The sequence below is a fragment of the Ammospiza nelsoni genome, chromosome 7 (genome assembly GCF_027579445.1).
Source record: "Ammospiza nelsoni isolate bAmmNel1 chromosome 7, bAmmNel1.pri, whole genome shotgun sequence".
Classification (NCBI taxonomy): Eukaryota; Metazoa; Chordata; class Aves; order Passeriformes; family Passerellidae; genus Ammospiza; species Ammospiza nelsoni.
The window spans coordinates 10,795,905-10,940,083 of NC_080639.1; positions in this window are offsets into that span (position 1 = coordinate 10,795,905).

Consider the following 144,179-nt stretch of genomic DNA (forward strand, 5'->3'; position numbering starts at 1 on the left):
TTCCTGCAGATGCTAATTCAAAGAAAGAACATATCTGTTTCTTAAAAAAAAAAAAAATAAAATTACAAGTGGAACCTTTCCAAAGATTCAAAACTTAAAGGCAGTGTTATAGTAAGAGGGACAGTATTCAAATTTAACAGCAGATGTTTCACCATTAATTAATGACTTTAAAAATTACCCTAGAACAGCACAACATGATACTTATGCACCCTTTCTACTCATTAAAAAAAAAAAAATCAAAACAAAACTAATTTCCAAGTATTTGTAACACATGCAAAACTTAGATTGCTAGAATTAGGTTCTCTAATCAAAACAACCCCAAAACTCCCATGAGCAGGGACAGGAAGTTCATACTGAGTTTATATAATTGCCTCCCCTCCAAAAGGCTTCTTGTGCCCTATTATGAAAATAACAGCTTGATAAAAAAGACTTTCAAACCTTGCTCTCCTCAAAGGAAATGGACAGACACTTGGAAAAATCACAAAGAGTGATTCTCCTACTGTACATTGCAGGTCTAAACAGACCATCACACACTGGAACATGAATGCTTGTCTAGAAACACTTCCCAGAGAGGCAATTCCCAGCCAGCAAACAGCCAAGTGTAACCAATCCTTGCTCTTTGGGATACACAGAACACTCAAAACATATATAACTCCTATTTTTAGTAGACATTTTTCACCCTCTGTAAGCCTCAAAATCACAAATCATTCTTGCAAACTAAAGAAAATTACCCCGATCTTGTTATGAGCTAGAACAGTATGCTAGAGGAACTAAACTGAAATTCTGAAAGCAAGTTTCTAAAGGTACTTGCACTCATTTTCCATGAACATTGCCATGATGGCTCCTCCCATGGGGATTTAAAGAAGCAAAGCAAATCCCAGTAACTTCCAAGGAAAGGCCTCAGAGGTGGTGTGTCTCAGGTGCCATCCCACATGGCAGGAATTGACTGCTCAAATAGAAAGAAATCAAGTGAAACAAGGCAGGATGTGATCACCTTTCATAATCAAATCATAGATGCCACACAGACAAGGTTTCTTGTAACAAATAAATAAAAAAATAGCCTTTCTTATCCTCAGTATAAAATGAAATGTGATTTAAGAGAACTGGGTGCTAACACACATTTTTTTTTTCCTTGGCAGCCCAGCAGCAGAGGGCTCAGGCTGGTCCAGCTACAGATGAGAGTCCTTGTAGAAATAATAATAATTCCTACTGCTTTTTTTGGATTTTGAGACAGTAAACACACATTTTGTCTCTATTTGTTCTAGTCAATTAAATTAACCAACTAGCAAAATATGAATTTGTATATAATGAATGCATCATCTAGATAGGAATTAAAAGTAGAAATATGTAAATGTTCTATAACTGTTGCATTAACCTAATTTTGTTATAGTGATGTAAAAAACATTTTTTGAATGAAAATTTCCTTTAAATACTGATTTCTTAGAAAAACCCAGGGAAAAGAAAATACTTAGGTTCTGAACCACTATAGGAAACTAATAATGTCAGCTTAATCCATCCATCATTATTGAATCTTCTCTATAATATCATCATTAAAACATGTATTTTCAAATAGTTTTCTGTTATTTTCAAGATGAAAAGGGAGAGGGAGCAATTTCAGAGCATAAATAAATTGGATTTTTCCATTCTTCTGAAGAAGAATGTATAAACACATACTGATAAATAAATACAGCTAGTGGCAAATTTGTAATAGAGCTCTTCTAATAGATTGCAGTGAGAGTTCAGGTTGTACATACCCCCATACCCACTAACATGTACTGAATCTGTCTGCAAAGGGAACAGCAGAGAACATGATCTCAGGCTTTGAGCATGGACAGAAAACTCTGGATTTCCAGTGGGATGCATTTCAGGCACTCAGAAAAAATGAAGTTATTATGGAGTCATTGGTATGAATAGGTCATTGCTGCCTACTGATGAACAGGGTACAGATAAAGGGCTGCAGATACATAAAAAATCCCTAACAAACAGCAAAACAAAAAAATCCCAAACACAAAAATCAAATCAACCCCAAACCCATCACCTAAAAAACCCCCATACATATGCTTACATCCATCCATAAGAAATATGCCAATCATGCTACATAAAGAAAAGCAGGGACTAATTTCAATTCATCTTCTCCCTCCTGGGAATTGTACATATTTTTTCTATGGTCATTTGCCCCATTCTGTAAGGGGAGAATGCAGCTGTCTGCACAAATTGTCTAGAACAGCAAGAGAGGAAGACAGTTAAGGTACAAGCTCCTGAAATAAGCTTTCAATCCAGAACACAGGAGGTGACATGCCATATCTGTTTTTAGTTTGTCTTTGTTACTCTATATGAAGATTCTCCAGTCATTGCAGTATTCTGAAAACAATTATTTTTTTAAAAATTAGTATAATGGTAGATACAGAACCTTAAAAAGGATCACATTAGATTTGTATTAAGAATTAATAAAACAGAGAGCAATGAAATAAGTTGAGTACAGAAAGTGTTTCTAGAGCAGTTCATAAATCATAGCAGCTGCTGTGGAAAGCCTGAAAGGCCCATCATGCAGTGTAGGGTACAAACCCACACTCAGCAATCCCTCTGACACTTCCCAACTGGAAAAAATGGCCTTTGGCTCAGTGGATACAAAGAATGCTCCTCAAACCTGTTTTGAGGCCACAGTCTGAAGGCAAAAATGGTAGGCTGGGTCTTGGGATGTGGTTTTGAGGGGCTTTTTATGGCTGGCACTGCCTTCAGCCTAATGTTCTCTGACTGGCACTCTACTACAGCACATGAACATAAGTCTCTGGCACCAGCATCTCAATTTGCTAATTTTGAGAAATGTGTTGCTTTAAAAATTGCTGGGATTACAATGAAATGTGCAACAAAATTACAAAATCTGCAAGGAAGTGAGTGGTTGGCTATCATAATTCATTACTGTATTTTCCCAGAGTATCCCTGAGAATGTGTTTGTTGTCAAACATGTAAAGGGATGTGTTGCTGACAAGCGCCAGTCAGAAATTTACATCATCGATCTTGGATTTTACTGGATCAATACCGTTTGTCTTTGTTGTGTGCCGCAAGCAATTCTGTGTCAAGCTATGTTTTTGGAGCTCTTAAAATTGGCAGAGAATATGCCTTGGGAAGAAGGAAGAAAGGGACAAATGGTAAAAATATACACACATGTATACATTTACACACATAAGAGTGATTCACACTGCCTACATTTGTCAAGATCAAATACATTTTTGAAAACATGTCTGATTGAAAACAAAGCATTGATCCATATTTTTAAACTCTACTCTCTACTGCAGTGAAGTTGATTCCAGTTTACAACCCAAGGATACAGTAATGTTACCTACTGAATTTAATATTTGCAGTGCCTGGCTTTGGACATAGAAACATCACTCCATAACAACAGAGGGAAATGTGTACTGTAACTCACAGATATTTATAAAATCGTTAACTCAAATCAGGAGATCTGTGTGCTCATTATCTAAAATCCTAATCAAACCCAAACTACTAATTTTCAAAGGCTCTGACAGATTGACTTTCCTACAAAACAATATTTTTCACATGTGTGCCCTTAACCTCACAACCTCCCCAACAAGTCCTCACGTAGCAGGGCTCAGTACTTGTTCTCACAGCTTTGCTAACCTTGCAGAAAATACTGTGCACCATGCAGCAGCAAAGACAACTTCCAATTCTAATAAAGCAAAGGTCCAAACATTTGCAAATTTTATACAAATGATCTGCAACCAGATTTACATCTTTGGCCAGGATGGATTTCATTTGCATAAATGACAGAAGGTGACTCAATATCAGGACTCAACACCAGGATGTACTGCACTGCACCCACTGATGAACTTGTTTTATTCTCTTCTATTTGCTTGGCTCCACCTCCAAGGCAGGAGATCTGTGATGTCTCTTCTCCAAGAGGGACAGCACCAGCCTGACCTGGACATGCAGGATGAGCAGGAAGGTGAAGCCATTGCCTCTATATATTTTGAGCTGCAGCAAGAGGTAACTCCCATGAGAACTGTGACTTTTCTCAAAGGCTCTTGAGTGCTACACTCTCCCAGAGACATGGTTCTCTCTTGCACCCACCTATGCTTAAACTCTAAACTTCTAAGAAACCACTACACTGCAACAGCATGGAATCTTAATGCAGCTGGTTTTTCTCCTGCAGTTTCCTTCCATTTTGCAGATTCAAATCTTGCAAATGCAAGTAGATTGTGAATCTCACACATTAACAACACATCTTAGAAGTTAATTAAAACCATCTATGTTTTAAGAATACCTTTTTAATGTGTCAAATGTGCTGTCACTTCACGCAGAGATGTGCAAAGATGTTTTCCTAGTGGTAAATCTGACTCACTGTCTTGATAAGTAAGCATCACTGTGAGTATATGTGATAGGCATATGCTGCATAAACACATCTCACAGAGATTTCAGCCCCCTTTAGATATGCTGAAAATGACAGCTCGTCCATTCTTCTCCCCACCTCCTTCCACATTAAATTGTAGTTCCCTCACAAAGCAAGAGACAAATTTATAAACTTCCAATTTGGGGCAAAGACCAAGCTGCCACTTAATGTTAGAACTGAGCTCTGATTTAGAAATAAAAAGCTCTAAGGAATGACATTCTCCTTCAGGAACAGTTTACTGTTGCAGAAGACACTCACAGTCTTATATTTAAAATTCATCCAAAACCAAAGTAAAATAGTGACCTATTTTTGGGTCACTATAAGCAGAGCATAAAATTGTCTTTTTTGTTGCTTGCTTTCCACCTAATTTAATTCGAAAATATTACATATCTTCATATTGTTTAGAAGATTTATCCTTTCATTAACTTGTTTTGTCTCTTGGCAATTTTATTCCAACTTGTCTTTGATGATTTCAATTAGTGATTTGTGATTTATAAAATCTATGTGAGGGGAGAATCCTTCCTCTGAAGAAAAAATGAGCAAGACATGAATTTTACTGCATCTCCCAATGATCAGCAAATAGTCAGGTGCGTATATCTGTCAAAACAAAATAGTTACTAAAGAAGAAAGGCAAAAGTATGTATTTTTCTTCCTATTTCCTGTCAACCACACATTTCAAAAAAGTGATGACAGTCACTCTCTCTGATGCAACACACAGTTTGACATATATTTCTTTAGTCCTTATTTTATCTGAGACCATTACTTCTTGTTCTAGAAAACAACCTCTGATTTCAGGAAGGACATTTTGATTACAAAGCACTGCTTAATAAAGGAAAAAACCTTTGATGAAAATGTTGAATCTGTTTAATGGTAATGTCTGCACACAACCTTGGAGAGTTATTCTCCTTTTTCATTTGAGCCATGCTGATTATTTGACTGGCTGGTGATATTAATGCAGTGGTGACTCAGAAAAAGGAGAATATGGCAAAGGTCAGGGTAGAAGCCTGGCCTCTAGGGTCCTGCCACGAGGTCAAAAGATAACGACAGCCATGAAAAGCTACTGCAATCCCTTTCTTATTTAATTAAGCCAGAGATCTCAATCTTCTTACCTAGGCTCAAAGTTAAACCCATAATTTTCTCCCCTGTTGTCAGCTCTGTACTGCAGAGTTTTCTGTGGCAGAAATCCTGCACTGGCTACACGGTGCTTGTGACAGAGAACATCCCTGCTCCTCGAGGCAGACAGCACCAGGTGTAAGGAGCAGCTCCAGGAGACTTGGAGTTAATTAACTGTCCTGATGGGAAATCCCACGTGCAGGATGTGGAAAGGGTTTACAAGAATTTACAATTACAGAACATGCTCCGCCTATTGGGATAGTTTTAGGATTACTGGGGTTTGGAAGTGTGTACTGGCTGAACTGCTAAGCCCAGCTACAAGGAAAACTCAAAGGAAGCAGAAGCAGCAGTTGCATAAAATGTTTTTCTACTGAAAGGAATACACAGATAAAACAATGCCTGAAAACGGGGGCAGAGCTGCTTGCAAGAATCAGACAAATGTGCAACATAATCCACATGCCCCAAACACTGGAAGACTCCCCCTGTGGAGCCCTTGTCTTTTAGCTTATTGGTCTATAGGTTCAGCATCTTACTTATTTTTTGTTGTTGTTGTTGTTTTGTTTGCTTGTTTTCTTTATTGTATTTCTTTCCCTGCCACACACACCCTGCCCCAGTACAGATGCCCTGATCAGCCTTATTAGCTCATAAACTCTTTATCCAGTGGCTGCAAGTCCTGAAAGGCAAGACTTGACTGCCAAGTCAGACAGGTAAGAAAGACCCACCCAGAAATGAAGCATTTCACTGGACCTGGACATAACGGGCACATTTAGGGACAGGAATTCGCCTGAAAAATGAAGATGAAAAGACTAAGGTGCCATAGAAAGGATGGCAACCAGCCACCAAACAGGGCTATCACCTCTGAAAAGTCTTTCATGATTTAGAACACGTTCTCCAGAACAGATGTTAGGATGGAGATTGCTCTGAATGATACAATCAATGAATAAGTGATAAAACGTTTCTCGTTTGTGGCAGTGATCTGAAATAATAACAAAGAGATAGCGATTTTAGTCTGAGTTTTGCTTATGTCATTAAAATTTAAACATGATTAAAATGAGCCAGTCTGGTTTTATAACCTGTCAGTATGACAAAGGGACTTTGACACATTTGTCTTCTGGCATATTATGGGGATTTACATTTTGCACCATACAATTATATCGGTATTAAAATGACTGAGCACACTGAACATGAAAAGAGTGATTCATAATAATGGCATTAAAAGTAATAAAGAGTTAAGGACACTGGGAAGGAAATTAAGCAGGAAGGTAAAAGAGGTTTTATATAAAGCAGAGTAGAAAGGAAAGACATATCTCCTCGCTCTTACCTCTATTATTAGTCTAAATAAAAAAGAATGTAAATGGAAAGAGTTTCTGCCTAAAGAATCAATACAGAAAGAAAAAGAAATAGTTTTCAATCCCTTAATCTCATTTTGCACTAAACACTGCATCCTGGGGTTGATGTACATTGGAGTTTGAATTCCACGTATGCCCATAATTTCTCCTGTGAGTTTGGCTTTCTGAAGGGACTTTGATCTTGAAGTCAATAGAGAAAATAGGGGTGTATAAGTAATTATTTTCATCTTCTGCAAGTGTTTTTGTCTTACTAGGGCTTTTGACTCCAAACAAATGAAAAAAAAAATCTCAGAAGAATTTAATGAAATTAATTTAAATAGAAATTATAAGTTCAATCAAAACAAGTGGTAGTTAATAATAAAGGCCTTATTTATTTCAGGCATTATGTTGTTGATTTTTTGTTTTGCTACAGATAACCATTAGGCAAAATACTGTTTTTAACATCAGAATATCATATCTCTAAAATCAGTATTTTCTTTTTAAAATGTCAAAGGTTTGTTGGGGTTTTTTTCAGACTTTGGAAAATTAAGGATTGAGTGTAAGAATCTCCCAAACATTTTTATTTGATTCCGTAACACAAACAATTTCCTGCAAAAATGTATGGGTTGTATGGAGGTTTTTTGTTTTCCTTTGTTAATACAAAATATTTCTTTTTTAATTAAGAATAGTTTGGTTTGTGAAACAACAGAGCAGAGAAAAAACTGTACTAGGAACTGATCCTGTCCCTATACAATGCTGTTATTGAGTCAAATACTATGAAAAACAGAGTTTTGGTTCACATTTTGGCAAACCACTAGAGCTGCAACAACCAATGCCTGTTGTGAATCTGTCCACCTAATCTCCAACCCCAGCAAAAAATTAATGCTATCAGATTTTGCCTATTAAAACCTGTAGTGACATTAAATCTTTAATTTTGTCATGCCTCTGTAAGATAACTTAAATGTTTGTGTTTCTTTGTGTTGACATTGAGCTTACTCCTAAAACAACTGTATGCTTTATTAAGAAGTAAAGCCAAAGCCAACACAGCTAGAAGTTAAATAAAATTATAAGTACTTCTAATAACATTTGCATGGCACTTTAAATTTAAAGTTGATGGTTTATGATTTTTCTTTTTATAAACTCAGTAGTTGAAGATAACCAACTGGATGTAATCTGAAGATGAGTCCATTGGTCAGGAAATCACAGAGCCAGCACACTCTCAGAGACACATGTTTCATAAAACACAACAAAGTGAAGGGAGCTATAAATAAGAAAATAAAGCTATAGTCTGCAGTTAAAATCCTTGCTGCTTGCAGTACATCATTCTGCTCCGAAGTGTCTGTTGCTGGGCTAGAGTTTCTAAAATTAACATTGCAATAGCCTACACAGGCCCCAAAACACACACAAGAAAACACTGCTGAACTGGTTATTATAAGTGCTAACATATGTTTGTTATTTTCCCAACGTGTTTCTGTCCCTTGAAAATATTTATCAGGACAAAATTTTGAATTGGCTCTTTGAACATTCAATATACAAATGTAAAGACAGAAGTGTGTGCAGTTTTTAGTGAAAACTGAAGTATACTGATGAATTTTAACAGTTTCATAGTATTTATAGACATCATTTTTACACTTGCTAGGGTCAGCATCATTTAAAAATTAAAAGAGATTAATGCCCATGCATCTGATAAGAATATTAGGAAAGCTTAATTGGTTTATAACCCTATGAATTTGGAAGTGAAAAAATGAAATCCCATTTTTTACTGAATACAGAAATTAAAAAGGAAATGTTGATATAATATATATAAAGCCTTAGTGGTGTATATACATACAAATAAATATATAAAGCTTTGGTATTATGTCTACAAAAATATATAGATAAAGATTCAGTGTTTGATGCACTCATGGCTGTCCACTAAATGCTACCTTTCTGTATGGCAACTCTATATCCACGTAAATGTGTGAGGAGGGTAAGGTTTGGTCCCTGGCTGATTGGGAAAGGATAAGTGGCTTCCATTGGAAATAAACCATGGAATAGCAGGCAATATGACCAAGAAACAGGACAACCACCTCTCAGAGCACAGCAAGCAGCAGCAGGATCCATGGTCTTCCCTGTTAGAAGCCTTTCATGGAGCTCTCTCCACTAACACCTTGTCGCTCCACACCAGACATCTGAGGGACGCCGGGAATTTTAGCGAGCACAGCTAAAACTCCTTGGGAACGACACAAACAGAAGCCAGCCTGATGTCTGCTGGCTCTGATCTGTCCAGCAAGTTTTGGAAAACATGCCACACTCAGCTGTTACAATGGAGAGGAGGAAACTGGCTTGGAACAAAGTGGCGCTGAACTTTCATTTTCATGGCAACCCACACAGGAGGGATCCCGACTATGCTCCTTCCCTGTGAAGTCCATGTGCACTCCTCTCAAATGACAGCTGAGCCAACAGATATGGAATTACTTGGCTGAGCTATTCCTGTAGCTTTAGACTATTTTCCTCGGCACCTTTTTGTACTGGCTTTTAAATAAGAGATTGCGCCACAGCAGAGTATTCGGGAATGCACACATTTGTTTCACAGACACAGTAAAAAGGCCAGTTAAGCCATATTTCACTCATTCTATTCTGCATATACGCACAGAAACAAAAGAATACTTTTCACCTGATCACCTGAGCATATTCAGACTCATCTACATATTGAAGAACATTAAAAAATTAAAAGAGCCAACATGCTCAGTTTAAATTAAAAAAAAAAAAAAAAACCAAAAAAAAAAAAACAAAAAAAAAGTTTTGAGTAGGAATTGCTGGATTTGCAATGAAAACACATTGCAATGAAGGGAGCTTGTAGCCCTGGAAAAATACAGTATGTGAAAGAATCAATAATTATTAGCATACCTTAAACAAATTTGTCAACTTATCACAGAAATGAAATTTCACAGGACAAAGTAATCACCTACATTTTTTGTTTCTGGTGGAAATGGTAAAAAATATACTTCCATCAAAAGTACTCAGCTCAGAGTATGTCATACTTCCATCACTTTTTAATCTGTAAGTTCATTATATGTTGAAGTGCTATACCTTAACTGGATTTTTTTTTTTTTTGAGATGTTTTGTGCTGACTATTGCTCTAATGTTACAAGAGAGATGTAACCTTGACTGCATAATACAACTCTTCTGGGCTGCATTTGGTAGAATCCAGCCATAACATGGGGTGGGGAGTCTGATGCAAAGACCAGACCAGACACACAGTTTGGCTCACTCACCACTCTGCATGCCAGAAGACTTAAAAGAGTAAAAGCAGATGTGAGAGCACCTTAAGGAAAAAGAAAAATGCGATAGCTGTGCTTAAAGCAAGTTCTATATATTTCACCTTACGTACAAAACAAGAGCAGCTGGCAGGCCACAGTCTGGAATCAAAGCTGTCTGCTTGTAGTTTGCTCAGTATTTTCTGGGCAGTTCTCAGTGCCTGCGTATTGGCATGCATTAGGACATCTTATTTTATCCAATATCTGAGACACTGCTCTTTCAGAGATAACATTTGACTTGTTGTGACCTTCCCAAAGCATAATAGCTCTCCTTTTTTTCTTGTTGGAAGCATCAGATTGAATGTTAGATTGCAGTTGCATACCTCATGGCACCCCAGCAACTATAAAAACCCTTGTACTAGTCCCGTGCAATGCCTTCTATCACAACCTCCTGGCTCTTCCTGGGCTATGACTGATCTTATTCTGCCTTTTAACAAGCTACTCTCTTTACAGGACTTTCAGAATATTTAGAAGCCTCTTCAACCAGGAGATGTTATAGCCTCCAGGAAAAGAGTGTAGCTCTTTCAGACCTGTCTCTGGGTGCCTTCCAGAGCTCTGAGGCAGATATGCTTCCCTCCCTGACACTTCAGGGCTGTGTTCTGCTCCATTCAGTCAGCAGATGTAACACGTCTTCATACTATTTCCAAACCCCTCACACTTCCCAAGCCACATCTCAAACCCTGTTCACTGCTGAAAGAAATCAAATACTGACACCTCATAATTTGCTCATTATTTCATGGACATGTTTATGAGGAAGATGCAGCTAAGAAGCCATAGAGAACATTAGCTTTTGAGAACTACTGAATTAGTTTGGGTCTTCCCATTCTTCCAGAAACCTTACAAATTCAGCTGAAAAAGGAGAAGCTGCTACTCAGCTAATAGGAAATGTTGTAGTTGCTGGGAGATGAATTTTCTGGAAGCCAGAAAAGACATTATTGTCATTAGGAAAATGGGCACTTATCCTCCCCACAGGAGTTCTAACTGTGGCTATGGTCCAGTTTATAAGAGCCATGCTGAGTGTGATAAAAACGTGTAAATGAAAGGATGGAAAGCAGCTCTCGGGTTTTATTACTACAAAATCAAGGATCATAAAGAGATGATTTCTCAAACTAGAAACTTCAAACTGGAAGGTACTTTTTTTTTGTCTACAGAACTACCTTATAAGGGAATTAGCAAAAACATCTCTATTTTGCACAGTAGTTTTTGTGTAACCAATCTAATATGGAAAAGCACGAGGATGCAGATCACTTTTGTCCTCGTTGAGTACATAAGAAACTAATAACTCTCTGGTAACTTTGCTATTTCATTATTTACAAATATTCACAAGTCTGGGAAGACTAAGCTTTTTGCTCTATTATATTTATTTTCATACATAATACAGAAACACCCAGAGGCTCTCTATAGAAGCTGTGTATATATATATATATATATATATATATATATATATATATATATATATATATATATATATATATATATATATATATAAAATAAAGCCCTGATCCTGAAAAACTTACAGTCTAATATGAGCAATCTAGATAAACACCATGAGAAGACAGATAATATCATGCTGCAGATGGGAGAAATGATGGGTGGAAGCACAGAGGAAGCTGCACTGCTCAACAGCTGAGTAATTTCCTTTGTGGCCCATGTGTGCCATCCCAGTTCTGGTCAAGCCTAACCACAAAGAGCATCCTGGGACACTGGGGTATGCCAGAATAGGGGACTGCTGGCATTTCAGATCAGCACTGCTGGCAGGGAGCTCCCTGTGGAGAGACAAATTGAAACCCAGCACTTTCCCTGGCCAGACAGTGGCTAATGCCATGGCTGCTCCAGGGAGTCTGATGGACTTTCTTGGGAGAAGCTGAACACCTGGAGGAAGTGGTTACTCACAGCTGCTGCCCCACTCCTGTTTTCAAGAACGAGGTGATTGATTATGCTCCCCTCAGAAAATGATGCCTGGGAGCCAAACCCTCCCTTTTCTGCAAGTACAGGTTTTCTGCACAAGCAACTAACTGAACTCAGAGATCATAACCTGCAGCTGGGAAAAAGAAGGGACTGATTTCCATCACCCCAGTGAAGAGACTTCATTGTAGAGAAAACATTTTGACCAGTGAAAGGGGGCATAAGGGCAAACACAAATCTGTAATTCAAGGTTTAGTCTCACGTCTGGGAAGATCTTGTTTTTTTATTCAATGTCATTCTGTGAGTGTTTCATGTGAAAAGCAAAGGCAGAAGCTGGGGATCTGTGCTTCCAGCTTTGTCCCAGCTGTACAACACAGTGCTCAAACCAGGCCATTCTATCGTGGCTTTGAAAGTCATCAGTTCAAATCTCTCAGGACCTGACAGCTTTATACAAAGAGTGTTTGCCAAGGTATACAGGCAGGGGAAGATGTAGGCTCAAGCAGATACACTACAAATACATTAAATTTCTAAATCTGAGAAGCTGTATCAATATCCACTACCCATAAAAGCCCTGACACTTCCCTGTCAGGCAATGGCTGAATGAAAGTTTTCAGAGCTGCAATTCAGTGCCTTCTCCCCAGTGACATGTCCAAGGTCTCCCAAGACATAACCTTCTGCCTAAATCCTGCCTTTTCACTTATTTCACTAATTCTCCTTCCTTAAAAAGCTGGAAATCAGCTTACTTATTTAAAACAAACACCAGAAAGGCTCCATCAGGTGTGTAAACTGATGGGTTAATTTTCAAACAGCCACAATAACCACAGGGGTTCCATGGGACCTGCTCAAGCCCCTCTCTGGTTGACTCTTCTGAGGAAGCTGTCAGTGGGGCTGGAGCAGGATTTGGATGCTGTGAATGTGCATGCACATTGCCCCTTGCCCTAGAGGAGGCTCTTAGGGACAGCCAAGGGGGCAGGGGAAGGAGCAGAGGGACTGGCTGGCCCTTGCTGCCAGGCACTCACTCCCCAAAGTGCCTTGGCTTGGGGCTCCTGCCACAAGAGTCCCAGCAATGAGGACAGGAAAGAGGATTCACCACAGGAGACACAGGGCCATGGTAGCTGGGAGAGAGGCTCAGGGGTGACAGGCACAGGACAGCTGCCAAGGGCAGGGCATCCACCTTGTGCAGATAGATGACAGCACTCATGGCACCAAACCCCATGGGTTTGGGAACAGAGATAAACCAAGTGCCAAGCCTGTTGTCTTGAGAATGTGGTAGAAAAATTCATTTCTGATCTTCTGCCACCCACAGGATATGCTTAGGAAAAAAGTCAGCTTCTACCAGATTACAGTTCTTCGAAAGAGTGAATTAAACTTGTCCAAGCAGAGACCCTGAATTTCACAGCCCTTGATTTTTCTAAACGGCATATGCTGCTAAAAGAGAAACCAAATGAGCAAGCACAAAATGCCTGACTTTGTACAGTGCATTGTAGATATTTTCTAGCATATGCTATTGTTGTGACACTGTGCCTTGTTGTGCCAGACATCAACCAGGTCAGCAGGCAAAGAGAGAAGTCTGAGAGGAGCCTGCTCACAGAGTCCTTAGGGGCACAGTGAAACCCAAACTTTCCAAGCAGCAGGGAACACTCCTCATCTTTGGGCTAAACAAGGCTGGAAAGCTGATTTTTTCCTAATTTTGTCAGTATAGGCAGTGCTAAGTATCATGAGACCCTGGAGCTGAGAGAGCAGGGCTTAAAGAAGTTTGTATAACTTCACAGAGTGATTATTTCCTTCAGTAATGAAACTGTAATTTTTACACATAAACAACTATTACCTTAACCTAAAATTTTCCTTCTCTGAAAACAATGCAAACTTATACAAAAATCACCTCAATCATAAAGAAAGAAAATAAAATTTTAAAACCTTAAAGTATATTGCACTTACACTAGATGGAAAATTAGGCCTTCTGTCATTTTCTCCCTATTTTTGACAACTGGAAGCTTATTTGTCTATCTTTAAAGACTGTTGTATGCTCTGATAAATATTTCACTATCAGACATCAAATGAAACCTAATTTTCTCCTCTATTAAATGTACTTAGTATAAATACAGATTCAATATTTTTGTGTGTGTGTAAAATTTTAATTGCTCTAATATTTATGCAAGGTCAAACTCAAGTGGCACACGTTGAAAAACGTTATGGATTATTATGACAGCCTGTAACAACAGAGATGGAACTGGTTTAAATTTTTTTTTTAATGCCACTGCTTCAGCTAGACAGCTAATTATTCTTCAAGTATGTCAATTTATCCTAATTCCCCGCCACCACAGATGAGCACCAATGAGGATTTGCCAAAGAACTGCTGGAGTGTTTGTGCCAATTTTCATCTACAACAGCCTCACACGGAGAGCAGCACCCAACAATGGTCAAGTGATTATCTAGATATAAGGAGATATTATTTCCCTGCTATTGGCATTGCTACAACAAATCAAATTGCTAGAATGGTGCAAATTTTTATAGCCATACTTCTAAAAATAATGCCAAACATATAAGAAACAGAGTAAGGTAAGAAATTACTAAAGGCATCTGCAGGAACATCTTCAAATGTGCAGAAGAGGCATGTGATTATATTTGGTAATTGCCTTACAGCCTGCTTAAATTACTGGCTATTTACAAATTACCTCATCATTTTTCTTACATACAAAGGAGGGCTGTTGCAGTTTTTTCTAAACAAGAGAATAACCCTCCATTTAGCTTTTCAAGAAATGGAAATTGACACTCCTAATCCTTCCTTGACGTTTTTGGAAAGTGTTTTTTGTTAGGCACCTTCTGATAGAAACCCCTATCATACGCTTGAGTCATTGTACCTCATAAGGATGAGATAAACAGCTCTTTTGAAAGAATTAGTAATTTCTGAACCAGTCTCCTAAACAATTCAGTCAAATAGATTTCTAAGAGGCAAATCAAACTAAGAGAAAGAAATTAATATAAAAATCTGAGATTTTGTTTGTTCTTCCTAAAAGGACAGAAGAAAAAAAACACCAGAAAACCCCAAACAAACCAAAACCCAAACCAAACAAACACAAAAATCCCCCAAAACCAAAACAAAATGAAACACTCCTAGCCCACAGACTCATTTATAAGTAGAAAGAGCTCTTATTAATGTTTGTACAGTTTGTGTGATGCATCTGTTTGTCACGTTGCCTGCTTGCCAGAAAGATATCTAGGTGTGCTCACATTGTCTCATTTCTTCCCCATAAATGATTACCTTCCATTGCCTCCCCCTTTCTATAGCTTTCGCATACTCACATGAAGAATCTGAAACAAAGAACTGAGGTTTAACTTGCTTTCTTTCACCCTTCCCTATAAGGCAAGAATAAAAGCAGGATTTTAAGCTATGAGGATTTGAAATGGGGAAGAAATCATTGCTTACATCCTAAGGTGCTAGCTGAGAAGATGAAATTGACAGCAAACACCATATGAAATGTACATGTGCCCACTCCCATAGTAGAGGAAAAAAAAAAAAAAGATTACAACAGTTTATTTCTGTCATAACATACAAGCTGTTAGCAAATTCAGACAATTCTTCCTGTTCAGTATCTCCAAGTCCAACCGTTTTTCTCACCACCCCTAGTGCTAAACCCTGTCATCTCACACACCAAATGTGGTACCCTGCTGGTCCCTTGGCTTCTCACAGCTACACCTTCCTCTCCTTCTGGTTTGCTGACATATGAAATGCCTTGCTGTCAGAATAACTTTCCTCACTTGTTGTTGATTTTACTCCCTTTTCCAAAGCCTTTCACTTCATACCCCAGCGCCTTCCACGTCAAAGGTTTTAATTTTAGCAACTGCATTGTTTTTCAGATTAGGCTGCACACACCTGAAATAGTAACTCTGCCACTGGCACCAGGAAAACACCATCCCTGTGAGCACCAATAGCAACTCCTCATAATAAACAAGGTCTGTGCAGACTGTGGAGGCTGACACAGACTGCAGAACAGAGAATTCTGAGGAGGCACCACAGAGACAACTGTAGGCAAAAGGCTGCAAAAAGATGCACACGTGCAGAACAGCTCCCTGAAATAAAGAGCTGGCACATTTGCCAAAACAGGGACTCCTCTTGTGCTAATATTGTGCATGTGATCCTTGATGCAAATATTTAAAGACAGATAGTTTGAAATCAAATTACTCATTTGGGAGGAAGAGATGTTTTCTCCAAAAGCAGACTGTACTTGATTACAATATTAGGAAGAACACAATAGACCCTCTCTCATTTTTACAAATTCAGCTTGCTTAGAAAGAGGTGTATTTTTATTTGACACTGATAAAAATAATTACTTCAAATACATGACAGTATCTTTCATCTTCTGTAAGGGATGTCCTACACCCTTTGGCAAATATTGGTGACATTGGTAAAAGAAGACTGAGTAGCTTAAATCCTATTTCTCAAAGGTTAAAAGGTGGATTATCAGAAATTTTTATACTCAGAATATCTCTGTCCCATAAAGTAAAAAGTGATGCTAGAATTTTCAGTGAATTTGTGCTGAAAAATGTAACTCCTGCAAGAAAGGCTATAAGCCTATTGCTATTTACTGGTATTACTGATGATCCTTTAAACACATTTGTGAATTATTCCAAAAACATGAAGGAATTATGCATGCATTTTTTAGCCACTGCAATAAAGCATATGGGACTCAGGGCATTGTGGGAGAAGCAACAGAAACCATGAGTTTTGCTGGCATCTCATAAGGAGAGGAGAGCACTTTGCCACACGGTGGGCTGTTGGTCCGGCCTAAACTGGATGTCAAGTATTTCCCCAAAAACACATCACATCTGCTTTCAGTCATGAAAAGGAGGAATTTAGGGTAAAGAGCATTATTACTCTAAGACATTTTAGTATGTCGTTGAAATACTACTGCTGATTTCCAAAGCTGAATGAAAAATACTTTTGCAACGTATAAAAAACTCTGGACTGAAAATATGTAGGCTTGTATGCAGAAAGGCTTCCTTTCCTCTTTAGACTTCCAGGCCTGGATTTGGTCACTTTTCTTTGGGATGTTTTGGAGACAGCATTGGAAATGTCCTTTCTATTTTGTACATCTGAGCACAGCTCTCCTGATTGGAGTTCTCTCTTCCCAAGCAGTGTGTGGGAAGTCCACACGTGATTCCCAACCAGCTGAACACAGCCCCAGCACTTTGCACGCTGCATCCTTACAGTGTAGGGAATGCTTTCCTTCCCATGGGAGTGGAGGAGTCGAATTTTTCATTTACTGAGCGTGAAGAAAAAAAGGAAGAAGCCAGAACATCCAATGATGTGTTGTGTGAGGCTGCAGTTTCAGACTTGGAACTCGCTCTGCTCTCTCTCACCACTACCATCTGCTCTTCCAGCCTCCCCATCTGCCTCCCCCGCCACTGCTGAGCACTCTCGTGACATTCTGCAAGCACTCAGCATTCCCTGCTCTCTGCTTCTCCCACCTCTGCACCAGAGAGAGTTTTCCAAGGCTCCTTCCAGTGTCTCTTGGTCATTGTTGTTGAACTGGACTTCTCCAAAGCACCACCATCCATCCAAACTCCTTCCACTGTCTCCAGGAACACTGGAACTCCAGCCGTCCTACCACAGCCACTCAGCTCTTCCTCAAGCTAGAACTTCTGCAGAATCTCAGCATGTCTGTCATCTTTATTCAGCCTGGGTGATTTTCTACCCTCCTGTTGACTTATTTCATAGGTTTAGAGACCTACTGGTCCTTTGGGCTGTTTCTAATCCTCCTTTTTATTTTTTTTTTATTTTCAGCCTTGAGAAGGGTCACTCCCTGACCCTTATCACCTGCTAGTTAGAACAGGTTTGTCTACACAACAGACAGCAGTGTAAGACTTCATTTTTATTTTAATTTTTCAATTCAAATTAGGCCACAACTTTGCTTTCCAAAACCTTTCCCCCCCTCAATTTATAATCAAGTTTAAATATTATTTTTAAGTCAACTGGGATACTGCAAATAGTTTATTTATGCTATTACTTGAAAAACAATCATAGAACAATTTTGGTTGGAAAAGACTTTTAAGATGATGAAGTCCAACCCAATAACATTATAGTACTAGTAGTATTTTCTGTGAGCTGCAAAACCATGAATGCTGCAACATCACAAATGTGAATGGGTCTCAGTAACATCACAAGGATAGATATTAGATTAAAATTTATGCCATATTTTAACTCTCCTCATATCAGTACATTGTTCACAAGACTTTCACTGGATAAAATACACACAGAGAAAGCTGTCACTGTCAACCATTTATCTTGAAGCCTTTTAGTTTTCTCCCCAAAATGCCTTATTTTCTTAAGAATAAGCTGCTGATTTACATTTCTGTGAATAGCTTATTTCAAGGTCTCTTAGCGCTATTTGTGTTACTGGGATGCACCAGCTTTGATTTTACTATTAAATCAGACAGAATATCTCAGTTATGGGGGTCTAAGAAGAAAGGGCACTTAGAGAATACAGAAAGTGAGAAATAGCAAAGCCTGGCTTCTCTTAGCATAATTCACGTTGGCCACTGTGTTTTGAGACAGAATTGTCCTGAAGACCAGAGGGCAGCTCCTATGGAAGTGCTCCTGGATCAAGTATAGTTGGGAAGGCAGCCCATGGTGCCATCCAGTTTTGCATTAATGCTAGCAAACCTCTACAGCTCAGAGACAATGAGATGCTGTGACATTTGTGGCAAGTTTTCATTTGGGATTTAAACTGTCCTGGAAACTCAGAACAGAGACACTCAAAACTGTAAACAAGGATTGCAACTAAGGGAGTCAGAGAGGTGATGAGACACTCATAGCAGGGACATGATTTCATTATGAGCTCAAACATCTCAGCAATTGATTTAAGGATTAATATTAATTTATAAAATTACAAAGCACAGATTATTTAAAGGCTACATCTTTTTACTTCTAAATTTCCTCTCACCACCATTAACTTCTGATCCCTAGGCATAAAACTGACCTAGTGAAGCAATTTCTCTCCAAGTTCCTAACAGCTGGAAATTTATCTCTGTGAGGTAGGGCAGCAAGAGGCTTAGTCAGCTCTTGGCTTTCATTAAGGGCTGGTCTCCACCACAGTAACCAGGGCACTGCAGTCAGCGAGGCCTCAATCCTGCCTTAAACAAGCTGGTTTGGAAACAAAACTGAGCCATGACATAAAACAGCTTGAAACAACTGGGACCCTTTGCGTTTTACAGCTTGTACATTGTGGCAGCAGCAGAATTCTGAGTGACCAAGGCAGCTGGTCAGTGCCTAACAGGGACATGCAGCCACAGACTGCTGCTCCATGGCTCCTTGGAGCTCTGTCCTGATGGATGCACTCACCTTCTACATCCTCTGCCTACACCGAGGTGATTTCTGCCCGAGGAACACGCCTTACTTCTGAACCAGACTGATAGAACTGATGTTTTTGACATGTTTGGCTCTAACATATTCAGGACAATACTTTCTTCCAGTAAAATGATAACTGATCATAGCTTTGGAGCTATGTGTTGGCAGTAATAACTAGTGTTTTGACTGCATGGATTTCAGGGGGGGAAAAAAAGGCAAAAAAAAAAAAAAAAGAAGCGTAAGAAACAATAAAACTATGAAAGAGACCTGATTTTCTGTTCATGAAAATTAGATTATTTTTGTATGGCTAGAATGCTTAAAGCTTCCTAGAAACCAGAGGAAGTGGTTTAAAAACTCTGAGCAGCAACAAATTGTTTATTCCCTTGCAAGTCAGACTGCTGGAGAACATGTTTAACTTACGTCATTCCCAGAGTTATCCTTTGCATCAAAGAGATGATTATTTATGCAACAAGACATAACTGGGGAAACAGTTTTTCTGAGATAATCACACCCCTGGGACACTGCATGGCTCAGGGTTCATTATTGTTGAGAGGAAAAGCATGTTTTGTTCTGGAGTTTTTAATTCCAGCCTGCATTTTCAGCCAAGCAGCCTGTTTCAGGTGGATTCAAGTGTCCCTTCAGGAAGCTCACCTCGCCTGCCAATCACACTATCTCACCCAACCTAAATAAAACTCTTAACCCCTTCTTTACCACAAAGGGGTTGCCAAAAAGGTAATACCTTTTGAAAAGGAGTTTGTTGTTTTAGTTTTAATGACAGGAGATGAGCAGAAGATACCCAAAGGGTATGCTGGTGTTAGTGCAGAAGAGATTTGTCTGCGGGAAGTGCAAACTCAATACTGAATTAACAATGTGACAACTTTGCATATGTAACTCAATTGTTTAATAAAATGAACACTGATAAGTACCAGTAGTTAAAGCCAATCACCTGAATTACAAAATGAATTATGCACACCTTCTTAGGAACAAAGCACTTTTATAACTTGAAGGTACCCCTTGAACACCCAGTGTGAAACAGCCATTTCCAGCACACAGCCTCCTCCAGGCTGCAAGCAGAGGATGCCACTTAATGCTCAATGGAAGTGAAATGCAATGAGAAACTCACATGGAAAACTTTTTATGCCCTACTGTGTAGTCTTAGGAGTAAGATGACAGAGGCCTGTTTAACTAATCCTCTTGAGAAACAACTCCACTGACTGATGGTTTTGATAAGCTGGATCTCTTGCAGTTTGAAGCATGCATCAAAATCAACAAAGAAAACAAATGTTAAGAACCTAATGCAATACTTCAGACAGAAAGAAAATGTAACTTTCTCCCCTATTTGTTGAAATAGAAAGTGAAATAAATCTTATCAGCTGTCTACATGGATGCTTGTTCTACCCAGAGGTAACAGATGAGAGTTCTCTATGGAAGTGACATCTAATGACTATGCACACACTTATCTTTCTCCCAGTGGGATAATTGCTTCTACTCCAGTCTCTCCACAGTTTCTCCTTTTTGTATTTTACAGACACAGCTTCCATCTGCCCCATAAGCCAAATTTCATTTAAAGCATACAGAGTGACTAGGAATTTCACTTTTCTCCTCTTCCTGAAGAAACCATTTGAAGCCATCACCTCTCTGGTCTGTCTGCTTCTGCAGTATGCTTGGCCATTGGCCTAGGACAGCATTTTGCTTTCATAAATATTCTTACGCTTTAGATATGCAGAGCTTCTTTTAGTTTAATTTTTTTAAAAGTTAAGCTACTCATTCAATAACTTTGTGCTTTCATTTCTCTCTTCTCTTATCTGTTTCCAGCTCACCAATTTAGCTCTGGAAGAGGATTTCTTTCTTTTTAATTTTTTTTTCACCTGTGCCACAAAGCAATTATCATCTCTCAAATACAAGATTTGAAGGCATCTTGTAACACCCACTATGATGAATTTTATTCAAAAGTAAGTTATTACAAAGAAGATATAATTTCTGCATGTCATATCTCTGGGTTAGTAAATTTTAAGCCTCTATATTCTTTTGCTACCATAATTAACATACTCCTTCAAAGACACAAAAGGACAAATGATCCATGGAAGCCAGACCGGGGCATGAGAATTCCAGTAAGATATTTTATCTCTTGGAGTGCAAGTGTATTAATTCTAGTACTAAAGAAACTGTCTGTTCTTAAAATAATTGCCAAAGATAGAACAACAGAATGAATATCCTTAACAGCAACATGCTGTGCTCTCCATGCCTCCAGAAGCAGATTCATTTATTGCATCAATTAATGTATTTGTTGCCTTTGAAATATGCTGAGGTCTATGGGACAAGCTATTCAACTTTGCACTAGTTCACTATCAAATTCCCTCCTCAGATTATTAAAATACTTTGTACCCTTTAACCACCAGTTCTTTAAAAATTATTTTCCTGCAGCTTATCAAGGCAAGAGGAACAGAACTAACATCTGGTAGAAATCAGAAAAAATGTTGGTCTTCTGGCACAAAAACCATCCTCTTTATGAATCGTCAAAAAAATTAAAAAATGGTCTACAGTCTTTTCTGGAGTCAAAACAAGATTACTCAGCTTCTGCATCCCAGCCCCTCAAATGGCAAGTAGCTGGATTTAACAGCCAATCCAAATGCTTTCAAATTGTCTTATACAGCTACAGTTTTTCACAATACAAGGAAATAAAAAGGTAATACAGAGGAATGGTTCCAAGTAAATTATTTATCAACCTATTTCCAAAGGAGTTACAGACTTCAGGAGAGCTGGCCCTTCTCACTGGAAAAAAAAAAACAAAACAAAACAACACATACACAACATGTCCAAAAGGAAGACAATCTTATTGCTATTAGCATTAGACTTCAAGCTCTTGAGCAGGAAGAACCTATTTCATTTTATGGGTTTATAAAGCAGAGCACAGAGGGGTCCAGTGTAGAAATCTTGCCTGTGTTTCTCTTTCCATAGTTGTGCATATGTTGTGTCTCTTTTTACTGAGTGTTAAAAACAGGTTGTTTATAATTAAGACAATACTGGCAGTTTATAAGAAGTTATGAAAACGTGAAAAAAAAACATCAATAATTGATTTGGAGAATGCTTCCAGATAGAAATAAAATCAGGAGAATAAACATTGAGTGCATCTCTCTAGGCCTTTGAATGAGCGATATAAAAACATGTCTGGTTTAGCAGCCTGTACTGCTTGCTGTCATCTGATTTTAAACATATTCTCCCTGTTGCCCTACTGAGTAATCAATAAATTCATTTTCTTCATCAGTGGTTGGTTTTCTCTTTTTCCCAGCTGTCATAGCACAAGAACTCCTTTAAGCAGGACTACTTGGTTATTAGATTTCACCCAACTGAGCCACATAATGCTTTTTTACACATTGGCAATCAACGAAATTCTCTTTATATGTAGATAATTTTGAACAAATAAAGTTGACAGAAATCAGGTACTTGTGCTTCTATTTTCTTCTCTCAATTAAAAAAAAATAGTATGAACTAAGTTAATCTATTACTTCAAGGGTTCTAAAATTTAGTCTATCTGATGGTATAACAGCTAGCAGTTAGTCTCCAAAGCCAAGTACAACAAAAGATTTTGGTGACTGATAACACTTTTAAAGAAATTAGCTTAAATCTGCAGAAGCCAAAGCACAGAAACAGGGGGTTTACTTCACAGTTCCTGTCAAGTGCACATGTGAGTTACCTCAGATGGTCACTAAAGGATGGGCAGATTTGATTATAAAGGAAGGAAGACCCAAGAACATTCTCCTTCCAAACAGCAGGAATGCAGTCTCACCAGATTTTTGAGCCTAACCAAACAACTGCACAGAGCTCCTGGTACTGGCATGAGAGCAAAAAAGATCCTGTTGTAAAGTAGGAGAAAATGCACCACTGAGCTGCATATATTAACAGTGTGGTCACCAAGGCAGCTGGATCCATGACAGGCTTAAAAACATGCAAATTACCTCCAGATGAAAATACAAACACAAAAAATTATATTCACATGTCTATCTTCCAGAAGGAAAAATATTTGAATCTAACTCCTAATTCTTGGGGTAAAATTAATTGTAGCAAGCCAAAATCTCTTTTTCTGGGTCAGCAAACCTACTTGTAGCATTATAAAATTCTTAACCTGAGTTGGAGTTGTTGGGCTTTTCTATTTTTTTAAATTATATTTTTGGTAGTAATAAAAAGAAACCCATTGGAACTCATTTTCAAGGCAAAGTCAGAGATTGGAGCAACTAGATACTCTCCTGGGATTTGTGGTTTTAATTAGGCTTATAAATTCTGAAATTAAACTTTCAGTTACTTCCTTTTTGAGGAATGTTTATCATATAGAAACACAGATATTAGACACAGATATGGTTGAAAGAGCTGTCACATAGAAGCCCTGCTGTTTCTGTAAGTTATAGACTGCCACAGCCACACTGGCCAAGCCCTGAAATGTTCAGTTCTTGTCTCTGTGCAGGAAAATTCTTTCTAAAATAAATGAGAATTTATTTCTACGTGTTTACTAGAAAATACCACCTGTTCATATTTGACATGGCTTCCTGCTTTCATATTAAGAGGAATAAACAAATAACTTTATATAAATCTTTCCTGTACAACTCTTAGCTAGTAAATTGAAGTTACTCACTGGTTCTGTTGATGGGAGCAGGAGTAAACAGACTCTATAACATTTCAACAGCATATTTAAGTAATTAGCTGCAATGAATCCATTCAATAATATAACTCTAAAAATACAAGATTTAAGTAGTAGAAATGTGTCTAATATATTAAACTGGGCTGTTTTCAGTGAATATGTATTTAACAAAAGAGAACATATTGATTTGATATGCCTCTCAAGTTAGGGCAGATAACATGAACAATTTGTTTAATTGCTAAACTAACAGTAAAGCCTGCAGTGTGTGGGACAACTGCCTGATCATCTGGGAGTCATTGCTGTGTCTCATTTGCCTGCAGACTGACAGGACTCTACCTGCTTGTTTTACAGCACAGCGAGTCCCACATCCAAGGAAAGACACTGAAGGAAGAGCTGTATTGATACTAAAAATATCTCCAGTTTTCTTAAAGCTGATATAAAAGCAAATCACAAAAATAAAAAATACCCCAATAGGGTGGTTTATCTGAAAATTGACTGGGCATTCAAACAAGAATAATACAATGAAAGGCATGCAGGGGTTTTTTTCTTAGTTGAAAGCAGCAAGGTAAGGATCTGCATCTGATCTGGTATCACAGGTCAATAAAAAGTTGAATGAATTGAAGATATTTTAAGCATTAGAAACAACAAAACTGTCTTTGAAACTATCAGCTGCATACAGGGCAGAATGCCATCCTCCAATATGCCATTGATGGCTGGAGGACATAAATAAAACTGTTACAATTTAAATGAAAGACCACTGACCACTGAAAACGGAGCTAAATATGTTCTGCTACTCAGTGGAAAAAAAAGTGCAGTAGATTTGGGTGGAATGAGTTATGTAGTATATAAAAAAAAAGAACAAAAATGGACAGTTAAAGGTGTGCAGAAGCTGAGTGTATCACCAACATAGAGAATTAGCTGAAACTGAAAGTCTCAACTTCAGGGCCACTCCAATCATCCCTTCAGTGGGCTTTATATTCAACATTTCTGTATCTATATTCTGCTAATACAGAGAACTGCATGTGGTTCATTTTCTTTAGACTGCTGTGCCTGAGCAAAGCTTTTCGTTTTATTTCATAGTCTATGGTATAGTTCATAACTTTAATAACTATACTACCTTAATCAGTGGATATAGCTGTCAAATTACTGTTGAAAAAGAGCTAGGAGAAAAGAATAAAGTAATTTATACCCTCAGGTGTGGCTCATTTATATCCTCAGGAATTGCTGGGCATTCTGTGGGTAGATTTTGTAACTTTCTGTTTGCTTTTACTCTTGTTAGTCACAGTATAGTAAAAGTTTCTGGCAAGGCACAAAGAGCAGGATCCAGTAATTTTCCTTCTGCTAAAGACTGCTTTGCTCAAGTAGCAAGAAGAAGAAGGGTATAAAAAAAAATAATCTGTAGATTGTGAAAATGATTGATGACAAGTGTGCTGAGCACAGAAACACCTCTATTCAGCAGGGTGCCACACTCAGAAATCCCCTTGCTGTTGAATAACAGCTCATGGCTGCTCCAAGAAAGCCTCTCCCTGCTGGGAAATTTTGAAGCAAGGCAGAAAAGTTCTGTGTCTCTCTACAGAGAAAATTTATATCTGAAATGACAGCTATGACTACACCTTTGAGACAGCTTTCAGGGAAGGAAATAGAGTGCACCTGGGTGTCAGTGCATGAAATAGCATGAGAAATGGAGGGTTATTAATACAAGGTCCTAAATACTTTAATGGCAAGGAAAAAATTACCATCCGTAGATGCTTGTTTCACTTTATTAAAAGCTTTATTGTTTCAAGGATGGAGGGAAACTGCCATTGCTGTGTGTTTCAGAGGTGGTTCTCATTGTTCAGCAAGCCCATACCCAAACAGAAAGGAAACTGCCTGCTGTTCAGTTAGATAGTTGCCATTTTCATCATCTTCTAAATCTACAAATAAGTCCAGGGTAGGAACTACAGGAGCAGCTCCTTGCCTGAGCATGGCCTTTTGATCATGTTTCACTCTAAAAAGACATTTCCTACATGAGGTTTTAACTGACATGACAATAATTTTGGCTAAACTATATGTGAAAAACGTTAATTCAACAAGGAACTCTCATTTTAGCCCATCTCAGAACTTGCACAGAAAGGAAAAAGAACACAGAGCTGGAGAAAAAGACCTTTATAAATGTGTGTGGATAATAAAATCCATGGCTAGCTTAAAGGAAAAGATGTGAGTAAAAGAAGACAGAGATGCTAAACTGGATCACATGGAACACTTCAAAAGGTACATTCTGAGGAATGTGTTCTGCCACATAAGTTGGAGAATGCACTAAATTCATCAAACAACTATAAAAATCTTCAGTGAATTATAAAAATCTACCAGATGGAAAAAGGCTAAACAAGAAAGGTCTGTGCTGCTCAAGAGCATAAAGACTTCAAAGGAAGGAATGGCAGAAGTTGAGTTAAAATTTTAAAATAAAATACCTTCTGAAGACAAGAAGATGGACTTTCATTCAGAATCAGGCAAAAAAAAAAAAAAAAAAGGAAAGGCATTACCATGCTCATAACTTCAGAGACAAAACTAAAATAAACCCCCATTTATGCAGACGTGAAGGAAGGAAATTATTCTCCCTGCCAGATGGCCAATAAAAGGTCTGTGTCTCTTCACATCCTAGAGACGAGATAAAATGTGTGTAGGCCTTGCAACACCTATCATGAGCAGAGTCAGACAGCACCGAGCCTGCTGCCTTGCAGTGACTCAGAATGCCGTGGCACAGCCCTGAACACAAGTGGGTTTTCAGCAAATCTTTTTGACCCAGACTAAATTCTCCTGGCAAACAGCAGAGGGTGGGAACAGCCACGTGTGGGCCCAGCCCTGAACGCAGCCCTCACACTTGGGTTTGCTGTTCATTAATGGCATTTTCCACTGAGGGATTGTCTCCAACAGCGCTTTCACTCCGATTTTTGGGGTGGTGAAAGTTTCTCTAGAGCCCTGCTGGAGCTCTATGAGGTGTTTGCTCCAGCCTGGCCATTTATGGAGCACATTCGTGGAAAGCAGCGCATCAAAAGCCGAGCCCCAGCACTGCAGCGCTTTGTGTTTGAGTGGCAACGATATCCACTGGGAAGCTGTGGGGGATGGATGGGGCTCAAGAGGAAGCTGGAGCATTTCTCTTTGTGCATCTCTCAGGATCAGGAGCTTCCCTACTTTGCAGCAGCATGAAATGGCTTTTTCCCAAATGCACCTCAGATAAAAGTATAAAGGTCACTCTTTGATGTGACTTCACAACAGCAATAGAAAAGAGGATAACACTGAGGGCACATAGCTTCCTTCTACTTATTTCCAACAGCAGACCTGTACTTAGCAAAACCTGCCTGTTTTCCTTAACCATAGGAACACCCATATTTGTCAATTAGCTGTACACTTTGAACAGAAAACAACAACAAAAAAACCCCTGCAAGACCCATGTGGATTTCAAACCACACAACGTAGGGAAAGGAAAAAATAACAAAGATATGCATCCAATGCTTGAAAATTTTTGTCTGAAAAATATACAATGCTCTACATGAGAAATATGGATTAATTAGACTGTTTACATTCAAGCAGCTTATTTTAAATTCAGTATATTAGGATTTTCAAATACTACAGGCAATAGCAAAGTGTATATTTACCATATATTCTACACTTACCATATATACCATATATTTACCTATATTTGTCACGTAAGGTGTTTTATATTGTAAACTCTTTGAGATTGGAGCTTTTGGATGGAAAATAGCCCTTAAGTCACTGCTCAGAAGGTAAGAGCAATAATTTCCACTGATAATGACAGTGTTGTTAAAAGTCTGCACCCTTTTGCAATCCCTTTCACTATTTCATTATCAATCTCTCGTCCCTTATGGCTGTTGAATGCAGCTGCTCTTACAGCCCACTACACATGACTGTGAAGTCCTTTCCAAGAGGGACAATCCAATCTCTGCCCTGCTCTGTGGTTTGGTTTCCTGTCTGCAGCCCTGAGTGCCCCGCAGGGTCATTTTCCTGTTCCACTTACTGGGGAAAGCTTGGCAGGACAGGTGAGTCTTGCACACCAACCTGATTGTGGCAGGGCTTTTACATTTTTTTCCCCATCCCTTGAGAGGGGGGATCATTGAACATTAATGGTAGGTGGCTCTACCACAAGTATCTTTTGAAACATGATACACCTCCATGTCTGGTAGCTCCATTAAGAATTGAAAAGCAATTTTTAATTTATATTTTGTCTTCCATTAACCACCAGTTCTTTCACAAGTTACATACTCCAAGTCATCTGAAATCTCAGAGATCTCCTAAATGTGAATGAGGACATAATTTGGCCTCTTCTTTTTAATACACTGTATCTTTAACTACAGAAAACTCAGCTTTCAGACTACCAGCCTCAACATCACAATATGAATTAAATTTGTGTGCAGGCCAGTATGCACCAGTCAGAGAGAAATCACTGCATTGCATTGTGCTAGTGAAAACACAGTGCCTAGGCAGAAATATGTTTCAACTTTACGTATTTAGCAAAAAATGAAACTCCAAACCCAATTATTTTCTTACAGATTTACTACAGAGTCCATTCTTTGAAGTATCAAGAGCAGAACCTTGCAGAAATGACAGGTACATTATGTCAAGGTAAATAAATTGTTTGAATTAAAGTGAAAAGAACTGAAAGAAGCTTCGAGGCAAACAAGTTTGCTTTAGAAACCATTTCTACAAGCTTAGAGATGGATTTGAAATATTAAAACCAATACAAAATTTTAAAGAGACAAAAATGAAAACAGTGAGTTTACTTTGATTATTTTAAAACTGGAATCATAAATTATGTGCCACAGTCCTCAGCCACAGAACCCAAGAGCAGAAAGCTCAAGAAATTGAGGACAATTCTCTAGTTTGATAATTCACTGAAAGTCAATTCAAAAGAATGAAAAGAGTAGGTACTTAGAAACCCACAGGAAAAGAAATTTATGCAGTATTATTGAATATTTCCATCTCTCTTCTTACATACAATGGGAGTTTATTGATGGTTTTTTATAGTGTCAAATTCCAGTATTCACAAATTTACTTTCTTCTATTTTAAGTTTAAGCCTATTAAGATCTTGAGTCTTTCATCCAGTTTTTCCACAAGACTTTGGTGTCTTTCAAATGCAAATCTGATTCAAATTAATCACAAGTCAGCATCATTTATTTTGTCAATTGATACCCACTACTCAATGTATTGCTGAAGAGAAAGGAACAGCTGCAGGGATCAGAATCAAGACACTATCAACCCCTCAATTGTTGTCAAGTTAGGATTGTGCACACATTTTTTTCTTATAGATCTTTTTCATCTGGTTTTGGGGCTATTTTTTTTCCATTTAGATATTTAAGGAGTTACATTATACATTAACAATGGCTAAATACTGTCAGCCATTTTGTATTGCATGCTAGAGAAAACATCAGAAATCTTGTCCCAGTGCTCCCATATATTTTAATGTGAAATCAATGCATCAGGATGTTCAACAGTGCACAAACCTGGCAACACTTTGTTGGTGACAACACAAACATTGTGGCACTTGATATTAAGAAGTTCTCCTTGACTTGCATCTTACCTAGCACCAGTAACACAGGAGGTTCAGGGTACAAGGTACCCATAATGCTGTGATATCTCCAGCTTCCATTAAGAGGACTAGTTTGGTACAATTACAAATATGCAAAATAAATAGCTGAATGGAATTAGAGGGAAAAAATATTTGATGCAATTTTGACACACAGAAGTAAGGGAAAACCTGAAACACATCAACATTTCTGCAGCCTTATTCACAGTGTTTAGAACATCTCTGTAGGCTCACTGAAAAAAAAATCAAGGTTTGTCTGCTTGCTCTAAGCCCTCACCCAAGCACCTTCCTGAGAAATCCCACCTCCTCTCTCTGATTCCTTCCCAGGGGGGAGAGATGGCTTGGTCTCAGGAAGACAAGTTCACCTGCTTCCTTGTTTTTTGTTTTCACAGGCATCAGCTAAGGCTCCCAAATGTGCAATAGACCTCACTTACACTTATTTCACTTTCCTTTCCCTCCCTTCCAACACACTATTCTCACAGCTCAATACAAATGGCAGTAAAAGACATGTCTGTCTGCAGCCTGAGCAGCCAGACCCGTAAGCAAACAGATAATCAGAAACTGGTCTCCCACTCTAATGAAAATTCAAGATACTGGAGGTGCATGGAAATGCTCCAGCTTGGCTGAGAGAGCAGAGCCCCTGAGCTTCCCAAGACCTTCACGGAACACCAAATGCAGGCAGGAACCGGTGGGGAAGCAACTGAGCACAGACGTATGAAGCAGCCAATGTGTCAGATCAGACATTTTCCTTACTGAAAAATAAAACAGGGAGAGTGCTACAAGCAGGGATCCTGCAAGACAGATTAATCATTCTGTCTGGAACAACTGTTAACACCATTCCTGAGCAAAAGCTTTCCATGAGGCGGCCCAGCAGGGAGGAAAGCACGGACCCCGATGGCAGCGAGCTGCAGAGGAACATCAAAGAGTGTCCTTGCAATTACAGGCTGGCAACTGAGGGGCTGCTGAATGTGAAAACATCACCAGAACAGGTACACTAAATGGAGCTGGCCCACAGAAGAAATCTGCTTGTTATTCAGCTCCATTATCACTCACAGAGTAATAAGTAAAATCAAATTCCATTCCGATTCATTTGGCACTCATTCCTGTCTGGGTTTGAATAGCTGAAGTGGTCTCCTCACTGCTCTGTTATCTCCATCACTGCAATTTCAGACTGTTTAAACATGCCCTAAACTTTAGGTACCCATAAGCTGTCTGCCTTAAGACAAATTGCTGAAAGCCCTGAGCAGCTGCCACCCACTAGAAAGGCTTCAGAATGCCCAAGGTGTTATAAAAATCACCATGGCCTCTCTTTGGAAATGTAGGCTTGCTTGGTACCATCTCCAATTTCTATACCTCACCTGAATGATGCAGTGTTAGAAAGGATTATTATTTTAATTAATAGAAAGAACACATACAGATGTAAATGGCTGGTCACCAAGCTGTGATCTAGATAAGTATGCATAAAAACTTTTACTGGATATAAATTGGTTTTGATTTCTTTTTACTATATTACCACAGATTTATAACATACTGAATACTCTGGTTTCTGAGGTAGAAATCAGTAAGTCTACAGTGAAAGATATAAAAAGGTGAGTATGGTGAATTCCACATCAACATATAGTCAAGTAGATAGGGACTAGCAAAAGTTCAATAAAGTAATTTTAAACCTTCCACGTAAGTTCAATGGTTTTATTTTATAGACATTTAGTATATGACATTTAACTTTCTGCCTTTAATAAAACAGGTGAAAAATCATTTCAGAAATTACATGGGGAAAATGCAGTTAAGTATGTGAGGAAAATTACAGTTGGTTAAAGATGACTGCAGTGCCCACAAGAGTTGACTGCAAGGCTGCCCCGGACCAAATGGGAGCTGCTCTTGCCATTTACCTGCTTGTCTGTAGGAGAGCTCCAGCCTGGCATCACAGGACTGACCAGTACAAAGCCCAGAGTCACAGCAGTGTGCTAAAGCCTCAGAGAGTGACCCCTCCTGAAAATCCATAGACATCAGTAAGCTGCAGCTCTTCAGGGAAATGAAGAGCCAGACAACAGCTCTGTTATCCCTGGCCCTACCACACGCCCAGAGACTCAACCCACTGTGGGCTTGAGACTCTTACCTTTATGAACAGCAGTCAATATGGATTTAAAGTTCAACTTCTGAATTCAACTCAATACAGTTGAAGCATTTGCAGTAAATACAGTCTTTATTTCTAAAGAAGGGCATCAGAGCTGGCCTCTCTGGTGTTCTGCTCATGCCCTCTTCTAACTGCTACATCCTAAATCCTGGTATTAAGATCCTTAAATTACCTCAGGATGAAGACTCCTAATCCCAGACTTATGTACCACAGATGCAGTTTTTCCACTTGTGGGATTGTTGGAGGTGTGAGTTTCTGCAGAAAATATGCACCCAATAAAACAAGGTGGAGAAGAAAACTAAACTTTGAAGAATGCTTTTCAAAATCAAAGCTTCATAAAAACTTTGTACTGCATATGAACTAACTAACATATGAACTAATCACCAACCTTTCACTTTTCTCCTTTCCCACGTACAAAGCCATCCTTCCATAAACTGTCTCCTGCTCACACTGGCCACAAGAGTATGTCAGTGAGGCTGCAGGCTTCTGCCCCTGCAAACAAAAACTCCTCTCTGCTGAAAACTTCTTGTGTTCATCCATCCACAATAAGTCTCTCTCACACACACACTTTTCATTTTAAAGCACAATATTCCAGATAGCGTATTGCTCCATTAAATGACATGAAAAGCACATCCCTACAAATGAGACCCATGAGCTCCTGAGAAATGGCCTGAAGAGCTTCAGGGAAACCAACCACGAGTGTGTTTGCACAACACAGAATTCTTTCTGGCTTAATTTGTATTAGAGCATCTAAGGAGAAAGCCTGATCATCGTTCATTACTGCTCAGCACCTGTCATTTAAGTATCAACTTCAAACAGTAAAAACACAAACAACAAAGGAGAATATTTTTTACAAATACATTAAGCAGTATTACATTTTTAATTGCCATTACCCTATTTAAGTTCTTAAACATTAAAGCAGAAGGATATCAACACTTTTATCAACACACAGACATTTGTGATGCATATGCAAACAACTGCAAAAAAAAAGGTCCTAAACAAAAGTTGAACAATATAGTAACTGAAAGACAGCTTGTTGCATCTCATTTGTTTGAAGGTGGGGAAGCACAGAGAGGAGGCAAGGTGATATTTTAGATTAGAAGTACTTTTTTTTTTTTTGCAAAAGCCTTGATTTGAAACTTGCATAGTACCTGACATTGCAGGGAACTTGAAGTTCAATAAAGGAAAATGCATGCACATGGGAACATTTTCTTAATTGGACTCTTGAGCTGAAAACTCGGATGTATTTCTAGTAGATGAAATGCTTCATATTAAATGTCAAGATGTATTGAAGAAGTGACACTTAAAATGAACTGAAGAAAGAAATAAAACGGAAGAAATTTAAGACAGCATTTATTAGCTGAAGATATTCTATGCATAGAGCAACTCACATTTTAAAACTAATTTCTGTCTATCTGGGATAATGATTGTGTGCCAGGAGTCAGGAATACAATGCAAAACCAGTATCAGAGGGAAGAAAGGAACTTCTATGGAAATAATCTGTAAACACATAACACAGCTCAGAGAAAGACTACTGTCTTCAGCAGGTCTAATTACCACCAATTGTGCTCCATTTCCTGTCCATAAATACACCCTGGGGATTTTTTTTTTTTAATAGATCTCTAGAGCCTTATTCAAGTTGCAGTCACTGTCTGGTCCAAGCACACAGCCTGCAAAGCCACAGTTGCCTTTCCCTGTGCTCCTGCCCCCTGCTCCCAGCTCTCTGTCTGCCACCACTGCAGGACCTTTGGGTCCAGCTTGCAGTCCAGCTTTAGGGCCCCTCAGCCCCCAGCCTCTCCTCTTGGTTCCTTCACCATCCTTCCATGCCACTTGATGGCTTCTGGCTCCTCTCACCCTTTGCTCTGCATTTTCAGTCTTACTAAGAGTCTTCATTTTCTACAGTGACCTTGGAAGGTTAGGTATTCTGACCTCACTTTTACATCCCTTTTAAAAATTTCTTCCAAAATTTCCATCCATTCAGGGTACCATTACTCTTTCGCTCCAAATCTCTTTCACTCTTCAATTATTTCCTTTTGCTCATCACCTATTTCAATTCAGCCTCACCAGCTTTCTCTTTTCACCCTGTCAGACACTTTTCACATCCATCTTTCCAGCCCTCCCTCCCTTTGTAAATGATAGAGTTTGTCCTATCACCCCTGACAAGCTGTCCCCTCAGTTATTGACATCATGGCACCGTCACAGCCAAGCTCCAGTTCTCCTCCTGCTCTCACGCTGCTGAAGCAGGCGTGAGAAAGGGCTCAGATTTTGCTGCCTTGCTGTGCCTCACATTGATTCTCCTCTTTCTCATCTTTGCCCTTTATCTTTTGGAAAAGCCCAGATTGATCCTTCTGCTGTCAGCCCTCGTTACCACCACGGCTGCCTCTTACCCGCTACCACACACTCTGCTCTTCAGACTCTTGCTAACATTTCACCTGAAAAACCAGCAATCTTCTCAACATGCCTTTCTTGATCTGTGAATTCCCCGAGTAATCCACAACTGCTTTTTAAAGCCTTACCAATGTCAATTTGAAAAAAATCCTCAAATTTATAATTTACTCACATAGCCTACATGTCTTTGTCTTTAATGTTCTTCTTATATCTGGTCATCAGAACTGATGCAGCTAAATAGGTATAGGTCCTTTTTGCCAGTCCCTGATATATTTTTGTTTCTTCCTATTTTGAATATCTTCAGCATCTGAGGAGTGAAACTAGTCTTTTTAGTTCTTTAGTTAGAAGAAATTAGTTCTTCTCAACTAACCAGTGCTCAGGAAAGTCAAAGAAAGTCAAAACTAGAACTCTCACTGCTACTTAACAAAAGACTTTTATATTACTACAGATTTACACTCCCTTTGCTGGAAATGACAAGTGCAGAAAAAGAGAGTAATTATAAAGAAAGCAAGGAAACACAAGCCAAACTGTAGGCTGCACCAAGGTCAGGGGTGGCTTTGGAGATTCAGAACCTGCAATTCCACTGACAGTCTTGCAGTCTTTTTCTCAAGGCTGCAAAGTGTCTTTATGGTTTTACTTATCACTGGGTTCTGGGGACAGCATACCCCAAATATCCCTCTCCCATTTTCATTCTCCATTCCAGTATATCACACTTTAAAGAAGATTGAAACAGGCTCAATGGTAGCTCAGGCTCAGCTGAACTTCCAAACAGATTACTTTTATATAGAAAAATGAAGCCACAAATTATGTTGATTTATTTTAATAGCATCCATCCCAAGCAGAGGGAAGTAAAACCACTGGAAGGGGGGGGGTTACCAAGATCAATGCTCCATGAGGATATTTGGCACTATTTATACCTGATATAGGTGTATATTAATTATGTATTGGCCAACTATCAGATTTTGAGGTAAGGATTTATACAATGCTCTTACATAGAAAGATTCAAAAAACTAAATTCTCTCTCCTGTTCATATTTATTCTCCAACTCCATGCTGGAAGAGCCACTGAAAATCTGATGTTCACAGGAACTCTTTGTAGGACTCATCGCTGGACCTAACACAAGAAGATACCTACAACAGGATTTTCACGCTCTGTGTTTTATCTTCAAGACAAATTGAAATTCTTTTGCTAGAAGTGAAACTGGTTTGTGCACAGGAGGACACCAAAACTTCCCATAAATGTCAGTTGTGACATACCTTAGACATAATCGTAACAAGAACAGTGAATCTGCTTCTGGGTCAGTTTTGCTGTAAATATGTGATTTCAAAAGGAAATCTGAACTCAACAGAAACTTTCACTCTCTTCCAAAACTCTCCCTTGACTACAAGCTTTAAAAAAAGGTTAAGGAATTTGCAAAATTCTAGGCAAAAATGCTGGGTTTGGAAAACCAAGGGACTGTCACTTACAGGAAAGTAGGAGAGCTCTTGTTTCTCAGGACACAGGTTTCAAAGTCAATCTGAAAATGAAAGAATTCTCTGTCAAATGCTAATCAGCCAGGATCATGTAGCACCTTAGTGAAATGATTTAATTTTGTGTTTAACAGGTTTTATCAGTGCCAGAGCACACTGGGACTACAAAACAACTTAGCTCTTGGGAGCATTCCCCACACCTGGCTGCTCCAAGGCTGCACATCCAAGGGCAAGACCTGGGGTGGGATACAGCTCTGAACCTGGCTGGTGTGGCAATCCCACTCTGCTGTACAAAACACTCATCTATTTCTCTGACTTTGTATAAATATCCTGGTTTAAAACTCCTTTGTTTTTCCTTATAGTTATTTCCTTTATATAGGAAGTTCCTATATAAAGTTCCTATATAAAGTTCTATTTATAGTTCTTTCCAAGAATTTTTTTTTCCAATCTGCAATAAATACTGGTCTTTGTTTTTTTATTTTAAACTTAACAATGTTTAAACAGAAATAATTAAAAATCTGATACACGAAGTTACAATTCTAACTGTAATAAGATCTCACTTCTAAGCATATTATTTCCCAAAAGCCACTCATGTAAGAATAAAATGTGCTCATATTCCATAATATTTAAAAAAATATTCAAATGTGGAATTTAGGTGGAGAGTTAACCATCATGGTAAGGCACTGTGCTTTGCCCAAAATGCTGTGTGCCCTATAAAGAGACATGTGATGTGAGGAGGAATTTTTTTCCAGCTCCATCCTTGTTCTGTTGTGCATCAGCAGCCATGCCTATGCCATTTGTATGTGTAGGTAGCATGGGAGCTGTCATTATAATTGCATTTTTCAGAGAGAGCCACGATGAGTATTTGCATTTTCACCTGCAAGACAATCCAGGTAGGGAGGTCTGCCTTTGGAGAGAGCACAGGAGGAGGGTCTGCTCCTGCCTGGAGGATGAGAGCAGAGGTGAGGACAGAAGTGCCCCTGTGCCATTCTGTGGCTGCCACCTGCAGCAGCCAGGGGGACCAGCAAACCCCCCAGGCTCTGCTGCCTGGCTGAGGTTCAGAGGTGTGAGATCAATGCTGCCTTCAGCCAACAACACACTGGCAATTTCAGAGGCTGAGGATTCCTCCTACACCGTTGGCATCACAGGGATTTCTGAACTTTGATGCAGAGACCTTGTTTGGCTGCTTCTTCAAAAGCAAAAGGCTCACAGTCCTTTTCCTCTTCCCTTGCACATGGCTCAGAGCCTTGTGTGAGAGAAAAACCTAATTAGCTCCTTCTGCAACACTTTATAATTGAGATCTTTTCTGAGATGATCCTTGAGACTGCCCAATCATATTTCATTCCTATTTATCAGTAACATGTTTGCTAATGCATTACATGGCACCATTAGCATCTATATACTCTGAGATTAGTCAGTGTTTCCATTAGGGAATTATAACTCATCCTTACAATTTGATTCCAGGCAGAATTGTAGCTTTCAGCATCAGAGCCCAGAGTGATTTAAATAATGGAATTGGGCTATAAAATCTGTTTCGTTTCCAGTGTATATTTTATATTTGAAACCAAATGCAAAAATATTGAAAGACTTAAAATTGGGCTATTGCAAAGCACATTTGGGATGCAGTTTTACTGATATCAAAGATTGCTGCTTTTGTGCATTTATCTTTTTTTTAAATAATGGTACTCTTATGTTGAGCATTCTACAAATACTTTGCTCAAAATGAAATTTCACAAGAATACTTACTATATGGGCTTGCACATCCATCTATCACTATACAGATAACTAATGCCATTTACATGGGTGGTTGATAAAAGAATATTTTGAACATTTAATGGCTGTGAAATTCTGAAGAATGCATAAGGAGCTCTGATATTTTTCAGTCAACAGAACTAAACCATCACATTACAACAAATGTAAAAATCACATTACATTTTACATTCAGGAAACAGCTTTTTACAGAAGAAAGATGGGAGTGCCAGGAAACTCATTTAATAAATGAACAGCAATCTTTGACAGAGGTTTTCCAAATTGTATCCTTAAATGCAGGTTTTAAATGCCCAGATAGGCTTCATTCTTTCTACACATGATGGGAAAGGCATGATGTTTGGAGTCCCAGGGAGAATCCCAGATGTTTCTGGCTGCTCTTTACAGTAAATGTTGGAATCCCCAGATAAACTCTCCTTTGATTTATAATTAGCCCTGATTCTATTACCTACTTAAAACAATGTACATAACACACCCTTTCCCAATTGGGGTCATTCTTTTATTCTGGCTTCAATCAAGTTTTCTAAAATTATTGGTTTCTTACATCATTGAACTCAGCAAATTTCATATATCTATCACAGAATCACAGAGACTGGAAGGGCCTGCAGAAGTCATTTAGTCCAACCTGATGTTCCAAGCAGGGCCACTTGGATGAGGCTGCTCTGGGATGCATCCAGGCAATTGAACCCTTAGGAGTTAAACTCACTCCCACCACCTCTGTGAAAAGCATCTTCCAGTACCCGGGGCCCCTCATACTGACAATATTTTTTTAAAATCTCATCAGAATTTCTTATCTCCATTACATTTTTTCCCTCTCACAGAGCACTTCTGGGAAGAGCCTGTCTCTGTTCTCTGGAGTGCCTTGGTAGGGAGCTGAAAACAGAAGTGTGTCCTCCCTGATGTTCCTAAAGCTGACCAAGGCTCTCCTCAAGCATGGCATTTTTCAGATCCCTGACTGCACTGACACCCTCAACTGGGCTCACTCACTTATATCAAAGCCCTGCTTGTACTGGGCAGTCCAAAACTGGACACAGGCCAATGGGACTCCCAAGGGGAGTCATGGCCTATATGTGGAAAAAATGTTACAGTGAATTCATTTTTCATTTTACAGATTGACTGTATTATATTTATAATGTACTCTTTTAAATTTATGCTCATAGTTACAATATTTATACTACTACTATTACTACTATTTATACTACTATAAAATATTTATAGTAGTGTTTTTTAAAATAGAGCTTGTATTATGATTTTTCTAAATGTAACACATTGATTAAAACAGTTAAATATTTGCTATACACCCCTAGGAATACAAGCAAACAACATGACTGAAGTATCTTCCAAGGGGAAGTAAATGTGGCATTTTTACCACTGAACAATTTTAATTTAGCATTAAAAACTTTTATGCTTTAACTTTAGAAAGCAGCACTAAAGAACATGTGTCCACTGAACTAGTCAAGAGAAGAAAAAAGATTAAAATTAAATTTTTATTAACTTTCTTTTAGAAGTTGCTAATATTACAGTTGAGAAAGTCACAACACTTAATTTGTTTATATTTCAAAAAATCTGTTACTCATTTGCCTTACAAAGCTAATCTTGTTATAAAATTTATGATGTTTTATGAGGATGGTCAGGTTGCAGGAGTCATACACAAACAACAAAACTGCAGAGACAGAAATTATTACCCAAGTACCACAACAGTTATCACCATCTGAACACAAAGATGACAACCACATTATGCTGCAGGGATTATTCCTCAGCACAGGATGACAAAGTCCCCAAGACTATTATGACAAAGCAAAGGATGAGACGCAAACATTAAAAGATGTGTTATTTCCATTTGACAAAAGTAGGAGACAGGATGCCAAGCACTGAAATAAACTGCCTAAGGCAGCACGTGAAGATCCACGTGCTGAAACCAAATCTTCTGAAGCCCAGACTTGGAGTTTACTGTCATTCAAGAGCTCTGGTTTCAGTTTGTGTGCATTAAAGCACTCTCTGAATGCCACCATTCTTCCTCCTCTTAATCAAATGAGGACTTGGACTGACTTTACAGCGCAGGGGCTGTACTTAGGAACTGGCAGCTCTCTCCTGCGCCCTCAGAACGTGACAAACACCAGTGGTGAGGGGCCCTGGGAGAAACTGGGCCATGTGGTGAGGCTGCACCAGGTGAAGAAGGACATGGCACAGCATTCCTGGGTCTGGGAATGTGGAAAGGCTCCTTCCTGGGGCTGCACCAGCAGGGAGACAGAGCCGCCCACCTCCAAACCACAAAGAGCTCCTCAGCCTCACCTGAGCCCTGCTCCCTACTGCTGGGCTCACTGCCTGTTCCTCTTCCTAAACCACCCATCCAACACCCTGATCACCACAAAACCACATTATTTATCCTCTCTCCTAACCTTCTGCCAACTGACTGCCCACTCAACCCAATCCCTTCTCCAGAAGTATCAATAATTTGGTTTTGTTCCCTTCAAACATCTTTGTAAATATCTTTAGATCTGCTGTTAACTGTGCAATATATATACATTACTGTAAACATACATACATGAAGCCTACAGCGTATATAACAAGGAATACATTGGGTATAAGTAGGAAAAAAGGGCTATAGAAATATTAATTCTAGCCTGTGCTATTAAAAATGCCCTTCAGATATTCTACTTTGGCATAGCATTGTCAAACAGAAAACTCAGGTCTTCCTTTCAGTGTGTTCCAGAAATTTACACAGTTCCTGAATCCAGAGTTCCTATATCCTGAAACTAAGAACAGATAGAGTAAAACATATAACTTCACAATTTCTCCTTTTTTAATATTTATAGTGAGAAAGATGGAAAATTGGGAAAAAAACCCCCAAAATAATCAAAGACACAGATTTCAAACTGAGTATGTACAGAAGTAGTTTCTATTTAGACTTCAATGTCCTATTACAGAAGTTAGGTTGTTGCAGAAGGAAGCCCTGCAGACCACTTTTGTACCAAGTATGAAAGGAGAGGTAAAAAACAATTGCAATGAACAAAAGCAGCATGATGACAGCCATTAGTGCATCTGCTGTTCCACTGCTGCATGTGCCATGCAGCCAAGCTCACACACAAAAACCTGTGAAGTATTTAGTGGAATTGCACTTGCGGCAAATTTTACCCCTAATCTGGCATGTCTTTAAAACTAAAGGTATTATTACACCCCAATGGTCTGATGCTATAATTTGGGTGTTGCAGGTAAGTCACAAAGTCAGCCTTCATCTCCTGTTCTTGTCATGGCCTTGGTACCATGTACACAATCCCAATTCTTGCTCATTTCAGTAGGAGCAGTGGTTGTAAAATACTGAAAGACATCATGTGATTGATTTTAAGCTGATTAAAGGGAAAATACAGCATGAGTTCATTCCTTGTTTTATCTTCTCTTTGTGTTCGCATTTGAACACAAGTGGAGAAAATATAATGTTTTCTCTACCCACAGTAATGAAATATTCCTACTCTGTTTGTGGAAAAAACGAGTACAATGTTTGCATTAGATACAGTGTTATTTTCACTCATAAATGGATTTAATTTTACTGAGTGATTTGTTAAATTTTTAACCTGGAGGAGGCTGCTGCCTTTCACAAGCTGCATTACACGAGGCAGCATCTCTTTTTTTATGCCTCATTCAGTGACCTGGAACACTGTGGCATTTCCAAAAGCTGATGCTGCGACAGGAGCTGAAGCATCCAGTGGGATTGCAAACGTGCTGAGGTGGGCAGAGCTGAGCAGCACTGAGCTGGGGAGGGACAGAGCTGGCAAACAAAGGCACTCTGCTCTCTCTCCCCACTCCCTTTCTTCCCGGTGCCTGGCATTTGTGCACGCAGCCCATGAGAAGAGGGGTTCCCAAGGAGCTTCCATGCCTTTGGAATGCCATGGGGCTCCTGAGGCAGCCAGGCCACAGAGAAGCTACTGCACAGCTCCAGGGATGAGCAGCTGACACCTTCCATCCACTGGAATTCCAACAGCTTTGGGCTGCTGCAGCCTCCTTTCTCACATAATCATGTCCCACAGCCATCCCCGCAGGAGCAGAATTCAGTGCTAGGAGCAGCAATAGCAACACATGGCAAATAAAATGCAAGTACTTTTCTTCCCTCTTTAATAATGTTATACATGAAGTAATAGCATCAATCCTGTTTCTCATTTGAGGAATGTAGGTTGCCTCACCTTTGACAGTGTTAAACAGCCATCTCAGCCTTTTCAATTAACATTATGATATCAACTACCTAAAATTATTCTGGATACAAACAGAATAAGAACTGGACAAGAACTAGCAGCAATTAACAAAGTAAAATACCACATATAAAAGAAAAAGTTAAACTGTGATTATATTAGTAAAGACAATTATCAGTGTGTATAACAGATGCTTAATTTTACACAGTAAACCAGTGATAGATATTGTAATTATTGTGCAAAAATTGCTTTATCAATTATATTCCCAGAAGTCTGAATATATGATGCATAGCAAGATATTACTGATGCTGAAAGCAAAATAGATTCTACAAGGAGATCCTAAAAGAGTAGGCACATCCACATATGCTTTTACTACACTTACAATTGAGGTGGAGATGAGACCTTTCATATTTCCAGACAAAATGACCCGGAAATATTCTGCTAGATGGTAGAGTCCTCTGCATTTCGAAGATGAGGTGAGCAAACCCCCAAACCAGTCAGCTCCTGCACCACATGGCTCACACTGAGGTTGCTCCATGGCACCAAACACAAACACGTCAGTCACAAGATCCATGGCAAGACCAATTTTAGGATGTTCAGGGTTCAAGTGCCTTAGGTATTCTGAGATGCAAAAATGTACTGAATTCACTCAGAAACTGTGTCTCGAAAAACAACCCGCCAAAGAACTGAGAATTAAAAGCCTTCCTGTCCCTTGTGCTGACCTAATGCCACCTGCAGCACAACACCCAGGGTTTTTTGGTGACACCTACTTGCTTGGGCTCTCCCTACTGTCCACCTCAGTTGCCCCTTCCTTGAGAGGTAGTGAGAATTAATTACACAGTGAGAACTAATTACATACTAGCTGAAGACAGCCCAGAACATGGAAATGAGCATTAGGTGAGATTACATTAAAAATATTAGTTATAAATCATGTAGTAGACTGTGCAGGGCACTGAGCAGGGGTGAAACATGAGGCTACTTAGAACCAGAGGAATAACAGGCTTTGAACTGAATGCTCAGTAAATATTTTTAGTCAAGAGGGACTGGTACAACAGCCTGTACAGGCCAGGACAGTGACTCCATAATTTGGTATACCCACCAGAGAATTCAAAAGACTAAGAACACCTGCAGTATTTCCAAGTGGCTTCCTGTGTTTGGCTCGACCCATTTACAATGAAGATAAAAGCAACTGAAATTATTAGTTTTGTTTGCATTCAAGTTGATGAACAAAAGTTCTTTTTGTATTTGAATAAATCATACATCATGAATTATGAAATTATACAACGTTGAAATGATGAAAACCATTGATTTCTGTCTCTGCCTAAGGGCAGACAGAAAGAACAGAAAAATGAGATTTAGAGTGTATTCACTAGGAATACTTCAAAAACGATGTACATTTTTCCTGTGAGAGCAGATCAATACAGTAATTTTATTTTTAAGCTAAGACATGGGTAGAGCTAGGACAGCCTTATCTCTTATCTGTCTAATCTCACACATATGCAATGATATTCACATAATGTCTACACCAGCAAGATACAGTTTTTGAAAATATAACACTTCACTGAGCTCCTGGCAGCACAGATCACATTTCTGCACTACATCTTGCACTTAGCACGAGCATCCTGGGGCAAAGTGACATTTGCCTTCTTCACTCTACAAAAGAAAATACTACTTTCCTTCAAACAATTAACGGCATGTTGTGAAGGACTGATTGAAAAACATACATTTTCAATTTTATACGCAATATGGAATAAGATGGAAAAGTACTCCTAAAAGGGTCTAAGCTCTTCCCTAGGAGGAAAAGGTGCAGCAAAATCAATGTTTTGGGGGTTTTTGGTATGGCTTTTTTAATGGCTAATAAACAGGCCAGCAGGAGAGCCTGCCAGTAGGTCAGTCTGTCTGTCTGTGCCCAGTCCTGGGGAACACACCCCTCCTAGCATCACATTGATTTTGGACACCACATTCAAATGGGGCACACACATATCCCCCCTGGGATTTGCAAGGCTTCAGTGGGGAAACATGCAGCATTAAGGCTAATGTGGCATGAACTGGAGCTGGGAATTTGAGCTGCACATGGTCAGTGTCTCAGGAGAGGCACGAGAAGAACCTGCCAACTTCCCCGCTGGGCAGGGGATGTGTCTAATCTTATTGATAACGTTCCTGCAGCCATCACAGCCTCAGGACAGGATAGAGCCAGAGTCTGCAGGGGAAGGGAATATCTTCCCTTAGATCAGCAAATGCAGCTGAAGAGTAGACAAGCTGTCAGATACACAAGAATTTTTCTGCACCTGTTGGAAACCAAACTCAAGGACTCAGAAGTGATATTATTCTTATGGACATTTATAATCTCACCTGGTTTGGTCCTTTCCCCACAATCCCTTCAACATTCCTTAGGAGATAACTTATCTGTTTTCTCTCCTGTACAAACAATTGCTTTCCCTGTAACTCCACTTTCCTTCCCTTAATTATTCAGTTAGCAGCACTTTTTTTCTCTCTACCACATCCACTTAAACTCACATGTAATTTGTCATCAACTACCATTAGCTACAAAGCTTAATGCTATTCTTTCATAAGAGCAGGGTGTGCCTGAAAGGTCATCCACTTTTTCCCAGGCATCCCAGACTCCAAGAGGGAAAACAGCTGCAGAGTCTGGAGATGCTTTTGCTGTTCATCCTTCTTTCCTGAGAGAAACTGATTTTGCAAGGCACAGATGCAGTAATGTTGCAGAGAGTAAATGAAATTTTATGGTCAGGAAGTTCCTATGTAAAGTCCATACATTGTTAATCATTAATTGGCTGTTTAGGGGCATTTACCAGTTGCTAGAAATTCTTCTTTAAAAATATCATGTGGGTCCTCAAATAGAATTTATAAATAGAACAAGCAATTAAACATATACACAGAGACTATGCCTACATTGTCTTTGAAGTCAAGGCTGCTTGGTGGACACAGAGACTTTAATTGACTGTATTTAGGAAAGAAGGCAACATTGCTAATTAAGCACTGTGATTCACCATTATCTTTAGTATTTACAGTCCCACAGCCAATAAAAAAATTGTGCATGATTTACTATTGATGGACATAGAGATAGAATCTCATTTTTCATGTCAGTTCAGAACCATCTGAACAAAATACAAAACACATGCTTTCACAAAATACACTGAAAAAAGTTCACTTATTTCAGCAGGATAAATATCAGATGTTATTTGTATTTTACATGGAACTACACATAAAAATAGACCACTCTCTTTTGGAAGTTTTGAGGACAGCAGTTACAATCTGTAATATATCACACTGCTCTCAGTTCTACAAAGTTAAAACCTTAGTTCAGCAAAAGAACAATTCTTACATAAGTTTTTAATGTTTCCAATTTAAAATGAAAGAATAAATTATGTGCATTATCACATTAATAATTCTAGCAGGTATTTTGAGTTTTGAATTTCAGACTAAAATAGGATTCAAGTAATCACAGGACTTGCTCAGAATGATTAACACAATATGAAACTCCTCCTTTGAAGAATAAAAAATATTCTGCATGTACCTTTCATATCCCTACAGCAATGTATTTTCTACATGGCTACATTATCACACTATACACAACAAATTGTACACAATACTGTAGCACAGGAATGGTTGGAGAGCCAAGGAAGAAACCAATTCAAAGAAATTCTAGACCCAGATGAAAGAACTAGAAAGGTGTGTCTGTGCAGAGTCCTGCCCTGCCACTGCCAGGGAAGGGACAGGATGAGCCTCACTGACCCCTCTCGCCGCCTTTGGGACAGGAACCTTTCCAGACACGTGGAAGAAGAGTTACAGGCTTTGCCTTCCAGAATGGAATAAGCCATCAGCTTGCATTGAGCTTGAGCAGCCACCCAATCCGAGCTTTCTAAATATTTCCAAGGGATGCGCTCAGGTGGTTGCATACTCCAGCACAAAGGCACTGCATTGGCAGGACTCAGCTGGTGCCACTGACCAACCTGGGCTTTTTAGAACACACTAAAAACAGCCAAAACAGCTGTGGGGGAGAAGGAAGCAACTCCATGCATTTCCTACTATATCCTTCCCACTTTATGATTCCAGGTTCCAGATAATCTTTCCAAGTGCAGAAAGTGGAGTGAAAACCACATAGAACCTTTGTTATAACTGCAGACATGACAGAAGTCAGCAGGAGTATTCCAAAAATGAATGAAGCTCGGCCTATTCCAGTACAAGCATTTTATAAATGTGGATGACAGATCATTATGTATTATAGCATCTCAAAGGTAATAACAGCAATAAGAAATAATTTATAACTAGTGCCCCATTTATGGCCTCATAACAGTAAGACTTAAAGGCTGCACAGACCTTGGAGTGGCCCTCAAAGAGTGAAAAGTTTTATCTTTATGAACCTTGCATGATGGCTGTTTTATCTGAAGCAGTAAGCTGGTTAAAGTCTGGGAGCAGGACATTCCCCCCAGGTGTCCCTCTTGCTGTATGACTGATGTGCCCTTTTGGTTTCTACTGCATGAAAATCCACTGGGAAGTTTAGGGGGTTTTATGGCAGAAACCCATCAGATCTTATTGCCCTTTTAGGCTGATGAGTGGTAGGTTGTTTCTCACTGGTCTCCTCTCTTCTCTCTCATTTTACCCCTCCTTCAGCTGCCTTGGTGAGGTTTGTGACGCTAAATCTTATTTCAAAGGAAGATGTAGCTTGGTTTCTATAGCCTGATGTCTGTGTCACAAAGAATTACACAAGGTGTCCTTAAAAGTGACAAAACTGGTCACATCTGACCTCTCTTTTCAGTTCATAAACTTCATTGATTTCTTTTTCAAATACAAATATGCCATTAAATTCAGAGTCAAAAGCGTCTGGATATTACAAGTCTTCCATGGAAACAAATGTTCAGATTTTTGGATGTCTTCCAGATACTTTCTTATGCTAGATTGGTAGAAAGCAGACTTAAAACTGGTGATGCCTGCCAGGATCAATGCAGGATTTGTCTAAAACAGCTGTAAGGAAGGTGTGTGAAAGCTACAGGCACTTTGGTAGTGCCACCCTGAATAAAATCCAGAGAAAACCTCACCCTTCCATTTGCTAGCCAGACAAGAGTTGAATATTTTACACCACCATGATACAGTGTGGGACTGAAATTTTTCCATAGTTGTTGTTCTTAGAGACAAAGGAACAGGACAAAGGCAAAGTCACTAACAGACAGAGAGGGACTCATGTGATACCTCACAGTAACCCACCCCAATCTCAATTTCAGTCAGCTTCAGAGCAGCCTAATACTGCAATGAACTTTTTTGCTTATCCATATATTCTGTGAAAAAAAAAAAAAAGAATTATTTCCTTATTCCTCTGAATTCACAGGATAGGACATGTGGGGGATGGAATTCCACAAAACCCAAGGTCTAAAGCTCCTTGCTCTGTAGTCCAAACCTTAATCAGAAATGTAACTCCTACCATGACCAGTTTGAATGCAAATGGTCTCTTCTGGTAACATGCATTATTAGCTGGATGAAAATCTTTAAGATAAATTATTTGCTTAAAAAATGAAAGATGTCTCGCACTCCAAGGATGCAGCTTAAGCTTGGCACAGCTTTTTGTGGTTAAAAAAAAAAAGATAAGGGAATTCAAAATATTTAACTATTTTTAAATGGAAATATTCTGTTTTCTTGTGTTTGAGAGTACACTTAGCCCCAATAATTTTAGAAAAAGATCAAAGCAAAGAATATTTCATTTCAGATCAGGCCAATTTTCCACATTATTATTAAGCATTCAAACACCAATACAAATGGCAGATTTTTCCCACATATCTGCAGTTATTCTGACCTGCTTTATGCAAATGCATTGTTGTGCTGTACGTTCATTCACCATTCATCTCTCACAGCCTTTCCTTTTAACAAACCTTGTTCAATTCATAAAGAGAACATAAACAATTAGCACTAGCAGTAAAGTTCAGCAACACCTGAAATGTCTTCTAGCACCCCATATTAATTTAAAAGTAATAACAACAAGAATGTCAACACATCTTAAAAAGAAGTTATTGCTGCTTGCTATGTGCAGCACTCTATGATTCATTGGTTGACACAAAGAAAATCTTTTGCTGAAACACTAAGCAGGTTATAAAACACCATTTGTGTGTTACTTTCACAGTGGCTTTCATCTGTCATTATAAAACCATCCAATTAGGACAACAAAAAGGAGGGCTATATTTTTTAAGTGCTGTTTCTTCCCAAATTAACTGCTTCATTTTGACATAGAACACTTTTGCCTTGTAATTTTTCTGAAGCATTACGTTTGATTTTTATGTCAAAGAATTGCACAACATATTTTATTTTTGTTTTAAATGGGAGCTATGGGAAATCTGCCTTGATTTACTTGGAACTTGTACATTTGCACTATGATAATATAGAATTTTCAAGCAAAGGCAACACATCGACCTCTATCAGCTACAGCAGAAAATCACAAACAGAGCATGGTAGGTTCATTCCCTCTGCAATTCCATGTAGTTTGAATTCAGGGTTTTTATGGGCTTCTGTTAGACCAGTCATTATTTTATTAAATTTTATAAAGTATAAAGAAAGGAAATCTTGGTCTGTAACTCTGAGGCAAACACTTGCTTTCATAGTAAAGTGCCTTTTACTTGTGCACTTGCATCAGGCAGAATCTTGCTTTAGCTTTGGAATGACAGAAAGAGCAACAGTTCTCCAAATCTTCATCCAGCTCCTGGTTTGAATTATAAATACATTCTCTCAGTAAGCAGGTCAAGGCTTTTTTCATCCCAGTGACAAACAGAGGACCACTAAACCAGCCACACTTTCTCATTCAGGAGTTGCTTTGTGCATGTCTGAGATGCCAATATATGAGTACAGTATTTATTTGGTATAATATTTGTTCTTTTGTTCCAAATTAAATTTAAAAATATTTTAGATATTTGCATGTTTTCCTATGTCACACTTTTGCCAGTTCTGTAAGGTTTTCCCTTTATAATGCTTCAGGACTAACTATGAATAAACCAAGACCTCTCTCCAAGATTCCTTGGAGATGGTCTCCTGCTATAAAGTATTTCTTGGGGCACTGAAAAAACCACGTACATATTTAAAATATATGGCATATCTAATGAGGTAAGTTGGGGTTTTGCTATAGCTACATATTTTTAGCAGAATCCTGCTCCTCACGTTGTAACAGTGAAGTTTTTTTCCAGTGCTCTCAACACTTCCTCTCCTTCTTATCTCAAGTCTCTACCTTAATTATCAGAAACTTGAGAATAAAACTAAAAAGGTTAGAAAACAAGGTCCAAAACGAGGAGTGCACATTCTTTTCACATGAGAACAGTTATGGAGTCTGTTTAAGCTAAGGTACACCATAGCAACAAAACATGCAAGAACCAAATAAGTCGAAAATGGCACAGCACATCCCTGTACAGATCCCTGGACTTGATGCATAAACATGCAAAACATTTTCAGCTCTTGTCTCTGCCTAACATTTTGTTCTGCTCTTTCAAGTTTATAACTGTCCTGACCACCTGGTACATGGTATGGAACTGCCTTATCCAGGAGAACACAGCTTAATTAGCCCCTACATGGTATTTATCCTGCTTATTTCTCTGCCAGAGAGAACAGAAATCATCTGACAGAAATGTCCCAAATGTGTTTCAGTCTAAATTCTGATTTTGCCTCTTTCTTGCACACACTTCAGAAAGAGTCCCTCTCTCTTGCACAAAGCTCTTCTGCTGTCAATCTTATTCACAGCACAAGAAGTGGTAAACTACAGATTTACTGAGTTCTCTGTGATGAGGAATTACAGGCACACATTCCATTGTTCTCTCTTTTTTTCTTTATTCCTCCTTAATGTTGTTGGGTCTCTTGATTGTCCTGCCAGAGTGTTCATGCTTCAAAGTCAGAATTTTTTTGGCCAGCTGGTCCACAAGAGCTTTTTGAGGTAACACAGCAATGCTCTAATCCTCAGGAAGTTATGACAAGCTACGTTTAAAGGATTTATGTGCCTGACTGATAACAAATTAATTAAAATCAAACTAGCAGCAATATTCTTTGTGCCTTCACATAATGTCTGACACTCTATTAATGAAAGAAAAAAATTCTTAGAGAATAAAAGTTAAGTGTCAATACTGGATCCTCTGGGATTCAGGAGCAGAAGGGTGAACTCATTAATATCAGTGGATTTCTTTCAGGAAATGAATATGCAGTGTTTCTGGACCAAAATGTTGCTCTCCTGTCAGGATATTATATAGAGAAAATAGTAGAAGTTATCCTTTTTCCTTACTCTAAAACTCTTTGAGCTAATTTTTAAAAATATATTCATTTTCTGTGTGATTTTCATTACTATTTCAAAACTAAAACTACCTAAAGAATTCATAATGTCACAGATAAAGCCTTATGGAAATCTGTATGTTACAGTCCAATGCCCTATGTAAGAAGGTTCAGAATAAAGCACACATAAAAGGTTTGAGGCAGTGGAATAATTTCAAAACACTTTTCAGAGTCAAAAGCAATTTAAAATGTTTATAGCACCTTTATATTTTTGCTGTGAGTGCTCCAATTTGGTTATCAGTCAAGCTGAATGCTCACAGCACAGAGTAGGGCAAACTTAACTTATTTGCAAATATAACCATGAAAAAGGAAAATAAAAAGATAGGTCAAGAAGGCCAGCTGGGGGAGAATAACACCCCAAAAATAAAAACAGTTTTGACTGCATAAAACCCAGCAGAATTCCTACAGTCAGCTATGGATATAGAGAGAGAGAAAAATAAAAGTGAGAGGCTCTTGCCACGAAAATAAAAAGAAAGAAATGAAGCTATAAAATCTCACCAATAGCTGGATATTTAACTCCAGACAGTAATGTTCTTGCTCCAGAATCATTTCTCATGTGCACATGTCTGGATACACTTTTTTTTTTTTCTTCATACAGCAACATGGCTATGGCAAAACGTTTTGAAGGGGGCTCCTCTTATTTTGCAGACAGCTAAGGGAAAATGAGGTGTCTGTCACACCCACTCCAAGCCCACCTTCCCCTGCAGTCAGCCAGGGCCCCTGTCCAGCACAGGAATTCGGGTATATCCCAAGCCAGTCAGCAAGAGCAGGGCAAACCAAGCTGCTGCCTCCAAGACTTTAATACATTTACCCCCTCTGCCCATTTCCCACTTGTACATCCATCCAAGAGCTCTGTTCTTCAGCACCCTGACGCTCTCAGCTGCTCAGTTCGTCTCTCCAAGCACACCTCACCCTCCAGCTCCAGACAGTGGAGAATTTTATTGAATCTCCATGGTAAATGGCCACCCAGCCCACTTGCCTGGTAGGTCTGCACAGCCAAAAATGCTCCTGCCCATTGGAACAGTTACTAATGTGCCTCACCAGTCATTAATTTGTGTTTATACCTTTAGGCCAATAACTAAGTGGTTTATACATAGAGTTACTTGCTTGGCTGTAATTTAGCAAAAAAAGCAGACGCACTTGTGCCTAGCAGCAACACTTAAGCTATGCTGCTCTGATCCCCACAACAGTATCTTGGCAAACACAACCTTTTTCAATGTGTTTCTTCTTATTGTAGTTTTGTTATGGGTGGGGTTTTTTGTTTGTTTTTGTTTTTGGGGATTTTTTTGCCTTTTATTTTTGTTATTGCTGTAGTTTTTGGGCTTGTTTGGGGTTTTTTTTTGTGTATATGTGGGTTTTTTGTTTGGGGGTTTTTGGGGGGGGTTGTTGTTTTGTTGCAGTTTTGTTTGTTTGGGTTTTTTTGTAGGCAGTATGCAACCTCTAAGCAATATCATAAAGTTAAAAACCCCTAATGATAAAAGACACCATCTACTTTATAAAGCCAGTTACAAAAGAATTAGCCTACTTTAACTAACTGCAGCAATGGAAGATGGCACTGATGAGATTTTCATTCATGCTGACTTCAGCATGAAGGTAACAATTCATCTTCCAACCTGACCACAAGCAGGTAGAGCTCTAGCTCTCTTACCTGAGCAAAGTTTGTCACTTCAGCAACAACCTCTCACAAAGCAAAAAATAAAAAATTTAAAAAGGAAGGCGCATTTAGGAATATGTAAGAATACAACATATAAAAAAAAAAAAAAAAAGGCGCAGAATCACAAGATTGGAAGAGATCTTCAAGATCATCAAGTCCAACTTGTTCCCTGACACCTCAACTAAACCACGGCACTGAGTGCCACATCCAGGCTTTTTTTAAACACACCCAGGGATGGTGACTCCACCACCTCCCTGGGCAGACCATTCCAGAACTTTAGGAATTCAGGAAAGCATTTTACAATGTGAGCATGAAGGAGTAACAAAACCAGCAAGAAAAAACAAAACTTCAAAAGGGGTGTTTTCCTTCTGTATCTCCTCAACAGCCAAATCAGCTCTACCACAAAGCCTGGGCACAGAGCTCACACATCACCTACATCCCAACTGATGAAATCCTATTTTCAGGGCTCACATCAGGCTTCCTGCTGGCAGCAGGGTGAGCCTCACTCCCACCAGCAGCTGCACACTCCCAACCTGCACACCTTCCCCTCTGCACTGCACCAACACAACGTGCCCAGACTTCGCTGGGAAACAATGGAAATGCCACACAGCAACCTGGGGTGTATTTCTGTACTCTACCATTCACTTCTGCAACCCTGTTTGGTTACCTAAGAAACAGTTCCTGGGTAAAATTTGACTGATTATGTTGTCAGGTTGATTGTCACTGCCGTGGGTAGAGTTTCATGGGGTATGTGCACATGTGGGATGCACAAAAAATTAAAATAAACACTCAACAATTTTAGTTCCTTTTTAGTAGTATTATGGAAAAAAATATGCTATTATGGAAAAAAATATGCAAACTGTTGGAAATTACACTTTTAAGAAGTTTATTAGGATCTGCATTATATTTTGAGGTTAACTTAGCCAAAGGAAAAAAAAGAGAATAGGCCTTCATGCAGAAAAGAAGGATATTTTTAGAAAAGCAATCTGTATTGGAAGGTTAATAACACAGTAACTTTACAAACTCTGCAAGATTGTAATAAGTACTGAACTTATTTTCAAATAACAGCAGTGCTCATTGCTTTCATTTATCATTGCCTTACACAAAATATTGAAGCATAACAGCCTTATTTAGTCAATTTCCAATGTTAAAATCTCTAAATGACTGATTATTTGGGCACTGGAGATTTGTGCCATTTTACTTGCAGCCCACATTACTTAGATTCAAAGAACTTGCTAAACAAAATACAAATAGCTGGTTGAGAGATGAAAACCTTGTTGTTAACCACAAGTAATACAGATTTTCTATGACCACTCTTTTCTCTCTCATATAAACAAACAAGCAGTCATATCTAATAGAGCTATTTCTGAAAATATGGTGGTGAGGAATATAAAAAAGAGGGGAAAAAAGAAAGCACATCACTTTAATTACCACAGACCTGATAAAACAGAATGTTATCAGGGTTCTGATAATATTGCAGAGATTTCTGAGAAGCATCATTTCTGAAAGCTTTCTAAGTCAGGATAAATGTGGGCACCAGAGAACAGGTTTTTGTCTGCAATCTAAACACATTTTCCCTCATTATACCCTCCCAGCATTTCTTACAAATGTTGTTTCACTCTCTTTGTTATGGTTCTAACTACAATGGGGGATTTGCTGAGCAAAGTTGTGACATATAACCCCTTTTCCTCCCATGGTCTGAGACTGCTGCCACTGCATCTGAAATCTCAAAGGATGCTGACAGCAACACATGCTTCTGTGATAAGTAATATTGATAAAATATGGCTTTGGGTGAAGGAGGATTGTTTTCAAGCATTTCAACATCAGTTTTCCCAGCATAGGTGCAGAATGTTTCTACCAAGGACAGAAGTGCACACAGTAAAACCAGAAATCTCTGGGGAACAAGTCACTGGTGACTCTGTAACAGCGGGGAAGAACAAGCAGCCTTGTTCACTTGTCCTAAGCATGGCACGCTTGCTCCTAAAGCGCTCTTCTGGCTGGCAATGAGCCAAAGGCTCCTGGAGCAAGTCCCCACAAGGTCAGTTGTTTTTTCCCCTCACTCTGCAGTAATGTCAGAAGCACTGTAGCATGGTGGCTCGACAGCCCGGTGCGTCCTGCTTAGAGCTCTGGCCTTCTGCTCCCAAGCACCAGCTGGGGATCACAATGCACAGCAAAACCTCCATGCATTTCCAGGTCTGCTGCACTGGAACACAGAAGGGTCTTTGGGTTTTGATATTATGAAGACATGTTGCTTTTGGGAAGGTAAACAGACCATATGTTTGGAGAGATGACTGACTTCTGCAGGGATTTGAAAGAGCACAGATCTATTTTGTTGATTATTTCTATAATGAGGATAGAGTGAATAAACACATTACCAAAAATCCAATGTACTGCAAGAGTGCTCCAAATGAGAGTGTAACTCTATGGTGTACAACATTTATTGCTTGACATGATGTATTAATGGACAAGCTACCTGAAAATAATCCTATTTTTCAAAACACATTAACATTCCAACATTATTTCCTCCTACTCTGCAACACAATTTTTTTCTGGTTTTTTTTTTTTTTTTTTTTTCCAATTTGTCTCAGGGGAGACAGAGCTTGGGGAAGAAGATTTTTAAAAAATGAACTATAGCCAAACCCTTGTAGTCGTTCAGTAAGCCCAGTGACTTGTGAAGTCACCCAGTCACCCGCAAGGCAGGAGATAAACACAAGCTCACCCTCTATAAAGAAGGAGAATGAACCTGGTTTCCTGTCTCCATCTTCCAGGAGGTTTCAGAGTTTTAGGCTACAGAACTGGCCCTGGGTTTGTCCTGTGCAGGGCCAGGAGCTGGACTTAAAAATCCTTGTGGGGCTCTTCCCATTCAGGATATTCTATGATTGTATTACATTTTCCTTCATCCATTTAATCAAGATTGAATCAATTTTATTAAGCAGAGCAGAAATTTTGCAAAACTGAGTCTATGTCTGAAAAAAAAAATAGGGTTTAAATCTGATTTCTTGGTTCAGTGAAAGAAAATTGCTTAAAAAACCCAAACTCTTAGGAAAAGCACTGGGACAAAAGGGAAATATGAGGAGATGGAATCCAGCATTTATGGAAGATCAAAAGATTACAGACTATATTTCAATATCTTCTTCTGTCATTCAGTATCCAGAAGATTCCTGCACTTATGAAAAGCTAATTTTCTGGCTGTAAGAAGGGCCTAGCTCTCCTTGGCTGCTGTTCCAGGGCAGGAGGAGATCTCTGTCACAGGGCTCTGGAGCAGACTGGCAGCCAGAAAAAGACTGCCATAAGTGAAAGAGCCGTTGGGGTGCATTAAACCATTTACTTCAAGGATTGTCACAATCAAAGCCTGCATTTCTCCAAGCCACTTCACAGCAGAACATGGATTTCACTGTCCAAGACACAACCTTTTATATTTATATTCCTCTACCACTGCAGGACAGGCCATGACCTTGGTTTATACTGACTGCAAATTATATTTACAGTACACTGAACAAACAACAATTCACAGTGCTCTTTTAGCACAATTAGCTGCATCACTAAGTTATTTTGAATAACTTCAGAGCTGCAGTGAATGGCTTCAAACAGAGCAAGGCTGCATCTTTGGAGGTGTTACCATTTTCCCCTCTGTTCTACATCAAGGTGTGCTCTTATGAGCAGAGTCTCCAGGCAGGTGTTTCCCAACATTATTGGCTCTCAAAAAGAGGACCGTACAACCCCTCTAACAAGGATGGAAGGGGGAGCTGGGTTAAAAATGTCTCTACAGTGCTGGAGACAGGTCTATTTTCTACTGCTGTTTTATTTCTACAGCTGATGATTAAATAACCCACCGTGCAGTTGCCTTATGGCAGTCAGTGCAAAATTAAATATTTCCCCATGCAGAGTTCATTAGACATCAGAGTTTCCTAGTTAATTCGTTAGGCCTCTATGAATTCCCAGGGAATATTATAAAATTATAATTTTGGTCTATTCTCCTCCAACCTATTACAGAATACATTTCATTTTCCCATATATAAAGCATAGTGAATGAAACTGTTAGAGGAGAAAACACATCTGGATCTCATTTACATTTCTTTTCATGCAGATCAACATAACAGGATGAATTCAGTCCTTCAATATTCCTTATTCAGAGAAGCAAAAAATCAAAATGAAAGAAATACTAGATTGCTCCTCCTACTACATAGCCTTAATGATTTTTTTTTCCTCCCCACTTCGCTCTTTCCAGCTTTCAAGGCAAGAGTCCTATTTCAAATTCCACAGCACCTCCTGGAGAAGGGAAAGAGAATCTGGAGGAATGCAGAAGCTGCCAAATCAGATTCACACCTCAAAGCCCCATTCATGCTCTTCAACACTGCCTGTGTGCAACCGCCTGAACTCAGCCTTGCAAATGCTTTCCACATGAGGAGTGATATTTTCACCTACATGCTGTAAAAGGGTCCCAGCTTAGACATGGCAAGCTGGCTCATGGGGACAACATCCAGAGCAGGCAAATAAGAGAAGAGGAACCCTTATAACCCTAAGGGACATGGTCAAGTCCAGAAAAAAAAAATTCCACACACAGTAGAACGCTCAATTTTTAGGTTATTTCTCATCTTGTAACCAACTCCAACCCATTTAGGAGAGGTAGAGGTGGGAGAATGGGCTGAAGGAGAGCCCATGGAGCTCTATAAACATTCCCCCATCATGTTCCAGGTGCCTGTGGGGAAGGAGCAGTTGAGGAAGCGCAGGACTTAATGAACTCATAGCAGCTCTCAGGTTGCAAGGGGAGAATAAGGAGGATAAATGGTCTTTCTTTCCTGAGCAGTTAACTATCTACAGTAACTCTGGCACCTCCAACACAACCTGGTTTATTGGACCCTGTACACCCTCCTCCTCACCTCAGGGAAATATAAAAAGGAGATAATTTGGTCAAAAACTGGTGTTTAAAAAAAATTGAGTTCAAACAGAACCTATAAAGTGTCATGGCAATAAAGTGCTCCCCAGCAGATCGGATAATGTGGGGAAAGGCTGCACTTGGCTTTAATGGAGGTAAGATCTCAAAGGAGATTTACCTGAGAGCAGCACACACCCTGCCTTCACACAGATATTTTAGATGTCTGAACAGCTGCATAGCACATCTTGTGCAAAATACTGAGCCTCCATAAATATCAGTCTATTTTCATTCCAATACAAGGTCCTAAAGCATTGAACATCATTCTCATGTCACCAGCAGCTGTGCCACCACTTGGCCCTCCTGAACTGCTCTACCACCAGTAATGAACCTGAACCTCTGATCAGCTCCATTCCCCAAAACCACACAGCATATTTTCATCAACACAGATATAGTTAGATATAGTTTCATGAACACAGATATAGTTTCATGAACATGGATATATTTGCTGAAGTCAAAATTTTCTTTTTGCCCATGCTAAATATGGGCTTAAAACTTATAACTAGTGCTACACTGAGGTAAGTGGCTTCTCTCATAACTACCAGTTTGACTAAATCTCAAGTGCTGATTGCATATTTTACCCTGAATTTTCACGTATTTAAGTGAAGTTAGACACACAGAAGCAAACATTTATACAAGACATGTCCATGTCTGTGGTTCTGTGTGTATTTCTCCGTCATGCTTACTCTTTTAGGTGTGTGTCTGTGGACAGGTATAAAACAAAAGCCAATTCCAATACAGGAAATCAAAAAACATCCAAGTTTTCCAGAGCAGTGGATAAAAGAATTAATCTTTAAGGTTTACAGAGCTCTCAGTAATCAGATTTAGAGTAACTCAGACAATACAGTTGCTTAGTGTTTCATTTAACTTCAGCAGTCTTCAATATAAATAAAAGTAATGTACCACACACTCGTGCACCTTCTTTGTGCTGAGCTCTCTGTAACACTGCTCACCCCAGTCTGCAGCAGGATAAAACCGGCAGCTGTACAGTCTCCACATTTCCAAAAGCAAGGCTACTCAGTGGAGCAGGATCCTGGCCATTAGTGCTGGGCTTTGGTTTCCCAATTGCCATTGCCCTGTTCACACTCCAGGTACCATTGGCTGATGACAATATTAGCACAGGTGACCTTATACAATGACAGAGTGAAACACAGAGGGGGAAAAAAAGTAATTTCTTTCAACTATAAGGTGCCAAATACTTTCTGACCTCAGCATGGATGTGTGAGAAACATGAAATATGGTGTGCAAATTCCCTTTTTTCCCCATGTCAGAAAAGGGCTCGTGCTAAATTTCTACTTCCTAAAAAATAGTGTAAAGTGTGAAGAGGCTCACCAAGCCCACTTCACGATGCACAGCAAAGCCATGGGGGTTCCAGAGAACTGTGGGCTCATTCCTCATAATCTTGACAACTGACCACTGCAGTTAATGACACAGAAAGCTGTTTTACAGAGCATCCCTGTAGGAAAGAGTAACAGGATCCCCACACACAAATGCAGGTCCAGGCATGGGAAGATGTGATAGCCCCAGTTCCTCACTGCATGGAGAGCCCTGGCTCTCCAGAGCAGATTTCACAACCCACTGCAGCACCTCTGAAGGGAACAAAGCGCTGTGCTTATGTTTCTCTGCTCTTCCTCTCGAAATCCTGTTTGGCACACATTTGAGATACTGACAAGAAAATATGCACTGTTTTGTCTTCAGTATCTGATCTTGATATATTTATAACAATCTCAATTAGAAGATTTTGATGGCTCTGTTATGAAATGATCTCTTTGTAGCATCCCTCAAATTTATGCACTTCATCACTCGTGACTTCTATACCTTTTGTTCTTCTTTTGTTACAAAGAGAACAATAACAGTGGAATATACTGACACAAATTAGAACAGCTTATTCTCATTAACTTTTCCAAGAAAGACAGCAGAGACTGAGCAGTATCCACAGCAGCTCTCTCCAATGCTGATTTATGTTACAGAACTGCAGTTGATGACAAATGCGCGTGTGAGACTGCTTGCACAGGAGCAAACACAAGCAACTGGCTGGCTGAAACCTGCTTTAATACTTTAATACTAAGAGCCTAGGAACATTTAAATTCTTGCTGCCATACCTTGTGCCCCTCTAAACTCAGCCTCCTCCTTTTCTTCTTGCCACAGGGACGCCTCTGCTCAGTGCTCGTGTGCTTTGTGTGCTGCACCACCACTGCCAGCACAGGGCTGGGGGTTTGTTTTAGCAAGAACACACATGCAGTGGAAATGGCTGGGTTTACAGGGGCCTGCTGTCCCTCTAAGTGCTTCATGGGGCACAATCAAATCTCCTTCTTGGCCTGCATTTGCAGCTGCCACACGGTGGGACCCTGAAACCTGCCCAGGTCATGAACGTTTCCAATGCTCGCAGCCAAACAAAGCCGTTAATTCGCAAGGATTTGTTTCCAGGTTTCCTTGCCTTTCCCATAAACAACTGTTGACAGGTCTCTAAAATCCATTCACACTGAATTGCTTTGATAATTTGCATATGCAAATAGAAGCAATTCAAAGTTAAGTGTCAATTTCCATAAACATTAAAATATCTGGCTTGTAAATATACACGTACATGTGAAATACTAAGCCTAATTAGACCTCAAGAGTATACATAAATAACTTTTATTGTTTTTCCTTCATTTTGAACCTAAGCTTTCAGGCACATGAACTCTAAAAACAAGGGTTTAGTGGTTGCATTGTGAGATATATTCTGCATCTGATCCTTTAACTCTGGGAGCTGCAGAATGATGCTAATTTAAACTAATTTACAGAATGAAATAGTTTCCCAGGAGCTCCTTTTTCTGCAGGTCATTTTTGTTACTTGGGACCGGATAAGAATAATATATCAATGCTAAATAAGTCTTCTGCTAACAATTTCAGGTCTACACAGTGATACTGAATGAATAGGGCTCATATTTTACTTCAGGCAAATATATGCTAGATTTCCAAGCAGCAAGATACCTCTGGCTTTAATAATGAGAACTTTTTGTCAATCACACACCAGCTTTTGTTACAGGTAGATAAAAATATGAAAAGAAAACAAAGAAGCATAGATCTGGTTTCACAATATAGATAATATTTCTGTGCTTATTAGCTATCTTATGGCTCTCACCTCAAAGTTTATATCAGATTCAACTCTAATGAAATCAAAGTTAAGAGTCATGTAATGTTTGATGCATCTCAAACAAAGCTTATTCTCACTTTCAGAAATACTTCTCTTTTCTTCTCTCAAGGCTTTAAATGAAAACACCAAAACCTGATCACACAAATCCACTATTCTTACCATTTTAAGGAATATGCATTTTCTTCAATTCAAGAAGAAAAAGGCACATACAGACATACGTAAAAACAAAAGGTAGTTGATGACAGATGTGTGCAAGATTGGTCATTTACCAATATTTATTCAATGTTTGCATCTCTCTTGGTTCTACTGACATATTTAAGGAGAGAGTAAATAAATAGCATAGTAAAAAAATTCATATCCAGTCATACATTAAGAACTAAGCTTAAAATTAAATCTTAAATTTACACATATAATCAGTTCCTGCATAAAAAACCACACCTGACTTTGTAAAATCTTCAGGCCAGGACTACGCCTTTGTTTTACAAAATAACTTATGCAATGGGATATTGACAATGGCCACACACCTTTAGGTTTTATTGCTCTTGACAGGCCAATTTCTAGTTGTAGCCAAACAAGAAAACCTTAACTACTATGTATACAAATAACAGTGTTAAATAAATCAACCAACACCTAATATTCTAAAATATTTACAGTATCTATGGACAATTTTTTTTCCATAAAGTCTCCTTGTACATACTTATGAAGAAAAAAAGAATAATGACAAGAAAAAGATTTGGAGACACATTTTGGATGTATTTTAGAAATAAAGGGGAGAAGATAAAAAGATAAAATAGAGTAAGAGTGTTAGAGATGCTGCACGGTCTAATGCTAGTAAAAACAAGTTGGTGAAGGCACACATGGAGTGGAGACCCACTGAGAGAAAGAAAGAAGGCACAGGAAGGCAGGGAAGGAAAATAAAAATCAGTGTTTCTAGAAAGCCAACGTGGTCCTTGCGGTATTTGCGACAGAACTGCTGGAGTCGTATTGTTATCGTTATTTTAAAGAAAGATAAAGAGAACACCGTTTCCTGTCTGTAGCAGCTCTCCCATGAGACTATCAGGGATACATTTGCAAAATCCTTGGATTTCTCATTTTAATCAGGGCCCAGTAGGAAATGAGGCTGTTCCATTTCTTCTGAGGCATTATGCTGCCACATCCATCCACAGAGCTCTAACGCACACATGTTTCACAACACATCAGAGTTCAGCTCACCTGACAGAAGGCAAATATGACAAGTTTCAAAAATAGCAGCACAGCTAAACTGCAATTTTCCCCTCTAACCAGCATGTCCTAATCTCTCAGCTTTGATCTCCTCTTCGTCTGGGAAACCTGACACTAAACACTGCAGGCAAATTTGTTTCACCTAGCTGCAAGCACTTCCTTCGGGACAAGGCATGAGTGAAACTGGGGTTTATCTGTCTCCCATGCCTAAGTTTAAACTTGTACTGCAGAAGGGCACCCATTCCACAATCTGGGAGCTTTTCAAGATAAATCCCAGTGGTGATGACACAAAAACCAATTAAACATTCACAGTTCCAGCTAGCATATTTAATGACTATACCTGTCACCTGTACCTTCCTCTGATTCCCGGCTTAGCTGTGGAGAGCTTGGCCATCTAGCCCTGGATGAGTATGGCTAAGGCACCCTCTGATCACTGGCCACAGCTTCCAAGAGCTCTTTGGGGATGTTTAACATGTAACAGAGCAGCTTTCTAAACAGAGCAGGGGTGATAAAATAGGGACAAACACCACCACAACCCAGTGCTTTAAAGTCACTGGCTACTCCAGGCAATAATTGCAACCACATTACCAGGCATGCCCCTCCTTCAAGAATACACCAGCACAAACTAAAAACAGCTTCTCAAAGAGACAAAATCTCAGTACTACAATTCTCATCTTTATCAAACATACTAAATACAACTGAAATTAAACACCAGGCATGTCACATAGGTCTGCCTGTCAGATGCACTCTACACTCAAGCACCTGGGTGGTCTGCATGTTCAAAGGCCTTGAAAAACACCTTTTTTACCAGAGAACTCACATAATTTTCTTCCTTTTCTATGAATTGGGAATGGTAGATCCTCAGAAGCCATGCAGCACCTACACATTTTGCAAATGCTCCCTGAAATCCATGACTGTTTTACAATCATCTCCTCAGAGGGCAAGCTAGAAGTCTATTCATGAAGTATGAAACTTGGTTAGTCCCCAGTGGAATCCCCACTTTGAGACAGAGATAAATATTTGACTAGCTAATGGCTAATTAAGGAATAACGTGCTAATTAGTGTTATAATGGATTTTTTAAACACTTACAGAAATAATTAGACCAGGTATCAAGATACAGCAAGCACAGACATGACTTACACATTGAGGATAAAATCTGAATAAACCCTTTCTTGAAATTACCTACATTTAACACCGTGGCACGACTTCTATCAATGGCTCTGCTTTTTCAAAAGTTATTTTTGAATCATCTCTGAAAGTGAGGCAGGTACTCTTTGGGTTCTAAGTAATGCCATACTGGTACATTTTAAATCCACCAGGCACTGCATTCCACCCAAGGAGAGAAGAGCTTACCCTACAGAAGTGCTCTGATACATCAAAACAAAAGAAACCAAGCATAAAGGCAGAAATACATTACAGATAAACTGCTTTTGGACAGTGCATTCCAAATTATGGAATCGCATAACCTTGGAAATTAAAAACCTTGAATACATGAAATTAAGGGGAAGTTTATAAGAGGATTTTCAGGGTTATATCATCTTTTAGTTCAAAAAGTTGGGGGTCTCCTCTTTCTAGCATCCCTCTCCCAGCACTTTGTGTTCTGCTCTGAAATCTCTGTATGGCCATGCTGAGCTACATATTGTTTACTTATGCCCAGATTATCAAGAGCTCTAAATCAAACCGTTCCCTTCATTATTTTCTCTCAAATCATCTACACAATTACAATATTAATTCTGTGATATTTTCCAGGTCACTGAGCAAAGCTGTAAAAATTCATTCTTGAAATCACATTATAAGGACCTTACTGGAAACATCCTCTTTTGTAATGAACACTAATGAATTAATCAGGTTTTATTTCTTTTGGTGATTAGGTGGTCATTTTGCATATTCTGACTTTTTCAGGTTTCATAAAACTCAGACCAAAGCTAAATGGCACTTCAGAAATTCAATTCCATGTCCTCTATTTATGTTTTAATCTGACTCAAAGTATTTGTTGCAGGAGAAAGAATGATACAGTATTTTGCTTGTTTGAGCATTCAACAAGGAAAATCTCTTATCCCTTTGTTTCTAGCTCCATATTTGCAATCCCAATGAGCAATGCAAGGCTGGCTACCATAAAGTCACCAGGGTCATTCTGCTTGCACAATATGGAAAAATTGTTTCTGCTGATGCCTTCAGGCTCACTAAAAGCCATCACCAGTGGCCTGGAAAGATCCTAATTCAGCTCCTCCAAAATTCTTCAATACATCTCAATGAAAACTACTGCTCCCAACACTTAATGTGCAGGTTTGTTCAACATTTTCTTTAAGTACTACATGAATGAAAGGTATGTTATATTCATAGAAGTACTCCCAAGATGCAAAAAAGAAATAATTAGAGGAACAGCTATTGTTCCTCACCTAATAGTAAAAACACACTGCCAGATTTTTCTTCCCAATAATCCCAGGCTTTTATTGCACTGTGACAACCACAGATTTCTCCCTGTACTGTTTGGTTTTTACTGTCAAATTATTATAATCACCCACTTCTGGTTTAAATTCCTTCTTTTTGCTTTGTGTACTATTTTATAATAGATATAATAAATCCAAATGTGAATTTTATTTCTTAGAATTCTTATCGCTTCCTCTGTATTTATTTTACATCTATGCGTGTAGATATTTGTTGATCATACCCATCTACCCAAACCCAGGGTATAATGAGTAAAATTTTGCACTTCTAGAGTCCTTTGCTGCTAAGCTTGGTTTTTTAAGATGTGCTTAAGCCTGCTTGTTGACTTGTCTCCATGGAATTAACAAGGAATTTAGAACAGAACCATGAAAGAGCTTGAAAAGATGATGGGGGAAAATGTGTTTTTCTAGGTACTGCTGAATTTCATGCTTTAAAATTAAATTAGAACATAAATTCACAGCTTTCAGCATCCAATATATTTAGATGTATTTTAAAATATTAAGTCCAATTATGAGTAATTTGAGGCTAGATGGTCTCCTTGTTATTACTCTGAAAGCTTTCTTTGTCTTTCATAACCTGTGGTGATGAGGCAGAAAAAAGCAATTTTTATGAGCTAGTAGCAGACACTTTTTCTGTTCTAATTAAAAGTCATAATTACATTTTTGATTAACCCAGAATGAACAATAAAACAGATTAGTTATCAGCTTGCTACATTTTGTGAAACAATATCGAAGCTTAGAAAATTTCAAGTTCTCTGACGCTTTTAGCATAACTAGATAAAGCAAAAACATAAATGCAATTTATGTTCAACAATGTCCAATTTTGATATCTTATTTGAAAAATGAGCAGAATTGCCAATTCAGACAAACATCTATTGCTGCAGATTTTGGTTGGTTCATAAACCAAGTGTTTTGCTTGCATTGTTTTAAACAATTTAATTGCGCAATAAGTTGTGGGTTTTGGTTTTTTTTTTTCAACAGCAAAAGTCAGTGTTTGAATTTTTGAATGTCAAAAATGTCAATGAAATATCTCAGAAGGTTGATTTGATGCTTTTAAAGAGAGTCAATATTGAATGTTTTGGTTTGTTTTTTTTAATTGATAGAAGGTGTCAGGCCATGCAGGACAAGTCAGAAAGGCAGACTCCACCTCAATATGCTGCTGAACCATAATAAAATAACCCACAGAGTGCTGCCCCCTCGCCAAAATACAGATTCCCTAACTCCCCTCCTGTCTGCAGCACCTTCCATAAAGGGAAGCTGGAGTGTTTGCAGTACCTGGGCATGTAAATGGTTCTACTCTTCTCCAGAAATAATGGTTTCCAATCACTTCTGACACACACACAGCTCCCAGCATGGCAAAGAGTAACATCCAGGTTATTTTCAAAGAATGCTAATGCTTCTCTTGGGGTAAAACTGCAATTCAACAGCAAATGTTAAAGCTGGTATTACACAGCTGTGTATAGGTGGAAACTTCAGACATGAGTGGAAACTTCCTTCAAACGGCACAATTGGGTTTTAGCCACAAAAGCTATTTCAGATTTAAAGTTTTAGAAATATTATAAACAATAGGAAAGAATCAAATATAAAAAAAATTCTCAACATGAAGATGATAAGGAGGTATCTAGGGCAGTGGTGGTGCAAGTTCCTGCAATATTCCCTGGGTCAAACACTGCCAGAAGACTCAGCACAGATCCCTCTGCAGCAGGAAACTTATCTGAGAAACTTCAACTGTGGAAAGGTGTGTAGGGCATTTTAATAACTAAAATCATGCCATGCACTTATAACTACATACATAAACAAACATAATTATCATTCATGCAAACTAAGATGGCCTTAACATCTCAATTAAACTTCAGGAGCTGAATCAAGACTGAAACCTAATTCAAACTCTCAGATCAGGCTGATATCTGAAATTGCCATTTCCAATTCGTGTCACATTCTAAGAATATCAGAATTCTTTATCAAGAGAGATTTGGGGGTGGGGATTTCTGGAGGTTCATTTCTACAACCTTGTGAAATGTTAGAGATCAAGCTGGGGAATGTCAGAAATTCCTGAAAAGCAATGATCTATTGGGCAAAACTTATTTTAGGGTTGGGGAAATGTACAAGTCTCAATTCACAAAGTAAATCACTTTTGTGTAGAGGACATGAAAGGCTCAGGGTTCTTGAGGTTTGACTTTGACAAAATTGAGCTTATCAGAGAGACCATACCTGGATGGATACTCTCACCACCTCTTTCCACTTCTAGCATCTGAATAAAATTTGCCTCCAGCATGCTTTCATTTCAAGTATTGTAACAGGCAGCAACAAAAAATAAAATTTTATCTCATTTAAAAAACTTTTAAAATGTACCAGACAAATGTACATTTGTCTCTTCATGCTGGGAAATTTACACATTAATTTTTGAACAAATGTTTAGAGATTCATAAACATTTACATGAACAAGCAATTTTGCACACTGACTTAATTTGAAACTTGATTCTACTTGTGCATTGGGATAAAAAAGAAGATGAATATTAATCTATTATGAGTCTGCTAGCAGAACTCAGTGTATTTGGGAGTTTAAAGTAATAGTTTTAAATTTGATCAAGTAAAGGCCAGATGCACCTCTAATTACTTTAGATGTCTTATAAAATTCTATTAATGTTGTCATGAAATATCAAGTATCTATATCTGGAATTCCTAGAGGACAATTAGCAGAAAATCTACATAAGGTTTAACTGGTTATAGAGAAATTATCAACTATTGAGATCACATGTGATAGTTATATGCTATAATCTTATACGTTGTAATCTTGGTTTTAAAAGCAAGCTTCTAAAATTCAGTGTTAGAAAATGCTGTCTTAGGGCTCTCCACATTTCTTATTTCCTCAATTAAAAGCATCTAAAGTAGTAGCTAATAGTATTTTTGTTGGTGAATGAGGCAGCAGTCTAACATAACAGAAGAAGAAATGCATATGCATGAACAAACCCTGCTTGTATTAACTACAGACTGCTAATTACAGAGATAAGAAATAGCACAGAGTCCTTCCTCTTCCCCCATAAATTTTCCACCTTTAAGAAAATACTCTAGATTTTTAAAATTCCTTAGCAATTCACTGGGAAAACAGATTGTGTTCTCCAAAGACAGAAATACATATAGACAAATGGCAAGAAGAGGTGACACTTTTCCTGTTCAGCAACCTGAAACTTGATGCAACTTAATGAAGAGGAGATCAGAAAGAGGCAAATTTTGCTGGATCACAAAGAGAAGGGCAAAGGAAGAGTTGCTCTGGGAACCTCTAAGTCTCCTAAAAAAACAAATGTCTCACATTGGTGCAATGGATCAACAAAGGCCAATCTGCTCTCTGTGCCCATAATTAAGAAATCAATCTTTCTTTTTCTTCCTATACTGGCAGTTTCTTTGACAATTTTTATCTACACAGTTTGTTAACATATGTAAAAAATAAGTGAATCTGAACTAAAGATGCACACCAGTTTAAGTGTGTGGAGAGAGTTGCCCAGGCATGTCAATTCTCCAAACAAAATGCCCTGTGTGACAAATCACTCTGAAGAATTTTTTAAGAATTCTCCTTAAAATTCATTGTTCTTACTTGGTAACTGAAATTTCTTAGTAAAACACACTCTTCATCAAATTTTTAAAGATATTTGTATTCATGCATTAGGTAAAACAGGAAAACAACATGGCTGTAAAATAGTTACTACAATTAACCAATAACCTCCATTTCCATGGTGAAATCTGAAGATGCACCACTCCTGCTTTGAACTAACATGAAAGGAAAATGAGCATCATCAGTAGTTGTGTAACAGATGAGATGTGAAAAAAGTTCTATTAAAAATCAACAATGCCTCCCAAAGTATTCATCTTGCATGGTGACTCACCCTGAAAACAGTGCTTCCTACAACATTAATTCTGAGCATTTATACCTCTAGTAACAATGTATTTTATCTTCATTTTTAACTCAAATTTTCATCTTTTTACAGGAACTCAACAGCCGCTGTATTTCCTTCCATAAGTAGCAAGATTAGCTATTACAAAGAGTTTCAAAACTTACAATATCTAGTGACAGAACCTACTCCCATGCCCAGCCCTCACAAATACTTGTGGATACCATAGAAAAGTAGTGCTTATAAAAGTAATACTTATCCCCCACTTCCTCCATGGCCATGGCACTTATACAAGCACAGAAAACATTCATTTCGTAACAAATATAACTAATATACATTAAAAATTTACATTTAACCAATCTCCAATTGCAGTTGCTGGTTAGCTCACAAAAGGACCCCAAAACCAATAACAGAACCTCAAGCTAAATAGAGTGAGGGAAATGTCACACTGTAAAAGCATACACAGTATTGACCAAGAAGAAATCACTTTTGGAGCTCCAAACTGATTCTTTTAGAGTTTAGGAGAAAGCAGGGGATCACTTAGAATTAGAAATCAAACATATTTAATTGCACCCTCTTGATGAGTGCACTGGCATAGCAAACTGCAGGCCAATCTCAGTTTTCCATGAATTCCAAGAAAACCCCATTGCATTCTGCACCAGCTCATCAAAGCTCCTGGTTCATGCACCTCAGAGCAAACCACCATTGCTTGTTCTTGGCAAATTTTCACAGGGCCAGAGACAACAGAGATATGTTCAAGAGCATCTGCACCACAGGATTTTCAGCCTAGGTCAGCAATAGCTAGGAGATTTTTTCATTCCATGCTAAATAATGCAACTCTTTCCCTCTCCATCCATTCACTGTTTCACCTTTATTCTGTACCTACCAAGTTTTTTGTTTGCCTAGCTTTTTCTGTGCTTTGTAATACCATGTGAGGCACCTAAAAAGTCATCAAGCTTGCAAACTTGATTAACTTATTCTCTTATAATACACCTTTGCTGTGGAAGGAAGAAAGCTTTTACTGCACCAGCCAAGCCTTTTCAAGTAGGAGCTGTTCACACTGTCCCCAGTTCTTTAGGGAAATTAGTAATAGTTTGTACAGTTGGCAAACAAATGAGGATATTGTAACTTGCCATTATGCAGAAATAGAATGAACATTTAGAAAAGTGGTGTTCAAATGAAAAAGTTTAAAAGTTTTCAAATTTTTGCTTTACAAACATGAAGAATAAAGCTGAGGAACCAATATTCACAGTCATTTAAGTTTTACAATATGTAGAAAGCACAAGTATTGCTTCAATAAAACAAAAAAAAAAGGAATTTATCATCCAGAAAGTATGATTTTGAAGCCTTTGCATTCTAGCAATATAATTAATGACAAAACTCTCAGAAAACAATTTTGTAAATTAAGGGTTCCTCACCTACCATTTCCTTAGCTCCCAATTACCTCCTTGTTCAATGTATTCATTTAAGGAAAACAGCAGTAGGTGGACCAAAATAAAATCATACAGTGAATTCATTTTCTCCAAAGTGCTGCCTGAATTCAGGTTGAACTCCTCTCATTACAGTGGGTCAGGTAGTTAGAGGGTAAGTTAACATTCTGCTTCCTTTCTGAAATGCTGTTTTTATTACAGTATTCTGTTCACTGCTGTGCTCTCCTTATCATACTCAGGGAAATATGATATTTATCACATTTTATTTGAAAGTGACTTGCAAAGTACCCCAGTTTTATACACATCTTATATGAGATGTTCAAAAGTGATTTTTCTCTTAGAAGACTAGAAGGTTCTGCTTGAACTGTGCTCTGCAGTGGCCCCTGATGGTTAAATTACTCACTAATTCCTACTTTGCAGAGTTTCTCAGGTTCAGTTAATTTCCCCTGCTCTTCTTCCCACTTGTCTCTCTGCTCAACTCCTTCAAGTGAGCCAGAAGTGTTTTGAGCCATGGTTGGAGGTGAATTGAAAAAAAAACCATAACCAAACATAACTTTAAACATGAAAAGTAACATGAAATGGAGATTTTATAATTATTATGGTAGGTTATGGACCAAAACAGTACGAGAAACTCTGGTAAAAGGGAATGGTTTTAGTATTTTTCCATTTCATTTAAACAATGATCTTATTTAAAAAATGAGTGGGGTAAATTTAGGGCAAATTAAGTAGACATATAGTTATTAACAATGCTGTCATTCATAGACACAGAAATAATTACAGATTAAAAGCTTAATTTATATAAAACATTTTTTACCTCTCACTGCAGCTTCATACATTTGCCTTTCACAGCTTCATTTCCAACTTGAGGCAAGATAAAATCAGCCTGTCATCCTTGCTTCCATCATGTCCTTCAAACCTTCTTCAAAGTGGTCATAGCAGCTGCATTTGTCTGCCATTTTCTGCTCTAGCACAGCAGCAGTGCCCAAAACAAAACAGCAAATAAGCCCCAAATTCCAGCAGAGCATCATTAACTGCTGAATTCAAGGCTGCACTGAATCAGGACATGGGAACATAAAGTGCTGAGACCAGAAATCAGAACATGGGAACACAAAGTGCTGAGAAGACCAGAAGACTGGAATATAAGAACACAGAATGATTTAGACTGGCAAGGACCTTTAAGATCAAGTCTAACCAATAACTTAATACTGCCAAGGCCAGTTATTTTGCTTTGTTTGTTGTATTTTGCCATATTCCCCTAAGCACTACATTTTTAAGTACCAGCAGTGAAGTATTTAAAATACATGGAGAACAATAATTGCTCAGTTTAAAACTCTTTTTGTTTATTTAGTCTTCTTTTAAATTTATGATCATGGCATAGTGGCTGCAAAATGGAAAAGCCAGTGGAGCCCACTGCCATCACCTTGTGAACCTGGCTCTGCCACATTTAAAGCCACCAAATATGGCTGGAAAGGCTACTCTAACTTAAATTCCAAAGGCAGAGATATTTTTGGACTGAGTATTGCTGAAAACCTCCAGAAGATGGAACAGAGATATGTCAGCCTCTTCCACTTTTTTCAAACAACAAAGATTTGCTACAAGAAACAGAGCAGAGATCCCATGCCTAAATGGCTTGGAAGAGATTTTCCAATTCCAACTCCCCTGCCATGGGCAGGGACACCTTCCATGAGAACTGAATACCCAGAGTTCCAACAGCCTGCTAAAACTCTTCTAGGAATGGGGCAGCAACATCTCTGGGCAACCTGTGCCAGTGTTTAATAATAAAAACATGTTTTCCTTACAGAAAATCTTGCATCTTCTAGTTTAAAGTCATTCATGACTGGATCAATCGTTAAAATATTAAAAATCACCTTTAAAAGACAAACATTCTGTCTGACAGGAGCTTAAAAAGTAAGAATAATGTGTCACACCAGGACAAGTAAAAAAGCTTCATAGAGTCTGTGTTTTTCAAGGAAGAATTCTAAATGAGTATCACACACTCGTTTATCTCTGCTCAACACTTTGCAGTGTGCTAGAAGGCTTCTCATGGGAGATATTTGCTGATATCATAGAAGGCTTTTCTGAAGATTTCCAGCATTCTTATGAGGATTCTAAAGTTCAGCAGTGCTTTAGCAAAGTCAGTCTGTAAATTCCAAGGTTTCTGGGATAAATAAGGGCTTCTGAGGTCTGGAGAGCAGTGCAACTCATGGGAGAAACCAATAAAACTGACAGAATGCCTTATGATCTTTTTATTCCTTGCACAAATGTCTTGCCTTATTTTAGATAAGTCAAAATGGGAGCTGGCAGAACACAGGCTTAGCATAACTGCAAATCACATGTGAATAAAGTGAGGGCTAGGAGGGATGCAACTTGTGATAGCATAGTTTCTCATAAACAGAATCTCTTTGGCTTTGTAAAAGTTGCTGACTCAAAACTTCAATCCAAAAATATTAATAGAAGTTTTTGTCAAACAGACATAAGTGAAAGGTTATCACATCTCATCAGAGAAAAGAAGAAAGGAAAAATCCATCTCCCCCCAGCAGTCCCTCAACTTGTGAGCTTCCAAGTGAATGCTTATTTCACTGAAAAAATTAAAAAGGTTCTTCCAAGTGTTTCTCTAAAGAATTTATCACCTCAATTAAAAATTTTCCTCACATATACATATATATATTTATTTTTTTAACATACAAATAAGTAATCTAGCAACTCATTATCTGACCACTACATAAGACTTCACTTAAGCCCAGTGTACTCTGTACTCTGGAGCCAGGACTGCCCATTTTCATATAAAGACACCAATTAAATGAGGAGTTGGATGGAGGATCTCCAGTTAGAGGTGAGCTGTTGATCCAGTTATTGAATATAAAATTCTGGCACTCTCCAAGGAACCACTATCAGTACAGAGACATCTTTCTGCTGGATTCCATAAAACAAATGGAATATGGCACCAATTCACCCACTAAAGCTTATGTTGCTCCTGATACCCCCAGCAAGTCTAACATGCACCCTGTGAACTCAAAACACTGCATTTATCCTCAGAACAGGTAATATTGCTAAAAACAAAACACAACAAACAAAGCAAAATAACACCTTAGCTGTTACACATCTACAGTGGATAAATATTAGAAAAGCCTACATATTTGTTTCGCTTATGTAGGATTTCCTATTTGGTAATGTCACAACACCTTTGTCAAAATGAATTATGCTGGAATTGAAGAAAAAAATCTGAAAAATCATTTTGGATTCTAACTGACATTTGCATAGTCTGAAATGTGAATTCACATGAGTTAATCTTCTAAAGAACACTGTGTTTCAGATGAAGGCTATGACAAATGTTAAACAACTTCATAGAGTCTACTCAAATGCAATACCAGACTCCAAAATGAGTTTGATCAAACTGAAATCAGGTCTATATCATACAGTTCTGCTAGTGCAGGGATACTAACAGATTAAAAAGAAAATCCCTAAAAAAAAAATCACAATCTAAAGGACATACCAGTATGTTTTCCTCTGCATTTCCAAAGCACATAAAGAAACAGTTTTCACATACTGCAATGAACTTTTGAAAGCAAATAAAAGAAGTAGTATAGGGGTAGAGCTGGTGCACATGTTACTTCTCTAAAACTGCTCTGAGGGGTAGCACAATGGTGGCTACACCTAGTAAATATTCTATTCAGTGTCATAATTCAAGCTAAATAAAGTGGAAGTCACCTACCACTGATAAATGCAGTCACTTCTGCAATCTCTTGGCAGTAAGAAGAGCAGATGCACTTTTGTGGTACCCAAATTAGTGCTTGCTGTGGATTTATGAAACTTGCAGCTTACTTGCCTATCAAAACAGTGACAGCATTATTCTGGACACGGGGAAAATTTGAATTTAATCTGGCCACAGGCCAAATCATAGGAGGTGCATGCTGAAACCCAGTTAATGAGTAGCCAGAAGAAGTGGCCAGTAATTGGCAGCTCAGCTTCTGTTGTAACGAAGGCTCATTAGGAAGGCAGGCTGACTACTTGGCTTCTTCATTTATTCAATTTTTGACCGTAATTTAAATATTCTGAACTGTTCTGTTTTAAAATACAGGACAAGGCTGTATGATCTCACAAATGGAGGTGGCAGTTCCCAAAATATTTACATGTGAAGCAGCCAGTTAATGCACTTTGCCATGCATGGGAATTATATCTGACACTAAATAAACAACAGTGATAAATAGTGACAGGGAGGTACCTGTTCCAGAGAACGTATGAGCTCAAGCAAATTTTGTCCATCTCCTAAAATGTGCCTGGGAATATTTTTTTGTTCAAAAAGGGGTGTTGGGAGCAGCGTGCTCCCTAGGGTACAGCTCTTGGGCATTGTTTGTGCCCAGAGATCAAGGAAATGCAGCTCAAGGCAGATGTGTGCTGGTGTGTTTACAACAAGCCAGATACAGTCACACCCTTTACCAGCCAAGAGAATTGCTGAAACTAATGGGCAGTTTGACAGGAACTTGTATCAGCTGGCATTTGGAAAATAAAATTCAGTCAAAAAGCAAGCTGATAATGAAGAAAGATGTCATCCACTCAACAGATAACAAAATCAGACAATTTGAAAAGTGGGAGACAGGCCTCTTCTTGCTTTTAGACAAAACAGAAAATCTAACCCCACAGCTGATGGTGCTGCTGAGAAGAATGACAGCAATTTCTGTAACACAGTTCTGTGCCAGGACCCATTAAGTGCTGAAAATGGATTTGGAATCAGCTGGTAGGAAAGCAAAGTATGCAAGTTCCATGATCCAAAATTAAATAGCTGAAAAAGAGTAATTCAATTAAATTCTCTAAAACTTTCAGTGATAAATCACATGCATATATCACTTGCATAGATTACTTGCCTGTGTGGGCCCATCAATAAAAGTTCTGTCGAGGAGTCCTTCCCACAGCTTTCATCCAAAAATGTCCCCAAAAGCATTCCTGAGACTGCTCTGGACAAGCTGCTCTCCTAAAAACTGTTTACACACGAGCTGCAGCCTAGAAGTGACCCCTGTCAGTAAGCAGAGAGTGAGTTTGGAGCCCAAACATATGCCAGGCTGCTCCAGCAGCACCGTACAGGCTGCATTTCATTGCTCACTGCCTGAACCTCACCCTGGTGTGAAATGTAGCTCAAAGAGCTGCAGATGGACTGTACTCAAATGTCTGAGTTTCTGATGCTTTCCATGAGCTGCTCAGATCCGTGGGCTGTCATCCAACAGGTTTAGCCAAGCGCAAAGCATGAAAAATTGCATCAAGAGACTGTTTCTGCAGTCACTTCAGCCGAGCTACTTGAATGCCATGTTCATCACTGCAGGAAAAAACCCCAAACATCACAAAGGCCTGGGATCTGCTCTGCTGAACTACCCAGATGCTGTGACCACACCACAGCCCAGCAGGGCCATCAGGAGACCGAGAGGCTGCAGAACATCACGCCAGACATGTCACTCTGACATCTACCCACACATCTTCAGATTTTTGAAATCTTGGTCAAACTGTTCATGCCAATGTGCTTAAATCCAAGCTCTCTGAAAGCTTGTTATTCCAATTCAGCCAGAGGAGGGAGAATGACAGCCAATCCCAAACACACACTGGTGGCACAGGGTGACCTGTGCAAGCAAAAGCAGCCTGTGTCAGTCATCTGCTTGTGAGGAAAACTCACAAACTTGAATGAAGCAAATTAAGGTCAATTTAAAGGGGGTACGGCTCCTTAAAAAAAAAAAATACAATCTCTACAAGCAGATAAATATTGACTTCCTAAGATTACTGTGGGCCCTCAAGCAGCCATCAACAGAGAGTACATTAAAGCTCCATACTCTAAAAATATAAGAACTGTATGACTCCCTCACCATTAACAGGCTAACCTATATTTCTGTAGGAGAATTAATGCTAGAATGAGTAACCAAGGTCTTCCCTCCACAACTCAAGCTTACGTCCACACATTATCAACAAATCACCAATATGCAATAAATCCAACAAGCAGAGTATTAAGTACCTTGTTAACCTGACAGAGGAGCACCCATTAAGATTAAACCGTGTAAAAGGAGCTGGGCAAACCTGTCAAGGCCCAACTGTTTACCAAAAACATGGTGATTAGTGATTAGAAAGACACAATCTGTATGCAAGAACTTGTTTTGTTGCTGTTTTTAATAAACAGCCCAAAGAATTATCAGTACTGATTTAAACAGGCATACACCAACCCAGCCCTTCTTCAGTCATCTTACTCTGTGTACAAACCCAGCAGCTGCTCTTGGAAGAGCTTTTTGTTCCTAAACTGCTGTTTAGAGGGGCAGCATAATCCTTCTGGGAAGGCACCTTTCTTTGCAAGGATGAGCTGAAGCACCACAAATCTTCAAGGATAGCTACAACACTTACAAAGTTTGCCCTGGCTCTTTGAAATTGAACAAAGCGAATAGTTGATTCAAAGCAAAATAAACAGGTCACTGAGTATATAATAGGTAAATAAACACAAGACAGTAATTATAGTATTGTATATAACACTAAATACTGCAATGAGAGAATGACAGTAAGAGATGTGAAATAACATCTGTGGTTAGAAGAAAGCCTTGACAACCAAGGACAAACACCTGCCACTGGTTTTGCACCTACTTACCTAAAAGAGTAGCTGAATGTGTTTTTCTTATCTGTAGACCTAATAGTTACAAATACCAATTAAACACAGAAAACCCTCCCAGTGAAACACACTTTAGGCACAGATCTACCTGTGCAACCAGTTGTCTTTTCAGACCAAAGTTAGTCACAAACAAAAACATCTTTTGCTTTTGTGCAACTCAACTTCTTATCCCTTGCCTGGGGACATCAGAATATTAGATTCCAATGACTTACTTGTAGTAATTAAAAAAAAAAAATCCAATGATGCTTGCATCATCAGAAACAGAACAAACACCTCATTTTGATGGCACTGATACTATGTCATTTTTAAGAAGGAAAAAAGAATTAAAACACTTAATATTGACCTTTTATATTAAAAGGGACATTGAAAAATACAAACTACTTTCACCTTTACTTATCACTGGTCAGTGCTCTAACTCTGGCAGGAGTACAAATAACTAAAAAAAAAATCAAGGTGTTTCACATATTTACACATGAAACATAAATGTATATGTTTACATACCTCCCTTATTTTGATCTGTAAACTATATTAACATCATACTTTCAGATGCAGAACTGTCAGGCCAAAGGAACACCCTTTTCACTATATGAATGTTTTACTACAAGCACAAGTGCAGGCTTCTCTCCATTTTCTCATCACTACCCTGTTATCCACAGTTGCAAATGCCCACAGACAAGGAGATAATTTAATTAGCATGCACAATTAAACCAAATGATGGTATCTGGGCCCTTATGTTCTTACTTTCAATATTAAAGCTCATTTTGTAATGACAGTCATCAATTATTTTTCAGATTTTGAAGCACAGTCACAAAATAAGAAAATGTTTCCCAAAAATTACTGTCAAGGGTTTAAAGTTTGTATTTCTTGCGGCTGCACTATCAAAATGCATTCACAAAAAATGAGGTCAACAAGCACAGTTGCTGAAAGGTAGGACAGCAAAATCATTTAGACCACATCCTCAACAGAAAATTTTGCCTGAAAAGCATCCTGCAAAAAACAGGGGCAGGTTGAGAAATAGGACGTATTTTCATAGGTCCAAGAACATTTTGTACCTATAACTTTTCTATGTCTGCTTCAGGAAAATTTGCCTTTTAGGAATCTATCTGGATTTTATTTAAGAGCTTTGAAACTCTACATATTAGAAGTCAAAATGTTTCCTAAAGTGTCATCATTTTAGTTTTTTTGACAGCACTTTACATTTCAGTAGTGAGATTACCACAAACGCAACACCTCGGTGTATTTAACACAGGACGTTTGCAGTGGGAGCCAACAGAGACAATGGAAGTGATTTCTCCCAGCAACACCCACCTTAAAAAGCACCTTTGTAATTAAGGGTTTGCCATTCCTGCATGATATTAACTTTCTGACACTGCTCATTCATTTTCAGCTTTTTGTTTGCACATGAAGACTGCTGTGCCCTGAGGAATTGCTGTAGACAAAGGGGGGATTTTTACCTCAGCAACTACTCATATTTTGTACTTCTATTTAGAAATGCACATGATTTAGGGGGGAAAAAAATTCAAGGTATATTTTCTCACCTGAACTCTTATGCTGTTATGAACATGATCTCATTTTTTTAATCAAATGATAAATAAAGCCAAAGCTCTGACTCTCTAGTGTTATTAACACAAAAGATTCTTCCAAAATGCAAACCAGCTTTGTACTAAAACTTTCCCTTACTCTGGTATGTGCAAATCATTTTTATATCCATGCACTTTCGTTGTGTTTTTTTTTTTTTAATTCATAGGTGATGACATAGGCTTTATATATAGAAATTATACGGAATTATGGTTGCTTTGAAAGATGATTTGCATGCATATCTAGAGCAATTCCTAGTGCAAATTAATGTATTTACATTTACATTACTTTACATTTACATTCTCACTTATTGTTTCTATAGTCTCAGCTTGTTGTTGCTATTTTGCTAAGGGCCAGGTATGCAAAAATTACCATATTATACACTTTCTTCCCAAAAGAAAGCTTCCATGTTTTAAAATCATTATGTTTTTGTGATATTTAGCTGTTATTTCCTGGTGAACTTCAAAAATATTTCAGCCTAACAAATTCAAATCCCTTCAGTAAACACTCCTTGCTGCCTGTCCACACCTTCCTACAAATTTTATACACATTTAAGAACTTTGTCCTTTGTTGTACCTTCCTAACTCTTTCCTGAAAATATTCCTAAATCACACAAAACCAGTATTAATTCAGGAGGTCTTGGCACATTATTTTGGGGATTTTCAGCCTGGATTTCTGTTAGATGCTCAATCATATTCAAATGTCAGGGTCCACATCAGCTGAAGTTCAGGTTATAAATGCAATGAATAAAACTGTTCTGACTATGGGTAGGAATGACTGTGAATAATCTCAAATTTATACAGTACACCATAAGTCACTGCCACCTTTTATTCATGTGAGCAAGTACACATTATATTTGTTTATGGAAAAGAGTTCTTTAAAAAATTCTCATAATGTTGCAGCATATGCTACACAGGGAAGTTGTCCCTTTGATCTGTAGAAACCTACATGTTCAAGACATCTTCAATCTAAAAAACTTCCTCCACTATCACCTGTGGAGAGTTTTTAATTAAAAAGTTGAGTTACTAGAACAAAATGAATCTGAGTGAGGAAGATGTGTGCATTTAAGAAATTTGGGAAAAAGAGCTTCCACAATTTTCTTCAAAATAAGCACAAATTGATAGTGTGGTCTAATTATGAACACACTTAAGAATAGTTAAGCTAATGAGTATTTTCCCTAACTGTTACAAATACTAACAATAATTGACTAATAAATATTCACTGGAATAATTAAAGTAAATTTTAAAATAATTTTGAAAAGACCATAAGAATTTTTAAAAACAATATAAATGCATTCTTTTGGAGCAGTAGCAAAACCAGTCTTGAAATTCCATTAATTTAGCAGACACAACTTTTTCTAAACAGGAATATAAGACAACACATATTATATTCACCATACCTGCATTTTTATTTTGCTACCCTATCAGTAAATTTTTTATCTTGCCCATTGCAAAGCAAATACTCAGCAGTCACAGAGCAGCTTTACTGAAAAGCATCTGAAGTTACCAAAGGTCACTCTCAGGAGGATATATTACTCAGTGCCTGCAAATAAGATTTCCAGTTAATGTTTCTCTGCATGAATTTGATCCTAAGAACTTTAGTCACGATTCAGCAAAACCTCTAAAGAACAGGCATTATCCCCCTGCCCTTCATGGGGGCTGAGAGGTTACTGGACCCCTTTGAGTAAATCTGGTTCTTTCCTTCAGCCTGAGAGCTGAGGTAATCCTGGAGGAACTGCCTCAAACACAAGGACATGAAAAATAAGCTGGATGACTACACATGTTGTCAAAAACACCACTGAGAACAGAAACTTTCTTGAGCTAGATCCAGCAAGATGGAGGAGTAAGTAGCATAACATTTATTATTTCAATGTTATTTTTAAAAAAATATCAGCTTCCATTGCCTTTTAGCTTCTGGACCCAGACCTCTTATTTGCACTGGTAACACTCTCAGGTTTTTTTCTGCAACCAGAGGAGTCAGGAGTTCTCATTCATGAGTGGCATTTGACTCTCTTGGGGTAACCATTTGAAAGTCCAGAGCTCAAGAGAAATTATTGATGTCACAAGATCCATCATAACAAAAATTAGCTGAGTTACAAATAGGTATTTACTGAGGGTCATATCAGCATTCAGCCCTAATCAAATGGTATCAAATATTCAAATGCAGTACAAATCCACTTAAAGAATGTTTCTTTAATCAATGGATTGACAAGGCCCCAAGGAAGCTGCAGAAGGCAATCAGCATATGCTGGCAGGGAACTGGAAATGTAATTACAATCCAGGGAAAGGAAAGTTTCACCGTGCCCTTCTAAACGATGCAAACTCTTGTCGTTTGCATGATGTCCCTGCTACCAAAGAGAGAGACAGAACCCCCTTCCCACATATTTTCATGTTAGCCATTTAGTACATCCACAAACTTGTAAAACCAGGAAAGAAAGGAAAATGAGTTTTGAATAAAGATGTGCTTGACTTGAAGCTAAATTTCGGAGTCCACAATCCATCTCCCACAGTACCTGGGAATTTCTGCCACAAAACTTGACACACAATAAGGCCCTGCTTAATTGTGCCACAGCTTTCAATGATACAACATGAAAATTAAGATAAAGCTTGCTCATGCTGATGCAATTCCAGTAACTCAGGTCCTCTGTATGAAAACAAAATTTTTCTCTTTTTATTCCTGATTATTGTATGGCTCATTAAAGGAATAAACCCCAGCATGACATGAAAAATCACTTTAGTCTGATAAAATGAAATAAAGCTCTATTCAGCAGCAGAAGTAGCTTAGCTTGACACTAAGAGAGAAGCTGAACAATAATTACTTTTATTTATTACAGAACTTACTTTATGATTTTAATGTTTTCAAAAATTACACTTCTGAACAAGAGGTACTCTTTCCTACTGAGGGGAAATCTTTTTTCTTTATTTAGAATTTCCCTGCATGTACACATTGCATAAATTTGAGGGCAACTAAAGCTTCAATTTACTTCATGTTTAACCTTTAAGTCTAGTTAAAATAACTTGCAAACTGAAAATAGTTAAAGACTGAAACAGTAAACAAAGCAAGCATAGACAAGGGAGAAGGAAAAATACTTTCTACCGAGTTGCTTACATGACTTCATCTATATTTCTGAAGTTATCTAGGCAGATTGATCATTACAACTTTCACTGAAAAGTCACTGAAAAAGTCTGCATGAAAAACATTGAGATTTAAGTTTCAGGAAATAATGGAGGATAAACATCAGATACTTAGTGTGCAGAGAGCACTGGGGATGGTTTAAAGCAAAATATTTTATGCCAAAATTGTCTGCTTCAATAAAGCCACAAAAGCTGGCCTCAAGTTAGAAGATAGCTAGTCTTTCTCAACAGATCAGCCACCAAGTTTTTTCTCCAGTAACTACTAGGATGATTTCACCTTTCAGCAAACACAACAGTTATCACTCTCTCCCTCTCCCAATACATTTTCAGTTCTCCTGCTGCTGCATATAGGAGTCACCTCGTTAAAGCTTCAACTCAAATCTCTCCCTAACCACCATGACATGACAGACAGGCTGTTCCTGGTCCAAGCTACCCAATTTCTGTGAGAAATTCCTGTCACAACCCATGAGACCTCCCTTGAGCTAAAGTGAACCAAGACAAGGATCTCTCCTGGGGAGGCACAGAGGGGAGCTGGGAAGCCCTGATGGGTGACGCGCCAAGCCTTCACAGATGGCTTCTGAAGAAGCTTGAAAAGCAACTACTGATGGAAATATCAATTATGGACAGCTTCCCTCAAAGTAATAACAAGTTTTGTTTGCAATAGCCAGAAAGGAAAACTCTTGATTTTAAAATACCCTTGTGTTGTTTCACAACAAATGTGATTTTTGTGTGAGTTAAGTGGTGGTGAGCAAAGAAGCATTTAATTTCCTCAATCCCCCATTTGATGTAAATCAAGAATCTTGCTAAACTTTCTAGTTTTACTTCTTTCTTTAATAGAAAATTATAAAATAAGAACACCTCCCTCCCTGCATACACATACACACACTTTAATAGCAACAAGCAGATTTTGGAACTTGGTTCCACATTTGTTACCAGGGAAACCGCACAGACTTGGAGAGATTCACATGCAAATTATTTCCTAATCTGCTCTGTCATAAAAACACAATCTAGCTCTCAACTAGCAATATGCATTAAAATGCAAAGCCCAGGATTATCAGCAAGCTCAGTCTTAATTTTGACTCTGTTTGGTTCTTACACCCAATGCTTATATCCCTGCTATGAAACTGCTGCTAAACCACTCTGATTTGGTGAAAAAAGTCTTCTACCTACACAGTGTAATGAAGACAGTAAGGAGCAAGATTTTAAGCATAGAAAAGATTCTGCTGCCTTCTGAGTCAGGCTGGGCAGTGCATCCAGCCCTGGTGTCCCTGCACTGTATCACCAGCCCTGCTAGCACACCTAACTCAATTGGCATCTGAACCTGCTGCTGCAAAGGTCACTACTCTATTAGCCCCAACACTTGGGTTTGCTCCAGTGAAAACACACACTGGCACTGTGCACAACACTGGGAGAAACAGAAATTAAAGTTCTACAAGCCTGACATCAGCAGTGCTATTTAGAACACTCCACTGAAGGAGAACTGGCTTCACTCAGACTCGTGTGTGTTCAGGCATTCCCACATTGCCTCAAATTAGTTAATCCATGTATTTCCAGCACCAGTGGAGCTGCACAGCCAGAGCCTGCAGCTGCTGGCAGGGGCCAGAAAAACCTGGAAGTTTCTTGCAGCTCTGTTGTGTCCCAGCTGCAGCAGCCTTGACTCTGTCTCAAGCCCAAGCACAGCAAGGTGTGGGCCCTGCCAAAGGCACAAGCATATATATCTTCAGGGAATGTGATCTTTACATTAGAGAACAATAAAGGGAGCTTATTTCCTGTCGCAAAAACATCACAGAAACCTGTCTGCTCCTCACTCCTTCCGCTGGCTTGAGAGAGGATGTGTTACCAGCCTCAATCCCTGGGTAAGTGATACCCCAACTCTGCTGTGATAGGAGCTCATCAGAACCTGACAATGTGCATTTAAGCATTTGATTACATCACCCACTGGTCATTAAGGAAACCACAGTTGCATCTTCCTGTTACAGCCTATTTGATTAAGTTATATGATACATCCTCCAGCATTATTCATGCCCCTGTGCACCAGCAGCTAATTTCCTTTGCTGCATGTCATCCGGTTTTTATTAATGTCTCCTCCAAAATGAACTTCTCCAGTTATATTTTTCCTCTTCACATACCTCAGTCTAGTTCTCACAGACATATTTTAATTAATTTACCTGAAGAACATACCATTATTTAGGTATACTATTAAATTTTATTTCATACCTTCTTATAAGTAGTTCTAGTCTGGGTTTAACTGCTGGTTTTCCTTTTTTGGGGGGTTATTTGATTCAAAAGTACTTATTCTGAGCAAATTAAGCTCTGATCCATAAATGACTGATGTAACTTTTACAACATTCTAATTTGCATAAGTGTAACTGCTGATACTAGAACAGGAAAGATTAGCCAACAGTTTAGAGCACTGACTAAATGTGAATTTTGTCTTTGTGGCATGCACAAGCTGTGGAAAAATATAACCAGGGCAGTGCCTTCTCTCTAACTCTTGACAGTTTTAAAACATAAAACTCATACAAAGATGGAAAGCTGGTTATTTCCAAATAAATCAATCTAGTTACTGTGTATTTAAATGCACCTGAAAACGTTCAAAAACCTGAAACTGCATCTTCTATAGCCAGAATTGCAGCATGGCACTAAAAAACAGGCACCTCAAAGCCCAGTATTTACTTTTCTTGCAGTTTTATCCAATTCCTACTACAGATCTGCTGGAGAAAGGATCCCTCCCCAGGAGATGATGGATGCAAGGGTTTTACCATGTTCATGGAAAACCCTGTATCCCACAGGTTGAATCTCGCCTGATTAACCCTTGAGAACTCGAGTGAGCGTTTTGCTCTGGAGGTGGCAGGATTATCTCATCCCTCTCTGCTTGCAATGTGTCCTCACCCATGCACAAAGCCACTGAGGGTTTACAAAAACACAGGGAGAGCATCAGATCCATTTTTTCATACTTGCCCAAACATACATGGCATTAAAAGTGCCTGCAAACTTCGTGTTCTATCTGTACGTTAACATTTCTCTTAAACTTGGTCTCTCAAGTTTAGATTTGGAGCAGGCTCCCTCCACTAAACTCAATAATCTGATCTCCAGATTTTTTCTTTCCACAAAAATGGCAGAGAGGAGCTGTCAGGAAACACAGAATATATGGTAAAAAATTCAAAAATTTCACAGAGAAGCTGATGCATGATGTGCATTACGGTAGAAGTGAAGAGGAAAACCAAGGGGAACTCAGAAGGTTCTTGAAAAGGAACTTAATAAAAGATAAAAAATGCTTTGAAGTGATTTAAGTATTTCAGGATTATTTAAACATCGTCCTGGATGTGAGCAAGGCTCAATTTAGTCTTCCTTCCATAAATATGCACTTGCCTTTCTAACAGAGATCTTCTTAATCCCTTTTCTATCCTGTTATTTTGGCTAATTCCAAGTGTATCAAATACACATACAAATTCTACTCCTATTTGCCAGTGAAGTTACCTTTAACATGTGCTACAACAATAAGTGCCAGAGGGCAAAAAAACCTTATCAAGTTTATATTATTGATTATATATACTATTTTGTAATGAATTTCACTAAATCCTGCAATACTGTGCTGTTTAAGACCCACTACAAGGTTTGCAAAGTAATTTGTTTAACAACAACGAAGAACTACTCTGACAGAACTGTGAGGGAATTCAGCCCTCAGTGAGGAACACAGCCTGAACTACATCCTCTCATTAGTGTGGAATTAATTAGGCTTTATTTATTCATATGACATTAATGATTATATAGAGCCTATAACTGTCAAAGTTTCAGAAATTCTTGGTGTACTCTGATGGGGGGAGAAGTTCTATAGCCCTGTAAGAGATAATAAGCCAAAGTTTGCATTCTCACTTGAAGATACCATTTTAATTTTTATTTTCGTCCTGAACTTTTAAGATTCATAAAAGCTTCAGCCTAATTTTTCCCCTTACAGTCACAGAACACTTCAGTTTTGAAGTATAAAAAGCACATCCATAATTAAAGGCTTCCATAAGAATTATGCTGCATGATTCATTTTGTTCAAAACCAACAGCAGATATTATGAGGATACCATTTATTATATGATTACTATTGTTGAATTCTTGGTATTTCATCTTCATGCATTTAATAGTCTACTTTTTATTTTGCTTATTTCTACAGAAATACTGCTTGCATATTATGATGTAAAAAGGAAGAAAAAGGGGAGGAACAAGATGAAATTTTTTGGGAATGTGTGCTATTATTTTGATTTGTGAATACATACGAGTTTAAAAAAAAAAAAAACAAAAAAAAACCCAAAAACCAGAACTTCATGTACATTAGCCTGCTGGGTCTACATGCAGTAGACTTTATCCTAAAGAAGGAAATGAAAAATAAAATATAAAAGTTAGATAAGCTTTCAGAAAGGCTTAATTTAGAAAATATTAGTGAATTATATTTGATACAATGTAAAATATCCTTGCAAGATGTTTAAATGTCAGCAAATTCCTGAGAGGAATATTAGTATCAAATTCTTATGGTTTAAACAAAACAGAGAAAAGCAAAACAGTTTTATGCATTTACATGTCAGCACACCTGAATATTTTCCTCATTTGCACTGAAAGAGATGCTTAAAGCCTGCAAAGCTCTGCTGGGTAGGGGAGCAGAGCCAGTAGCAGTGAGGATGTATTCCAGGAAGGGATTAATGGAATTCTAGCAGTAAAAACAAGGAACCCAGCAGTGATCCTGTCTCAGTCCCAGCACTCAGAACTGCACAGCACCAGGACCACCCCACTTGTCACTTCATTACATTTCTACTTTGGTCCCTGGAGGGGTGTGTGGGACAGCAAGCTGGCCAAGTGGCATAAACTTTTTAATAAAATCTCAAGTGTCAATCACATCAGACAGCAATCAGTAAAAGATATTTAATTACACACAGAGGCACAAGACAGCACCCAGCATCACAGAGGCTCCAAGGATGAGCAGGAGCTGATGCTCCCAGTCATGCAAAAGCCCTTTCTACTTCTGCTTCCTCAGAGTTTATTGTTTCTTTGGGGTTTGTTGTTTCATTTTCAGTTTGTTTGGGTTTGTTTTTTTTTTTAGTAATTGGAAGAAGTGAAATGCAGAATGGATGTTATCACCTGCACAGAATTCCAACACAAAGCAAAACTACTGACTCTTACAATAATCTGTCCTGAAATTCCAACAAAAACATGAAAGATAACAACCTAAAGCCCCTCCTTGTTCCTCTGGCAAGAGCTGCACACAAAACAAAGCAGGTGAATGGAACAACAAATTTAATTATTCCCATAAACCCTCTGGGCAATGTTACATGTTCTCAGAGTTACCTATCACTACATTACCATTAATCAGCAAGGTTACACACACAGAGCTCTGATAACATTCCTTAATGGCTTTTCATAATGAAACAACAATGTATGAAAACAAGACAATGAAGCTGCTTTTTCACTGCTTTGTCCTGATCCAGAAGAAAAAGAAATTATATTGGAAAGCATTTTTCAAGTAAATACTTTATCAATTAATTCCCATCTAATAATTTAAATATTTCAATTAGCTTTAAATTTTTCTTAGATTGGCTTACATTCAAAAATAAGACCGTAAAAAACAAACTTCTCAAACAATAAGAAATTTTCACTTAAAGCATCAAATACAACACTGACCACCCAATAATTTGAAAACTGAAGAAAACATTAACATTTATCTTTAGACAGATGTGTTTTCAGAGAATTGGAAGCTTTCTGAGAAAATGATTCCCCAAGTCCCAGCCAGCTTAGAGCAAAACAAAACACAGCACAAGGAGTGAACTGTAAAAGTGTGTCTTGTCAGTTTTAGAGGAGAGGAGCAGGCATGAAGCAGCAGTGCATAGAAGGTGCTGTGTGACAAGATTTATGCAGAAAGCTATGGATTTGTTTCTCAAAGTAATGATGAAATTGAAAAGTCTCGACTCAAGGTAGTCTGACTGAGTTCCTGTTAGAATAATTAATTCAGCACTGTGGGGATGGAATTGTTATTGATGTGTTGAGGCACCAGGAGACTTGGACAGGCACTCTTTAATTATTTATAATCTAAGCAAATAAATATAATTAAGCAATATGCATCTTTATGAAATTCAAATTGAATCTCAGAGGTATAGAAGATCACCTTTGCTTATAAACCAATGACTTAGACAAACTTTCAAAGATCTACTACTGTTGTGTTGAAGCTAAAAAGTCTTTAGTAGTAGGAACTGGGAAATGCTATGACAATGTTTTGATCAGCATAAAATCCCAATTTTGTCAAGAGAAAATCAGGCAAGTTCTGTGACACAGACGACAGAGACAATAAAGGAGAGACAGAGAAAGTTAAAAATCTGGGGATTGCACTGTACATGTAAAACACATTCAATTTCCTCTTCTCAAAGTTTTTGTGCGTATTTTAGCACCAAGTGAAGAGATGACTTCACCCAGACTAAAGTGCTTATGCAAATGTATTTATCATTGCAGAGAAGCAGAGATGGTTCCAAGCTGGAAAAGGATGGCTGTCCATACATCATGAAAAGAAACAGCCTAGAGAATGTACACAGAAACACATGCATGGCCAGGCAATTTCCATCCTCTTCCAGAATGAAAGATAAACTTTCACTATCCTGAGTCTGCTTCTGCAAAGGATGGAAGATTGACTTCAGGATTATTTTTTCCCCCATTTGTTTAATGGTTTGGGCTTTTTTAAATCTGTTCACATATGCATGCTCCTTTGAGCGTTCTCAAGAGAAATCAACTATTTTTTAAATTACAACTGAAATTCTTGTACTATTCTGACTCCAGGACATGAAACATTCTAAGATTAAGTATTGTGAGATCTAAGATGAGTTGCCAAAATACTGCAAATCTTGAAGTCTTCATACACAGTTAGCTAAACAGCTAGAAACAGTATAGTAGAAAGTAAAGGAAAGTCCTTAACTGTAGATGCCAACAAACAGTCCACCAAGATCAGAACAAAGCTCTCCTTCAGCTTCTGGAGAATTGGAGTCCAGATTCTATTGAGGTCATGGAAAGAGATTTGCAATACAATACATAAAAATTATTCCTCATATAAATATGAGGAATAATGCTTCCTCATATATATATATGAGGAATACTTCCTCATCTTTCTTACCACTTTTGTTTTGCTGTGAGCTGCCTTCCCCCTGACTTTTCATGTATCATCACTGACAGAGGAATCAAAGAAAGGGCCCGTTTACACAGTTTCAGTGGTGGTAATGTGTATCCTCTCAAGCCAATGCAATAGGATAACAACTAAACACTGAAATATGCTTTCCAAAAGGGTTTTGGGATGAGCTGAAGAAAAATGAACAGTAGAAAGACCAAACTGCAGAGGGAATTATGGGGGAAAAAAAAAAAATCACTCTTAAGAAGTCAATCACATTAACAGCACTGGAGACAGTCTAATTAATGGCATTCAGCCATTCATGTGGCATTTAGTGGGAATCCCATCCAACTGACTCATTCAGCAACAGGCCACCCCATGGAGTTGCAGCTGCCCTCCTCATCCTTCCTCAGGGCACAGGGATTGTTCTGATTTCCCTGTCCCCAGCCCCTCCTTGCTCAGGGTAACTGGGAGAGGCCCGCCCTGCACAGCCAGGGAGGCACGGACAGTGACAAACAATCTGTAACAGTGACAACCACGGTGGGAGAGTGCCATAAGTGCTAAAGAGAGTGATGAGAGTTTATGGAGAAATAAACTGAGATCTATAATGGTGTGAAGTGAGGCATCCCTGGGAAAATAAAGGAAAATGAAGTGATTTGAGCACACTGCTGGGTTTGTGGATGCAGGGACGTGCGCTGAAGGAGCTGCTGGAGAGATGCAGGGTCTAGAGGCACCTCTTGCTTGCTTACCCAAAGCACCATGTACAGATGGAGTCACTAATTTATGCTGATATTTTCTTTGAGCAGCCAACCAACAGGGTAGAAAGAGCTTCCTACCTTGGGGTTAAGAACACAGAAAATTCTTTCTACTGCACACTCTTCAAGTTGTGATAGAACCTACAAGTGTGTTTCAGGGGCATTCTGCCAATCAATACTCTGTTTTAAAGTTTTGGCAGCCCAGTGGATGACATTTCACTTTCAAGCATTTTAGCCTCACCAGAAAGAAGGAAAACTTTACATTTCTCTCTTAGATACTGCATTTTTAGTTACAAAAACACGGTATTGCAAAATGGATTTACAGGGCTGGATCTTCAAATCCAGCTCAGAACCAAAAATTAAGGGCCCTGTCCTGATGCTGTGGTTCCATATTGTTTACTGCTACAGCACAGGGACATGTTCTTAGCTCCCATCCACTGGGAGCCATGTGCAAGTGTGAAAGTAGCAAAACTCTTTTACCTCTATTACTATTGAGGGCCATTTTGTGTGATAAAAAGGTTAAGCAATGGTTCTGAGCCATTATTGTGTCTTTTTCTTTCCTTGTACAAGAAACAGCGTAAAAATGCATCATTGTTCTGTCCCTTCTGAGCTTCTCCTTTTCCACTTCTATCTGTATTTTCAGTGCTTTTCTGTATTATGCACCTTATCTTGAGAAAGTTGCTGATCAAGTTTTTCAAACTTTGGCAGATGTGGCACCAACACCACACCTGGGCAAGCCCAGGATGATCAGCAGGGCCCTCAGACCCAGCAGCCAAACAGGAGGAGCTGTCAGCTCTGCTACCTTGGTGCCTTCGTGCCACTGTACCAGCAAAACCTTTTATAAAGATTCTCTTTGATGTGTAACCACAGGAGAGCACAGGTCCCAAGTTCAGCTAAGCGTGTTGTGAACATTAGCAGGTTTAGCTCCAGAAGGCAAAAGAAGTGACAGCCTGTAAGTCAAGATATTATTTTGGAAGAGTTGCTGCAAGGAACATACTGAGAGGGAGAAAGAGTGGCTATTGTGGATTTTTCAAGTGAATATTGGAGTTCCTGAAAATCACCACTACCCAGAACTTTGATTATAATAGGAAAGGTGCTTTACAGTGCCACTTTACCTGTCCCAGACACAAAGGAAAAATCAGAGAGAGGGGATCATTCAATTTTCCTTAGTACCAATAAACAATGTTGAACAGCATCTTCTACTCACAGAACGCAGTCTGCACTTCCAGTATGGAATAAAACCCTCCACACTCTTAGCCCTCCACCTTCCTCAGCCCTGGTACAAAAAACCTCATATGCCACTCAGGAGGGTAACAGTGTCCTCCAGACCCAGCTCCCTGGAGAACACTGGTCAACCAGGGTGAGCAAATTGGTTTAAGCTGTGGTTGCCAGTTAAGCCTAAATTAATCCTCTCCATGGATCAGCATCTTGCAAATAAATTAATGAGCACACTACCTGGCAGACAGTACAGTCTTTTTCTACCTCATTAAAGAATTCCTCCCTTAAGCAAGATATTAGTCATTCTGAAATTTGTGGGTCCTCCCCTTTCAAATTTTCAAAGGGAGTTTTGAACTCAGTCTGTGAAGGATTAATACATGGTTTGTAGTCCAACCAGGGCTTCTTAGGTCTGTGGAAAGAACAGCAGCACAGAGCAATCACTGTTGCTTTTGATTTAAATGCCTCATTTACTCCTTCCATGTGAAATGCTATTAAATAAAATTATGCTTAACTAACGACTTAACACTAAAGGAATTCCGCTTTTGCTCAGAGGTAGACTGTTGTACACTGTCCCCAAAGCAACCATTTTCTACAACTGGATCTCTGTCAGTACAGTCAATGTATCAAGAAATACACAAAATGAAATAAAAACACACTATCACAAATTTAGAAAAAAGGAAACATGAACACTTTCCACTGCTTTAAAAAAAAAAAAATAGATCAGTATAAAGTCATTGCACATTAATTGTGGGTGAAGTAAAATTTGATCGCATTCCTTTGGTTTTAATTGTTGGCAGAAATGTGTATTTTTAATATAGGGAGAATAAAAAACAACTATACCATGAATAAAGCTATAATAGGTGTATTGCAATGAAAACTTCTGTGCTGTTCAAACCTGTATTTTTATATGTACACCACCTTACATAGCTCATGTTCTACAGAACCAACAGGATGCTTTTCACACACATGACACACACAAAGTACTGACTGCCATTACCCCAAAAATGCCCTGGACATTGAGATCAAAAGAAAAGGGAGCCACCTGCTCCTCCTTATTCTTAGCTGATATTTGCTCAGTCTGTCAAGCAAGAACACCTTTTTGCTTCAAAACACTTTCTTTTTTCCATTCATAGCTTGTCTTATGAGCCTGAAACGCAGAAAACACCCCAAATTTTCTTCCTCTTTACAACAGCCTTTCACAAAACTGAGAACAGTTACACTGCCTCCCCATGATTTTCTTCTAAAGATAATCCAAACTGCAGTTCTTTCAATCACCATGTTCTGGGTCGTTTTTCCTCAATAAATCTAAATCCTTCTTGAAGGAAAATCATTGTATTTTTACATGGGATCACTTCTTGCATTTTCTGCACTGTTTATACAGCCTAATAAGGTATTTACCCTTCTCTTAGCAGTGTAACTCTGCTGGCTCACACTCTGCTTGGAGAGGAGGAAGGGCAGCTCTGCTCCTGCACTGATGCTCAGGGTGCTGGGTTTAGAGACTGGAAGCTCTAAACCAAGGCTTTCCCAGGGGTCTGGTTTTAAATTCAGCCTCTGACAGAAGATAGAGCAATATCTCACAAATAGAGAAGGAACAGAAGAGAGCACATGGGAAAGGCAGAGCGATACAGAAGTTACCAGAGTTATCAGAGCCCTGGTAACTCCTGGGTTTCCAGTCAGTTAATTTCTTTCCAGCTCAACTCATCACAAACTGGAACAACTCTTTCATAGGACTGTGGGCACAAGTGATGCTGTTTTAGCAAGGCAGAATTCCCAAGTGACCTCAGAGTGTTCCTGTACATGCAACTGTAACAGGGGAGGCAAAACTACAATTAAGCTCAACTTGTCATTTTTGGGAGCAAAAAATAAATCTGGTAGAAAATTCATTGGCATAAAATTTTGTATTTATGCAAATACACATTTTCAGAAAGAGCAGAGAAATAAAAAGATGCCCTCAAGGTGGTACCAGTTGTCAGAGGGAATTATATGATTTATAGAAGCTCTCATAGCTGGGGCAGGTGGCACAAAGATATTTATAGCCATCTTCCCAGCAGAACAGGTGTGCTTTGTGAGTAAAGTTAATTTCACACAGTTTCATAAGGCAAATTTTCACAGATAAGGTCATGATTCATCAGTTCACTTTTTCTATGATTATATGCATTTAAATCCTTTACTGAATCAGGTTGCTGCAGTCAAGCTCAAGTCTGCAGTCAATGGCAACTCTGTCATTGTCTTCAATGAGAAAGAATTTCACATGATTTCTTCCAAGATCTATTCAAACCTTGTCTCAATGCACAGGCACATCTGTTCACACTCTGGTCCTGAAAGAATAAGCATTTTGCATTTTGACTCTGGCATTTTATCCATCATGTGCAATGACTAAACTAAATGTTAGGTACAGGATTAGATACTTAATCTTAAAATATTCCTAGAGGATTTTTTCCAACTTCTTAGTTATGTGAAAACAATGGAGAAACCATTTTTCCCTACCTATTTCCACCTTCTCACTCATCAGAACAATCTTAAATCAGTCCTGACACTTGGTTAATCTCTGTGTGCAGAGAGCTGATATTATAAGGAACAGCTCAATATATGTCCCTTTGAAATTATTCTTACTTCTGACAGGCTGCAGAAAACTGGAAAAATTGTTCTATAAGATACCGGACTAATCTATGTCACACAGAGATAAATTCAGGTATTTTACACAGAGGTAAAACGAGATCTGAGATATCACCACCACAAGGCTCGACCACCATGGCTGCATTACAAGAGAATTCACAACAGAAAAAAGCTGACAAGAAGCTGCTCCACGTTGATCCCAACACTAGATCCCCCTTTTCCACACCCATGGGCTCTGCAGAGTTCCCCCAGCCCTGATTTGTAAGGCAGCCCCTCATGGTGAGACCGCACCCACAGGCTCCTTGCCTTTGGATATGGAGCTGCACTGCCGCTCCCAAACCCTGGTTTATACACCTTCATTGCTCACCTTCTTTCTGACAGGCTGTGCTGCACATTTAACCCCTTAAAATACAGTATACAAAGCCCATTACACAATTTTCTTCTTAGGAGTACAGATAAGAACAACCTATGAACATGATCATGCAAGCCTCAGTTTAATCAAGCCTGATGTGAGGCTCCTCCATCTCTTCTCAGACACATTCCTCACTCAGAACATTTTTTTCTTTTTGTTCTTTCAGGCAGATGTATCTTTGCCATTATTTAAAATTCCATCCTTTTTCTCCACCAGGAACAAGATAAATGGTTCAGCAAGCCAGCAAGTTGTGGAGAGATAATCAGCACTTAGGATTCTCAGATATAGTGAAAGCTGGGGCTACATTCTGACATTAGTGTCACAACAAATAGCAGAGTTTTACAGCTCAGAGGTGGCACGTGGTTTCATTTACAGCTCCAAGACAAACATGTTCCACCAACAGTCTGACATTTGACAAGAAGTCAAGTGCACTGCATGGGATCCCAATCAAGTTTATGGTTACAAATTATCAAATACAAAATTTAAGAGTTTTTTCCATTGTTCAGTTAATACAGACTTCAATTATTTCTGCGGGAATACAGATTTTGCTAAACCAGTATCTCAAAAGGAATTAGGAACAAGTTAAATAATTTTCTTATTTAAACAAAGAGAAAAGTGATACAGTCACACAGCTAATGGAAGAACCACAAAAAAAAAAAAAATCTGCCTCCCTCCCTCTCCATATATATTATATATTCCAAGATTTGGATACCTCAGAAACCTGTTAAAACACACTGCAGACTTTTAAACTCAATAATTCCCCTGACACACAGGTATACTTTTGAGACTACTTCTGAAGATACTGCCAGTTTTCCTGATAAATCAAACTTCTAAAGATGAGAGGTCAGGGATGGTTCACAAGATATATGTCTACAATATATAAAACTTGGACAGGGATACAGCTAAGGTGGGAAAAGTTTGAGTAATTTTAAAAAAGGTAAATGACTATCAAATGCATAAAACAAGCAAAACCCCACCAATGGCTGCAGAAATAATGTTCCCAGAGCTTTTGTGCAGTAGCAAATGAACACAATCTAAATGAAGGCATGAAACCAAATTGCCAAATTTTTTTAGTTTATATAAAGCAAGAGCAACATAACTGATCAAACTATAAGCTTCTAAAGTTCTTGTTTTATTGCAAATTTTATTTGACATACATGTGTTCTCATTAATATTCAAGTGCTTAATCACCTCTGCATGAGCAGGTTGGTGCTCTTTCATTGATGGCAGGTGTGTTACAAGGAGCACACATTACAGGTGGATACAGCACAAGATAATCAGAGTATTTTGTCTTTTCAGGCAAGGATGGCCCAAATGTCTTTTCACCATGCAGTATGAATGAACAGAGAAATTTCATCCCAAGCCTTTACCTATTGCCATCAAAAGGCAGTTTTTGCAAGTGAAAAATTGCCCTTGTCTACTGAAAGCCTATTTCTCACTCACTCTGCAGATGAAGGTCAGGGCTGAGATGTGTCCTGCTGTGTAATGAAGACATAATAAAACTGTGAAGCCCCAAAAGAGGAGGAGGTGATTACAGCACTGTAATGGATGCCCTGTTTACTCTGCAGATTGCATTCCACCATGCAAAGCCAGGCTCTGATGGGTGCCACTGCTCCTTGCAGCAGCTCCTTTGGACATCTCCTGGGAAATGAGACACCTTCAAACACATTATATTTATCAACAACACGGTGCCAAGACTGGCTGCTGGCCTGAAAAAGCCCCTCATGGTGTTAAACACAAAACTGTTCTCTCTGTTACCATGAAAGGATTTGATGGAAGCAACTTACAGGCAAAGGCTTATAGGCAGTCTATATCTTTGTAGCTTGCTATAGGAGAAAAAGGACAGTACTCTGGTTTCAGTGAAAATGGAATGTTAACAGAAAAGGAAAATAAAGGCAGTAGTACCCATGTGAAACGGATGGGTTGGAGCACAGAGGAACAGAGCCTTGGGCAAAAGAAGGTCAAAAAAGAATTACTGAATTTCATCAAAGTTATAATAGGTTTAAACTACCAAAGTTGTGTTGGAGTGGGATGCATTTTTCAACCATTTGTGTGTTTATCTTCAGGTGCAGGAAATTATGTACCTTTGTGGGTGCTTTCAGTCAACATGGGAAAATTGAATGCAGATTTGTAGAAATGTAAGAGTCTTCAGTTCCATAGAACAACCATGCACTCCAAGCCTTAGAGACACCCCACGCACAACAGTTTTTAACATCCTCAAAGGGGGCTGAATGCCATTTCAGTATGAAAAAACCCCAAACAACTGGACTCAGATTCTGCATATCAACAAGTTTTTTTGTCAAGTAGAGCAAGTAGAGAAGACATCTGAAAAAAGGATAATTGCACAGCACAGCCTGAGATTTTTCATCTCTCCTTACTGGTTTTGACTTCACACCACTCATGCTTTGACCTCTTCCCCGATCTGCCTGCTCTATGGAGTGTTTATTTTATACAAACATGCAGGTAGTCAGTCAATTCTCAGAGCTGATTCTATTGACTGAAATTGCTCGGGCAGTGGGAAATTTCAGCAGTGAGGCATCCCTGAGGTAATTTTTTTGGTAGTGTTTTCATTGTATGCAAGCAGGTGCCTAATATTTGGCTTCTGTTCCATCAGCAGGACACTAACACTAGAGTGTTAACATTTCATGCACAACTTTGACTTTCAAATAGGAAATAAAATGTGTTCACACAGTGATATTTGACTTCGTGGTCTTGCTTAATCTTCTTGCCTCCTTGCCAAAAATTTAAAAACTAACAAAAAAAAAACTCCCCAACCACCAAAGGAAGAGGAAAGAGGACACACAAAGACAAATATGAAGGATTTGTGGCTGGACAAAATAAAGGGTTGTCCACCCTGATGTGACTCCCTTGACCCACTGTGTGGGCATTCAATCCAGCAAGAGATTCCCACCAGCTGCCCCAGCCTATGCACAGGCTCGGGAGCTTTGTTTAAGGTTTAGCTTAAATAATAACATGACCATCTCCACTAAAAATCATGTTATGACAGACCCTGTCTTTCTCCCAGCTTCAGAACCAGGCTCAATTCCCCCCAGAGTCCCTGTTGGGAGAGTGACAGGGAATTGCAGAGCACCCTGCCAGCCCTGTGGCTGTTTGCAGTCAGGTGGAAGCCTTGGCAGCCACTCTGCCATTTCCCACTGGAGTTCCTCTCAGGTTAATGTGCCTCCTGACCTGGGGAGCTACTGACAGCTAATACATCTGTTTGTTTTGGTGAATATCCTAGCTGTGTATTTACACAACCCCTTGGGTCCATCTGACCTCCACCCTGTTTACTAGAAAGCGTGGCTCAAGTACACAAACACCTCTGATGTCCTCAGACAGCAGCAAAAGGAATTAACTGAACCTCTCTGTAATGGCTTTCTAATTCCAGAGTCCTTCCTTACAGTTTGGTCATTAAGTGGTCCCACTTATGCCCTACCTGACTTCCAGCTTTTGATTTAAGAACTTTTGACTCGAAGCTTGAGCACCTTTTGCAAGTTTTTAATCCTCTATTTCCTGTCTCCATTTGACCTGTCGTGATTTATGGCCTTTCTAGTTCTCATTTGGACAAGCTTTGTACTTTTTAAAGAAATTTTTTAAGCCTTCCCCTATGATAGCCTCCTTGCAGTCATACTCCCAGGAGCTGGGGCCCTTTGATGGCTTTCCTGAGTTTGGTTTGCCTTTTTTTTTCCTTCTATAAATGTGGCAATTTATCCTGTGCTTCTAATAAAACACTTTCCAAGACTGGAGAACATTTTTTAGGCCTCTTACTTTACACACTATTATTTTACTAATTGTAAACATACAATTTTAAATTATACTTTTAAATATATATACAGGTGCATATGCATACTTCTGCTTCTTTACATTAATTATTTGTCTACTGGATTTATTCAGCTTGCTACATAAAACAACTCAGTGCAACATAAAACAATTCTAATTAGGAACACTTCTATGGATGGGTCTTTAATTCACCTTGAAGCAGACCTTGTGAATAACTTAAGACAAAGCTCAGAATGGCTTCTAATTTTTTTCCTCTTAGGTCCTGACACTACAGTTCAATCCAAAAATTTTATCTTTATACCTCATTTACGTGAAAGATTCACTGGACACATCTGTACATAGCTGTGCTGTGATCAAGTGTGCACAACTTAGATTTCAACTCTATATTCCCTAATCAGTGTGATGGTCCTGAATAAGAGCTTGCAGTCCATTCCTAGTTATTTTGACTTTTGGCAGAAATGCTGTGCAAGCAAGGCCTCCACAGAGTTTCATGCTTTTCTCAGTACTTCTGTTGTTACACTTTCCATGTTGTGGGACTCTGCTGCTGCACATGTGATGCTCTCACCCTTGCAGAGCTGGCAGCCTGGCAGCTCTGTGCCCCATCGATCACTCTGCTCCTGCCACAGCTGGGACGTGTTATCACAGCCAGCTGCCATCAGACACCCTGCATTCCTTCTATCCAGCTTCCCAGGCCCCCAGCACTGGCACAGAGTGCTTGCTGGTTGTTCCCTTCCCCTGCTGCTCAGTGTCTCACCTGGCAGCTCACTGAGGGCCTGTCCCAGCAGTGCTGCTTTGTTTATTCCTCCCCCCCTGCCTCTTGGCCCTTCCCGACTCACACTGCTGTCTACCCCCACCCTGAAGCATGTATCAGCAGAGCAAAGGTTTGGACCTCTCCAAGCTCATTTCCTTGGTGTGTTTATCTAGGACATCCCAGCCAGGAAAACACATCTTGACCAACTGTCTTAGGCTGCAAGATGTGGCTGGGGGTGTGTATTCTACTGCCATCTGTCAGAGGTGGGGCAGCCACCTTCTGTTCATTGGGCAGTTTTCTTTATCTATTCCACAACCACTCCTCCCTCCAGGAAATACCTTCTGCTCATGGGCTATTGAGTGTCCCTGCATGGCTGATCAAATTCCATCATCCATTGGGAAATGCTCTGCCCAGGGGGAGGAGCCAAGCATTCCTACCTGGATACAATCTGTGGTTTGGAACACCACAGCAGGCTTTTCCACTGGATTCCCAGGGGAAGATCAGGCCCAACTATGCCACCACTGGACCTTCAGAGGAAAAATCCACCTTTCTACAGGATCCCTGCTCCAGCAGAACCACACCTGGCACTGCAGGAGGGCTGAGCCACCATTTAGTGGGACTGCTGCCACCACCCTGATCCATAGGGTGTCAGGTGCTATTCTGACTCTGTCAGTGTTGTTCTGCATTACTGAACTTTATTTTTATCTGTTTTTTTTTTTTCTCCTAATAAAGAACTGTTATTCCTATTCTCATATCTTTGCCTGGGAGCCCACTTAATTTCAAATTTACAATTTGGAGGGAGAATTTTACATTTTCCATTTCAGGAGGGGCTCCTGCCTTCCTTAGAAGACACCTGTCTTTTCAAACCGAGCCACCAACACAGCAGAGATCGACCAGTTTTCCCTGCACTTCCCAGTAAGCTCTGTAGGGTCTGCTCCCATTACACTTGCCAGGGCTTATTCAAGATTAATCATTGTGTGTGCCTTTTTGCAACACCCTGGCATTTTATACTCACGTTTTTCGTCGCATGCCGTAACCCACAAGCTGAGTATCTTTTTATGATTATTTTATCATCTTAAAAACACTAAAATAAATGACATGCACTACCTATAAGTGAATATTAGCATTTGCTTTCAAGTATGCCACTGACAGAAAAAGTAGCATTCTGATCTTCTCACATTTTTTTTCTTCCAGACTCTTACTTCATACTTTGTAAGTATTAGAACTTAAAAATAAAGTTAAAGGCACTGCATGCTTACCAGTACTGCTAGTACTTGAGCTACTATCACCATCACTCTTCCTGAATTTTGTATTTCAATCATCATTATACAGGCTTTGTTGATTCAATATTGTCTTTTATGCACTACGTTCATAAAGCCTTATTAAAGTTTAATGAAGACAGAATCAGATAATATTTGCATGTAAAATAAAGCTGTAGTCTAAGCAATACAAAGTATCTATAATCATCAAAACAAATCATTCAGCACAAGAGACAATAAAAAGAGAATGGAAGCCAGGGAAAGAATTTATACAGAATCTCTTCCTAGAAATCAGCTACCAAAGGTTCACTAGACACAGTAATTTAGCACACAAAGCTTTGTTTATCAAGCAGAATTGCAATTTCTGTAGTGGTTTTTTTTAACCTTTAAAATCCCAAATATCTGTAAAATCTCAAATGCAGTAAGTAGTTGTCCTAATTTTGAATAATTTTTAAGGACACAACTGCAGAATGAATCAGTGAAGGATAAACTATGATGTATGTGGGCTAAGTGACAGATGAAAGAGCCCTTTACTGAAATGATACCTGTAATATGGGATAACAGAAAGGAAAGAATCAGTTTCAATATACCTCAAAAAATTTAAAAAGGTAATGAAAATCAAGATGAAGGTGCATATTCTTTGCTCTCGTACTATCTGCAAAAGATCTAAGCAATTTGAGACCTAATTTATTCTAAGATCAAAGTTGTCCTAGTTCAAGTTTCTCTGCTGGCAGAAATGATTTTACATTAGCAAATTATTTTACTGTTTTTGTAGTGATTCTCAGATGTGTTTTTATGTTCTCTGACTGCTGTAGGTGATTACTGAAGACCAGGGAAATATTTTGGCTGAGTAAAAGCTAGATCAGAAGCCTGCTTCACCTCAAACAGAGGTGAAACAGCACTGGTTGTTATTAACCATTATAAACACAAATGATGCTTCCAGCAGCTAAAGCAACAGGAGAAGACAACAGCCCCCAATGAACTGCCACTGAATTGAACCAATGCTGCAAAATCTTATCTATGAATATTTATTTCAATTTTAAAGCACATTTGCTTTCACTTCAATTTTGTATCCATTTTGTATTTGCTTTTGGCATGTTTTAGTAAATTAATTACTAGCAGAAATGCCTGCTGAAACTGTGGATTTTCAGCAAATACTACAAAATATTTACTGAAACTGCCCTATAAATTTGCAGTTGTGGTTGTAGCCAGCAGAAACCTGATTTTGGAGGTTAATTTAGGCCTGTCAATGGAGAATGAAACAGCAGGTAACCCCATCTTGAAATTTCTTCTATTAAAATCAGCAAGAACCAATTCATGAGTCATAGTGACTTAATTGCATAGCTACAATAAACAATTTTGGATAATAAATACTTCACATCATGTAAATAGTCCAGAATTGTACTGCAAGGGAAAAAACCTTTGTGTCACTGCAGAAATGATGCACCAGGCTTGACAACAGCCCTGCTTAGGGAGCTGCCTCTCCAAAATATTAGATCCTTCAGATCCCCATTTCTGCCACAGCCATCAAATGCTCTGACCTGGCAACATGATTATTGTCAAAGCAGGGAGCAAGTCCTGCAGGTCTTTAGGAGAGGGTCAGGTTTGAATTGAGTCAGCCTCAAACACTGTCAGCTCTAAAAAAGCATTTTTCAGAAACCATAGCATCACCACCTTCTCCAATTAAAGAAAACCAGTTTGCTCTGAAGTATCCATGAAATGAAAGAAGAAATAACCTCTGTAGACTCACTCTTTGATCAACACAAGGCAGTATGAGAAGCAGGCACTTGCAACAGACCAAGAATGAGTAATTATATTAATCTCCTAGAAACTGGATGACTTTGGGAATGAGCAGATATTAAAAAAATAAAACAGCAGAGACTCCCCCCAGAAAAACATCCAGACTTGTAAGGAAATGGTTGGAAAATAAAAACATATTTGTCTTAACTATTTCTCCAGTAAAGGTGGTTAGAATTTTGAAATATTGAAGGACATTCAGCTGAGAAGTTCATCACAGATAAAGGGTTTTGCCATATCTCTATGCAGGACCATATAACACTGAAGAAAAACCATGAAGCAAATAATGAAACTTCTTGAGACTATATGTGAAATTATTTTTACATTGCAGGTTACAGCACTTCAGTTTTTGGCTTCCCTTGTCTAAAGCTATTTTATGACTCTAAATGAAAATTTATATTTTTATCAGGATGGTTACACAAGCAAGAAATTAAACTCTCTTCAACTTTGGCAAATAAGCCTCAGAGGAACTCTTCAAAATCTTAAGGATTTCTGTCTACCAGAAGATTTTGACAAATAACACTTCAAACAGAGTAACTGAAAAAGTAATAAAGATAGGTCCAAAAAAGCCCCAACCATCTTCCTGAATAATACCTGGCTCCAGTATTTACAGGTAATATACAAACAAAACTGTAAAGGTACAGGATTTGCTAACATCTGTTCACCTTCCCCATCTAATTTCCCAACTCAAAGTAAACACTAACTGGATAAATATACACAATGCTTAGTAAATAGTTTGGCTCAAGCAGTTGTGTTTTGCTTTCAGAACTCCATTATGAAAATAATCCAAAAACCTCAGTGCCACCATAAGAAAAATACATGAAGTAAGAACCTGCAATTATTGAATAAAACCCTGAAGGATTGGCTTGTTCTCTAAACATACATGACAACACTAAAAACTGCTGTGGACATTATTTCAAGTTGAATGTACACTCAATTCTTTACAACTGCAAAAGAGATTTTGTTTACAAGATCTAAGATGTTAACAAAGGTGGTACAATCAGTCGTGGAAACAGTATAAAGCCTAAGGTTTGGAAAAAAACAGGACTTGGTCTTCCATTTTTGCACAAGAGTAAAACCAAGTTCAAATACAAACAACCCCCCACTCACTGGATATTTAAAGTGAAGATCCTCAAGTATTGACATATTCCTTAAAAATGGCTAACTTGTCACAACATTTCCTTTGAAACATATGGAAAACCGTACTTGCTTTTTTTCCTGCTAAAATTAAAGTGCCTGCTCCAGTAGGGGAGCACAAAGAATCACTGTGGAAAGCCCACGCAGGAGGAGGGACTGTCTGGGCAAGACATGAAAAGCTATGAAGTGTATTAATTACTCCCTGGAGCAAGCCTTGCTAGGAGGTGCAGTCACAAGGAAGATGGAGAAAAAATATAAAGAAGCTGAAATTTCAATTATTCCTTACTAACAGGAAAGTATCAACAGGTCTTGAAATTGGTCAGGACACCAGGGCCTGGAGGATGCTCTGAGTGTAGGCTTGACTTAGCAGAGTTGGAGGTACCAGTTATCAGTATCAAGCACCAACACCCATCCCTTAGGTGGGTGCAGAATTTCCCTTCCAGAGTTTCTCTGGTTCCATTTAATCCTCACTATCTCATTAAAAAAATTTCTGAAGATATGGGAGCAGGCCTGTATCACACAGTAGTGTTTGGCCAAGAGGTTGTTTCCTTGAAGAGAGATAAATATAAATGTCTTTTTCATTAACAAGGAATGAAATCATTCTTTGATAAAAATAATACTGTCAAAGAAAAAGGCAAAGGCAATTACTGCACCAATTAATGTCCATTATGCTCAGTGTTTGAGAATGTCCATGAGATTCAGCTACAGGAATTCTTCAGCACAAAACAAACAAAAACCACAAAGCCAACAAACAACAACAACAAAAAAATTGAACAAAGAAAAAACCAGCTAAAAATCCCCGCCCAACCAATGAAAAATTGCTCAGATAAACACCGCTAGAAATAAAAACAAAAGTCTCTGAGTATTGCTATTCACTTTTAAAAAAAGACATTTCTGCAAACCAAAAATATAGATGAAGAATTGCTACAAATAAAAAAGCTAATTATTGCTAACCACAATAATCACAAAATTCTTAGTCTGCACTCTGATGTATGCATGTGCAAATATTTATAAACTAAAAAAATCCACAGTAAATGTGTAAAAGATGTGGCAGGATATTGGGTGAAGTGCATATTTCCTTTAGAATGTATTTCCATGCAGACAGACATTATGATTGAAGCTTCAGCTATGCAAGATGTAGGAAAAAGCCTGCTGCAAATAAACCAGAATTTTCCAATTTTTTGTTCCATTTTTAATACTTAATAATCAAACATAAGTCACAGGTACCTTGCCAAATCTACTTTAATTTCCCTGAGCGTAGTCAGGTACAATCTCAGAGGACACATAAAACTGAGAAAAGGGAAACTGAGTGTATGCTGAAACAGAAAACTCTCTATGTCAGCAAATGCCAGGCTAGAGTTATAGTACCATGACCATGCAAGATTAATAGAAAGAAATCCAACACTGAGATTAAAACACTCTACCTTAGCCAACAAAAATGTCTTTTACTTCATGCTTACAATTTTTTTCACTTTTTTTTCCCTTTTCAAATATCCACAAAATCAAAAACCATAGGTGAAGATAATCCATTACCATTGGAGAGCAGCATAGCTTTAGCACACAATACTCTTTCAGTTTTCAGTGTTTTGTTGGGCTTTTATCTTTGGGTTGTTTTGGGGGGTTTTGTTATTTGTTTATTAAAAAAACAACACCACCAAAACTTTCCAAATGGATTCACACCTGCGAAGGAAGTACTTTCTACACCCCTTGTGTCTGATTTGTCTTACACAGATATTACAATATAATGCTTTGTAGTAATACCTCCCTCTTCATCAAGACTATACACTATTATCAAATCTTATATGTGTCCCAAGTTCAGCTGCTTCTCCTCACAGACTTTCTAAAGAACAATATTTTACAATATAACACAATTCTGACATTGTAGAGTTTACTTCTGCCTCTTCGCTGATAATTGCTCTCATTACAGCATCACTGCAAACCAAATAACCCCAACAGGGAGCAATGTACTGCTCCTGCTCAAGCTCTTAATGTGAATAATAGAGCTCATTTTTGTGATATTATTCATCACAATCAGAACACACCTTTATCCCTATGGTTAGAAATACAGATTCACCACAAAATTTTATCAGATATCAGAGACAAGTGTATCAATTTACAGATTTCGCCTATCAGATCACACCTCTGTTAGGAAAACAAAATAAAATTACCAATAAGTAGTAAGGAAATTAAAATACCCCACTGGAAGACAGAAATTACATAAAATTCTGGTTTTTTTCATCTGAAAAAGGAGGATCCTCACATTGTCTGACCATGTTGTCACCACAGCTGTCTAAGCCACATCAATATCAGAATGAGACACTTCTCCAAAGCTGATTCAAAATACTTGAATTACAGCACACTTATTTTCTCCTCACAGTTTAGGCTGACTGCTGAAGTGCTGCTTATGCAAAGAATAAGCTATTGGTGCTCTAAATTAAACTGCAGGTTGTCCCCCTCTACTGACTGACTGCATACAGGACCTAGAGACACTCAGATTCCCTGCTATTCCATTTTTTTCTTGGCCACAGCATGGGTAAAGTGCTCATCTACTAAAGAAAACTCTTTCCAATGATTCATTTTTCATTTGCTTGAATGTGGAACATATACATAAAAATAATAATAAAAAAGGGCAACAAAATAAAATATTACAAAGGTGATGCAATTACCACCTTGGGAGTAGGAGGGGGAAGAAGCCAGACACAACAGATGTGAGCTGCATCAGTGAGTGTCTAGCTGCCAGGCTCCTGGATACTGAAGTGGTGAAAGAAGCCTAACAGAATATGACTGGAAAGGTAATGGAAAGCAGACACGAACCTTTGATTGATGGTTAGCTACAGCACTAAACATAGACTTCAGAAAGGATGAAGAATATTTAATTCTTCATTAAAATGGTGCTGAAAGAATGGTGTCAAACTCAATTCGCAGTTAGTATTTTAGCTAATTACAGTCACACATTTAAAATTACTACAACTGTGGGGGAAAAATTGAAATTAAATTTGTGTAGGGAAGCATAGCAGTTAAACAGTGATTATCAAGGAAAATTATGTGGCTTCTGGGAAGAACTGAAAGCACTGATCCCAAAGACCTTAGCATTCATGGGTAAGAGACTATGCACATTTTATAGTTCCATGGAGTATTACTTTGTCTTCAGTGAGGGGAGAGGAACTCCAGAGCAAAGCCCACACAGCAAATCACCGAGAGCGAATGCCACAGCAGCTTCAGCCTGCTCTGTAGCAGACTGTGCTTTATGCTAAACTGTTCAGAGTGACTCCTACAACCTCTGCTGAGACAAGTGCCATCTCCTTTCCCTGTTCTGCTGGCAGTGGCTGTGTCTGCACAGGCAGGCACAGGAGGAGCAGGGCTGCAGAAAGACACTCGCTGCTAAGGACTCAATTCTGACATGAAATGCATTAAGTTCTCTGCTTCATACATCTCAGATGCACAAGACAGACTCATGGAATAGTTTTCCTAATTTGAGCTTATTTGCATTTAAGTCCAGGTCAGAAGTGAGTCTGCCAGCTGCCACCTCTCACTGTGCTTCAGCTCACCCTACATTTTTTATGGGATGTAAAGAGTGGATGTTAAACTCAGTTTAAACTCATCAAACAGTCAGTCCAGGGGGTATCTGATGAGCCCCAAACACCAACAGCTATTCAGGGCAGGACTCTTAAGTGCTATAAAAAAAAACGATGAAATCAAGACAAGTAAGAACTGAACTGCAACAAGCAGTGTTTCTGGATGAAAAGCTGCTCCTGCAGATCTCATCCACTCTGATGTTTGAAGCAATATTATGCAACGTGCAAGAAAGACAGCCTGTGGCAAACAATGTCGACATGATTAGCAGCTTTATAAAAAAAAAAAACAAAAACTTTTTTTAGTTAATTATTTCTGGAGTAGAAAACAGACATTTTCTCAGCTGCACTGTTTAATTGCAGAATCAACTCGATGGCAAAGGTTTTCAAGGGAAAACATAATTAGAACTGATTCAAAAGGCAAATTGTGGGATCTCAGCACCTCAGGATGGAGGTGCAGAGAGGCCGAGACCACCCTTGGGGGGCTCGGGAATCCTGGAATGTTGCCAGAAGTGTCTGGTGGCTGGACTTTGATCCTACACAGGAGATGAGACCTGTATGAGGATAGGAGGAATTCACTGGGTGAATGGTGAAGGGATAAGTTAGTTAAAGTGTAAAACACAGGGTTTAGGATTTTGGTACAGGGGGGTCTAAAGAAGTAAGATGGAGGAATTGGGGCGTGTCCTGTCCTTCTTCTTCTTCTTCTTGGCCTCCATCTTCTGTGGTGGTGGTGGCACTTGGGGATTGGTTATTACTAGAAGTGCACCGGTTAATAAGGGTAGAAGGTATTGGGGAGAAATTATAAATATTGTACACGTAACTTAGGGTATAAAGATAAGTGACCGCCCGGGGGCTTCGGGAGTGTGCCCATGGCTGACTTGCTGTGCAGACCTCTGTCGGGCTGAAAGAAAATCTTTTAGATAAACAATTAATAAACACCAAGACCGAGACAAGATCAGAAGTCTCTCCTCGTCCTTTGAAGCGTCGGCTCTTCAAGGCCATCCCTGGGCCTTTCCAGGCCACCAGAACAGCAACACAGAAAACCTTACAGCAAATAACTTCTGTTTCACTCCCACCAAGTAGGCAATGGTTTTAAAGCTATATTTAGGCTTTAATAAAGCCACTTCCCAATCTGAATTTTATAGTGAAAAAAACCACCAGTGTTTAAGTTAGGAAATAATGTGTTCTTGATCACAAGCTGGAACTCTGACTGGCTCTAACAAGCTCCTGCCAACTGATGTTCAATTGTCTTTTCACAGCGGACATTCCGCAAGTTCTTCCCTGACTTCCATCTTTTCCAAATCTCTAATAAATTTGTGAGAAGACAGATATAACCCTCCCATCAGGCCAATGGCACCTGTGAGTTCTTCAAGAATCTTTCTACTATTAAGCTTCCACTCCCATGTCTAGTCATCACTTGTGAATTAATAGCAATAAACCCAACAAAAGGCACCTCCCTTTTTTCTTTTTCAGCAAGATCTGTATTATTAATTAATATTTTAGTGTGAAAACCTAATCATGTTGGACAAAACAGCTGTCCTATCTTCTCCCCCAATGTTTAATAGCTTTGTCAATGATCTGGACAGAGGAATCACTGAGCAATAGAGGCTGCATCTTGTGTGCTGTGTCCAGCTCTGGGCCCTTCACTTCATAAAGACATTGAGGTGCTGGAGTGAGTCCAGAGAAGGGCAACAGAGCTGATGTAGGGTCTGGAGTGCAAATCTGATGAGGGGGAAGCCACCATGAGCCATCATGCCTGGAGATATTTAGAAGATGTGTAGATGTGGCACCCAAACGTAGTTTTGTGGTGCACTCGGCAGTGTCACCTTAAGGGCTGAACTCAAGGATCATAAACTTGTCTTTTCCAACCTAAATGATTCCATTTTTTGTGTGATATCCAAGTAAACAGCAGAGGCAAAGGTCTCCCACAGGTGAAACAGCAATGCTGTAATTACTGCCAGCCACAATTTCAAAGTTGTATTCAGATTCCCAAGCCAAAGTGAGGACACAACCACTGACTACTTAGAATCCAGTATTTCTGAACAGTCTCACACAGTAATTGAAGTTATCTACTTCAGAACATTAATCCTAATTCTTCCTCTGCTCAGGTATTCAAGAAATGCCTGGGCATTTGAATACTCTCAAGAATATATTGATAAAAGGAGTATATTGATACAAATGAGAAGCTCTTGACGACCAAAACAAATTATTACAAAGCACCAAAACCAAATATTAATTCTTTTAGTACCTTTCATCTCTACTCACATCCTAATGCTGGCAAATGATAAAGCATGACCTTTATGAGTAGATAAAGTAGACACAACAGTCATGGTTTTAAAGAAATACTTATTGGGAAAAGTAAGTCCTTCAGGAGAACATGTGTTTTCAATTTTTCAGAAATATGTAGGAACAGAAAGACTTCTGTTCTGTTTGTTTGCTGTTATTTTGGTTGGGTTTTTATTTGGGATATTTTTTTTCTTATTTTTTTCTTGCTTTAGTTCAAATATCACTGATTAATTCTTGGCAGACAGTGCAAGCACATTTCTACTGACACTCTGAATTACTTAAAGGGAAAATTTCAAACATCCATAATTCAGAAACCTCAATTCCCTAGACATCCATTTCAACATCAAAATATTTACCCTATGTTATTTTAAAATAACTTTCAAACTTCGTTTTCATCATTAATCTATTTTTCCCTAAAGATTGCACAAAAGCCACTTTTTTAAATGAACTTTGTAACTAGGAGAATAAAGAATAATGCAAGCTCATGGAAAGACTGGCGTTATTCAGAGTCTTTGGCAATTTGGAAGTTCTTACTTTCAAGATAGATGTTCTGGTTTTAGAAAAAACAAGATTCTACAGTTGCCTGTCCCCCAGCACCTTGTAACTATAACTGGACTGAGCAAATTAAGTTTGACCACCAGTGAGCAAAGATGTGGAGCTTTTAATTAGATGGCATGGGGGTGATGGCTACAGGCCTTGTGGATAAAACACAGTTATTGTGCCATTCAACCTTCAGAATATTGAACAGAGCTGTGAAATGGAAAAGGGCCTAAAAATCACCTCACCACTAGAAAAGGCATTTTATCCTAAAGGTTTCTGTAGTGTTAAAGGGACTTCACAGTGGAAGTGAATAATCATCTGAAAGAAGAGAACCGGTGGACTCATCAAAATGCAAACAACAAATGAGAGGAAAGTACAAAATAAGGCATTTCAGTTTCCACATTTCCTGAAACTGTACCAGATGGCCCAGTGCTTGCCTTTCATTAACTAGTGTGCTGGGATAAAGCTGTGTTAATTAAATCACTAAACTACCTCTAATTCTCTGTTATTTACTAATTCAACAAATTTAATTTTTTTTTTGTTTCGTTCAATACAGCAAATTCTAATTAAGTCTTGTAAAGTTGAAAGGATCAATAATTAAATAAAATAGATGAATAATGACAGGTGGTTGTCTGTTACAGCATTAGCCATAAAATACAAGTTCAAGGCACAAGCCAGCTCACATGGAAGGAATATTTCGCACTAAAGAGACCCCGTGGAACAAAATATTGAAGGAAGAACTTTCTAATGTAGACTAATATAACTTGCTAGAGCATTACAGATGCTGCCAACACTCTAATCGAGATGCAGGCTGCTTGGCAGTGCAGCTTTTCCCTGAGATAACCTGAGATCAGGACCTGCCTTTGGGGCCAGCAAGGCACAGAGCTGCAGAGGACCAGGCAGAGGTAGCACACAGCACCTGAGCTGCACTGAGCAGGTCCGGCCTCTGCTCAGCTTCCCTTAAATGTGATCTTTTGGGAAAAAAGCCATTTGAGTGCACCAGAAGAAGCCACCAGCTGTCCCTAACTACTTCTAGCAGGACTGGCAATTCCAGGCCTTATTTGAGTGTTTCCCTCCATTTTGCTCTCCACTTAGAACAAGCAGTCCCGGGAGATTGTTAGGAGCTTCTCCTTTACTCAACCACAATCAGTTAAGAAGTTCTTTCTTTTTTAAGATGCTAAAATTTGAGAGCCAGGAGAAAATAAAATAAACAGATCTGTTGATTCCCATGCAAGGACTCAGGTGGGTTTTTGGGTCCCTGCTGAGGAGGTGCAGCAGCACCAGGAAAACACAGCCCAAGCCCAGCAAGCATAAAAAACCCTGGAGTCTAGGGAGTGAAGAGCAGGAAGCAGAGGAGGGCTCCTATACCAGCAGGGCTGGCTTATATTGCTTAAAGAATAACACAGGGTCATTAAAGAATAAGCTCAGAGTCCATGTTTATCCAATATTTTCAAATTGCTCAAACAAACAAAAACCTTCTTTCCACAATTTTAATTCCACAATTTTAGCGCCTCCCAAAATCTCCAGCTTTCACTGATTATCTTACGAAAAATTCTGGTTAAATGTGAAGTTATCAGTCCATTAAGCATGATGCTAACCAGGAATTTAAGAGAGAGATACTCATGGCTACATATCTAAGGATGTTTTCAAGACTGCTCTTCCCATCTTTCTATTAGCCTAACATATTGTCTAATATAGAAACTGTTTGCCTAACATATTGTCTAATATAGAAATTATTTGCCTAACATTGTCTAATATAGAAATCCCACAAGCTTCCTACCTTAGACCACCAAATGCTCCACAACTATGGTGAAGTGACATGGGAAAATTTCTTTACGAATTTTAGTGGCTTTGAAGGATATGTTTACTACACCCCTAGTAAAATGATTGTTGATGTCATCTCCCGTTCTTTGTATACCTGAATAATAAAGACTCATATAATCCTCTCAACAACAGGAGAAATCACAGAAATTACCAAAATGCTTCAAAGCTTTCTCTGCAAAATCTAAACCACAAAAGTGGAACAACAATAAACTTAGATCAGAAACCTATAAGTTAAATTCTGTGTTGAATTGTGCATTTGGGTGCACATGAAGCTCAGGTGCCAGCCCACTTCATAAGCAAATGCAAACTCCTCATAAAATATTTGTGAAATCACAAGAAATATTGGGATTTTTTTGTAATTCTACATGTTTTGGAAGTGAGAATTGTGCAGAGAACTGACACTTCAAGGAAAAAACCCCCACAGAACCAAAACAATGATTACAACTGACACTCAGTGTTTCCGTTCCAACTCCATCCATAGCCTGTTCTTATTCTACTATACAAGGGGAAGCATCTTGCCACAAAAGTGTATTTAGACTGTCTAATACATGAAACCAGTGTAAATTTACCCACCAACACAGGAGAATCTTCTTCCAGGAGACAGAAAACATTGTTAAGCAAGAAATTCTGCTGAAATATTTGTTTTCCTAAAAGACAGGACTGCATTGGATACTGTTGAGTGGACAGTGGAAACAGCACCCAGGGTTAATTAGCAATGTTTCTCTAGAGAAGAAAATATTATCAGCGGCACAGAGAATAGATAACTACTGCCTTTGGTAGCAGCTGTGGCACTAATGCTCTTAGAAGGTTGGCAAACAACCCTCCATCAAATATTGATGCCAAATGCTCATCTGTGTGCATGACAGGTGTAACTAACCTGTCCAGCTTCTAATTCCTGCCATATTTGCATTTATGATTCTCAATTATGTAGTTCCTTGAAACATTCCCCTGTGAATTCAGCCAGTGCCAAAGAATTGGAAGATAGTCACATTCTCTCGCACTGCAATAACAAATTATTATTTGAGTCCTAAGAAATTGTGAGATCCTAGAGGTATTTTGGTCATTAAGAAAAGCCCCAGTAACAGATATAGGGTATACATGTATAGGACACATTCACACCATTTTTATGCTGAGGCATTAGTGACAAGAAATGCAAGAGTAAGCACCTGAATTACACAAAAGGATGATAGGTACAGGCTAAGAATGGCTCATGGCTGAAACACTGATTAAATCTCTAATGTAATCCCCCCTTTTGCCTTTGAGGGCAGCACATCAGCCTGTCCTTCCCTCTGAGCCTGAGTCCATCTCCAGATCACCCTCCTGTCAGTAGTACCAGGGCTGAGCAGGTCACTGGGGCTCACTGTTGACAAAACTCACAGAGCTACCAAACAGCTCCTTTTTGGCTGCACCCTGAGCTGATAAAAACATTGCAGAGCATCCCTTTGCAGAGCTGATGCATAAATCTCTTTTTAACACACAGATATTTTCAGAATGATTAAGAGGCAAATAGACCATGAAGCAGGAAATCCTAACAGCTTTTATGTTGGATTTAACGGAGATAAATAAAAGTTGTAGCCAATTTCAGTTATATCAACTTGTTCTTCTTAGGTCTGGTTTTTTTTTTTTTCATATTTACCTAATTAAGCATAAAGTCTTCATCAGAAATCTTTGTTTGGTTGGGGTTTTTTATTCATTCCTTTTTAGAAAGGATTGTTTAGCAAATGCATACAGGCAAAGCAAGAAGTCCAGTGGTCAAATTTCATTCACAGTCAGATAGTTCTTGGTTTAAGAGAGCAGAGCTGATGTTGTGGCTGATGCAGAGATGACACATGGATGTGCAGACATATACACAGAAGCAGAAAATCTTAACTGAAGCCTGCATTGAACCCAGAGCACCCAAAGCAAGAGCAATTTAAACATGCTGCTTTTCCATCAGCCAGCTCACAGTGACAAAACAAGGCTGACTCCATTGCTTTCTGACTGGTAACATTTCTGCCCTGTGGAAAATGACCAGCCTGAGTGGGTTCCTCTTGGGAAGAAATCATGGAAGGAAGTGCAAGATCTATAATTATACTTTCTTCTAATTGTTTATGGTGCTCCAGCCAAACTGCACCTCTTAACAAAGGAACTTAGGAGAGTCACAGTCTTTGAGGGATTACACCCTACTGAATATTGAGTGGGAAGCCTAAAATTTTCTTCACCTGTTCCAGGGCCACTGCAGCAAAGTTTAAAAAGTCTCAAAACTTATTTACAAAACAGGGTTTTCTTTGCAGGTGGTTGTATAGAGTTTTTTTTCACCTGTTTATCTTTGAGATTTTCTTTATGCAAGAAAAGAGAGGAGTATATTTGGTGTGTTTCCTTCTGGAACTGAGAATATCAAGAAACTATGCTTGAGTGATTGGAGAATATCTGCAACAAGTTTAGTCTGGGATAAAAAGTAATTTGTTCTTGTACAAATAAATATAGGTCACTTGAAAAGCACTTCAGAAGAACAGCAGCAGGCATTTGGAAAAGCACTTTACATTTCTTGTATAAGATACGTGGAAAGGTAGAATGAAAAAGTACATAAATGTTACTGTTATTGACATGCTCTGACAGAAGGAAAAACAAGCCAGAGATACAATGAAATCAATCAAAAAATAATTCAATTATTGAGAAAATAATTGCATTGAACTGGCTTGGTATGCACTCAAGATGCCATATTACAAAGTCCAACACATGCCTGGGTAAATTAAATGGTCATCGCACATCATACATCTGCTTTTAAAATCTTGAGCATATTTGAAATTCTTTTAAATCCAAATCCTTTAAATTTACAGTGACTCATCTGGAGATTGTTACACTATCTGTTACCACACCAGTTAATTAACATATATTACCAGGTATCAAATTTCATCTGTGCAAATTACAGAATTAAGTTTTTCCTTCAAAGCATGCTTTTTGTGAACACTTTTCCCACAATTATTAATAGAACTCAATAATTGCTTCTATTAACAACCTCCACAATTATTAATAGAACTAAAATGCATTTTAACTCTAAATTGCCTGGTTTCTTTTTTCTTGATTTTCAACAAAGCATTTCTACTGGCTCATTTCTACAGGACAGATAAACAAAAGCCTAAGTAAATGATTTTAATCCTACAGTTTAAATGTCCAAACCCTGCAGTTTATCAGGGTATATAAAGCAATAATGAATAAATCTGCCTTAATCACAAAGTAGTCTATTCTTACTTAGCTTGGCATTTCCTGCTATTTTGCCATGTGAATTTTGAAAGGAGTAATTATGCTTCTGTACTACCAGAAAACTGGCACTATGTAAAATTTCCTTCTCTGCACCAGAGTCCAGGAGTGTCACAGGCGCAAAGCACTGTGGGCACCCAAACTGTCCTTGTGTTCCATGTCTCATTTAGAAACCTAAGTTTCAATTAAAAGCGAGGTATTTTCTACCCTGTAACAATCTGCTTCATTAATCTTTGACCCTGTACACCCAAACTGTCAGTTGCTAAGTGAGCTGCCTGCAGTACCATTCCAATCAGAATTTAATTCCTATGGTGGCTATTGGCTCCTTTGCAGTCTCAAATAGTTGCTCTGATTTGGTTTTCCAAACAACAAGTGTAATTTTGAAATTTAGATGTCTTGCTAATAGACATGTAAATCTCATTCATAGCCCAGAAATAATATGTTATATTCATTAAAATATCCAATTGTTTTCACAATAAGTTTTAACATTACGTACAACACACTAAGCAGCAAGTAAAATTCAAACCTAAAGGCTGAACCCACCTTTGCTACCTTGTGCTTATCCAGTTACAATTCTCACTCATAAATTACCTCCTACCTTCAAATATTAAATGAATGTACACAACCTTCTCCTACATTTCTTTCTAGTTTATCAATAGCTACTGGTGCTATTTAGAGACCAAGAGAGAAACTAAATCCATAGCCATGCTCCAGAATTCTGCCACAACAAAGCAGATGAGAAACAGATTCTAAGAGCACTGCACACAGTAAATTAAGATATGATTTTCAGCAGATTCATTTTAAAGATGGATCTCACCCAAACACAAAAAATGGGTATCTCAGGATATGCAACATGCAGTGTAAAGTTGACTTTTCATAAATTCTCCATTTCCTAAGTCCGTCAAATTTGTAACTGGAAATCTACTTTCCTTGAGAAATTCTAAGTTCCCAAAAATGAAGAAACTTCCCAGACTAATAAAAAATTTTACCTGCTCTCCCCATCCCTAATTGCGTGTAAGGATTACAGAAGATATTTGGGTTTGATGATGTTTCATACAATAATATGTAATAAAAAACTAATTATATTTTCAGAGATAAATGAAACACAATCTTGTGCCAAAAGCACAGTTCTGCAAACAACAGCAAAAATTAACAGTAGATGTTAGAGAACAGATTCTTTTTTTTCTTCTAAATAAAAATGTTATAGCACAGAAATTTAAAAGTCTAATGCAAGTCTAAATCCAAAACTCTAACCTAAGCTATTTTATTATAGTTTCTAATTAAACTATCCCCTCGTGAACCTACTAGTACAAAGAATTTTTAATGCCAAAATGCTGATTTCAAGAAAAAAAATTATTGTTTATATTTCTTCTTCACAGGTGGAGCCAAGCACCGAAGTGCACTGCTAGCTGTTTATAAACAGCTTTTGTTCAAACAAGCTAGTGCTGCAAATATTTTAATCACAGGTTGTAAAAGCAGGGAGAAAAAGCAAGTTTTGTGGTGAACAAAGCAGCCTGTCACACTATTGTGCCCCAAAGGCAAACAGAATGCTAGATGCTTTATCAAATAAAATAAAAACAGCTTGTACCTTTTTTACATTAATTGGCTCGTGATTGAACTTTAATAAACCCACCAACTCTCTTTAAAAAGTTCCCTTCCAATTTTTAAGTGTTATCTTTTTATTTCAAATTTCCTTAGTTAAATGAATTCCAGAACCAACTCTGAGCAGTTGCAGGCTTTTATTGCCTTTCAGTGCTTTATTCTATTTCAAAGCATTTCAAGCCAGCATGCACACTCTTGCTCAAAATATTTTGTTATAATTTTCCTCATGCTTCTTATTTATCTTTTCAACTTGCTCTTAGGTATGTTTTTACTTTCACAGATAGCTCATCCAAAGGTGTATTATTCAAATGTCCTCTAAGACAGGAGTAACTATTTTGAACACAATGCAAAAGGAAAACAAGAAAGCAGTGCAAAGTACACATTTAAAATCACGCTTGCTCCAAAATTGCCTTTTTCTTGTCAACAGCTGGCACATTCAGACAACCAAAGTTATCCAGTACATAAACTTCTAAAGCTACATCAGTTAAAATGCCTAATTTCTGTTCAGCTTCAGATTCATCTATTACGAGGAAAAAAATAAAATTCCCTTATCTGCCTCTCACTGTAAGTCAATTTTCTGAACTAAACAGCTGGGAAATAAAAACACAGGTAGTCAAAACAGAGCCAGTAACAGAAATTAACTTCCACATGAACTCTAGAAAAGCAATAAGCTTATTCAGCATGGTCATAATTAGTGAAATGGCTGAGGAAAGAAGGAGTTTTGCAAAAATTCACACTTGTGAAATATGATACTCTATAACCTGTGTATAATAAAAGCTATACTGCATTAACACTACTGAACCATCAATTCAGTGTACAGAGAAATTTTATGGAGCTTCCAATTCAATCCTATCACTGTTGACAAGACAAACCACCACAATTACAATGTCTCTAAGTTAAACTATTAAAAATCATTTAGTCACTGGAAGACCAGGTAAAATTCCATCTCCTATGTGAGGAAATGCATGTTTGCTGCCATAATATTTTCTTTCTTTTGCAGAATTTCACAAGAGTAACAGGGAGTGAGGAAGGTTGATGGAAGAGTCCGGGAACTGTTTTCCTCAAGCCTCACAAGGTTCCATATCCAAGCCTGTTTTTTTGTGCTGGGTAATATTTGTCTGGCTTCCACATATCTTCCCTACTACCCATTTTATGAGGCACTTGGCAGTTGTGTGAATTATCCCTTTATTTTTACAGTTCTGGTATGTACTTAGCAAAATTAGATGCCATTAGGTTTATAACAGCACAATATACTTAGTCTGCAGATGGTAACTCTTACTATTGATGTCAATGAACAAGGAAATCAAGATTCCTTGGAGGCTCAGAACTTTATTTCCTTATCTCAAAATTCCTATAAGTCTACCAGAAACCAAGTCATTTTTTAAAAGTAGATGTGATGGTCTGAATTTGAAATCCTGTCTCAGAAATTCCCAGGTCCCTGTGTTAGGATGTGTGGCTATTGCAGAATTAAACCCAGCAAGTTCATACAGCCCTGGATTATTTTAAGATCAAGATACTGAGACAATAAAAGAACTTTTTTATGCTGTTTGTTGAACAGGCCTTTAAGATCAGGTAAGATTGGCACCATATGGGTTAATAGCAATGTTTCCTCCCCATTTGAGCTCTGATTTTTCTGTGCAGAGTATGAAGCCATTGTGCTCCCATGACTTAATATGGGGAAAAAATAGGCACTTTTGGACCAACATAATTATTATTTCTTATGCATCTTCCTCACACTTTGAAGGAAAAAAAGACATTTCCTGAAGGCAGCATTTAATGTCAGTAATCAGCAACCACTCATGGTTCCAAGACTAGCAATTCAAATTCTGCAGAAATAAACAAAACAGCTCTGTCACAGAAAGACAAAATAGCTTTTCCTCTAATTTTTAACCAATGCAAGCCTAACATGGGTGTGAGTTTGGAACTTTACAATGGGAACATATTCATCTGCACTCCACAATTATGCATCAGACAACCAAAGTAAATATATAACAAGTTGAGTAAATTGACAAAAAACTTAATCACAAAAAGTAAAACAACTGCTTTTCAAACACCACCTTGCGTAAAAACAGTCTGCACTTTCATATATTTGTTTTTGCTCTGAAATTTATGCAATAACAATATTCCATTCTAAACCCATTGCGGCCAACAAATGAACTGTCAATGTATCACAATGACCACTGAGGAATTACTTGTTGGTTAATCCCAAATTGATGGTGGTGAGTTTATAAAAAACCTGTCCCAAATAATTTTTAAATAATGGTCACAGCACAGCTGGCCATATGTTAAGCTGTGCTTATTCTCCATTCTATATTTGATCCCTCACTTTTATTTGAATTTCTCTGTTAATCCCCAGATCAATGGCAGCTGAAGGATCTAGAGTGCAGAGTTTGAAGAACCAATTTATAAGGTGATATAACTTAATAATTTCAGCAGTTTTGGCTTATGACTATAACTGCTATATGGGGGATTTTTTTTTCCTGCATAAAAACATTTCCATGCTTGTTCTCTCTAATGAAGTTTATGTCATCTTGTTCATAAAATGATTCTCATGTCAATAGGCTTGCTAGCATTAGTTAATTTTTCTTCCATTAAAATTGCTTCCAAACTTCATTAGAGTGATATTTGTTGTGCACATCAACAGCAAATTATTTTAATAATTCAGTTAGGATTTTGCATTGTCTATTTAAATTCTTCAATACTTCCTCAATATTAAAGAAAAAAAGATTCAATGCTGTCATTACTATGTCTGTCCCAGAATAGTTGGCACTCAAATGCTTTGTCAGCCCAGAGACAGATTTACTGAATTCAGCTAAACTGGAGGCTATTAAATCCCCAAACATTAATCGTCTTTATTCAACAAGGGGTTTAGAATGAAACACAAATACTCTTGTTCAAAAATAGTGTATTGAGTCCAAGTATGACAGAGCACATCACAGACCATTAGAGTAATTATTTAAAAGGCCAAAAATCAAAGTAAAATGGTGAAACTTTATCTGCCTGGGCCCTGCACAGCACAGCAGCACAGAATGGTTCAGGTTAAGAGAGATGTGCAGTGGATTCTAAGGTAAGGTCCAGCTAGAGCAGACTGCCAGGGATGCTGCCCAGTGCATATCCTGCAAGGATGGATTTTAAGCACCTCTCTGGGGAGTTCGTTCCAGAGTTGATCACTCTTGAGGTAAAAAGAACTGTCAGCGTATTCTGGTGGGATTTCCCATTTTTTTTTGATGAATGGGAGTTGCCTGTAAGATCCTGGCTCGGTTTTCTCTCTATCCTCCAATGTTTGCCTTCCTCAGTCTCAGGAAACTGCTCCAACCTCCAGACATTCCAAAGCCCTTCCAAGAACACAATCCACCTCTCAGCACTCTCAGGTGGCTCTAACTCAGCCTTGCCATCCCTGCATCTCTTGGTAAACCCCTGGCTCTCCTTTGGGCAGCAGGCACAGCTGCACTGCCCAAAGAGTCTCTGTCCATCCATGGCAGCACAAGCTCCTTATTTTTGTGACCAGAGCTCTGCAACTCTGCACAGCTCCCAGTTCCCTTGGCTTCCTCAAGGGAAGCCCACCAGCTCCCCCTCAGGCTGTCTCCCAGCTGTGTCTCCTCTCCTAGCATGCCAGTGGCATGGCTGACTTTATTCTGGTCTCTAAATCTGTAAGTTTGATTCTTTTATCTTTCCAAGACGTACAAGGCTTCTAAATTAATGAGTTGTATGAGGTACTCTGGAGGAGAGTGCTAAAGAAGCAGAAAGTCAGGGATATTTCATCTGTAAATGCCTACTTAATGTTAATATTGGACTACATTTCCACCACCCTAAAGTATCTGTAACAAACTGTCCCAGTATTTCCAGACTGAAGCAACAGAGAGTTCTTGGTCACGTGTCAATGCAGAAATACTGCAGAACTAATTCATTAGTCTGACAAAGAATATGGCAGTATGTTTAAGCTATTCAGTAAAGAGTTATCAAAAAAAGGGCAACCGGTTCATTAACATGCAAAACCATGAGAAAATGGAAGTATATCCTTGACTCGGAGAGTCAAGTGCTAGTCAAGTTACACTTCACCTGTAGTGATTTACACCCACACACATATAGAAGAAAAAATAATCTGAGAAAGGAGGAAAATGGTTTAGCAAATTGAGTGATTTCAGCTATTGCTGATAAATCTCTATCTGCAACTGATGGAAAAGCTGTTCAATATCACTGAAGCCAGTGGAGCTCTGCTGATATATCCCTCAGAAAGGTCAGATTTTCCCACTGCCATCCACCCCTCACCAAGATGCTGCTTTCTTTTGCCATCATGCCTGGAAATGATTCAGTTCCCTTAATTACCTATCTGAACCCGACAAGAATCATTTAAAGAGCTTGTTTAACAACTGAACCCAGAGTCTCCAATATTTATTAACAGAACCAGAGCACAGTCTTATTCTGTCCAATCAATAACAGTTGGAAATAATTAGAGCTCAATGAACCACAGCACCACATACCTTGCTTACTACTATATTGTAGACTGGAAAATCTTAAATATCATGTTTGATGCATTTTAAACATATATTAAACATATATATCCTGTTAACTTTTAGGTGTCTGGATGGCACATTAAAAAAATTAAATAAAGCTCATTGATCAAAAGCCAATTGTAACCACTCTCTCTTAATGGTAACATCCCACCAAGGATAAATCCTTTTTCTGAACATGACTACTCAAATTATAAACACTAAAAAGATTAAGCAGTGAAAACCTTATCTAGTGTCACCCAAAGAAAAAGTCCATTAGAAACTGAACCATCTTATGCAGCTGAAAGGTTCCCAGCCAAGACAAATTCAGCTTCCCAAAATGCAAGTTTGTTGCTGCTGGTAAAGATAGTTGACAGTCACATGAAGTTTGGAAATTTAGAGACATTTTGCTCCTTGAAGCAGTTTATCAGTTACTCTATTTTATTTGTTCCAAAACACAATACATTACTGGATTACATTGCTGCATTTCCCCTCCAACTCTCTGGGGGAAAAGCCAGGCCCTTTTGAAATGGAGATGAGAGCCACAGCAAAGAGCTGCTACAAGAATATTTTGCTAAGTGACATCCCTGATGCTTACTAGAGTGGTGTGCAACTTTATTGTGCAACCACAGCATTAATGAGATGTGACCAAGGCTTGGGAGCATTTGGTTATGAATATATATTATCAAAATTTCAAGGCAGAATGATTCTTATATCCCATTTTATACTCCCAGCAGTTCTTGATAGTAGAAATGAAGTTGAATCGTCTTAGCATTGGTAAGGAACTTGAAATACGTAAGAAATAACCCATCTAAAACTAAAATTCAATTTATTAAAAAAAAAAATTTAAAATGGATGACCACTAGAACTGAATATAGTGGGACCATGGCACCTTAAATCCTGAACTTGAAAATTTGCGGCTCTTGTTAGTCAAGAAGACTGATTTTTCCCTCCTTGCTGTAGAACTGTGGCTCTGCAGTCAGTGAGGAAGATATTTGTATGGGTGGATGAAACACTCTTAAATATTTGTATTTCACTCAAGAGTATCTCAGGGTTTAGTTATAAAGAGTAACAGGGGAAAGAAACAATTAAGTTGTTGTAGGTCTGCCATTAATTTCATGATTTCCCAGGGCAAACTAGTGCAAATTCGGTCATATGTATCACCACCACACAATGGTGGAATGAAAAACAGTGAGACAGAAAGAGCTGGCCACACTGAAAATACACAAGGTAGAAAACCTTTTATGCACAGGAGGTAAAATTTGAACTAAATATAATGAAAGCTTATAAAAATACAACATAATGCTTCACAGGACTATACACAGATCTTTACCTGTGGTCCACTTGCCTAAAATTTCAATTTGATTTGTGGCATACATTCACAAGCCAAAATAACAATTTATCCATTTGGTAAACCCAGTAAAAATAAAGTTATTTTTAGAAACATGATTTTTGAATGCTCTTCATCCAGCTCCTTGACTCCTTTCCAACTTGCTGTTCAGATATGAGCTTCCATTCCCTAATTTCTAGGTGAGAATCTGGGGTTTTTCTCCTCTCTTCCCTTCCTGAACTCTGAGTATGTTTTGCAGATTATGGTATTACCATTGGTTGAAAATTAATAAAATAAATATAAAATTAATATGCTGCTTACAAGAGACAGCTAACAGCACCAGAAACCAAACCTGGAGCAACTGAGCAATATCTGCACTGCTATCTGTGCCAGCTGTCTTTTGAAGCCTGTTTGGGATTTATGAATTCTTTTCTATCTACTCTCTGAGGTTTTCCTGGATGCTGCACTCCATTCTACAGATGGAACCTATTAACTTCAAAGGTATGTCAAGAGAGCAATCCTGCAAACTAGTGAAAATGCTTGTGCATCTGAAAATTCACATATAGAAATCCTTTATTTCATCTTCTGAGATTCTTAGTAAAACATCCAGTTGCAGGCAATAGATTTTATTTTTTCTTATCTCAGCATTTCTAGCAAATTGGGACACCAGCTCCATTTCCACAGGAAACACCAAAACATTGGCATCTACTTTTCTGCAATATATCTGAATCTAAAAAGCTGCTTCTGTAGGATTCTAGGGCAAAAGTTTCCTCTACTATTCAGCTATTGTTTCCTGTTGTGCAACTGCTGCTTTCAGAATTTATCAACCCTAGAAATAACTCCTGTGCAGCTTTCCATTGTCATGCCTTCTTTCCATTTAACCACCAGCTCCCTGGCTTTATTCCATTAGGATTTGGGGGATATTTCCAAAACCAAATGAGATTAGTTTCCCTTCTCTTCGAATAGGCACAGCATCAAGAGATTGGGGGACAGCAGATTAAGGCAGAAAGGGGCACATTTATTAGAACTGGAGGTTTACCAACCATTGCCAGCCATTGTGCAAGAATGGGAAGCTCTGACTTGCCGCCAGAAAGGGCCATTTTGGAGCAGCCTGGTGACAGTGACTTGCTGAGTCACAAGCATTTGCTCCTCACTCACTTTTTTGAGAGAAATATAAACTCAACACCAAGCACCTGCTTCACTGTAACTTCCACTCTTTTTACTCAGCATCCCCTCCCCTACATCCTTCGTTGCCCACAATATTTTTCCTAAGATGTCTCGCATCTATTTCTCCTACATCTACCATGACAATTTTCATTCGTCACTTTTGCTGTCACATCACCACACAACCCTTCTGCTCACATTTTTAAAGAAAAATAAGGTATGATCCAGGCTGTCCTTAAGACAAGCTGCAGGAATTTTCTTGCCTGGCTTATTTGTGACTATCACACAATAGCTATGCACAGCAGGATGCAGTGTCTCTGAAGAACAGGTATAAAAATAAATGATTGCTCCTCCTTAGCAAAGCTACTTAGAGAAATCTCAGGCTTGAATCCCAACGTCTGAGATTTCTTCTCTTTTGATTCTATTTCTGTTACTGCTAACAGTCTATTTTATGGAAATACACAGCGTTAAAGAACAAAAGCAACTGGTCAAACAGACAAAATCCTGTGATGGCTTGACTAATAAGTCAAGAAATCTGCTATTCATCTAGTTTGAAATGAGGAATTGGTGACTGGCAGTGCACATCCAGGTGAGGAGGCTGCAGCCAGAGAGATGCTTATTTTCCAGCCCTGGGTAAAAAAGAAGGCAGCAGGAGAACTTTGCTTCCCAAAGGAAAGTGCCTCCATGGAAAAAAGGAAGAAGTCTAAAAAGGAAAACAGGGACTCCCTGAGGCAATGAATGGGTGAGTAACCTGGGCATGTTTGACAGGAAAAGAGTATTCTCTCAGGTGGAGATGACAGTGAAGGATGAAATCTCAATGGGGCTGAACCCAAAGCAAAAATCATGAAAAATAAGAACTGATCAGGCATCAGACCAAACCCCAAGTATTTACCAGCCCTTGATGAGCACATGTGAGCCAGCCCTTGGTGAGCACAAGTGGCCAGCAAGCTCACACACCCAGAAATGCAGCACACCACAAGGCACCACAAGTGCAGTAGGAGGTAGCAAAGCCACCCATGCGGCAGTTGCTCAGAAACTGCACATGACAGGACACAAAAATAGTGCTGTATGCTATGAAATGCAAGCAAGCAAGCTTTTAACACAACATTAAAAGGACGAATAGAAATATGACAATAAATGGCACAGCTCAAACCTTTCACGTTAAGAGAGACATTGTCATCTGGAGGCAAGGTGATCAGGCACAAAAAAACCCCAAAACCTAGCCAGGCTCTGGCTATGTGATTTTATTTTTTGTAAATCAGAGAACTGCAACTATCAGTGTTGTCATGCCTGATTAAAAAAAATACAGTCTGTGATGCATGAAAGCAAGACGATATCTGCAGTCTGAAGGAATCTTTCAAGCCACTCCTTGTGGGCAAGAAATCTGTGAGACTGTTGGAACCAGAACAAGCACAGCTACCAAGTGAAATGGCTGTAGCTGCTGTAATTGCAGCAGCTATATTCACTAAAGCCAGGAGAAAAAGAAAATCAAAAAAGAATAAGGAAAAAAAAATCACAGTAAGTTATAATACCATTATTAAAGCAGGAGTCTTACTAATGACAATTCCAAGCATTTATTTTTTTTTATTAGCAGTTAATAGAAGAGTGCTTTGGTCAGACACATTCTCCAGGACATTGCTTTGATCACTTTTTAGGGGTGTGCTGATCTGTGGCACTGATAGCAGGATCAGTGAAAAGCCTTTTTTATAATGATAATGGCAATGAAAAGCAGCTTCATTTACTTTATCCCACATGAATCTCCATTACTGGGAGCAACCTAAGCCATGACAATACTGGCACTAAGTAGCCAAGCAAAAGCATGAGCCATTTTCTAAGAAACCTATTAAGAAAGCAAAATTAATAAGACCACATCTCAATGCCACGGTACTCACTCTTTTCTGCAGCTATATAAAATACCCATATCAGCTTCTGCACGCCTGTGTTAGTAAAGAAGCTGCAGGTTTAACCTGGATACCCCTATCTCTGCTCACATCTGCAGTGCTGCTCTTCTTCCCCCGCTGCTTTCTCTTAAAGGATGCCAAGAAAGCAGCACTTAAGTCTTTTGTCTTCTCTTTTGCAAACCCTGCACTGTTATCAGTTCCCGAGCAGAGAGAGTTCCCTGCCAGGCACCATGCCACCATTTCTTGGCAGTCAGAAAGGTTTTAACTCATTCCAGGGCAGACCTGAGCACTCTGCACTGAGCAGAAACGAGACTGGCCACAGACTCAAGCAACTTGAGAAGTTCAGAACCTACTGAAATAAATCTCAAGCTGCCACTTTCAACAACCTCCTCTACTGATTTCACCTCTCATCATGGAAATTCTCATTTTTCCTCATAGCACTGTCTGAGCCTTTGGTAATCCAGCTTCCAGGGGAACCAGGGCAACACCTCTGGGTACCTGATGGACCACTCATCTCCTCCTGCACAGCCTCAGGCAGCCCAAGCACGGCTCAGATGCCTCCTCACTCCATCCTTTCAGGGCTCCACGCTCTGTGTTGGCTTTTGTGCTGTGACAGAGCACGGCCTTGTCACTGCCAGATGTGACAGTGCCTGGCCACAGCCAGTCCACCCCTTCCAATTAAACCCTGCATTGCTGGGCCCCCTTGGATAATTCAGCCACAATTTCCAGCAGCTCTGAATTACCATAGACTGTGACACAGGCGTTTAGCTAAGGCTTTAATGGTTTTCCAGGGGAAAAAAAAAAAAGTAAAACAAACATACAATGTGGATTCAGATTAAAATGGTGTAAATAGAAGTTAATGAATATTATTACTTGAGTTATTAGAACTTTCTGCTTGAAAAAATTTAATCTAATATTCCCATTTTTAGTATTGCCAACAGCACTGGGGCATGCAGTTCAATAGTTCAAAGTTACCAGCTTTATAATTGCTTTCTACAGACCTTAAAAAAGGCATTTAAGTTTCAGGATGTAGCAGAATGGAATGAATTACCCATAGTCACTTCAAAAGCAAGGAAAAAATTATTACTGCGCTTAGGTATTTACATGGTATTTTCCTTTGAGAAACATGAGGAAGAACTAAAAAGCATGGGAAACAAATGAGAGAAAATTGTGTAATCAGAGAATTAGGAAGACTTAGGCATTTCCAGCTCAACCAGCCTTGAGCATTTCAGCTCAACCAGTATTTTTAAAGAGTTGAAATTTTAGGTGATACCACTGTTTTACTTCAAGATACAATATTTTAAAGACTGAATTGCACTTTATTTACTCTTATCTGTGCTTTGTGCACTCAAGAATATGAGCTGGATTAAAAATAAATTGGATTCATCTCATAATGCAGCTCACTCACAACAAAAGGTGTTGCTAGCATGTTATCTTCAGGTTAAATGTTGTTACAGTTTGTTAACAAATGTGGTTTAACATCATAGCTTCAGGTTAAATGATGTTGACAAATGTGTTTTAACATCACCAGTTCATGCTGCATGAGGAGACCACTGGAAAGAGGAATTCCTTTGTCCTGGTACTGACACCTGCCTTGGTGACAATGTCATCACTTTTACCATTCCAGTGGCAGCAATACTTGAGTGGCCAGCTGTAGGAAGGACACATTGTTTTCTGAACCACTCTAATGATTACATGAGATTTAAATATTTAAAAATACAATTAAAACAGACACAAATATCAGTAATAAGAGGAAAAGCCCCTAGGAATCTAGCCTAAGAAGTATTTAAAATATCATACATGCTTTTCCAGCCTGGATTACTCACCATTTCACACTTTCTCTGATTCTTTAATCTATCCACTAGTTATACCTTGAATATGTAGGAGCAGATTGTCATAGTAATTTGTGTCAATCAGTCCAAGTTTTTTCAAAGGCCTTGTTTCAGGCAGAATAATTTGGCCCCCAAATCCTAAAGTGTTTTTGAGATTTATGGAATTCCTAGGAGATGGGAGTAGATAAGACATGAAAGATCATCCTTATCTTAATACTGCTTTGGATGTTCTTACTTGACTCACCCACATCTATAGTGAAATTTCCATTTATAAAAGGAAAACCTCATGATTTTCACTAAGGCTATTACTGAGACAATTACCTGATAATTCTGTGTTCAAATTCCATGATCAAAGGCTCCACGAGCTTTTACAAAGGAGGAGAAATAGTTCCAGAGATAGCAAGCCTTTCTTTGCTGCATCTGCCATTAAAAAAACCAAACCAAACCCACAAAATCAAACCCTGAATTGAAGGACTTGTGCAATTTGTAAAGTTCTGAAGTAGAACAGGGACCACAGGCTGAGGTTCCCATGGAGTTCCAGGCTTGTATGTTAAATATAACACAAGAGAACATGATTCAGTGCAGCCCCAGCACTGTTGGCTTTTCAAATTCAATGTGCTTCTGTGCAACACAGCAGAAATGTCAAGCCCAGCTAAGCTTGAACTAAATGTTTAACCTGCAAGTCTTCCTCGCTGTACAGCCAATAAAACTTGCAATGGGCACCTGAACCAAAGAGCCCTTTTCAAATTATCTGTGATGAAGAGCTCAGATTTTTTTCAAGTTAACTCCAAGATCTGAAACAAAATAACATTTAGGAGGCATATAACTTGTTTCTGTGGTTTTGAAGGCTCACTAGTAGAGATCAACAGGATCAACACTCAGAGATTGTGAGCCATTCCTGAGAAAATGCTTTGTTCATAGTGAAATATCCAAGTATTACTGCTTTCCTTTTAGGCCATTGTGCATCAGGAAAGAACTTGATGTCTGCCTTTCTGTCAAGAGACCTGAGATCAGAAAAGTCCACAAAACTCTTTTTGTTTGGGCACATTTCTGACATCAGCAGGTGAGATCTTGCCTGAGACATCAAAACCCAGACAAGTGATACAAGTGTAGGACATAATAACATGCTCAATATTCACTGAGTGCTCAGTTTGAATAGCAAAGCCTTCCAGGAACTGGTTTGTTTTTTCATTTCACTAATACAGGGGCAAAGCTCAAGTATGTTCTGTGATTCTTTTTGTTTGTTTCTAAGTTGCACAGGTGCTACTGAAGCAAATGTAGCTGAATGCTTCTGAGACAGTGCACTTGAGTAGGGCCAGTGCACACAGTCTGGTCACATCCATAGGCATGGTGCTCTTTCAGGAGCATCTAAGTGCCCACCATCCTTAGAAACTTTTAAACATCTTCTACCCAATTTCCACACAAAAATAAAGATATATGTTTTGTAAAACCTAAGAAAAAACTACTTATTTAAAAAATTGTCATACTTCATATATTCTAAAACAGAAATTTCACTTTATCTTTGCATTACAAGGCCTCTGCAAAGCAATTTTGGCCAACTTCCACATATTTCAACAGATTTTATTATTTGTGTGATGGAAGCACAGGAGCATAGATCATCACTTGATATGTTAAAACACTCCTGCACCAGAGAATTCCTGAGGGCACAATGATGAAAGAAGCATTTGATTCTAACAGATTGAACCACAGCACCTGCAGGAAGGCTGGGGGCTGCCCAAACTGCACTTTTAGAAAGGTTTGGCACAGACCTGGAATGCTCCTACACCTGGAAGGCTGCAGTGCAGAAGTGAACTCCAGAACCACCAAGGGACGAGGCAGTGCTGCGAACTCCAGGCTCCTGAATCCTGAGAGCTGGATTAATGTTGGAGGGGGTGAAATTCTCCTGTGTCACACAGCACAGTATCAGTGTCAGAAATGCCTCAGGCTGAGCTTCCCCAGGGAGAGAGCTCAAAAGTGAACAGACTGGGAAAGAATGTAATCCTAAATAAGCTTCCTGTGCCTTCTTCTAAGGAGAAGCGCTGAGGGGCTTGGTTTGGGTTTTGTTCGTTTGGGGTTTACCCTGGGTTATTGATTCAGTTTGTTTGGTCCTTTGTAATTAACAAGGGAGACAGAAATACAAAACCTTTTGTACTTTCCTATAATGTTGACAAAGAAATGTAAAAGAGAGTAACAAAGCTTAAACTTTCAAGAGCACTAAAATAAATTTACAGTCAAATACAGATGCTTTTGGATCTCTGTATTCTAATGAAGAATTTCTCAAATTCTTTTCAGAGCAATCTCAAAAAAGGATTGACATTCACACTGAACTTCCACATTATCCTCTTTTCCTCCAAATGGTCTGCAGAATAAAAAAATAAATATACAGAGATGACTGGTTTAAGTCAGCTCAAGGGACAAAGTCTAGTAAGGAGGCACATAAAGTTTGAGTTAATCATCATTTAAACCTGAAAACCCAGGAAACATACAACTGACAGCCCCTTCCAAAATAAGTAGGATTTATTGCTTTTTCAACATAATTCCATATTTTGTGTATTTCCCCTTGCTGTACAAACTGTCATCACAGTAACCCTGCTAAAGGACTGATCTTTTCCCAAGAAACTTCATTTCAGGAGCATGAAAGGTCTACAAGGGATTCAGACAGCCTGGCAAGTTGGAATTTCATCTCCAGCAAGATGATATCTATGACAAATAAACAGAGCAAATTCATAAACACATTTTATTAGAAAAGCACAGGATAGTTTCTGTGAGGGAAAACCCTGCTAAGTCCTGAAAAGTCTATGGCAGTGTCTAACAGCATGTGAGTGAAGGGATTCCATGGACACAGCACAGCTGCAACTTCAAATGTTATTAAAAAAAAGGAAGATTCCACTAGACTGGAGCAAACAGCCATTTCTGGACTGAGTGCTAATCCAAGGAACAAAAGCAAATAATAATGCTTAACCACTGCTGTGCAGGGTGAGGCCCAGTCAAAGACATTCCCTAAGTACTGGTTTCTGTCAACATCTTCCTCCATTACCTCAAAAAGGAAATTGGGAAAGGATTTCAAGCCTTTCCAAATCAAATGCTGCAGCTAAACAAGAAGTTCAGAATAACCCCACCCCAAAGCTGAAAAAGCAGACAAATAGATGACAAAGAAGCCTCAGTGGAAATAATGTATATTAGTGTTCCTAGGCACCATAACATCATTCTGCCCACTGCAACTATAGAAAATTCCATATTTAAAAGTAAATTTTAATTATCATCAACATGAGGTTACAATACAGCTTAGATATCCTCAGTGTTTTCTTATAGTAGCTCTTTCACAGAAGAAAAAAAAAAACACCACAAGGCAAAATAAGTCCCTCCACTAGGCATTTGAATTTCAACAAAATAAAAGCTAAAACAGAAAATAAATGTTAGAAGACAGTGACAAATCAAGCTTTTAACTTAACAAAATACCCATAAACACTTCTCACATTAAAATAAAACCTGCAAGTATGTTAACTTTAATGACTACTGAACAAACGACAAAACAATTGGACTAAGCTATCCTATCAACTTCATTTTCTGGTACTTTGAGGAAATACTGATCTAAGCAGAGAAGTAAAACACTGCTAAAATCACTGAGGAAGATGTACAAGCAACCTGTGTTAAAATGACACTGTCCCTATTCCTCTCCAAGAAATTTAATTTGCAACAGAAAACCTGTATTGTAATTGCACCTGGTCCCTTTGATATTTTTATATTCTTTTCAAAAAACACTGAACTCTACTTTTGGTGGTTGCAAATTCATACAGCTGCACTCCGAGGGATAAGCACCAAGGGAGGAAAAATACCTATGCAATGAAATAAACAATATTCTCCACACTTTAAATGCAGGCAGAGAATGTGATAACAAATAGGTTTGTGCCTCAGAATGGTTTGTGGGCCTTACAGAACAAAAGCAGTGCTGAACTGTCGGTGCCATTCAGTGAAGGTGAATGAAACAAATGCTGTTTAGCACATCCAGGGTGTTAAGAAAAAAACCACAAACTACTGTGTATAAAGGCTATTGAGAACCCAGGATAAAACTAAAGTCTACACTGGAAGGAAGAAACGACTGACAAAACCAAATCTTAATGCTTATGAATGCTTCAAGAGTTAAAAATCTGGAGCAAGCCTGGTTGCAGCATCACAATAGTTTAACTCTTCTGTATTTGCTCTCAAGTCACTTTGGTGGGTTTTGCTTTTAAGGAAAGGAGAAAAGAGAAGCTGAAAAAGCTGAAAACCTAACAGAGATCTCCACAAGAAACTGAAATTGAGCTGCAGGGTGAGTTCCTCATCCATAAGAGATGAAGTTTTTATTAATGTCTTAACTAAATATACACTTGTTATTTATCTGTTTGATTCCATATAAATGACAGGGGTGAGGTGATGGAACCAATGAGGAGCAATGACCCCAGAACAAAAATAAGTACTTGCCATCATTCAGGTTAAGAGAAGATGGCAAAGAGCACATTTACTCTAGTCATTCTAAGAATAGAAGCTCATAATCTATCTTAACTGCTAGATATTTTAATGGCCTGCAGAATATCTCTAACTACGTAGAACAGAAGCCTTAAAGGAAATGAAATTCTCAGGGAAAAATATGATCTAATTAAAGCATCTACAAACACGTTTCAGAAATGGGAAAGAATATTTAATTTTGTCAGCAACATCTGCAAAATGTTTTAATATGAGATATCTATAACCCTCCTGACTTCCAGATTTTCAGAGTATATCAGAATGTTTTACAAAACACATTAATTGGTACAGCAGTGGTTTGAAGCAGTGCACACCATTTCACTGGGAAAAGACTGCCAAGAAACTGTGGCTGGTTTTATTTCACATCCCAGTCTCTGAACTCTGCCTCAAGCTCCTCTGTCATGTCCCAATGGTACTAATATTTGTAATTATAAAGATATCAGAAATTGTAAAGATGTTATAAGATATCCAAGATATACAAGATCTGATATCTTATATAAGGTTATAAGATATCAGATTTTCAAATTAAATTTTGGCAGCTTCACTTTCAGCAGCAGTGTCTTGCATTTGTGATTTGTTCTAAGTTTTTTTTCTCTTCAGTGAAAGAAATTTCTTTTGCTTGAGACCTTCCCTGCTATTTCATATTCTTTTTCCTGAGGGCAGGAATTTCAAATTATTTTTTACTGGGCTACAAGTGTGCGTGTAGTTGAAACCTCTCCCTTTTTCCTTATTAATTGCTCTAACTTTGGAGAAAACCAGAGGTAGCAAAACAGATAACACAAACATGCAGCTCCACATTGGCAATGTGAAACAGGGAAAGAAGTTTTATTGTCCAGTGCAGATCCACACCAAGCACATTCTGAAAGATGTGAGTGCTTTACCTACAAGCAGAATTTTGTTAAGATCATTTTCCCCAAGCCTTCATTCTGGAAACAGGTAAAACACCAGTTTTATCACCTGTGTTTAGTTTTCCAGAGTCCAACAGCAGTTCAGGACACTGTTGTGACAGGGGACACGGGATCTGGGTGAGGACAACCACACTGCCTGCAGGGGCAGCCAACATTCCTACAGCAGCAAATGGAAAAGGTCCTGGGATGTTAAGGGAACACTGAATTCATGGACAGCTGAGCAAGCCACAGTGTCCTTCGGGGAGCCAAACAGATGGGCCAGAATTCTGACACAGCCACACAGCTCTTTGGGCAACTCTGCTGCAATCCCTCCACCTACACATGGCAGGATTTTAGGGGAAAGCATTGGTTTGTGCTCAAAGTACAAGAGGATTCAGCATTACAGGACTGTCATTAATTTCTTCAGCAAATTTTCATTTGCTAACAGCCCAAGTTCATTTAGAAGCTTACTCCACTAATTATCTTCTCTTCATATGCCTGTAATTCAAGATATTTTATATTGACTCATTCTCATACTTGGTATTGCTCTATCTTCTTGTTTCCAAGCACTTAGAATAAGGAAAATGTTTAGCTAACTAATCAAACACTTCTCACTTACTGTGGAAGTCACTGACCTCTTCTTTTGCCCTGGCTATTTGAGAAAAATTATGATTTCTGAAGCTACCAACAAAGTTGCATGTCAGTCCTAAATCACTGTGAAATCCATCAGATTAATCTAGAACAATTCAGAGACCAGAACACAAAATTTGAACACTGTGCCTGAAAACAATGGCTCAAAACTAAACCTGTTGAATATCATCAACATGCACAGAAGCATCCATGAGATGGGTTAATATGACTATTTTCTAATTCCAATAAGCAAAAGAGAACAGAAAGGCAGATCAATAGTGCATTCTTGGTTAGTAATAAAGAGAAATCTGAGAAGAAAAAAACCTGGGGAGGAAAATTAATTCCCACAGATGGGATCTTCTCCACTTCGCAAGTGAGGAACATTAAGACACTTGATAAACAGAAGTGTTTTGTTTTCAAAGCTGTCAGCCTGGTTTCCTCTACAATCATTGAGTGAACTTCCACTTCACATTCAAAAGGAAAAAAAAAAATCTAGTCACCTGGAATTAGAAGTAAAATGTAAATTTATCCTGCTTCCTGCAAGGTGACCACTTGTCACACAGCCTATTGAGATTCCCTACAGGCCTGAAAATAAACTTCCCGAGCCTGAAAGTAAACTTCAGCTGTGTGTAAGGCTGAGAGCTTAATGTGTGAGCATCTGTTCCTGCAGCTATTCCATTTAAAGTGCACTGTCATTTCCAAACTGCAGTACAGGTGTCCTGTGCCACCAGCCTTAACCAGAAGCTTCCTATGTATAGACACATTTTCTTCCTCCTGTTACTTTTAATTGCATCAAGTGGAATTACACTGAATAAAATATTGACTTGTAAGATTTATGTAGCTTAAGCAATAATGCAGTTGGTAACACCTCTTACTCTATTTTCTCTCATGCTCTATATGGCAATTTTCTAGGCTTAAACACGTTAGCTGCTGGCATATGGCATGTTAATACACATGTTGTGGGAGCAATGCTCTCAATTTATCTACCAATAGTTGGCACTGTTCACTCATTTCTCTGCAGCATGACAGCAATTCCAGAGGGTTGCAAAAGTGACACACTGTCTGGGCCAGGGTTATGTGCTAAACTTCAATGTTTTATCTGGACACATGACATCATTCCATGAAAATTAATTTTTAGTTTAAAAACCTGCAAGGATATGAAAGTTCCATTCTGCTTCCTTATCTTTGTAATGGTTCAGGCTTAAGACATTATTCAGCTCAAGAACACCTCAGTACTCCTGGTAGTGTCCTTTTCTTCCATATTTTTCCTTTTCTCTTTACTATTCTTCCTAATTTGGATTCTCATTAATACCCTACCTCCAAAATATAAAAAGGTAGCAGTGATAACCTAGACCACTTGCCTTATTCTACCCTGATTTTATTGGATTTGCCCTGAAGAAGCCTGTGGAGAACCTCCCACTCCAATACTGGAATCACTGAAGGCTTTATCATCACAGTTTGTGTGATTTTAAACAAACAGCTTTTCTGTCATTCTGAATCCATGAATACAACATATAGATATTCTCAAGGACAAAGATCACTTGGCACTAGTCAGTCTTGGAAAAAAGTCAGCCCTCAAAGTCTTCCCTGTCAGCAGATGGCTTTGTTACAAGCTTCACTTCACATCTTCCTTCCCTCAGTGCTTTGCAGAAATACATGCATCTATATATTTGTGTTGCTATATAAATACATTTTTTTTGCATTTCATTCTTTTGGCTAAATATATAATTCTGTATTTCTCTCCACTTGCTAATTTTACTTTGACAAGGCTTGACAGATGACAAGAAATCTTCTCTTGTGGCTTTCCCACATTCCTTCGGGCCTGATTGCATATCCACAAACAAAGCTGTCAGTGAAGCCACCTGCTTACTGACAAAGCAATGTGTAAAACAGAAAGCTACATGGCTTTTCAAATTGCACCCAAGGAACAACAGAAAACCCAGAGCCATGAACCAGGACTTGCTTCAAATCAGAGATGTGCCAACTTTGTTACCAAATGTGTGGACTCACACATCACTCAACAAGTTTTTTTTGCCTTTTTTTCCCCCTCAAATCAGGACATAGGGAAAAGCAAAGAGGAGATGTCTCCATTCTAACCACTCTGCAAAATTCTTTCCCATGACACAAGTAAAATTCTCCAGATTGATGTCTGCTGCATGAGCACAGGAAGCTGAATCAGATGACATTGTGCTGGTCCCACCACAAGGATAAAACAGGAAACACCTCCAAAATATGATGGTTTGTACCAATTAGCAAAACCAATCAACGGGACAGGCTGGGGACTGACTGGCTGTGAGCCTAAAGGGCTACAGACAGTTCAATATCAAAATGGACAAGAGAAAGTAGACAAAGGAAGGACTGTTTGCATTTACACAATCATACATCAGCTATTCTGTAATATTTCTCACATACTATTGTATTTCCTCATCTTTTAATTTTAGGATAGAAATATGTGGTCGACTATATCTTCCCTTTCATTTCCTTACAGCTTTTCTAGAGACATGTACCCAATGCATTTCTCTTTTATAACAGATGCTGAAGTTGCAAATAGTGTGAGGACATCTCCATTCCCTGCTCCTTTTCCATTGTCTACTCGACACTCACATTTTTATTAACACTACAGTTTTATGTTTGCCAACACTTCTGAAGGAGTGAGAAGAAAAACTCTGATTGTAGATCAAGCTAAAACATTCCAACCTCCACACTGCTCTACTTCAGACCAGGGCTGAAAGCTGAAGGCAAATGTGTTTCTGCTTGTCACTGAGGTATGAAACACAGACAAGTGCCCAGTTTTACCCCCACACATCTCCTAATCACTGATTCAGATAACTGCCCCTTCTTGCTCCGCTTGCCTCAAGATGGGACCCATCAAGAGCACATCTGAAAGCATTTTTACAGACAGCCCAGCCTGCCTCTGAGCTTCAGGGCAGGCATCTCTGCAGTCCCTGCTTCCTAAATACCCAGAGGGACATGCCAGGCTTCCAGCCCCCAGCCAGCACAGCCTTCCTTGCACAGAAAAACAAAGGGAGGAGCTGAAAATCAGCAAATTCACAATTAGTTGGAAGGTACACAGGAAGAGATACTCATACTTCTGCAGTGGAGATACCTGCTGCCTGTAATTGCTCCCTGTTGGGTGGTTTTGTACCAATGACAACTTCACCCACAAAATTTGGAAGGCTTACAAAACATACCTGCATTTGTCCCTAATATTACCCTACATTAGAGCACTTTCTCCTGAAAGCATACCTCTAACAATGCATATTTTTAAGATACACAATCAAAGCTCTCTACCATTCTTTACCTGATCAAATAAAAGTTTTTCTTTTCATGTTGTATCATCACAAGCTAATTCCCAAATACTTTTCTCTAGAACTGTAACTAAACTGGCAATTGATTTCAAAGCTTATGATGTACAGCAAAGGAAAAATCTGAACTGGTAACAGTCTTATAATTGAGGGCATAAGTTATTTTAAACATCTGTAAAGATCCATCACAAGGGGTCATGGGAACAGTAAATAGGTCATACTGTACCTATAAAAAATCATTAAGGGTTTGACACCATAAACCACTAGCAATGACAATGAGCCTTCACCTGTAACAGTCTGCACTAAAATTTAATTGTAACTATAAGGAGGTGCATTATTTGAAAAGCGAGGAAGTTTGCAGTAGACATAGGACTGATAAGCTGTTTATATGAGATTTTGTAGACTTTTTTCAACACTAGTTCATGAGAAAAAACATTAAAATTTGTTTTATTTTGTCATAAAAATTTTTCTGCATAGACTCCTCACAGACATATAATCAAGAACTTATATAAAGCTTTTATTTTTGTTTCTGCTCTTAGTTATGCAGTGTGACAAATTTAACAAAAACAAAACCAAGGTGATTTTGTCAAGAAGAGTCACATAAATATAAAATACAAGAAATCTAAATTAGTTACTTGGCACATGTAAATGGTGCTCCTTCTCAGACGCCAAATGAATGAGCGGTAACTTCCAGGAACCTGGTCTGTAGCCACATTCAGGCAATAATCCAGCTAGAATTTTAAAATGTTGGTTCAGCTAGGAATAAGAGAAAAATTGAACCGTTCATTCAAACATAAAAGAGTCATGAAAATATTTCTACTCAGGAACTTAGAACAGTGTTCCTGTTACAATTCAATAGTCCATCATCCTGGATTTGAAGAGGCAGAAATCTTGCAGTTAAAACCAGGAGTTTTTTTTCTCAAAACAGAGGTACTGAGTTTGGGTTCATTAAACAAGCACAGAGGGATGTACATTTTCTCATAGTTCTGTCTCTGAAGGCATTTGGTAGCAAATGAGTGCTTCAAATTGGACTCATCATTACTCAGAGTTTTACAAGACAAGTATTGCACTGAGCTAATTGTGCATAGCCACCCAGCTTTACCTTTAAGCACAAGCTCCCTCATTACTTCCTTGGGATTTTAATAGATTTGCTGTCTCTAAACAAGAGCTGCACAGATAAACAATCACATTAATGGTATGTAAGAGGAAAGCCTGAAGTTTGGTCATGGCCTTGTGCTGCAGGTCAAGAGGTGTGACTGGAGGCAGCACAGGGGGCTGAGAGGGCTCAGAGCACAAGGGAGGGACAAGGACAACAAGGGAGAGCAGTCAGTGGAGGTCCCTGAGCACTTCCCTGGGCACCTTGAGTGCTGCAGTGAGCAGCAAATGCCAAGGGACACGATGGATGCCCTGAGCTATGGGCAGAGCTGCATCATCAGCTCTGGATATTCACACACAACAGTGGAGTTATGCAGGCCAAGGCAGGGGAGAATTTACATCTCTCTTACCTAAGGAGATACCTCTGCTTCAGCATAAGACCCAGGTAATTTCTCACTAGAGACCACCTTCCCTCTCCAGGGGGGGATCTGCCCACTCTGACTTATCCACAGCTTTTTCTCCTTCCTCAATAGTGTCTGACATTTATGAAGCCCTCAAGAAGATAACAACATGCAATTACATGGAGTATAAACATCTGAGTAGCCAAAGGGAAAAACCCCCTCATCCCTATTAGGACACAGACAACAGATATTAACATACCTCCATCTCATCCAACAGATCCTGGTTATTCCACTTCATGTGTTTTACTTCAGAAGTGAGTTAGCCCTTACATCTCTGCAAAACCTATTTAAAATTACCTGCATCTGAAGTGTTAAACAGATGGGAGGTTTTTTCCTTTCACTTTAAACTATTGTGGCACTTCAGTGTGGGTTCTCATTCCCTACTGAATCTACACCAACTTCACAAGAAACATTTATGCTTTAGATCCCTCTGAAACATCTGAGTTGTCTTGGTTCACAATTAATGACATTCAGTCAGGTGAGTGCAAAACATGTAGCAAGTTCATAATGGACTCCAAGGACAAAGTGTATTTAAGCCAAGAGTCACATTTGGACTGAGCAAGTTAAACAATCACTAGGACATCTTAGCTGTTAATGGCAGGTAGGATATTCTCTAAACTATGTATATTAGTGGTTTTCACCTCCATCTTCATTTACTTCAAGAATATGAACTGCATTAAACACATCTGAGCCCAAAGTTTTGCTGTCTTTTACATATCACTGCAGTAACTTCCTTCTACACAAGTAAGACAGAAAAACAATGTCACTTGACAGAAAAAAAATGGTGCAGCTCTGACAGCTCAGTAAAAGACATCTTCTGCTTTAAGGGAGAAATTGGCTAGCAGAAAAAAAAAGTTTTAGTGACAACATTGCAGAGTCAAGAGATCTGGGTCTGAATGAATATTTACATCTTGGACATTTAAGGTGTTATATACAGTTCATATCATCCATGATATGAACTTTTAAATGAGTAAGCACTTTTCTGTGTAATGCCATAATACTTTCATTCAGCTAAAACTACCCCTGGCCCTTGAAAGCCCACACAAACAGTATCTAAAGGAATTCTGAAGCCATGTTCTTCAGCCTGCATGAGAGCACAGCTCATTGTTGCAGTAAGTGAGCTGTGCTCTGTGTGTTTGCAGGGGCACTGCACTAGTCCCAACCCATGTAATAACCGAGGGGATTTCAGCAATGTAACCAAACTTACGGAGCTCTGCAGTACCTCAGGCACCAGTCACCCACAAAGTTGCTGTAAAGACTCTAACAAGACCTTGCAGCAGTAACATCAGTTCAGAAGTCCCAGAAGAGGGTGAGGACATACAAGCCCAGCAGAGTGAGCTGAGTGTCCATTCCAACAGCACTGAAGGAGAGGTGCATCCTGGTGCATTCCAGGGGACAACACCTCCTGTGTGTCAGGGATTAAAAGCAAGTACATGCATTGACTTTCCCCTCTAACACCACGTACTTTAGACCATCTGGTGCAAAACAACTCTTACTTATCACACAGTTTAAATGCACAGAAGAGGCACAACTGCCAAATTATTGTTAGAACTATAAATAACTAGCATGTTGTCATTCTTTATGCAAGACTATTCACTCACACACTTTCAAGTCCATTACTCTCTCCTGTCCTCAAAATATGGTGTTGCCTTCCCTAAAGAGAAATTTCCTCTCAGAATTCAGGGTTGGCTATTCAGCATGTTTCCTAAATCTGGTATATTTGTGTTCCTAAAACTGTGTGAGCAATACGAAACTAGCTGCTAAGAGACTCCTTTTCCTTATTCCTTCTTTAGAAAGGGAAAAGGTGTGGAGAAGTATGGAAATCTCACACAAGTACTCAGACTAACCACAGAGCTACTCCCCTACCAGGGAAGGAAAGGATCTCACTTGAAGGCAAAGAACATCTGTTCTTCACCATCTTCTGCAGACAGAAAATCACCAGAAATAGAGCACTGGTGCCATCCACTCTACCATAAAACAACACCACCAGAGAGGGGTTGAGTAGCATTTGATGCAGAGAAATGCAGCAAACCTGGGCTGTCAACAGAAGCACAGCCAGTTCTTCAAGGCAAACAATTGTTCCTCTTTGCTCCAGTCAGTCTGTCTGTACCTACTGCAGCCATTAGTGTGCCCTCCAGAACTAGCAAATTAATGGTAGCAATAAAGTGAAAATAGTCAGTGCAGAAGTCCCTTAAAAAGATACTTGGCTTGCTAGATTTGGAAAAAATATTTATATATAGTATGTATAATATATAAATATATATATTTATATATAACTATATATAAAATATATGTTTTTCTAAGTCCAGAAAGCCAATATATATTTATATATAAATATATAAAAATTATATCAAATATATATTTATATATAAATGTATATATTATATACCTTTATTTATTTAAATATACATATATCTATTACGTATGTATATTATATACATATATACACACACATATATATAAGTTTTGTGAGGGAGCTAGCAGTAGCTCTCCAGTAATATCCAGTACTGAGGGGCTGACAAGATGGCCAAGTCTGCCATGACGCACAACAGGAGAATGAGAGACAGCAGGCGCTAATTGAAAAAAATTACTCAGATGGCACAAGGGGAAGAGTCACTACAAAAATAATTAAGCAGAGAAGCAGAGGCCCAAAGAGGTTGTGCAACCCCCATCCTGGGCAGCTTTCAGAGCCCAACTGGCCACAGCTCAGATGATCCTCAGAGCTGACCTACTTGGAGCAGGATGTTGGTAGGTCCCTTCCAGCCCCAATGACTTTGTGACTCTCCTCTCAGCTGTCCCTTTAGCCAGAAGCTTACAAAGCCAATTTAGCATCTCAAGTCACCAGTTGCCTTGCTATTCAGTAATACTGAGCTCTTTGAAATTCAAAATATAGTATCATTCCAATTGGACATTCCTTTTTGTATTTAAATTTCTGACGATATGCAAATTTCTGCAGAAAATGTTAGCAACAAACAAGACTCGTGAAAGAAAAGAAATACAATCAAATACTAAAAGTGTCCAGGCCTGAGTTTTCACTTTTAAATTTAAATCTTAAACCTCTTCAAAGAACTTAAAACACATAGATGTTTTAAAGTTTCATGGAGGGAAGGGGTATTGTAGTTCTAGTTCTCAGTAAGTTTTTTTAATCTACTTATCTTCGTGCATTTTGCCACAGCACTCTACTCTCCCTGAAATAACAAAGTACTCTGTTCCTCCTAGGCTGAGCAGTAGCCTGGCCACTACCTAAAAAACCAATCAGTATTATTCCTCTCTTGTCACAGACCCAGGTGTCATTGCCCAGGAAAGTAGATTTCTGTTCTTCCTTTGCTAGCTTTGACCCTTGGAAAAAGAGTATTTCATTGCTTTATTTGTAAAATTGGAAGTGATACAGAGCAACACCAGAAATATTTCATCTTTTGCCAACAGACGTGTTAATAAAGAGCTAATCCTCTCATGTTTATATCAAAGCTGAGGCAATCCACAGCACTAATGCAAAATCCCTCACTCATCTCCTTCCATTTATGCTCTGTTAATCATATAACATTATTACAAACAATACAGTAAACTAATTACTGTTCAGTCACTTCTTTCTTCCACACTATAAACTAAATTACTGACTCACAGACGCATTCTCTCTGTGCCGATGAACTCTTTGTTTGCTCTCCTTCCTTCCAGTCTGTCTATTGCCACTTCCATTTGCAGACAGCAAAACCTTAAGGATGCCTCCCCACATAACTGGGGCAGGGGCTCTTGGGCTGTGATGGTTTCTGGGTTTGGGCTAGGGCTTTGTTTTTTGAGTGGTTTGGTTTGTTGGGTTTCTTTGGGTTTTTTGTTGTTTTTTTTCATTTGGATTATTTTTTTTTTTTGGTGGGGAGGAAGGAGAGAGCAGCAATGGGAGGAAGGAGTACATGTTAAAATGGCTTCAATGAATTTTCTCCTTGACTGTCAGAGCCACTTTTGAATGCTGTGGGTAAAACATTCTACAAAACAACCTGGAAAAGTCCATCTGACTCATTACCCTGCAGCCTTGTGAGATTAAATTTGGTGCAGGAGTTCAGTAACAGCAAGCACAAAGCAAATTGCACCTATTGCTTCCTCACATTCCTTACAAATACCTCTGAGCATGTCAGCATTCTGCTGAACTATTGCAACCAAAGTATCGTGAACCCTGTATATTTGAGGCACAGTATGCAGAGGAAGGTTTTAGCCTATGAAAACAAAGACTTTCAGGGAAATCTTTAAAACAATCCTCTAAAGAAAAATAAGAAAATTGAATCAACCTAAGCTTCCGAAGCAGACAGCTGGGCAAAACCATGCCAGCATCGTATGGTTTGGATTACTGACTATTGAGTTCAGGATATTAGAATAAATACTGAATACATTTCAAAACATTACTGTGCTGGAGAAGCTGCATATACTCACCATATTCAATGCTATTTATGAAAGCAAATCCAAATTTGTTCTGAAAATGGTTACATTCTGAAACTGAACCTGAAGACGTATTCATGCATTATTCTTCTCCTATTTGACAGGGAATTAAGAAAGGCATTAATATATGAATCAGTGTACCACTATCATTCTTCATAGCATGATAACAAATCTTGCCATCCATTTTTGAGAACAATGAAAAGCTTTTTCACTTGCAAGGTAAGAAATGTAGCATGGAATCCATTTCAAGCTTCTAAGGTAATTTGAAACAAACCATGTTTTGAAACACCACTATTTTGCATAAATGAAAAACTCTCTTGGTACTGTAAAGAGCATTGCAAGTCTACTGTTGATTTATGAATAAAAATATGCCACAAACACAACTATTTCATATTTGTGAGTACAACTCATGCTTCAATGAAACACTACAGACAGTTTCAGCAGAGAAAGCAAGAGACACTTTAAAGGCAGCCACAAAATTACTTCACCTCAGAGAGGTTTCATTTGCTCCAATGAATCCCAACAAGACTTAAAAAACCTCAAAGTCAAGGGAAGAAAGCCCTCAATATTGAATTATGGATCACAAGCAAGATGAGTAGATGGCACAAAAACCAGTGACAGGACTTGTCTGGTGTTTCTAGCATATTTCTCTCATTTGGTGTATCCAAATTCATCTTCCACACAGAAGTCATATGGCCAGCCCTTAAAATAATTTGCACTTCAGACTAAGTCTGCATTGCTTAATTAGGAATAAACTGCTTTCCAGCTTTCAGCTTGCTTGGAAATACCAAGACAGTACTTTGCCATTTCTTTATGCCACATAAGTACCACATGTCACTTCACATAACATTTTACACCAATTGAGAAAAGTGCATTGTGCACTTTGGAAGCACTAAAGGCTTATCTCCTTCTACTACCAATGATTTACTCTTTCCCTCATCTGGAAAATGAGGCTCAGCTTTGAGTTATGGTTTCTACATCTGGATATTCACCTCTTGTTTTCCTCCTAAGCCTTTGTAAAAATGGCTTTTTGTGAATGCCCCTTAAGAGCTCTGCTTGTCAAAATCCAGGAGCACTTGTCCTACTGTGGTCACGTTCTGGTGCTCAAAAAGTGCTGCCCTCTCTGCAATGTGCACAAGGGAAACTGCTTATTAAAGAACTGTGGTGCTTTCTAACAGTATTAGACTAATTAGAAAATAATATTGGTTTTAAACATATGCTTCAAATACTGCACAGTCCACCTTGGTCAGCCCTTCAAGAAATCATTGAAGGTCTCAATTTTTTATGCTTTTGTACCAAATATTTGGTCGTGAATAATCAAGTGAAATCCAATTTCCTTCAAGATATTATGCACAAAAATAGCTCAAAAGGCACAGAAACCATCCACAAAGAGCTTGTCCCTAGATAAGTGAAATCAGTAAATCTCTTATCACTGTCAATGCAAAGCACTCTCTGATTTAAGTTTCCTTTGTTAAGGTCTCGTTAATATTCTACTTATTTCTATTTTTTTCCCCATCAACAGACTGCATTGCAATAAATATTTGTATATGTATTTGAGAGATACTAACTGGTATTAACTGTTAGAATAACTGGGATAAATTAAGGGAATTGTGTTCAGTCAATAAGCTTTCTCTGGCAACTGTCACAGGACATACCACTAGTCTCAAAAGCACAGGAACCTATTTTCCACGTAGCAGACATGTCCAGCAGGTCATGTTTCAAATAATCCACGACTGCTTTTCTTCCACCTTACTTTACTTGCTGCTCCCTCCCTTCATTAAGCACTTAGTTACACTAATAAGTGATTACTCAATTTTCATTTCCTCATTCAACAAGTACCATAATATTGCCATATGATATTTTATTCAAATAAAATTTTTATTTGAGTTTTTAATCAGTGCAGCAAGGGTCTCCCATATCACATTGCTTCCTCACCTTCTGCTAGATACTAAGCCAACAGCATGAAAAAATCTAATTAAAACTGAAAATGTGGACCATAGGCATTTATGGCAAGCATTGAATAGTGATTTTTTTTCCTGCTATAATTAATTGCAAGACTTGAGCTCTATTTTTTTTACTTTTTCTTCAAGAAGATATCAAGCCAAAATAAAATACTTGGCTGTTTATTCATGTTGCAACTATTAAGAGCTCCATTTCCTTTTGCTACTTTAGCACTGTACTCTTGTCTACCAGGGGAAATAACCATAAGAGTTTTGTTTGGTTTTATGCTAATAACTCAGTCATAAATGCCACATACAGGCTTGAAGTTTAAAATTATGTTGATTCTGCAAAGTAGCCATCACCTCTCTATATTTGGGCCTGATGACTTTTTCCCCAAAGTGCTAAGTTGCTATTTCAGGTGAAAAAAAAAAGTTTGAAAAAGGCTGGTTACTCTGACAGCCACACCATTAGCAGAAAAAAAAAAAAAATTAATTTACAAATCCTACCGAAGCTTCATATTTTAATGGCGTAAAACACCAACTTTTTCAAGGTGCTGCCTAGAGTTATGAATCCCTGAAACATTAACTCATTCTGTGTCGTATTCCTGAAGTCAAGGTGGGCTGATCTACCCCACCAACATCCCTGAACACAGGGCCCAGTGGCAAGGTTCTCTCAAACCCCCTCACCCCATCAAGCTGGCACAGTCCACAGTTACAAGCCTTCGGGGCATGCTGCAGGGTTTATCTATTTATTCAGGCTTTGCCTGAGGGAGGGCTGCAGGAGCAAAAGGAAGGTTGGCAAGTTCTCTTTATTTGCAACGAGGTCAATTTTATGTATTAATTTATGTACATGTGCCTGGAGATTATGATAGGCACATTTCATACAATAGCTAACAACTTTAGCCATAACCTAATTAACTTTGACTAAGGAAGAAAAGAATTCTGCAGGTCTCCATTAGAGATAAATTCTTGTAAAAACTTGCTGTGATCACAGATGCTACAAAATAAGAGTCTAAGCCAAAACTAAAAGGGGAAAAAAATATGCCTTTTCACATACTGAGGCACACACATGAAAACCAAAAGCCAATTTATAAGTTGCATGTGAGTTTTGATACTGTCTGAGCCTTTCCTTCAATACCCTTTGACTTACTGTTGAGTAGCAAAAGAAAAATTCTTCCTTCTCAGTATAACTCTGGCCATGATTTTGCAAGTGTTCAAAAGTTGTAGAAATACTGTAGTTCATGAGACTTGGGAAGAAATAAAAGGAGCTGCTAAGAATAAGAGAGTCCCCTGAAAAGGAGCACAAAGTGGTAGTAGATTCATGGTACGCTGAAATAATACAATCAATACATCAAATCAACTGCAAAGTGAAACTGATTGCTGAATACTTTCTGACAAATCTAAAGAGACTTTCCTGCAGGTGTTGGTTTGACCTATTCCCTGAAGAAACAAGAGAAGCATATTAGATTGGCAAGCTCAGGGTACAGCTTAGATATAACATTGTTTTAAGGGAAAGGAAAAAAAGCCACCACATTTTTAAGGTGACACATCAGTTCTAGAAATGAACTTGAAAAAAATGCAGGGAGTCTTATGACACCTGCTCTGTTGTTGTTGAATTATTTAGAATTTAGCTGTTATGTTACTTAGCAATGCCAAGGATCAGAAAACAACATGTTGCTTCAGTGACAAACTCAGCCTACACTGGGACAAGGCATGTCCCAGACCAATGTATTAAACTACAACAGCACTCAGCTGAGCCAATAAAAGGCTCCATGAAGATTTTTAGAGAGGCTAAGAGAAGCTGCAACCCTGTCAAGTGCCTGTTCTGCATTTGCAGATCATCAGGAGGTGCTGAAATGAGTCACTGTGGTTTGGGTGGATGGATAGACGAGTTTAAGAATTGTTTTGCCATATGGAAATGCCAAATGACACAAACTGAGGATTCCACTAAAAGCTATAAAGTGACCAAGTACAAAGGGGTTATAAAAAGGTTAAGAGAACCTAGATTTGCAAAAGAAAGACTCATATGGTGTTTAGAGACTTATTCAAACCAACAGAAAAACTCATCTCCAACTGATGCTCTTACCAAAGGGAATGCATGGCAGAAATGAGACAGAGTGTGTGTGAAAAATCAGAAATTCCAAGTATGAAACCATACATATGTCTCAATGATGAGCACATTCCAAATACCTTTGAGAATTATTCGTGGCATGTGAACAGAAAACAGTGTGCACTAAGAATATGGCAAGTAGAGCAGAGTTCAGGAACAGAGCTCATTTTACCAGGAGAGAAGTAGATACATTTGTGTTTGTGACAATGCAGTAAGGTGAAAGGGGATAACATGCTCAGCAGGTCACACTTGAAAGCTTTCTCTTC